Here is a 144179-nt window from a genome sequence, read left to right on the forward strand (position 1 = left end):
CAAGAGAAATTCATATTCGTTTCACAAGGAGGTGTGTGAGAGACCTAATTCTTAAAAGGTCCAGAGAAGAAACAATAACATATAGAGGTAAAGAGATTACGATCCTAAAACAAATCCCAAGGAAAGTGAGGGTCATAAGACAGGATTATAAATTCTTGGCCAATTATTTAAATAAAAAGAAATTCCTTTTAAATGGTTAATCCCAGAAGGGATGTTAATAACTTGGAAAGAGAGAAAAATCAAAATAGATTCTATAGAACAGGCCCAAGACTTTCATGATCAGCTAATAGGCACGGATAACCAATACACCAAGGAGGAAACTAAAAGGAAACCACAGGATGATCGTAATCACCATAGAAACCAAAAAGAAGGACTTCCTCAAAATTTAGGGAACGACAAACCACAACCAGGAGAGAAGAACCAATCTCACAACAACAGCAAGAAGAAAACCGAATCATCACTAGACAAAAAACTAAACAGACCTAGATAAATGGAGATAGGAAAGAAACTCCTCTCCATTAATATAAATGGTTTAAATTCAACATCTAAAAGTAAAAGGATATTAACTAAATTAATTAGACAAAACGCCGACATAATATGCCTACAAGAAACACACATTAGGAAAAAGGATGAAAGATATTTAATTTGCCGAAACTTGGAAAACTTTTACAGCACCAGCAGACAAACATAAAAAGAAAGGAATTGCAATATTTGTGAAAGATGATGTAAAAGCAGAACTAATCTGGTCGGATCCGGAAGGAAGAACTCTGGTTATACAAATTTGGATTAATCATATCACATTTTTATTGGTAGCAATCTACGCGCCAAATGAAGAACAAGGGAAATTTTTAAAGATCTTCATCAGAGAATAATAGGTTTCGAAAAAAGGAATATCTGCATGATAGGCGACTTCAACTCCATTGCTGATCATCAAAAAGACCATAGTAATGTGAATAAGAACAAGAAAGGGAAAAGAGAATTTTCTATGCCCTGTAAGGACATGATGAAAGAATTAAACTTAATAGACTTATGGAGAAAACTAAACCCAGAAGAGAAACAGTTCACATATTATTCAAATCCACACAAAATCTGGACCAGAATAGATATGGCCTGGATGGATGGGGAATTGGCCAATGAAATAAAAGAAATTAAAATCCTACCAAATGAATGGGCCGACCACAACCCAATACAACTAATTTGGAGAGATAGGAGAAAAACAAAGAAAAGATGGACACTAAATACTCAGTTAATAAATGAAGAAGAGTACATTAAGAAGCTGAAAGAGGAATTAAATTATTTTCTAAAAGAAAATAATAATGAAGCAACCACGAAACAAAATATTTGGGATACAATGAAGGCAATTATAAGAGGAACAACAATCTCCTATAATGCCATGAGAAATAAAAGAATACATGCCCAACAAAATAAATTCCAACAACAAATTAAAGAATTAGAAATACAACTTCAAAAATCCCCTAAAAACCAGAGAACACAAAATCAGTTAATAACAATTAAACATAAATTGAACTTACTTGAACAAGATAAAATAGAAATTAACTTGAAAAGGTCCAAACAAAATTATTTTGAGCATGCAAATAAACCAGGAAGATGGCTATCCCATAAACTTAAAAAGTGAAAGAAAAGAGATTGATACACCAACTAATGGATGAGAAAGATGTCTTACAACATGAGATAGAGAAGAAAAAAGATATCATTTACAACTATTTTCAAAGATTATATAAAAAGGAGGAAGTTAATGAAGATAAAATAAGAACTTATTTAGAGGAGACGAATGACAAGGTAATTGGAGAGGAATGGATAGAGTTATTGAATAAAGATATTACATGGTCTGAATTGAAGTCAGCAATGGAGAATCAAAGTAATAACAAATCTCCAGGACCAGATGGGATTCCGGCAGAACTATATAAAGCAATATTGGAACTAGTAGGACCACTGATGCTGGAAGTGTTTAATGAGGTACTTCTGGCAGCCAAGATGCCGGACTTGTGGAGGGGGCGCTGATTTCGCTAATCCCGAAGGAGGATGCAGATCATAGATACATCAACAACTATAGACCGATTTCACTTTTAAATGCCGATTATAAATTGTTTACTTCTATCATAGCTAATAGAGTAAAACAAGCTTTAAATCCACATATACACGAAGATCAAAATGGATTTCTTCCGTCCCGACAAATAAAGAACAATTTAAGAACCGTTATCGATGTCCTAGAATATTATGAAGCCCACCCGGAGAAACAATCCGCACTCATGTTTTTAGATGCTGAGAAAGCATTTGATAACTTAAATTGGCACTTTTTAATTCAAAAATTTACAATATGAGTCTTGGCACCAAATTTGAAAACATTATAACAACTATTTACAACACACAACAGGCTAATATACTAATCAATGGCGAACAAACAGATCCAATAAATATAGAAAAAGGTGTCAGACAGGGCTGCCCTCTCTCACCTCTTCTTTTCATTTTTGCCCTAGAATCACTCTTAACACGGGTTAGACAAAATTCTGAAATTAGAGGAGTGAGGGTCAAATCAGAAGAATATAAACTACAAGCGTTTGCTGATGAAATGGTTTTTTTTGGAGGAACCCATGGAAAAAGGTTATAATCTAATAAAAGAATTAGAACAATTTGGCACAGTGGCAGGATTAAAAATTAATAGAAAAAGAGCGAAATTAATGACCAAAAATTTAACAGAAAACCAGAAGGAAGAATTAGAAACAATGATGGGGATACAGGTAACAAAAAGGGTCAAATATTTAGGAATATGGTTAACACCACAAGCTAAATCACTCAAAGAGAACAATTATGATAAACTACTTCAACAAACAAAGAAAGATTTAGAATCCTGGAATAAGTTGCAGCTTTCCTTATTGGGCAGGATTGCCTCGATTAAAATGAATATATTACCAAAATTTCTTTATTTATTCCAGACAATCCCAATTAAGTTGCCAAAAATTTTTTTGAAGAATTAAATAAGACCACACTTAAATTTATTTGGCAGGGAAAAACCCAGGATCAATGTAAAGGCCTTACAAGATGCGAAAAGTAGAGGGGTCTAGCCCTTCCAAATTGGGAATTATATTATTCGGCAGCTATCTTATTATGGATAAAAGACTGGGTGAACTTACTTAACAAAAGAATTTTAGCATTAGAAGGGCATGACCTCCAGAGAGGGTGGCATGCCTTCTTATGGGAAGTGGGGAAACCCAAGCAGTCTTACTTTCATAGACACCTCATTAGGGACTCATTATTAATTAATTGGAAAAAATATGCAAAAACACTATCTAAAAATTCCGATCTGGCTATCAACAATGGAGGCAATGGTACATCCCAATAATTTGGACATAACAAAAATGATTAAATATAAAGATTTATTAGATCCGCAAGGAAAATTAAAAACTCGACAAGAACTACAGGAACAGGGATTTAAAATTGATCAGTGGTTATATATACAAATCCATAGCAGATACAAACAAGATATAAAAGACTTTGGAATTTATAACAAACTGCAGTATTTAGATAAAATTTTACTAGGATCAAACAAAAGAACATATCCAAATTCTATAAATACTTACTGGAAGTAGAATTAGAACAAGAGATAGTCAAAGGGAACATGATAGCCTGGAGCAGGAATGTCGGAAGAAGTATTACATTATCAGAATGGGAAAAGATTTGGAACAGAAATATTAAGATTACAAAATCGGCAGCATATAAAGAAAATACATACAAAATGTTTTATAGATGGCACTTGCCCCTTCGAGGTTGGCGAAAATGAACCCAAACACGAGTCCAAAATGCTGGAAATGTAAAAGCATAGAAGGAACCTACTTTCATATGTGGTGGTCTTGCAAAGAAACCCAGAAATATTGGCAAAAAATCAGAAAATGGTTGGAGGAGATAACCAAAGAACAAATCGAATACAAACCAGAGTTCTTCCTACTAGGGATCTCTGATAAACATTTACCCAAAAAGATGAAATATGTAACAATTCATATCCTAACTGCAGCCAGATTAGCGTTTGCCCAGTGTTGGAAATCACCCTATGCACCTACAGAACAAATGGTCATCCAGAAAATATGTGATTGTGCAGAAATGGATAAATTAACTATAGCACTTAAAAACAAAGAGGCTTCAACATTTTACGATAATTGGAACTCTTGGTATAATTGGTTAGTCCAGAGATAAACTGCTTAATGGACAATGGGTAATTTAAGCATAGATATCGATAAGATGTGATTCAAATTAAGGTAGGAGAATTGGATCTTGCAGACTGTCAAAAGGATATTGTCTGTTTTTAAACGCATCTTTTTTTCTTTTTTCTCTTTCTCTTTCTTTGTTTCTTTCTTTCTTTTACATCTCCTCTTCTCTTTTCTTTCCAGTTTGTAAGACCGAGTGTTCTTTTTTTGTTTTTTTCCCTTTTGTGTATGTAATGTCGATATGTTTTTAATTGTAAATTTAATAAAATTTATTTTAAAAAAAAGAGATACAACCTTAAGAGGTTTTCACTTAAATACTGTAAACTGTATCATGCAAGTTTTTCCCCCCTCATATGGCACTGAACTGCACTCAGGAAAAGGATGATATAAACAATTAGATTGCTGGGTTTGATGTTGAGCCCTGGTGGTACAGTGATTAGAATTCAATACTGCAGGCTAACTACCCACAGTCTGTAGTTTGATCCTGATGGGGCTCAAGGTTGACTCAGCCTTCCATCCATCCGAAGTTGGTAAAATGAGGACCCAGATTGTTGGGAGAATATATACAGCAGTATACAAGTCTGAATGCCATTGGGTTTCAGTTTCATACATACTGTGTTTTCTTAACTTACTGTTTAAGATAAAAAGCAGAGAGAGGTGGATTGAGCCTGTAAAAAACAATCTCTAGGACAGAAAGCCAACCCAACATGTCAAGCAAGGATAGAGAGGAAAAAACAGTATGTTATGAAAGCTTTCCTTTAGGACAGTAACTGATCGATTTCACACAGCAAACTAATTTGGATTTAATAGTTGTCCTTTAAAAAAAATATAAAGTATGTAGTAATTTCTATCAACAATTGTGCTTATATCACTCATGTAAAATTGTACTTATTGTAGATCTTCTATTTGCTAAACCATTTGGGGTTAGCTGTCACAAAGAAATGCTAAAAATAAATAAATACATGACAAAGCTAGAGAAAGTTGATCTGGCCTATTTTGGTTATTATTATGTAATGACAAAATGTTCTTACTATATTTACCAGAGAGATATTAAAGCCAGCCTTAATTAAAACACTTTTTTTTTCTGTAACCCATATTCTATTAAAAGAACCATTAAAAGGAATTTGTCCACCTGAATTATTAGGGCAATTGCAATTGCATTTTCAAAGCAATACATTTGGAGATTAAAAATTACAGTTATTACAAAGTTATGCATGTGTTATTGGTGGCATTTTTAAAAGAAAACTCAAGTGGTCATTGTTAAATAATATAAATGCTTCATCAGATTGGATTTTTACAAAGACATCTTCTATTCCTGTAGATAATAGTACATCACATTATTAGGATTTATAATCTATGGATTTAAGAGAAAGAGTGTTGGTTAAATATGAGTGATTTTAGAATAGAGGGGAAAAAACCCAGCTTATTGGCCTTTTTAAACAATCCATTCCCTGGCAATATTTATTCAATGGCAGAATCACATGAAATACAAATGACAACAGGTGAAGGCAGCAAAGCCAAGGTTACTGATCAAAATGCAAACTGAAGAGATTATTGGAAAGGATTAAGTAAGCAAGGCTGTACTTAACAGAGCAATTCTATATTCTAATTATATTGGATGGGAGCAAAGTAATATAGTACACTCTGCTAGCAGAATTGCCATAGAATCATCTATTAATGCATTCTGCAGGAGGGTAGAAAATGTACAGTACAGAAAATCAGAAGATGGTATTAAAATAACAGACCATCATTACAGTGCTAATGTCAAGGTTCCAACACTCCATCTCACCCCATATGTAGTAGTTAAATTGGGAGCTAGAGCATCTCAAGGTAAAAATGTCAATCATGCAAACCTCTAAAAATCAAAAACACCTATCATCATCATCATCAAATATTTAAGAAAGAAGGATTGGCTCTAAATCCCACTGGGTCTGAGAATAAATTTCAGTCTCACATTGAGAAAAGGCAATCAAGTATCTAAACCTAAAGAGGTTTCATTCCAACATGCATTAGACTCAAATTTATTATCCATCCACCCCCACCCCCCCCCAACCAGTTTGAGCCAAGAAACTTGACACCATTCAGATCATTATTCCAATTGGAATAGGCAGTTATGACTCAAGGATATTTCCAGAAAAGTTTGACATGGAGGAATATTGATTTTTTTACAGGATATGTTTATCCCATGTTCTGTCTCCCCAAAACTTTGTCTCATGTCGTCAGTTTTGTAGCATAACTGTGCAAATAAAGCTGATCTGTTTGTTTGACTTGACTCCTGTAGCTTGCCTACCCAAGACAAGCTGTGATATTTGATAGCATATACAATTGATTATGAGTCTTGATTTACACATGTTGCTGGGAGAATTTACTTATTGGAAATTCTGGGCAGTCAGTCCATGATTTAATCAAAGCACATTGTTGTGCTTTACAATGCATTTCACCTGCAGCATCCCTTGTTAAAAGACAGGGGATATGTCAGATTTAAATTTTACAAATCAACAAATATTTAATGTGTGTTACGGTATTGATATTATATATTAGGCAATTTATTGGTGATGGATATGGGTTTGACTCATTCAAGTTAATAAGCTTTGCTAAATTTTAGTAATCTTTTTTAAAACACTCATATTTTATAAGCCTTTGTTTGCAGATAAAGTCTTATTTAATGCATATAATAAAATTTAAAAATAAGTAATGAACTAAAGAAATAGAAATAGGGATTTAAAAAAAGAAATAGGGATTTAAAAAAATAGTTTCCTCTGATATATTTGCTTCTCTTGCCCCCCATTGCATCCATACAGACTATGTACTCTTTGACTTTTATGAATTAGTTCTTAGAAATAATACAAATTTCACCAATAGTATGTGAAGTGCCATTCCTGCATTAAGATAAAGAAAGGGCAAAAACCATCTGTTTCAGACCCATAATACCTATCTGCATTTACTGTAATATCTGCATTGTGTTATCACTGATCTTCCTTTTCATTACAGAAAAAATGTATCAGTACAAAACATTACAAAATTACAATACAGTATTCAAAAGAAAAAGTAAACCAGGCCAAAACCAACAGTAAATGAAAAAAAATGGGAAAGGTAATGATACTCTAAAAATAAGCACAATCAATATTTAAAACTTTAAAAAAAACCTCACTTTCACAATGTGCATTTCCAAACATATTTTCTCAAAAGGATTGTGTTGTCTGTCTGTCTGTCTGTCTGTTTGTCTGTCTGTCTCTCTATCATCTATCTACCTATCTACCTATCCATCCATCCATCCATCCTTTGAACCATCAGATGAACTGGGACTTTTGAGGAATATAAAGAGCAGCAGACAGTTACAATCTGGTTTATACAGACAGTATACTGAGATACAGATCACAACAGTTCACCAAGGAATCCTCCTATGCCCTATTCTGGGTTATAGTTAAAGCTGACTGCAGCAATTGCACTCAGACAAGTAGCACAAAGGACAAAATGGCTTCTACAGCCTTTGGCCAGTCTGCTGAAGGCTTTGCTAGATATGTAGGGAAGATGTTTGTGGAGACCTTGGTATGCAACACTTTTTATTAAATGAAATGGGCTTTGTTTTAAATTATATCTCTGATTCACCATTATGGCTCTGGGTGATATTACACATAGACAAAAAATAAATTGTTTTGAACCATTATTTTTTATTATTAGATTTTTACCCAGATTTATTTATTTATTTGATTTGTCAATCGCTTACAAGATAATAGGTATAAATATAAACATAGTTATGAATACATGAAATGGATACATATAAGAACGCCTGTCTGTCTGTGTGTTTACCTATCTAGCTAGCTAAAGGTGGCAAACGTTCCTAATTCTTCCACTTCCTTATTTTCTCCACAACAACTCATGAAGTGGATTGGGTTTAGAAAAAGAGTGGCTCATCCAAAGCTCTCTAGTCAGCTTTCATGAATAAGGGAACATATAAGTCTCCTGATTTCTTTTTTTTAAAATAGTTTTTATTCGAGAAAAAATATTTTAAAAAGAGAATCATGTTCTCACATTTTACAGTGTTTTCATAACAGTGTACATCTCTATTAGTGTTACTTAAGATCATTTACTACAAAGATATCTTAAATCTAATTCCTGATTTCTTACTTATCTGTTATTAATACACCATGATACATTGTTTTCCTATGTTACTACACTACTACAACTATATACATAGCTATACTATACATATATTCATAGCTATACATTTATCCTTATTTATATTGTTCCATAATATTTCTTTAATCATTTTCACTATACATCTTTATTTCCTTTTCATTTAACCATTTGTACAATGTATTCCATGTTGTAAAAAATTCTCCCTCTTCCTTGTTTTTTAATATCATAGTTAATCTAATCATTTCTGTGCATTGGTAAATTTTGTTGATTACTGCTAAATCCATTGTTAATTTCCAATTTGGGGGAAAGGCTATTCTTGCTGCTGTGATGATGTGTAGCATTAGATGCTGTTGTTTTTTACTGGTATTCCCAATAAGAAGGTCTCTGGGTTGAATTTAATCTTTAATTTTGTCATCTCTTCCAGCCATCCTAGTATTTTAGACCAGTATTTTCGAGCTTTGGGGCATGCCCACCACATGTGAAAATACGCTCCCTGGCTATAATTGCACTTCCAGCATTTGGGTGACATATTGGGAAACATTTTTGCCAATCTTGCCGGTGGAAGGTGCCAGCGATAAGAACATTTTATAAATATTCTCTTTATATGATACTGAAAACATTAATTTATACTTGGTTTGCCATATTCGATCCCATTGTTCTAAGTGGATGTTATGACCGCAATTTTTAGCCCATATTATCATATTCTCCTTAACCATTTCCTCTTCCATTTTAAATTCCAATAAGCAATTGTATAATTTAGTAATAATTGTAATATTTTGTCTAATTCCTGTTCTTTGTTGTAAAATCCAAATTGTTGTCTTTTTTATATTTTGTTTGAATTTGGAGGTATGGCCACCACCTAATTTCAGTTCCTTGTGTTTTGAGTTGTATCTGTGATTTCAGGTCACCTTCATCTGTTATGAGTTCTTTGTATTTTATTGTTTTATTCAGATCCATGGCATTAGGATATATTAATGCCTCCATTGGAGATAGCTAAGTCTCGTGATTTCTAGGCTAGTCCCTTAACTACTACATCAAACTGGGTTCATTGAAGAAAATATAAACCCATCCAATTTAAAACATAGTATAGCATATACATTGAAAAAATTAAAATATATGAAAACATATAAACTAATAGCCATGATATTTTAATATGGGAATTGCCATGATTAATCAAAATGTTTTGATAGGGGCCTGAATTTGAACAAGCTGGATAACGATCTTGCAGACTTGAGAAACTGGTCTTGGTCTCTCTCTCCCCCCCCACCTCCCTCCCTCCCTGTAGGTGTGTGTGTGTCCAACTCCCCCCTTTGAATTTCACTAACCCTTATTTATTGCCTAACAGGTGCTAACCATTAGTTCAGAATATTCCTGCACATAGGCATGAATAGCATTATTACATCAATTTATTTGGACCTTCATGTATGGACCTGATTTTTCCCTTATGTCTTTTTTTGGTGGGGGGCACAGCTGTGTTCACAGTTTAGCTCTGCAAGAACTGCTATCCCATCCCATCCATCTTGGAAGTACCAAGTTGTTCCTGGAATTAAAGAATTAGATGGTTATATCACCATTGCCCAAGGGATGCCTGGTTGGGGACTCCTTTCACATCCCCATTAATGTGTTCACTGAAGTGGTACCTATTTGTCTACTCTATTTTGCATACTTTCAAAGTGCTAGATGGGCAGGAACTGGAGCAAATGATCAGAGCTCACCCTGTCACACAGCAGCACTCAGGTTTCGAATACAGGTTCACACATTGTCAACCCAGCATTTTAATCACATGACCCACCATGCTCCTTTTAAGAACTGCTATGAACTGGTGTCAGTGTTGAATCACTCAAGCTTGAGAAATCACTAAGCAGAAATTTTAGAACCACTAAATAGAGCAGGGAAATTCATATGACAAAGACAGACTGGATTTCACAAGTAAATTAAGAGGAAAACAATGAAAGAAAAACATTAAGATTAATGGCAATTAAGTTTGAGATATTTAATGGATCTACACAATTTTCAGACTAAATCCCTTGACAAGATGGCACTGACCTTTTACTATAGTCATTTCTTCAAGGTGAAGCTTGACAATTTAGCATGAAAACTCTAATAAAATAAATGATTTAAATACTGTACAGCCTTTTCAATTTTGGAAAGTTACATTAAGAAGTGTTCCATTAGTGCAACTTCATTGTGATCTATTGAATAACAGGATATAACCTTGATTATGTTCTGAATGGGTATAACCCAAGTTAGAATCTAAAATAGATCAAATATATACACCGATATACTTTCTAAATTCATGATATATTGTATTGGATCTGCAGGAATTTTATCTTTCACTTGCTGCAAACAATATTGATAGAGATTGTATCTTCCACGAGTTGAGATTGTATCTTCCAATTCTCAGCCAAGATGAGGAGCAAAGTAGAACCATCCCGTTATTTAAAATGCTGAATGGAGTGTGAGATTAAATCTCAATAAATAAATGTCAGTAAAGCTTGCCAAAAATAAACCACTGCAAGATACAAAGACATTGTGCACACATGGCAACATCATCACACAAATGCCACCAAGGATACATCTTAGCATCTGATACAAATACGTGTGCCATTCTCATAATTATGTCAACGTTGATTTATTTATAGGGTTTTTACAGGCCACTGCAAAAGCCAATTCCAAGATGCCTACAGCTTCCCAAATCTGTAAATCAGAATTAAAAACGGAGAAATAATCACATAACATTATTTAAGTTTTGTCATTTAATCCCCTTAGCAGACACCTGCAGTTGCACAACACATTTAGCTCTTTGCCTTTGTACAGTTCTATTGGAAAACATTCAGATGGTTGCTTTCCGTTTCCCTCTTTTCTTCTCCATCTTTTAGGCTGCTACATGGCAGCGTGGAGCTTGCACGGCCATCCTTTTGGAGCCCAGATACGGTAGTCTTATCCCTTTTCTTGCTTCTTTTTTATTTTAAATGACTTTGAGCCTTTGGAAGCAGGGAAATCCGGCGAAGTCAGAGGTGGGGTATTCGCATGGGGGCATTGTAGCCAGCTTTAAGCGAACTGTGGTTTATTCAAATAACCCAAGGGTCTAAATCAGGGGTCTCCAAACTTGGCAACTTTTAAGACTTGTGGACTTCAACTCCCAGAATTCAGCTATACAAAGTTGCCAAGTTTGGAGACCTCAGTATTTCTCAATCTCAGGGCCTTTGAACAGCGCGGACGTCAACTCAGTCCAACGATCTTCAGCTTGGGAAATTCTGGGAGTTGGAAGTCCACCCAATTCTGAGATTGAGAGGCGCTGCTCCAAATCCTTTTCCTCAAACTCTCACTTCAGCGCACCGGCTAAACTCGCAAAGCAGGCGAAGATGAAAGGTCGTCCTTGTAATAGCTGCAGGCAGCCAATCCATAGCCGGAAAGGGGCCATTGCGAAAACAAGGGAAGGCTCGGAGTAGAGAGCATGCCACAGCCCGCTCAAAACAATCCCAGAGGAACCTCACCGAAGCGGCTCCTTTGCCAAAAGGCACTGAAAACAACCTCTGCCCGGCTTGGCATTACCTCCCACTCTTCCCGCCCACCGCCGCTTCAAGAACCAATCGCTTTCCTCTTGCGACACCCACCCCCAGTCTTCTCACGTTGGTCCGTTCCGCTGTCAGTCGCCTCGTCTCCTGTAAAACCGGCTGCTTTCTCTTTGTTCCGCCTTCTTATGGTAATTTGGAGAGGCCGCGTTTCTCAATTGGCTGCGCGCTCCCGTCAGTCGCCCTTCGGGCGACTCTCCTCTTAACGGTTGTTCCAACCGCTTCCTTTTCCAAGCCCCCCTCCCCCTTGTCAATCCCCTCCCCTATCCCCGAGTTCTGGCGCTGCTTCTGGCCCCGCCTCCGCTCCAGACTCGGAACTCTTCTTGTCCTTGTTGCTCGAGCGTTTCCAGCAGGTTGCGCGCTGATTCTGGAAGCGGGGAGCTTTCGCCCTGTTCGCGGTTACGTTGTGCCGCGCCGGACCCGCCGGAGCTCCAGGAAAGAGGAAGCGGCCGTCTACCCGAGCCGGGAAGAAAGCAGCGCGGCGGGATGTTGGCCCGAGAGTCCGAGGGAGCTCCCGATGGGGGCTGAAGGGCTGCACCGCCCGGCTTCTCCGGGGCTTCTCCCCCAGCTCTTTGTTAAGCTCCGGCTCTTCCTGGCCAGCTCCCGGCAGGGCGACTCGGTTGACCTCTGAGGGAGTCCCAAGCGCAGGCGACTCCTCGCGCGCCGGCTGCGAAAAGTTTGCTGCTCGCGGGCGGGCGGGCGGGCGGCGAAGGCGAGGCGGTGCAACCGCGGGGCGGAGTAGAAACTTTCCTCGGGTTCTTGTTGCTTGCAGCTCGGCGCCTCCGTCCCGGGGAGCCTTGCCTGCCAGCCTGACGCACGCAGCGTGGTGTCTCCCAGCCGTGTCTTTTTTTAAACTTCGGAAGCCTCGGATTTGGAGCCTCCCTTTGCGGACGAGCATCGGATTAACAAGCCTCCCGTCGAATCGGAAGCCCGTCCCCTCGGACGCTTTTCCGCCTCGTCCCCAGGGAATCCCTCCCCAAGCTCTTGTCCAACGAGCCTTTCGGGCACCGGCTCCCAAGCGCCTCTCCTTCCCTTCTCCTTCTTCCCCCCGGGGAGATGTTCCATTAAAGGGGGCGACCCAGCGCGACCCGCCCGCTGCTTTGCTTTCGGCTTCCGGAGTGGCGTGTTTTTATGCTTCGGGGAAGACACGGGCCCGCCTGTGTCTCCTGCGAGCCCCGCCATGTCGACGGCGATCACCGCCGCGGAGAAAGTGGACGGCTTCACCCGGAGGTCGGTGCGCAAGGCTCAGAAGCAGAAGCGGTCGCAGGGCTCGTCGCAGTTCCGCAGCCAGAGCAGCCAAGTGGAGCTCTTCCCGCTGCCCCAGCTCAAAGGTACATTTCCCCGGGGCCACGAGGCGTCGCGGCGCTCTTGGCCTGGGGCTACAGGTGCGGCGGTGGGGAAGGGTGGCTTTCCCGGGCCTTTCTTCGAGCGAGCGGCCGCTTCCTGGCGGAGCCCCGTAATCCTTTTGGCGCCTTCCGTACCTTCTGTCTTTTTCGTGCCGCCTTCCCTCTTGGAGGGAAACTTCTTCTCCAACGCTCTTTCCCACCTTTTAATCTCCTTTCCTGTCAAGGGGAGGGAAAAAAGCCGTTCCTTTCGACGTTTTGTCGGACGGCTCTCGCTTAGACAATTCATAGTTTTCCTCTCGTTTCGAAAACCTTGCACTTGGAGCTCGTTTGGTCCCGTCTAAAGCAGGGCTCTCCAACTTTGGCAACTTTAAGCCTGGCGGACTTCAACTCCCAGAATTCCCCAGCAAAGCTGTCTGGGGAATTCTGGGACTTGAAGTCCGCCAGGCTTAAAGTTGCCAAGGTTGGAGAGCCCTGGACTAAAGTATCCCCGTTTTCACATTTCTTTTGGTGGTTATACAGGTAGATGCTGATACAATTGGTTATTCAAGAGGGTTGGGGATAAAAGAGGAACTGGATAGATTTGGGCCTTATATAGAACAAAACCTGCAAAGTTGTTCAGAGTTCAAGCTGTGCTTTTTTTTTTTTTCCTCCATTCTGCTTTAGAAATCTTGTGCTTACTGTTTTCTTCCTGATCCTGCTGTGCAGCTGCTTCTGTTTGCTTAAAAAAAAAAATCTAAAAAGCTTATTTGTCTTTTAAAACTGGAGCACTCTGCAACATTTATTACTAGAATTCTATCTTCAAATAATCCATTGTTTTCCTACAAGCTCTTATAATTGTTTATTATATATTTCTGCACATTACTTTCTTCTTCTTTCTTCATGGTTTATATAGCTCATGCATTGTAAGACAAAACATAATTTTATATATTTTGTAGGCCTAAATATAAGATTTTACTTCTAAATACCAATGCATATTTTAATTTAATGTTGAAGTAATTTTAATGAAAGAAATGTGAATTGGATATTAAGTACTAAAATAGATGCCATGTACTAATGGCATGTTTTATACTATACATGTATTCCTCAACTTACAAAAGTTCATTGAGTGAAAATTCAAAGTTACAATGCCACTGAAAAAAGTGGCTTAAGACCGTTTTTCACACTTACAACCATTACAGCATCCCCATGGTTATGCGATCAAAATTCAGATGCTTAGCAACAGACTCATATTCATGACAGTTGCAGTGTTCTGGGGCTATTTGCAACCTTTTGACAAGCAAAGTTAATAGGGAAATCAGATTCACTTAACAACTGTGGCAAGAAAGTTTGTAAAATGGACAGACACTCAAGAACTGCCTCACTTAGCAACATAAATTTTGGACTCAGTTTTGGTTGTAAGCTGAGGACTACCTGGATTTTAGACTGAGCACTTAAATATTTAAATATCTCAAGTACAGGCTTCACTCTTTAGACTTTAATATATGAAACTAATGCAGATTCTGTTGCATTTCATGAATTGAAACATTGTTTTGAATAATTTTATTGCTGTATTGTAATAGATTATTTGCCATTATAACTTACATTTACTATTATGTATTTTATGTGAAAGCATATATAGAATCAAAAGGTCCTTGGTGCTCTCTGAGCTTGGTTGTTTTCTTGCAAATGATTTTTCCCCCCCAAACTGGGTAACATCATCAGTGCCAGTATCTCCTTTACAGATATTTAGAATCATAATGTATGCGCATACTGTCTGTTTGTGGGTTGGGTTAGATAATCTGCAGAATCGGCACAGTACTAAAAGTAGAGTAGTTTTGATTTGGTTTTCACTGTAAAAAGTTAGTAGGACATCAGTTTAAGTTTCATCAGCACTGTTGGTTTTACAAAATAGATTGTGTTGCCTAACGGGTACTTGGAAACTTTATTGTAATATGTTCTTTTTCCTTCATGCATTAAAAAGTGGTAATGGTAAAACATTTAAAATATAGACTTCATCTCTCTGTAGTATGGGGCAGGAGGGTGCCTTCAGGTCAATGCTGACTCCTGTCTGGATAAGTCACTTCAGTTTTCTTGACAAGATTTGAGAAGTGGTTTGCCATTGCTTCCTTCCTAGGGCTAATAGTGCCCAAGGTCACCTGATTGGCTTTGTGCCTAGGGGAGGACTAGAACTCATGGCCTTCTGATTTCTAGCCTGGTGCCTTTAACCATTACATCAAACTGGCTCTCCATTACTCTCTTGGTAGAGTTTATTGTAATTACAGGATGTAACTCTCATTTAAATCCTAATAACATTATTGTAGTACATTAACACTATAATGTTGTGTAAACTATTGAGATGAATGCACTTTAATAACTCTTTATGTTGTGTATTTTGGGAGCTGACTGTTTATCTTTTATATATTGGCTACTAATCAAAAAAGGAAATAAATGATTGAAGAATAGGCATAGAACACAGGTAGAAGTTGTACCCCACTGTTAATTTGCTCACCTACCATAGATTGAACAAGATTAATATTTTTGATTGATTAAATATCTTCGGATTTATTCTGTTGGAAAGTTCCTAGTATTTGTCCTGTTTATATGATAGTTTACAACAAAATAAACACTTTTAAAATAACATTAACTTGTCAACTATCAACATCCTTTAATAAATATCTAAATTTAGGAAAGGTGGTAGCATTGCAGACTGGCCTGCTACAGAGGAGCAGTCATTCTACATGACAGATGTTATTCATACAAGCTGTGGCATAATTAAACCTCCACCTCAGTTTTCCCATTCTTCCTTTTCCTGAAGTCCCTTCAGTTCATATAAATCCTTAGAAGGGATACTTATATCATTCTCAATGAGCTTCTTTGAAAAGAGCAAGATGGTAATGATGTTGATACAGTTTCTGCAAAATTGTTTCTTCTTTCTAAATTGTTTCTACAGAACTGAAAAGAGAGAGGCTGTTAATGGTTTAAAACAGTAGCTAGAGATCACACCAAACCAACCTTTTTAAAAATCTGAGTATGTTCTCTGTATGTTGTGGAAACCCATCTAGAACTTTTACTTAACTAATGGAATAATGGTACCACCCTTTTTGTCATTCTGATGCTTGTGAATTAGTTCCAACTTGTGTGTGTGTGTGTGTGTGCGTGTGTGTGTGTAAAAGTTGTAAAGGAATATCTTATAAATATTAACTTGGTTTCTGTTTAAAAAATAGAGCTGAAATGTAATATATGTACTATTATAAATATTGATGATTTTATTGAATTGCATCTTTATAATGGATTATAAATCATGCTAAAAGAAAATAATTGACATTGATAAATGTCAGGTTCAATTTTTCCCCCCATAGATGCAGGAAAGACATGCAGCTGAGCTTTTTTAACCTGTAGTTTCCTGTAACAAGTAACTTACAGTTTAACTATGGAAAGAAATTTTGTTTGTGGCAAGAAGTCAAAATTTATGATGTATCTATTACATGTACCTCACCAGTCTTAGATAAGGTCTTCTACAAATGTTTCATATTGGGGTTGTTGTTTTTTTGCAGTCCTGAGAAAATAGCAAAAATAAGGAAGATTATGAAGTCTGCAGTTAGGTTTGATTTCCCAGCTCTGGCTTGCCAAGCGAGGGATGCCTGAACAGTGCTTTGCAAAGCGGGGTTCGTCTGCAGTCCAGAGCGCCTGGCTGGCTCCTGCCACTGCTGGAGGGAGGGTGCGGTAGTGGTTCTCACACTGCCCCAGAAGGACTGGAGGAGAGTGCAGGTCCTCACACATGGAGACACTGCCAAGGGCCTGGCTTGCCAGCGGGGGAGTGGCTGCAGTAGCTGGCTGGTCACTCCTGCCCCTTGCCCTGCAGAAGTGGCGTGAGCGGAGGGCTGCACTCTTTCTGGCCCCAACCAAGCCTTTGGTGGCTCAGCAATGGAAGGCATGCACCCACCTCCGGGGCATCCCTGTTGCACATATGGCTGAGATGACGGGTGGGTGTTGACTTCCTTCTCATCCTTTTTACGCATCTGTTTCAGGAGGAATGTCTGTCGGGCGCCAGGGTAAGAGGCGTGGCAGCTGGGAAGCGGTCACACTTCCTTGGCAGAAGTGAGGGGGGGCTGTGCTGGCTAGTTCTCTGTGGCGGGCTTCATCGGCACTTTTCTGGTTTCCAGTGCGCACATGCGCACTGGCCAGCTGGTCTTCATGCGTGCATCTGCACCAGAAACCTGAAGACCAGGTGGGCGGGGGGTATGGCAGAAACTGGGTGCTCTTCTGGTTTCCAGCATGCGGGCTTGTACGTGGGTGCGTGCGCTCCCATTTTGGCACGTGGTGACAAAAAGGTTTGCCAACACTGCTATAGATTTTTGAGCCTAATCACAATAACTGCTCTTTTTGCAGTTTCTTCTTGTATATATTTTGAACCTACTAATTTTTGCTTGCATTATAAATTGCTTTGTGAAAACATGGAACTGTTGCTGAGGCACATCCAGTACACCAAGTACAATTGAAATATCTGGATAACTAAAAGTAATGGTTCTACTGCTTGGAATGCAGCTCAGATATATCAAGTACTGTTGTTACATATGTAAATGGGACAGCCATAAAGAGAGTAGCATTACATTAAAAACAAATGGCCATTCTGAAATAATTTGGTTCCAGGGCAGAAAATCAAGGCACATAAACCACTTGATCTGACAAAGATTTTTTTTTTTGCCTCCGTTTCACATAAAACTCAGACTGATGAAAAATTTTGTAAAAGCAATGAACAAGTGAAGGTTTTCATTATATGAGACAGATGTTTCTAAGAATAACTGATGCCAAGATTAAGGAAGGCATTTTTGTTAGTCCGCAGATGAAATATGTCATCAATGACAAGTGCTTCAAAGATCTGTTAGTGGGGCCAGAAAAAAATCACCTGGAAAGCATCCAAGGATGTTGTTGAGAATTTTCTTGGCAGAACATCAAACTATATGTAGCTATTTGACAAACCATGAAGTGCTACATATCACTGAAGATTTATTTTCTGCATTCACGCTTGGACTTCTTTCCCAAAAATCTAGATGCAGTCTATGATGAACATGGCAAAAGGTTTTATCAGGATATTGCCATAATGGAAAACTTGTATCAGAGTAATTGGAATCCATCAGTGCTTGCTGACTGTGGTTGGACAGTGCAGTGAGATGAATTTTGTGATTTTTTTTTTGAAAAAGGTAGTTACATGCTGGGATGTGTTTATGTGAGTTGAATTTAAAAATATAAGATGAATGAAGAAGCGGGATTTGAATTTAATTTTCATTCCCCAGTTAACATTCTGCATGGGGAATTAAAGAAAGATTACAGGGTCCTAAAAATGGAGTTTTATAGAAAAATAATGCAGATATAAATATGGAATATGCATTTAGCTTGCACATACTATTGCATAATGGTAAAAAAATCAGATTTTAAAATATGTAGGATGAATACTACTGTTTGTAATAAAACATATTGTGCCATTCATCTTGACCAATTCTGCACTAAATTGTTGCTGTTTATTGGAAACCCATACTATATCATTTACTTGATTTGTGATCATTTAGTGGTCATTCCTATACATATTTATTTACAGTAGATTCATTTTATACTTCTGTGGTAAATAATCAGGATAGTATAACTTAGTGTAAGATGTGGCAATTCTTTTTGACAGCAGAATGTTATATTCTAATTGAAATGATGACTGAGTAATGTCAGCCCTATTACAATTTTTATCTAGATGTCTGACTGTGCATATTTTCATGGTTACAGCAACAAAACAGTGAGAAAATCACTCCTTGCTTGTGATTTTGGCTAGCTGTCAAATGCCAGTTTTATTTTCCTTAAGAATCTAAATCTATTTGGAGTAGATCAGTTGTTCTTGACTTAGGGAGAGACTCCTTAAGGAAATGGGATAATTACCATGTAAAGCTCAAGCCTTTCCTGATGATTTTTGATAAAACAAATTGCACAAAGTCAATGTCATACAACAGAGTTAGTTTGGGAATATTGTATCGCTAAAGGAATTGCCTTCCCTAGTAGATCTTTGTAGAGGCCTTACATAACCTTTCTCTCTCTCTCCATTTATAAATGTATTCAAATTTGTCTTCAAGAAAGCAGATGCAGTGCTCAAAATTCTAAAAGATAAATAAGTCTAAGAGAGAACACCTTGAAATATATTATACTGAAAGCACAAGCACAAACAAACAATTCACAAAAAAGGAAAAAGAAAAGACTTAAGAGGTCTGTGTAGATGAATAAAAAGCTAAAAACTAAAAAAGAAATGTGTAGAAAATGGCAGCTAGCATTTAAGAGGGGGATACAGACTGGTAATTTGAAACAGCAGGGAGAAAGGAAGGGAGATTAAAGTTAAAATGTGATGTGTCTGGTGAGGAATGCAAAATAGAATAACGATTTTGGGAAAAGTAGATCCAAAATAAAAGTAAAGTCAATTAGGATGTTGGTGCAGGAAAAATGGGAAGTAATAACAGGAAATAAGAAGGTGGAACTGTTTAACTCTCTCTTTGGATCTGTCTTCTGTCAAAGAGGGGGAGAGCCATTTTTAATATTCCTGAGGCAAACAGGAGGGGGAACACAATTCTCTGCCACCTTAAATAAACATATGACTTCAGAGCCAGATAAAATATATTCCAGACTATTGAAGGAGCCAGTGGAAGTGTTCTTAGAATTATCTAAAACCTTTAAAAACTGGGGAAATAATAAATTGCTGGATGAATGAAAAAAATAAATTTTCCAATATTCATAAAGGAGGAGGAGGATCTGGAAAACTACAGACCAACTAGGTTAACATCTGTATTTGAAAGATACCTGAATGGATTGTCAAGTCCATGTCTGTTAGTAAAAGAACACTAGGAGTCACTAGGATTATTAGAAGTCCTTATTGATTTTTCCAAAACAAGTCATATCATACTAGCTTTATCTTTTCTTATGCCAGAGTGAATGGTTTCACAGGGATTCAAGGGAGTGCTGTTAAGTGTAGCATATCTTGATCTCATTTAACAAAGTCTTTCAACAAATCAATGTTTTTATGTAAGTTCTCTAGTTTTACGTACTGTGTGTTATCTACTCATAGACAGCAAACAATTTGTTATAAATAATACCAAGATGTTAATGCTGGAGATGGAGGTTGAAAAAATGGCTGTTGCTGTATAGCGACTTTGCTGCATAGCCCTCTTGATTCTGTTCTTGAAAATTAAAGCCCCAATAATTATAATATGTTTTGGAAATGAATTAACAAATGAATGTTCCTTATTGTGAACATTCCAAGAAGTACTGGTAGTATTTGCAAGGAGCATTGTAGCTTTATATCTTTACTAGACAACATGTAACCTTTGAGTCATCCTTTCAGAGATATTGTCAGATTCCTCAATGCTTTCAACAATGGCAGAGCTTGTAATGTTCTGCCTTCATTGGAAAAGCTGTGATAGATTCAGAGATGTGCCTTGAGAATAACCCATGCTGAACTATATAGCAAATATCAGCACAGGAAATCCTTTATGACATTTTATGTTATATGATAAACTGTTTTATGATAATTTTATGTCATAAAACATGTTATAAAATTTTGACAGCGGCTAGAATTGTATTTGCAAAGAACTGGAAAAATGACAAAATACCTATGCAGGAGGAAGTTATCAAAAAATTATGGACTGTGCTGAAATGAGTAAACTGACATTTGAAATTAGAGAACAAGAAGACAAGCAATTTTATATGATATGGGATTTGTTTTATCAATGGTTGGATAAAAAGGCATGGTAATGTAATAGACTAGATAATTTTGTGATAGAAATTTAATAGACTGATATAAAACATAATATAGGTGTATACTGTATAACCAGTGGTTGAAAGTATAACACAAATTTTAAGATAAAACTTGGAACATCTCATATAAAATGATGGAATAAATAGTTTAGTCATGGATGATTAATAACCGATAAATATATAAGCATATGTTAGTTCGACAATGTGAAGACTGATATAAATTGTGAGTAAATGACTACAAAAAGATAGCACAAAACATATGTAACCAACTGACACACTGTATGTATATAAAATGGAAGATGGTTTTATGTTTTTATGTTTTGTATGTGTATGTTTGTTTTTAAAAATAAAAAATGAAAAAAAAACATTTTATAAAATTTGCCAAATTTCAATTCACAGTAAGTGTCAGATTTGGATGTATTCTGTAAGTGAGCCTATTTGAGGTACCTTAGTTCAAAAAGTGTCATCCTGTGATGCACTGTTTCGCCTAGTTAAAGGTTACAGGAATCAGAATTTCAGTAATATATAGATCAGTGGCCCCAAAACTTTTGGGCACCAGGAACTGGTTCCATGGAGAGAGGTTTTTCCATGGATGGGAGGGTGCGTGGTTTTGCATCCCATGGATGGGTTTTCACTTGTTTGTGTGGCCCCATTTCTGGCATGCCGCAGATTAGTGTCAGTCCATGGACTGGGGGTTGTGGACCCCTGATATAGATGGCTCCATCAGAAAGCCACAATATTGCTCCCTGTTTTTATGTGACTATTTTTATAGACTTTGTCTTGCTTACATAATAACTAGTCAGTTTTGGCTGGTCTTAAAAAGCTAGGCAAGGTCAATTTTGGTTAGCATTTGGAAAGAAGATTCTGGGAAATATCAAGGCTGTATAGGGCTGGGAAGTTTGAAAAAAAAAAACCTGCAAGAAGAAAATGATAAATAACTGTCTCATTATTAACATGAGAAATACACGGAGTCTCAGTTGGGAATTTAATTCAACATAAAAGAGATTTTACATTTTTCTATATTTTAGTAATTGATTATTATATTACTGAATGCGTATTATATTTTCTGTGGAAGAGAAAATTATATTGTTTATTTTTTAGAAATGAAAATAATTTTATCTTTATATGTAATATTTTGAAGTATGGTTCATTAAAATTGATTTTGTGCAGTACTTTTTTCAGAGGTTCTTAACATGAGTTTTTCAAGAAATGGCTTCCTCAGAACACTTGATTTTAAAAAAATAAATGTCAGTGAACATTAACAACTAAGTATAGTTGCTGCCCATTGGCAATCTTCATATTAATAACTTCTATTTAAATCTTCAACATCTTGTGTGGCAGCATAGTATTATGTTTCTTTTTCCATGATTATGGCATTCAAGTTGTGTTACAGTCTAACTGTGCAGGCATAAAATTGAATTGCCGTAATTCATTGAATAAGATGAAAGTTACTGTTCTAATTTACTGGCTAACTTAAAAGTTTATATTTAGGTTTCTTAAACTGAAATCTACGCGTAGTTGTGAAATCTGGCCAGGTAGGCAGTATTAAATACATAATAACTATAAATTATATGTGAGTCTGAGTGTTAGCATCCATATTATTTCTCTGTCGTTATGTTATTTATTTTAATTATAGTTGTATTTTTGCAGTCCTAGTAGAGATAATGTAACTTGCTATAAAATGTTACTTAATATCAAGTCTAATTATGATTTTTTGTACTTCTAAATAGATGGTTGTGATTATTGTTATTAGGTCTAAATCCCTCATAATGTTAAGTCAGAAAGTTTGCAAAATGCTTTGCAACATGATCAACATTTTTTTCCTTCTGTCTGTTTTCCATTTTTTGTTAACCTGCGTCCTCATTTTAGTTGCTTAGCAGCCCATAATAATCAAGATGAAACACTTGATGCTCCTGTTAGGATATTTAGTTTGGCATTTTATCTGGTTTTGCCCCATAGATTACACTACTAGTAATGGTAAATTATGCTGTTGTAGCATCAAGATTGTTAATAGGAGCCCAAATCCAAACCTTCTGGTCATCAGCTTGCCCTCATCGACTCAGAAACTCTAGAACAAACCTGTTCTATCAACATCATGTCTAGAATAATAATTTTGAGTCAACGAGATACCACATTTTGTAACCCTAAAATAGAGGCGTATTCAGAAAACTCCCTAGGTGTAGAATACTCCAAAATATGTTTATATATTAGAGGGTTGGTTATGTACTTATTTAATATATTTTAAAATAGATACAGGCAGAAATATTAGGAAATTAAATTTAGTATAAAATTAAATCAAATTATTTTCAGTAACTTAAATTATGAATAGCTCTCATATTAAGATTTTTCACATTAGAGACTTTATTATGCCCTTACAACACACCACAGCATAATTTATCTATTGTTTTTTGTACTTCTAGAACTTGAGTTTTAAAAATTAAAATACTGAGAACTTTTTCTTTAGTTTTGAAAATAAATGATAATAAAGTGTCAGAAATATGCAACAAATTATTCACATTTCTATGAAAAGGATAAAACAAAATAAGCACACAAATTATTTAGATATCAGCTCATAAACAATGTATGTATAATTTAGCTAATTGGACAAAAACATCCATGACCTGAAAGAGTTAATGTCTTTTCCAGCACTTTTGCCTTTGTTGTATTGATCCTAAGGCTATGCCTGATCTGCTTTAGTTACTTGGAGAAGAATTTATGAAAATTATCAGCATTCTGCAAGCCTTCTTAGATGCATTGTGGCATTAACACTTTCTAGGATGAAGCAAATATAACCCATAGTATTGTGCTGTTTGGTCAGCATTTTCTTGTAGATTTGAATATGTTTATGCGAATGTAACACAAACATGTTCTGAGACTAAGCTTGCCACTGTTTTTAATAACCTTCATGTCAAGATTTCCTGAGCCAGTTAGATTTTGCTCTTGTACTGGAAACCACAGTGTGTTTACCAAACATGCACAACTCAAAATAGGTCATGTGTTTTTCTCAATTTTATTTTAATTACCTTGTCTCAATTCAAATCATTATATTTATATTTTTTGTCTGTCCTGTTTCAATTATCTATTATCTTTTCTCATTAAACAAAATTTCTCCTGTAGTTACTGATTGGAGTATGACGCCTTTATATCTTTTAAGTTTATCCATTTGACTCTTATTTAGGCTTCAATATATACCCTAAAGTTGTAACATTCAATATAATACATAACTTCCATTCGGATTCTGCTTGGTACATTCTTAAAATACACACTATATTCTTAAAAAAAGAAAAAATTATAAATATATGTAATTAAAACAACACATTCCATTCCAATTCAATTCTATCATTAATATTAATATTCATTAAAATCTTAACTTCTTTAACATTACATTTCAATTAAATATCATACTTCTATGGGAACAGTTATAAGCTTGCCATAATTAATCCCCCTCTCTTCACTTATATTTTATAAAACATTAACTAATTAAAATGTTCCTGTCCCTTCCTAATTCAATTTTCTCATTTATTTTATTTCACTTATTTTATTAACAAACATTTCACTAAATTACACTAACTATTTTATCCCTCATTTTAATCATACATTGTTTCCAATTTTCTAAAGTTATTTCTATTACTAATATAATAATACAATCTTATGTACCTTTACAGAATCCCCTTTTCAGTTAAATTTTCACCCATTATCTCTAAATAGGTCCTGTTTCTCTATATCTTGTTCCGGTCCTTTGTAACTTCTTTTCCTTTCCTTCTTCCCTCTCTTCTTCTCTCTTCCCTTTTTACCCCCTTGTCTCTCTACCTCTATTTCTCTCTTCTGTATTCCCCTTTTCTGTTGCTTTCCAATATTATACTTATTTTTTGAATTATTTTTCTTTTCTTTGGTTGTTTTTTTAAGTCTTAAATTCTCCATTCTCTTTCCCCCCTTTTCTTTTTCTTCCCCACATAGAATTACTTGTTCATTAAAGATGGCTTCTTCTTTGTCCCAGTCTTCTTGTTTTGCAGACGTTTCTTGTTGTTTCCCATAGTTCCAAATCTCCATTTCTAAGAATTGAAAAACAAAGCCAAAAGAACCCCTCCCTTCTTGTGCATCTTCTTTATACTTTTAAAGCTCCATTTTCAATTCATCCAAATATAAATTTTTAAACAACCACCCGATTAATTTTAATCATTCAAATGCAATAACCAAAAATCCAAAGATCACCCAGTAATCCAAATACACGCAAGCTGTTTCTTTTTGCTCTTTTTTTCACTTTCTCTTCCTGGGGTTCTACTGTTTAGTTACAAAGTTTCAGTTAAAATGTATCTTTTAGAAGTCTTGTTGAAGTTTTACTGTAGATTCTTTTTAATTCCAGGCAGTCTCCTTCCTCTTTCCAGATCCTGCCCTTTTATTCTTTTTCCCTCCTTTCCTGCTTATGAAAAAATTTTTAGTGTCCAGAAATCTTTATTATCCCTTTGACATTTTGTTTTATTTTCAGCTTAATTGCCTGTTGATGTCAAAGTGGATTTTTCCAATTTCTTATTTAAGTCTCTTAGTTGTCAGTATAGGGAAAGGAAGAGAAGAAGAAAAAAGCCAAACCTATCCCTTTTCACTTTCCTTCGCTGCTTCCGATTCTTCTTTGGGGGCGATGTTATTTTTTTGTTAGTTTAAATTCCAGGGTACCTTAGTTGTTGCTTTTGCAATTTAACCCGGTCAGCCAAAACTTTCACTTCTTATCTTCCTCCTGCACATTCTTTTCCAGTCGAGTTCTTCTTTGTGGTGGCCATTTCTGACCACCGCTGCAACCGCCTTCAGGAAAGGGAGTAATGGCCAGCTGAGGAGGAGAGATGCGGCTCTCCTCAACCCTGCTGGCAGTCTCCCCCCTCTTCACCACCTCTAATGGGTGGTTTAGCCCCAAAACCAGCCGGCTCGGGGCACTCCAGCAGCGAGCCCAGACCGAAACCACGCACGATCACAGATTTCTGTCTGTCGCCGAAGGAACTCAAACCGGAAGAAAATTAAAAGAGGGGAGAAGCTATGCAGAAAATGTAAAACAGTAATAAGATATGGAATAGAACATAAAAATGAGCATGAAATTGAATTTGTGTCTGTACGAAGAAATGTAACCCGGGATTACGCTACTTTCAAAAAAGATGTTTTATTTGTATTTTATTTTTTTTTGTGAAAACTCAAATAAAATTTACAAAAAAAAAATAGGTCATGTGTTTGGCAGCTTGAGGGTTACACTGAAATAATTTACTTTAAAAATAACCTTTTTTCCACAATAGGGTTCTTCTTCTGTTCTTTTAGCATAGTTATTTTTGAATATATTTGTCCCGTCTGGCAGTTTCAGTTTCATCTACATTTATAGTTTGTTATTATTTTTTGCTTCAGGATACTGAATTTCAGTATTGAAAAAAATCAGCTGTGACTTTTTTAGTCATGCAGGATAAAATGCATTGTTTCAGTGTAAGGATTGTCATCTCTTAGACTGTCCATGTGATATTATTTGTTCAATAAAACTTCCTTATGTATTTATATTTTATAAATATGTCATGTGCCTTTTGGTTTCTGACTGTTAATGACCACAATAAAGCTATTTTTATTTCCTTTTGGTACAATTCTATGATTCTGATTTCCCAATTTTTATATTATTTCTAGTTTGTTACCTTAAAATGTGGTATTCTAGAGCATGAGAGTAGCCACTGTCTAAGATAATAACTGAACCCTCCAATCATGCAGATTGTTATAGACAATCTTTCATCAGTTAGATTTATTTTGAATCCCCACACCAAAAGTGAGAAATTAAATTGGCTATTGTAATGAATGGTTTTAATTCATACTTTCTTTTCCTCTGTTAATGGAACTGAGAACACAAAACGACAGAGTTCTTTGTCGAAGCCTCCCCAACATCATTTTTTCAGATCTTCTCAAAATGAAATTTGTGCTAAAATGAACACAGTGGTCACGTCTTTCATTTGATAAGATAGTTGAGGGTCATTTTCCAATAGCCTTGGCATGCACATTGCTACCCTGATAAAGCTTGAACAAATAGTTCCCCTTTTTACCAAGTTTTACTATCTACAAATATTTAATTTTAAAATGAATATGGTATTGAATCCAAATGGCTTAAGATGGCTTCCAATCAAAACATAACATCAGTACCAGCAATGCACATAATAATACATATACAGTATATGCATATAAGCTAACAATATATACCTTACAATTGCATGCCTATTTTCAAGAGTGCAAATTGCTGAGTGAACATTACCTCTGTGTTCATTTCAAATAGGAAAAAAATATTTGGAGAAATTTTGCTTATCTTATTGTGTGCATTGGATTGGAAATGGGTATTGTACATTTCAAAGTTTTAATGCCTCATATCAAAATCTGTAGCTGTCCACAATTGTTAGATTTCAGCTCGTAGCAGCCCCAGCCATTATAACCAGTTGTAAGCTGAGTCTGATTCTCTACTCCATTTTGTAGCTTGTAGAGGATTTCACCTCATTTCTAAATCTATTGCTATAATTGACTTCAAACGATCATTTAAGGTCATATACTTGCTAATTTTAGCCCATAGTCAGAGTCCTTTTCCAAATTTAACTTATATAACCAAGACTGATGGCAAAATTTAGATTCATGTGGTTTTTGATTGAACTTATTCTGCTAATACGTTAGTGTTTTGAAATAAATCTCATATTTAATTGCCCACAGAAATATTTTTGTACAAGTTCTGGCAATGTAATAGATTCCTTTAGGGAACCACATGAAATAGGGAAAGTGAGACAGAGAAATATATTGTTGATTATATTTTGTACTGGCAATGAGATTTCAAACTGTTGTGTCTAGTTGTGTAATCGGAAGAAAAAGAAAGAGCTAAACTTCTGAGGAAGCCACTTAACCAAGAATAGCAGAGCCAACAGACTCAAGGTGTGAAAAAGTTAACCCTATAATACTAGAGTGATCAGTTAAAGTTCTTTTTTTTTTTTTAATAAAGTTTTATTTGGGTTTTCACACACAAAATACAAGTAAAACATCTTTTTTGAAAATAGCATGGTCCCGGGTTGAACTTCTTTATACAGACACAAAACTCAATTTCATGCTCCTTTTTGTATTCTATTCCATATCTTATACTATTTTACATTTTCTATATAGTTTTTCCCCTCTTTTAATTTTCTCAATTTTATTTTGATTATCTCATCTCAATTCAAATCATTGTATTTATACTTTTGTCTGTTCTGTTTCAATTTCATATTATCTTTTCTCATTAAACAAATTTTCTCCTGTAGTTACTAGTTGGAGTATGACACCTTTATATCTTTTAATTACACCCATTCAACTTTTATTTAAACTTCAATATATACCTTAAGTTTATGACCTTCAATATAATACATAATACATAACTTCCAATCGAATTCTGCTTGGCACATTCTTGTAATACACACTATATTCTTAAAAAAAAAAAAAAGAAAGAAAGATTGTAAATATATGTAATTATAAACCCTCATTCCATTCCAGTTCAGTTCTATCATTAATAATCATTAAAACCATAACATCTTTTAACACTTCTTTTCAATTAAATATCATACTTCCTTAAAAACACATATAATCTCCATAATTAATTTTTCCCTTATTTCTCTTCACATATGTTTTATAAATCATTAAATATACCCTTTGTTACATTCATTTATTGACAAACATTCCACTGAATTACGATAGCTATTTTATCAGACATTTTAATCATACATTGTTTCATATTTTCTAAAATTATTTCTGCTTCTAATATAACCTTACTATCTTATGTACCCTTGCAGAATTCCTTTTTCCATTAAGTTTTCACCCATTATCTCTAAATAGGCCCTGTTTCTCTATATTTTGCTTCTTTCCTTTATAACTTCTTTTCCTTTCTTTCTTCCCTCTCATCTTCTCCCTCCCCTTTTTACCCCCTTGTCTCTCTACTTCTAATTCTTCTGCATTTCCCTCTTCTGTTGCTTTCTGATTTTATACTTATTTTTCACTCTATTTTTTTTTTTTTGGAGTTGTTTTTCCCAATCTTAAACTTTCCATTCTCTTCCCCCCCCCGTTTCCTTTTCCCCCCCATCTAAGATTACTTGTTCATTAAAGATGGCTTCTTCTTTGTCGCAATCTTCTTGTTCTGCAGGCATTTCTTGTTGTTTCTCATAATTCCAAATCTCCATTTCTAAAAACTGAAATACAAAGCCAAAAGAACCTCTCCTTCTTGTGCATCTTCTTTGTACTTTTTAAGTTCTACTTTCAGTTCTTCTAAAAGTGGAGCCATTTTAAAAAGTTTTAAACAACCACCCGATTGATTTTAGTCATTCAAAACAATAACCAAGAATCCAGAAATCATCAAGTAATCCAGATGGTCCCGAGTTATATCTTCTTATTTCTTTTTGACTTTCTCTTCCTGGGGTTTTTGTTGCGATATTTCAGTTAGAATGTATCTTTTGGAAGTCTTGTTGAGATTTTGCTGTAAGTTCTTTTTTAATTCCAGGCAGTCTCCTCCCTTCCAGATCCTACCCTTTTATTCTTTTTCTCTCCTTTCCTGTTTTCAAAAGCTTTTAATTATCCAGAAATCTTTATTATCCCTTTGACTTTTTATTTTCAGCATTAAATGCCTATTGATGTCAAAGTGGATTTTTTCCCAATTTCTTGCTTTAAGTCTCTTAGCTGTCAGTATAGGAAAAGGAGAAAACCAAATCTTTTCCCTTTTCTCTCTCCTTTGCAGCTTAAAAATCTTCTTAGGGAACAATGTTATTGTTTTTTAACGGTTTCAATTCCAGGGTACCTTATTTGTTGCTTTTGCTGTTTGACCCGGTCAACCAAAACTTTCTCATCTTATCTTCCTCCTGCACATTCTGTTCCAGTCGAGTTCTTCTTTGTGGTGGCCATTTCTGACCACCGCTGCAACTGCCTTCGGGAAAGGGAGTAATGGCTAGCTGGGGAGAAGGGATGCGGCTCTCCTTGACCCTGCTGGCAGTCTCCCCCCTCTTCACCACCTCTACGGGGTGGCTTAGCCCCAAAACCAGCCGGCTCGGGGCGCTCCAGCGGCGAGCATGGATCGAAGTCTCGCAGAGATGAGGTTTCTGTCTGTCGCTGAAGAAGCTCAAACCGGAAGTCTCAGTTGAAGTTCTTTTATTTCTAAACTTTGCTTTTACATTGGGAAACATCCTAAAGTGGATTAAATAGGTGCACCATGTTTTCATATAAAATTTTCATAATTTTGGCAATTAATAATTTTTAAATAATTTTGCTTGAAAAAATTTAGAATATAGGTAGTCCTTGTTTAGCTATATTTAGCATAAAACTAAGTGGAAAATCATGTGACTGCTTAAGATTTTACTGCAGCTTTCCTCCCCCCCCCCTGCACTCCCCAACCTTTAGAATGCTACCTAAGTCCTGGGACAATTAGCAGCGGCAGTGCTCCAAACACGAAGCCGGTTGCTAGAGCCAGAAAGCAGCAAGGGCGCCAGGTGGAGCAAAGGTGGGAGTAGGGAGCTCTCTGTGCTTGGCCATGATCGCCCGTTAGGAGCGGCTGGTGGCGAGGATGCAAGGGGGGGAATTAAGTCACCCCCCGAAAAGACGGCCTAGCCATTTTTTCGGGGCTCAAAAAAAAATAAGGCCCGGCCTTATTATGTGAGAAACACGGTAGTTGGAGTATGACACCTTTATATCTTTTAATTACACCCATTCAACTCTTATTTAAACTTCAATATATACCTTAAGTTTATGACCTTCAATATAATACATAATACATAACTTCCAATCGAATTCTGCTTGGCACATTCTTGTAATACACACCATATTCTTAAAAAAAAAAAAGAAAGATTGTAAATATATGTAATTATAAACCCTCATTCCATTCCAGTTCAGTTCTATCATTAATAATCATTAAAACCATAACATCTTTTAACACTTCTTTTCAATTAAATATCATACTTCCTTAAAAACACATATAATCTCCATAATTAATTTTTCCCTTATTTCTCTTCACATATGTTTTATAAATCATTAAATATACCCTTTGTTACATTTATTTATTGACAAGCATTCCACTGAATTACAATAGCTATTTTATCAGACATTTTAATCATACATTGTTTCATATTTTCTAAAATTATTTCTGCTTCTAATATAACCTTACTATCTTATGTACCTTTGCAGAATTCCTTTTTCCATTAAGTTTTCACCCATTATCTCTAAATAGGCCGTTTCTCTATATTTTGCTTCTTTCCTTTATAACTTCTTTTCCTTTCTTTCTTCCCTCTCATCTTCTCCCTCCCCTTTTTACCCCCTTGTCTCTCTACTTCTAATTCTCTCTTCTGCATTTCCCTCTTCTGTTGCTTTCTGATTTTATACTTATTTTTCACTCTATATTTTTTTTTTGGAGTTGTTTTTCCCAATCTTAAACTTTCCATTCTCTTTCCCCACTCCTCCCCCCATCTAAGATTACTTGTTCATTAAAGATGGCTTCTTCTTTGTCGCAGGCATTTCTTGTTGTTTCTCATAATTCCAAATCTCCATTTCTAAAAACTGAAATACGAAGCCAAAAGAACCTCTCCCTTCTTGTGCATCTTCTTTGTACTTTTTAAGTTCCATTTTCAGTTCTTCTAAAAGTAGAGCCATTTTAAAAAGTTTTAAACAACCACCCGATTGATTTTAGTCATTCAAAACAATAACCAAGAATCCAGAAATCATCAAGTAATCCAGATAGTCATGAGTTATATCTTCTTATTTCTTTTTTGACTTTCTCTTCCTGGGGTTTTTGTTGCGATATTTCAGTTAGAATGTATCTTTTGGAAGTCTTGTTGAGATTTTGCTGTAAGTTCTTTTTTTAATTCCAGGCAGTCTCCTCCCTTCCAGATCCTACCCTTTTATTCTTTTTCTCTCCTTTCCTGTTTTCAAAAGCTTTTAATTATCCAGAAATCTTTATTATCCCTTTGACTTTTTATTTTCAGCATTAAATGCCTATTGATGTCAAAGTGGATTTTTTTCCCAATTTCTTGCTTTAAGTCTCTTAGCTGTCAGTATAGGAAAAGGAGAAAACCAAATCTTTTCCCCTTTCTCTCTCCTTTGCAGCTTAAAAATCATCTTAGGGAACAATGTTATTGTTTTTTAACGGTTTCAATTCCAGGGTACCTTATTTGTTGCTTTTGCTGTTTGACCCGGTCAACCAAAACTTTCTCTTCTTATCTTCCTCCTGCACATTCTTTTCCAGTTGAGTTCTTCTTTGTGGTGGCCATTTCTGACCACCGCTGCAACTGCCTTCGGGAAAGGGAGTAATGGCTAGCTGGGGAGAAGGGATGCGGCTCTCCTTGACCCTGCTGGCAGTCTCCCCCCTCTTCACCACCTCCACGGGGTGGCTTAGCCCCAAAACCAGCCGGCTCGGGGCGCTCCAGCGGCGAGCATGGATCGAAGCCTCGCAGAGACGAGGTTTCTGTCTGTCGCTGAAGAAGCTCAAACTGGAAGTCTCAGTTGAAGTTCTTTTATTTCTAAACTTTGCTTTTACATTGGGAAACAGCCTAAAGTGGATTAAATAGGTGCACCATGTTTTCATATAAAATTATCATAATTTTGGCAATTAACAATTTTTAAATAATTTTGCTTGAAAAAATTTAGAATATAGGTAGTCCTTGTTTAGCTATATTTAGCATAAAACTAAGTGGAAAATCATGTGACTGCTTAAGATTTTACTGCAGCTTTCCTCCCCGCCCTGCACTCCCCCAACCTTTAGAATGCTACCTAAGTCCTGGGACAATTAGCAAGAAAGGAATTAATGTTTGTATTTACATTCATTAGGCAGGAAGGGTTTGCAAGAGAAAAAGCAGTCACACATGGGAAATACATATTAAAAGGAATGCATATAGCTCCAAGTGTGTTAGGCAAACAGCTTGCACCAGCACATTCCTTTCAATGAGTATTCCCCATTATGTGCTTGCTTTCTCTTTTTGTCCCTTCCTCTCCAATCTCTCTGCTCTGTAAAAGGGGAAAAAAAGAAAAAGGTGAGGCGTAGGATAATACATACTAATTGACTAATAACAGAATAATAAGATTTGGAAGGGACCTTGGAAATCTTTTAGTCCAAACAGGAAACCCTACATCATTTCAGGCAAATGGTTGTTCAATCTCTTCTTAAAAACTTCCAGTGTTGGAGTACCCACAACTTCTTGAAGCAAGTAGTTCTACTGATTAAATGTTCTAACTATCAGGAAATTTGTTCTTAGTTCTGGTTTGGTTCTATTCTTTTGAATGGTTTTCATCCATTGCTTCTTGGCCTGCCTTGAGTGCTTTGGAGAATAGCATTTTTTCTCCAGAAATTTGTTTTGTCTGTATCAGGGATAGTATTTTAAAGATTAGGCTAGAAGACCTAATTTAAATTCAGTATTCATCATGTATTTGTAGTAGTTCTGTTCCTGTTCTTGAATAATTATATTCTGCATAGAGGGACTCCATAGATAAGATGGTTTCACTATATAGGTTGAATAATGGAATATCAGACCTGTTGTTGGACAATTAGTATTAATTTAGATGAGTTATGTATTTAAATAAGATTTCCTACTTGATCACAGTCACTATATCTCAGCCTAACCTAGTGTGTTTTGAGCACAAATTAGATGGGGTTCTAGTATCTGCTACCTTGAACTCCCTGAGGAAAGATATGGTACTATGAATGTGATATTAAATAAATTACATATTTGGCCTATACACTAAATGTTATAGAACAGTGAAATTCTAATTGACTTTTTTTCCTTCGGTAGATGCCACTTCAAATGAACAACAAGTCCTCTTCTGTCAGAAATTACAGCAGTGCTGTGTATTATTTGATTTCATGGACTCTGTCTCTGACTTAAGGAGCAAAGAAATTAAAAGAGCAACACTGAATGAATTAGTGGAATATGTTTCTACAAATCGTGGTGTGATTACTGAATCAGCATATTCAGAAATTGTAAAAATGGTAAGTAAGTCACGTGAATGCCATTGAAAGGATTTAGAAATGAAATTTATTGAAGACGTTTCTGTCTTCTGAATTTCCTTTTTGTGGTGATTAGATAGTGCTTTTGCTCTTAATCTCCTGTAGTTAAATTTTAATATTAAAATTGGTCTAAAGGGTAATTATTTTTTCATACTAACAATTAACGGTCAATTATTTATTATATAATTGAAACAAGTTTCATACTGATGCTATTTTTTCACCTGGATTCAATTTAAACACTAGTAGGACCCACTGGAAACTCTGATAATATTAAATGGGAAACAAAGCATACATTCAGAAAAACTGAAATAAAACTGAATATTTTATATGTGAATATATACCTTCCCTCAGTTCTGTTGTACTGCATTTTAGTTCCTAGCTTCTCATAGTATCACTTTGGTTCTTCCTTGTTCAGTGGCATCCAAACCCCTTTATATTTGCACTATCCAAGTTTAGTTTTAGTAGTGTGATAGCTAAAAATCAATGATACAGTTTGTTATTACATTCAGGAGGAAAACAATGAATGTGATAATAAGTCTTACTGTGGTTTAAAGAAACAAGGAGCCTTATTGTATAATTTGGAAACATGAAAATCTGTGGAACTCTCTTATCTGTATTATATACATCTTTTGATTTTCCATGATCATGCAGCTTATCAGTCTTCAATTTGGCAAGAAATTAGAACAAATCAAAATACTCTTCCTCACTCACAATATTTAAGTGTAGCTTTTGGTCATCATAATGTTGCCTGTGCTGGTAGATATTAAAGTTTTTCAAGGACAAGATGGAACCTTCCCAAACCCCAGAATTCAGTCCTCCCTTCTGGGAGTCTGGTGGTATAGAACTAAAACAAATAAAAATAAAGCTAGCTAGCTACTTGTGGGGTTAAATAAAAGTTCCTAATATTTCCTTCTCAGAAGTATAGAGTATTTGGATCTGAAGTGCTACTTGTTTAAGGAACCACTGATAGGTACTGAACACTGTACCCATACTGACGTTTTCCTACTTGGGATCTATCTGACCTGTTCCTTCAGAAACTGTTGTCTCGTTGTGGCAGCTTAGTACAACCAGAATCAGTTTTGTCCCCAAACTGGTTCTGTAAATGACCATTTTGGAAGACAAAGTCATGGAATGATCAAAGAAAATAATTAGAATTGCACTTTGCTTATTTAGTCATCCCACAGAAGTTAAACCAGGATTGGCAGGAATCTAGAAATGGATATTATAACTTGAAAAGATTTCCTGTCAGCTGCCCATGTCTTTTAGATTCTAAAAATCTTGTTTGTTATATTTTGCTACACTAGCCAAATCAGTTTGTAAAGGTACAGCTGACGTTCTTTGAAAACAGTTGGCTTTCAGTAGGCAAAGCTGAACTGAAGGACTGCATATTCATGCATATCTGTATATGTAATAGAATAACAGAGTAGGAAGGGACCTTTGAAAATATATTGACTCCCTCTTCTTTGTGGCAACTTCTTAGATATTGGAACCCTGCTATCATATCACCTCTAGTTTTCTTTAATTAAACTCGACATACCCAATTCCAGCAACCATTCTTTATGTTTTAAACTCCAGTCCCCTTATCGTCTTTGTTGCTCTTGTCTGTGCCCTTTCTAGAGTCTCAAAAATCTTTTTTACATCGTGATAGCCAAAGCTAGATGCAGTATTCTAAGTATGATCTTACCAAGGCATTATAAAATGGTATTAATACTTCATGTCATCTTGATTCTATTCTATCCTTCTGTTAACGCAGCCTAGGACTGCATTGGCTTTTTTGGTAGCTGCAGCACATTGCTGGCTCATACTTAAGTGATTGTCCACTCGGATTCAAGATCCATCTCACAGTTACTACTATTGAACCAGGTACCACATCCATACTATATCTGTGCATTTGGTTTTTCTTGCCTAAATGCAGAATCTTACTTTTTTCACCATTGAATTTCATTTTGTTAGATACCTCCCAATGTTCAAGTCTGTCAAGATTCTTCTGTATCTTAAGCCTATCTTCTGGAATGTTGTCTATTCCTGCCAGCTTGGTGTCATCTGTAAATTTGATCTATCCCCTCATCCAAATCATGTAATGTATAATTCCTCTACTGGTACTAAATCTTCAATGAATTAACTGCCAAAAAAAGAAAGAAAAGAAAGTAGAGGCTGATAGACCATTTCTAGCTTGATGCTTCATATATTCCCGTACACAGATGGTCTGCGCAGGGGCATTATGGTCAAATGGTCTGTTCTAAATACGTAGCAGCATTGATTTCAGCAGTTGAGAAAAGTTTTTGACATATTTGAGCTTTAGTAAACTACATTTCTATACTAAAATTAATGGTAATGTTTTCATTTATTTAAATGGCTCTGAATTTTAGACATTTCACAGAAATCCTGGTGGTTTTTTTTGCAAACATGGCAGTAGTCGGGTTTCATTGTCATTACTTGTTAGTTTCTGCCCACTGAAATAGATGTGCTGAAATACTGTTGTCTTTTACTAAAGGTGGCTACTTTGAAAATAAATACCAGCTAATGATGGGAATAGTTGTTAATATATTGTTTTGGTTGAACTGAAAATCTTTCAAGAAGCTGCTGTTGGTGGAATATTTTGGGAGAAGTGTAGTCTTTAATGGAACTTCATTTAAATAGAAGGAAGCATTCAGTGGGGTATCTCAAGGTTTGGTTTTAGATCCACTATTCTTCAACATCTTCATAAATGATATAGATCAGTGGTTCCCAAACTTTTTCAATCCACCGCCCCCTTGGTGCTACTCATCTTCAGTGCCCCCCCACCCAGGGGTGGGATTCAAATTTCTGTGGGCATGGCCTAATTTGAGGGTGTGGCTTGCTGGTCACATGACTGGGTGGGCGTGGCTTGCTGGTCATGTGACTGGCTGGCATGGCTTGCTGGTCACATGATGTGATTTAGTGGTCATGTGACTGGGTAGGCATGGCCAGGTGACTGGCAAACCAAATACAAGTGGTCCTCACTTAATGGCCGGTTGTTTACTTTTCAAACATGCCGACACTGCCGCGTTCTAGGTGCCGGCTCCAGAGGTCCACCCCATTGAGCCCACTGCATTAGAGGGACCTGCCCAAGCAAGTCAAGTCAATGGGGTGAGCCTGAGAGAGGGAAAGAGAGAGAAAGAAAAGAGAGAGAGAGAAGGAAGAAAAGAAAAAGAAAAGGGAAAGAAAGAAAAAGGGACAAAGAAAGGGGGGGATGGAAGGAAGGGACAGAAAGAAAAAGAAATAAAGAAGGAGGGAGGGAGGAGAAAGATAATGAGATATCTATTCTAGTCCAATCACCTGCTCCAGCAGGGTTAGAAGGGAGTGTGTGTGTGTGTGTGTGTGTGTGTGTGTGTGTGTGTGTATTCTCCTTATAATTTACCAGTACATTTTGGTTTTGCCTTCTTCAGAATTGGCACTGTAATACATTGGGGAAAAGTAATTTTTAGGGTGGAGATCTGGTCCAATGGATCCTGCTTAAAGCCTCAACAAAATGTGAGAGCTTTCTGATAGTCTTGACCATGTTTTGTCCACAAAACCTTTAATAGAAGCCAAAGATATTTCAATGTGCTGGCAAAGATGTTTCAGTGTGGAAAAGGGCCTCAGTCTAAACTAGGCCTCATTTCAATCAGATGCATCAGGTCTCTCTCTCTCTCTCTCTCTCTCTCTCTCTCTCTCCCTCCTCCCTCCCTCCCTCCCCCTCCCTCTCCCCCCTCCTCCCTCCCAGACTGGCTTTGCTTTACTTTCCCAATGTGCCTGCGGGGCTGGTGCTTCGAACATGGATAGATGGATGGATGGAGAGAGAGAGAGAGAGACAGACAGACAGACAGAGACAGGTAGGTTGGTAGATAGGTAGATAGGCAGGCAGAACTTTTGGATGAATGTATGGATAGGTAGGTAGGTAAGTAGATTGGTAGATAAGTTGGTAGGTAGGTAGACCTATATTGGTAGGTAGGTAGGTAGGTAGACAGAAAGACAGGCAGGCAGGTAGGTAGGCAGACAGACAGACAGACAGACATTTTGGATGGATGGATGGATGGATGGATGGATGGATGGATGGATGGATGGATAGATAGATAGATAGATAGATAGATAGATAGATAGATAGATAGATAGATCTATGTAGGTAGGTAGGTAGGTAGGTAGACAGAAAGGCAGACAGACAGGCAGACCTTTTGGATGTGTGTATGTATGTATGTATGTATGTATGTATGTATGTATGTATGTATGTATAGACGGACGGATAGACAGAAAGAAAGAATGCGACAGTGGTGGCACTTTGAGAAAGTAGAGCAAAGCCAGAGTGGGAATTGAAGTCCACACAAGTTGCCAAGGTTGAGAAACATGGGCTGAATATATCAACCCAGCCATTCTGGTTTAGAGTTTAGCATGCTGTTTGATTCCGGCTTAGTCAGTGAATAAACCATGGCTAAGATCTTCCTGCTCCTTAATGCAGCTGCCCCTCTGCCCCTTCTGCAGCTCCCTGCAGCTGCCCCTCTGCCCCTTCTGCAGCCCCTGCAGCTGCCCCTCTGCCCCTTCTGCAGCCCCCTGCAGCTGCCCCTCTGCCCCTTCTACAGCCCCCTGCAGCTGCCCCTCTGCCTCTTCTCCAGCCCCTGCAGCTGCCCCTCTGCCTCTTCTCTAGCCCCCTTTGGCATCCAATTTTGCAATGCCAACCTCCCCGGGGCAGTGATGCAGCCGACCTCACCCTCTTTGCTTCAACCCAAGGTCCACTTCCATCGGGCCAAGCAAGGGGAGGTATTCTGCACATGCTCAGAGACTCCCAACTTCAGTGAAGTGTTCCGCCCATCTTTATGCTCCGCCCGGGAGGAGGAAGGCGTGTGGAAGCAGCCCAGACCGGCGGAGGCAGAGGGAATGATCGCTTGGAAACTAAGCAAGCAAGCAAGTGCAGGGCTCGGTCGGAAGAAACGGGCTGCAGAGGAACGCTAGGTTCTAGGTCTGGGATGGCCGAACCGAGCTGAGCCACGCGCCTTGGAGAGCCGCAGCTGCAGCCACCCGCATCCTGCGCGCAAGCCCGGCTGGCTGGAGAGGCGGAGGCCGGGCGGGCACTGCATGCTCCCGTGTTCTCTAGGGAAGGGGGCCCTAACGCTGGACGATCCACTCCTTCCACTGCGTGCCTTGGGAGGGTTTTGCTTTCGGGCCTTCTGGCATGCCTCCGCCACTTCCACTGGAGAGGGCAGCCTGCAAGCTAAGGCGTCCTCTTTCCACCACCTCCCACCTCTCCCCCCCAGGCTTGGCAAGGCTCACCGCGTGCGGGTTCCGCATTCGAGGCGCCGGCGACGAAGCGATGAAACAGTCAATGGGCTGCATGGCCGGCAGTCAGTGAGCCTGCAGGGCCGGCACCTCGAACGCCCCCCTGCCACATCTTAGTGCCCCCCTGCTGGCCCCCTTGCCTCTTACCACCACCCCATAAGGCATTCCACCACCCCCTAGGGGGCGGTACCGCCCACTTTGGGAACCACTGATATAGATGAAGGGATTGAAGGGGAACTCATTAAATCTGCAGACGATATCAAGTGGGGGCAATAGCCAGCACTTTAAACAATAGACTCAAGATACAGAAGGATCTTGACAGTTGAACACTGGACCCTATCCAACAAAATGCAATTCAGCAATGACAAAAGTAAAGTCTTTCATTTAAGAAAGAAAAATCAAATGTACAGGCATAGAGTAGTTAGAGACCTGAAGGCTAAACTATGATGAATGGTTGCAGTTTCAGTCCCGTACACATTGGGCGGGGGGGGGGGGGGGGGGGGGAAGGCAGCAAGGTTGTTGGGGGCGGGAAGGTCAAATTTTGGGTATAGGTTGGGGAACTAGGAATGATGTCTAGTGTGATGAAGAGAAGGACAAGGGGTGATATGATAACAGTTTTCCAATATTTGAAGAGCTGTCACAGAGAGGAGGGGTCAACTTCTTCTCCCAAGCACCTGAGAGCAAGATAAGAAATAACAGATGGAAACTTAACAAGAAAGATCCAACCTAGAATCCAGGAGAAATATCCTGTCAGTGATAACAATTAATCAGTGGAAGAGGTTGCCTCTAGAAGTTGTGGGTGCTCTGTGACTGGAGGTTTTTAGGAAGAGATTGGACAACCATTTGGCTAGAATGGTTGAGTAGGGACTATAAGATCTCTAAGATCCACTCCTATCCTGTTATTCTGTGCTCTATGTAGGTAAGCAAAGTCCCAATGCAAAGTGCTCTTTTTTGCATAGGTAGATCTTCCAAGCTGATGTACTTGAACTCAGGACAAACAAAATAAAATAGGTAATATAGAATAAAAAATAAGAAAATGGAGAACTGTTCTATTCTTGAGAACATTCTCCAGACATTCAATAACTTAGAATGGTAGCAGTTTACATACTGTTCTTGCTTAGTTTGGGGAGATTTTGTTTGTATTTCTTTTATCCTGGAAGAGTTATGTCAGATGCCATTGTGACATTCAGATAATAGAATTACATACAAGGAATTTTCAGTTTTCTTGTGAACTTCATGAGAAACATTTGTAACTTTGGGATGTAACAGAGCAGTGGTAGTAACCAGTGTTTTCAGGAATCAAAACATTGTTAGTAGAAAAGTGACAGACACTAAATTTTTGTTTTGTAGTTCAAGTGCTGCTGTGCATGTCTGTTACCAAGTAAGCCTGAACTAATCTGCAAAATAGCACATTTTCTAAAATTAATTATAAAACAAATTTGTTTCATTGATTCATGTTTACAGTAGTTATATAATCACCCTACATAATTACAAAGTTTTGACGTAAGTGTTGGATAAAATTATACTATGATTATAATCAGTTTTCAAAATAACTGAATTTAGCTTTCTTCTAAATACAGGTATTCTGTAGTTAATTTTTTTTAGTCCTCCAGTTAAAAGAACGCCTAAGTAATAATAAAAATTATTAGCAGAAGAAAAAAAACATTTAAAGTTTAAAAAACCATCTTGTGGAGATTACTGCTGCTAAGGTTTGCTCACCAGATTCAAATTAGCATCTCTCTCATGAGGAGAAACGGGGGTTTATTCTGTAATATCCATGAAATCCAGTAATTAAAATTCCAATAATTACTATAAGCCTAATGTGAGACATTGTATCTATAATTACGTACTTTCTTTCAGTGTTGCTCTTGATACCAGTGAGTCTTATCAAATTTAAGAGTGTCTCTTGGATTTCCACATTCTACCTGTTGTTATAAATGGACATCATTTATCATTTTAACAATTAGGCATAAAACAATCAGTTGTTTAAATTGTTTTGTTGTCCTGACAACTGTGTATAAAAGTTCTTAATATTTCCTACAATCAATTGTTTTGATCATCACAATATTCCTTCCAGAATAATTTTCTACTCCTTTTCTTATATCTACTATGGAGTTACCTGTATGCTACAATCTGTTACTTCCAGTAATATTCTTTTCTCTAATATTGAAACCAATAATGCTGATGATTTCTTTAGTCACTGTTCTTCCCTTGGTGTTATTTGCTCCTATAGGTATAGATATTTGCTCCTATAGTCTCAAATGTTCTTTCTTATAAGGTAGTTTGATGCATCAGGGTATGAAGATAGTGACTCCAACATTACATCCCTAATCTCATTATCCATTTCATCCTCAATGTGGCCATTCTGCTTCTAAGATATTGATTAATGTGCTTTTGCTGAGAATAAATGCTTCCCTACAGCCTTCTGGCTTTCCTAGATACACTCAGAAGAGAGTTAGAACTGTAGAGAGCATACAGGTAAACAAGATTTAGTTCATGGTTTGCCAATTAGATAGCAATGTTGGGAGAGGCTGTTGCCATTGAATAGAAACCATATAATTGGTTAAGTGATCGTATCGAGATAACATGAAGTGTTTGTACCGATTTATACTGCATTGATAAGACCACACTTGTAATATTGCATCCTGTTCTGGTCAGCACAATAAAAAAAGATACTGAGTTTCTACAGAATACAGAGAAGAGGAACAAAGATGATTAAGGGACTGGAGGCTAAACCGTATGAATGGTTATAGCAATTAGGTATGTCTAGTCTAACAAAGAGAAATATTGGGGTGACATGATAGTAGTCTTCCAATATTTGAGGGGTTGTCATGGAGAAGAGGGGCTTGACCTATTCTCCAAAGCACCTGAGGGCAAGATAAGAAATAATGGATGGAAGATTATCAAAGAGAGGTCAACCTAGAACTAAGAGAAATTTCCTGACAGTGAGAATAGTATAGGGCTGTGATGGTGAACCTATGGTACACGTGCCACAGGTGGCACACAGAGCCATTTGTGCCGGCACGCGAGCTGCAGGCAGACTTACCTCACTGCGCATGTGCACACCTCACAGCTAATTTTCAGCCTGTTTAAGGCCTTTTTCAGCCTCCCAAAGGCTTGAGGAATGCTTCTGCAGGCTTCTGCAAGCTTTGTATGCTGAAAACCAGCTCTGTTTCGTCACTTCTGGTATTTTCAGAAAAACAGAAAGTGACGAAACAGGGCTAGTTTTCAGCCTGTAAAGCTTGCAGAAGCCTGCAGAAGCTTGAGGTGCAGTGCAGGTAAGGGGCGGCGGGAGGTGGGTGAGTGGGGATTGTGCGCGCATGCATAGGGGGCACATTGCCTTCTGGGTGCTGGCATGCGAGCACGAGCATGGAAGCGCATGCACAATTTTTGGCACAGGAGCCCAAAAAGGTTAGCCACCACTGGTATAGTGTCTCTAACTCGAGCAGGGGGTTGGGCCAGAAGATCTCCAAGGTCAATTCCAACTATGGTATTGTCCTCCATGCTGCATCGAGAGCCCAGGATGGGTTGACTCCTTCCTATGATGTCATTTAGCTGAGTCTGTACTAAGATATAAAAGCCAGCCCCGGGGAGAGACCCCAGCTTTTGATTCAGCTCCTTTCAGTCAGTCAGCTGTGTCTCTGAAAGCGTTCTGTTAGACAGCGCTCACAGCGATCTTCAGTACTTTTTTCCTCACTTCAAGCAGCTCCCAGGGCAGCTGCTCTTCCAGGAGAGCAGGGCTTTCTCTCCTGCAACATTGGGAGCAGCGTTACAGAGCTCTGTGCAGGCAAGCTGGGCAGCGTCTGCAGACCTCCCCCACGCCTGTGGTTTGGAGTGATCGTAAAAACAATTGGCAAACTGATAAGAGCACAAGCCAGCTGCTCGTGTGGCTGGTTGCTGCGTTTTTCCCTTGCTGACTTCACTCAGGGCTCTGTATAGCCTAAGGAGAGACTCTTCTATCTTGGAGCCTGTTTTCCTGTAGTCAGTGGCCATCTTGAATTCAAGCCTTCCACCACGAGGTGAGCAGCCATTTTGTAAGCCCGGGGGCCATTATACCCTAAGGGGCTTAATAGAAAAATTTCTAAACAGCTTCTTTCCAACACAAGAGCCTTTATTCTACAAATGGAGCAAGATAAGGCTCAGGCAGAGCTCCCCCCCCCCTGGTGGAACAGTCTCTTAAGCCCAATAAGAGAAAAAGACATACGCAACGCACCCAATCAGTCCAGACGGATGTGGCTGCTAAAATCAAAACTAAGGCTCTAGCCCCTAAGAAGGCAACTCAGGCTGAATTGAGAGCAGAGAAGCGCAGACATGCAGCTCTAGAGAGGCAGTTCAACAGAACTATTCAACAGAAGGGAGTGCAACTACAGCATGTTTCAGGTGATACTCGTGGGCCCCAATCAAGCCCTCCCAGGGGAGGAGAAGTTATCTATGAGCCTTTCCATCCTCTATCCTGGTCTCCTGAGGCTCTTGCTGTACAATCAGATCCTCAGGATCTAAGCAGATCTGGGCCTTATTTCCAACAGGCTTCTGTGCCCTATGCTCCTCCCCTCCCTCCAGGCTTCGAACCTCTCCTCAATCTAGGCCTGAAGCCACCTTCACTCCCACAGCAGCGGGCCTTCGGCCTTCTGCCTCTACCTTTGAGCATAGACCAAGGGATATCCAAGATGTTGTCTCATTAGCCATTAGGCAGAGATTGGCTGAAGGCTTCAAGCAAATTCTTCAACCTCTGGAAAGGGTTCAGGCCCTTCTCCCTTCTCAATCTATAAGTTCTTTGCCTCATCATCCTGATTTACACAGGCCCCAGGACCTCAGGGTCCATTCTTCTCTACCAGAATGGGAGGAGGTTGATGAGGAAGGAAGGCCTTCACCATCTGAACACAGTTACTCTTCTCATTCAGAGTGTGAAGCGGGTGAGATTTTTGACCAAAATCTTTCAGAGGAAGAGGATTCTCGCCCAGAGCAGACATCCTCTGTATTGGTCTTCAAACCTACTCTCTTCAGGCCATTACTCAGCAAGGCCTTGGTCACTGCCAAGCTGTTGCCAGAGGAAGTGGCTCCAGAACCACAAGGAAATCCCTCTAGCCAAGGAGATTCGCTCTTCTCCAAGCCTGTAGTGCATGCAGAGATCTTACCTTCTCCCATTTTGTTCCTGGACATGGTCAAGGAACCAGTGTGCTTCTCCTTCGGCAGGTCCTCGCCCATCTTCTCTGGATAAGCATTTCTACAATGTCAGCACAGCTCTGGACAATGCCCTGGCAGTGCCTTTTGTTGACATTCTGGTTCTGGCCTCATTCTCATCTTCTGGCACTCCCACGGAGTCAGAAGATATCCTGAAACCGGATGACAAACGCTCTGAACAGACCCTCAAGCGCAATCACCAGGCCTCTGCTTGGGCTGTTCGGGCTTCAACAGCAGCATCCTTTTTCACGAGGGCATCCATACGGTGGCTGCACCAACTCCAGAATAGATTGCCTGCTTCTGACCTTCGGTCTCACCAAGACCTTAATAAGATTATTGCAGCGGCAGAATTCACTGCAGATGCCACTCTCAATTCCGCCAAATTTGCATCCAAGGCCATGGCATCTTCTGTAGCAGCAAGAAGACTTTTATGGCTCCGAAATTGGCAGGCAGAGTCACGCCGAAAATGGAAGCTGGCTTCAGTTCCATTCGCAAGCTTTTTGGCGATGCTCTGGAACCTTATCTCATCGAAACCAGAGATAAACATAAAATTCTCTCTTCCTCTGGGAAGAAAGCCGACTATCGCCCTGCTCCTTATCGCCCTCCTGCCTTCCGAGCGGAGACCTCATCTTGCTTCCTCCGCTCTCACAGGCTGTACTCCCAACACCAAGACCAACAGGTGGAAGCATCTGGTAGGCAACAACCTTCTACTGGTAAACAGCCCTTTCGGGGGGGAGGGGATCGTTCCTTCCGTCGCTCTAAGTAATCCCTCGTTCTCACCCATCAGAGGTCGCCTAGCCTTCTTTGCCTCCAAATGGGAGGAGTGAACGACGGACGCCTGGGTGCTCAGCACTATTAGGTCAGGGTTACAATTGGACTTCCTAACGCCGCCCCCCCAAAATTTTTTGATCTGTCCTGTCTCTCGGGACATTTTCAGGCAAACCCTCATGAATCAGGCCATTCAGCACCTTCTTGAAATCAGGGCTATTCAACCTGTTCCCCCCCCTCAATGGGGACATGGACTTTACTCTGGCCTTTTCATCGTTCCCAAAGCTCCAGGGGGGTGGCGAGCCATCCTTGATCTAAAATTTCTCAACCAATTTGTAAAATACAGGCGATTTAAAATGCAGACTCTGCATTCTATTTTAGAGAGCGTTCGGGAGGGTGACCTCCTTTCTTCCATTGATCTCACTGAGGCTTACCTCAACATTCCACTTTGGCCTCATTATCACCAGTTTCTCCGTTTCTGTTATCAGAATACCCATTACCAGTATCAAGCACTTCCCTTCGGCCTCTCATCGGCTCCAAGGGTCTTCACAAAGGTTCTGGCATCATTGATGGCATCTCTGCGTTCTATTCCAGTGAGGATCCAATGCTACTTGGACGACATTTTGATTCTATCCCATCCTTGCGGCCCATCAGGATCTGCAAATTACCCTGTCATGTCTCCAGAGCCACTGATTTTTCATCAGCACCAAAAAGAGCCAGCTCTCTCCCACAACCAAATTGCAACACTTGGGAGCAGTCATCGATACCATGTCGTGCCAGGTTTTCCTGTCCCCAGCTCGTGGAAAGAGCCTTGCAGAGATCATCAGCCAGATCCAGCAACATCAAATTGTCCCTCTGTCGCTGCTGTCCAAACTTCTGGGGAAGATGGTCTCCTGTATTGGCATCGTCCCGTGGGCTTGGCTCCACTCTCAACCCCTCCAATGGTTCCTGCTCCCCAGCAATGAGCAGGAACCAGCCACTCATCCATCAAGGTCCCACTCCTGCCACAAATCCGGAGATCTCTCAATTGGTGGCATTCCCCATCAATCTGGAGGGGACTCCTGTTCAGGGACCCAGACAGGGTAGTGATAACCACTGATGCCAGCCTCCTGGGTTGGGGTTCCCATATGCAGGGCCAGATAGCTCAGGGCGTTTGGTCCAGATCAGAGCAGACCCTTCCCATAAATTGGCTAGAGCTCAGAGCCATTTTTCTGGCTCTCAAGCATTTCAGGCAATCAGTGACTGGCTCTCATGTTCTAGTCCTTATGGACAACATGGCCGCAAAGGCTCATGTCAACCGGCAAGGGGGGACGACATCCAAAGCCCTCATGAGAGGGGCTCTACGGTTGGGGTTATAGGCAGAGAAACACCTGTTGTCGATCTCGGCGGACCACATCTCCGGGGTCGACAACTCCCAGGCCGACTGGCTTAGCAGGAGCCTAGTCAACCAGGAAGAATGGTCCATTGCTCCATCTCTATTCAGGGATCTTTCCCTCCGATTCAGAACACCGGAGGTGGATCGCTTCTCCACTCCTCACAACGCCCAAGTCACCAGATTCTTCACCAGGTTTCCTTGCCAGGGAGTGGAGGGGACCAATGCTCTTCGGTGCAGATGGCCCAAGGGTCTCCTCTACGCCTTTCCCCCGCTTCCCATCATTCCGGCAGTAATTCGGAAGATGTTGAAGGACTGTGTGGAGCTCCTCCTCCTGACACCCTATTGGCCAAGGAGGCCCTGGTTTGTGGACCTGGTCAACCTATCGGTGGCTTCTCCTTGGAGGATCCCAGCCCATCTAATCTCCCTTCACTAATCTCCCTCCCTCCACCCAGAGCCCCAGTGTTTCAAGCTGACAGTGTGGCACTTGAGCGGCAGCGGCTAGAGGAGGCTGATCTTCCAGAAAGGGTCATCCTCACTATCCTGGCGTCTCGCAAACCTTCTACAAGGTGCATCTATGATGCCACCTGGAAGGCTCTTTCCCGATGGTGCCTCAGGGAGGGTCTTTCTCCTGCTTCAGCCCAGTTGGCAGAAGTTCTTAGCTTCCTTCAGCATGGGCTGGAGAAAGGTTTGGCCCCCAACACCTTATGCAGGCAGGTTGCGGCCCTCTCCTCGGTCCTTTCATGGGGTTCGCTTCCTTCCTTATCCCATCACACTTCAGTCAGGAGGTCTTTGAAAGGGGCTTCCAACCTGCAGCCTCCGGTGGTTCACAGGTATCCTTCCTGGGACCTTCATATGGTCCTTAATGCCCTTACAAAGCCCCCCTTGAACCCCTTAGAACAGCGTCTCTCCGTTTCCTGACTCTGAAGGTAGTGTTCCTTGTTGCCATCACTTCTGCCAGGAGGGTTTCCAAGCTTGCTGTGCTTTCCATCAGACAGGACCTTTGTTCCTTTCATGATGATAGAGTTGTTCTTCGTCTGGACCCCTCATTCCGAAGGTTAACACCTGGTTTCACAGGTCCCAGGACACTGTTTTGTCTGACTTCTGTCCTCTCCCGCACCATGACTTAGAGCGGCAGTGGCATACGCTAGACGTAAGAAGGGCTCTTAGAATATACATTAAGCGCACTTCCTCCTTCAGGAAGTTGGAAGCCATGTTTGTTTCCTTTTTTCCTTCTCACTTGGGGCACAAGGCCTCTTCTACTACTATTAGCAGGTGGGTCAGGTCTTGCATTGAGCAGGCCTACAAAGTTGCGGCCCTTCTGCAGACCTCCCCAAGGTCTGACGGCGCACTCTACCAGAAGCGCGGCCACTTCTGCTGCCTGGGCGACCCAAGCATCCTTGGAGGAGATTTGTCGTGCGGCCATGTGGACATCCCCGTCTCCTTTCATCAGACACTACCGTCTGGATGCTGTTGCCTCGGCGACTGCAGCCTTCGGCAGATGGGTGCTTCAACGAGTGGTTCCACAGTCGGTGTGATGAGCTGGATGAGGACCCGCCCATGGACATGCAAGCTTTGGTATGTCCCATCCTGGGCTCTCGATGCAGCATGGAGAATGGGCGTTGGTAGAAGTTACATGAGCGCCCTTTCTATCTATGCTGCAAGAGAGTCCAGCCCCTCCCTTGATTCGTCCAGAGAGGGTAAGACATATTTCTGTATATTTTGGGCTTTCAGAGACACCTTTCAGTCTGTCAAGTATCTTCGCCAAAGCTGGGGTCTCTCCCGGGGGCTGGCTTTTATATCTTAGTACAGACTCAGCTAAATGATGTCATAGGAAGTAGTCAACCCATCCTGGGCTCTCTTGCAGCATCGATAGAAAGGGCGTTCACGGTAACTTCTACCAACGCCCATTCTGTATATATTGGACTAGATGAAACAGTGGTCTGAAAGGTATTTTCTAGTTACATGTACAGTATATGTATGCAGTCATAAATGAACTTTATGTATTATATATTAAATAACATCAGATTGAATATAACTTTTAAAATGTAATCATGTTCCCCTAGATTAGCTCTAATATCTTTAGAACACTTCCTCCAAGTGAAAATCCTGATTTTGATCCAGAAGAGGATGAGCCTACATTAGAAGCTTCTTGGCCCCATATACAGGTAACTTTTTCAAATTTGTTTGTTGATATTCATGCCAGCGTTCTTAGGATTACAGATATAGATGTAATATCAAACAAAGTCATGTTTTCTATGTCTTGCTGCTGTCATCTGGATTTCTGAAATCCAGCTCAAGTAACCCTGAAATGTTGTACTTTGTCATCTACAATCAGCAAATGCAATATAAACATTTTTATATGCACATGAATCTATTTTCAAACCATTCCATGTGGTCACCTGATTTCCAGCCTCCAGGATTCTAAAATATTATTTTTCGTGTTTGATTTACATTTTGCCACTTCATTCAGTCCTGCCTTCTAAAATGTAGGACCTGATATCAGTAAAGTTACTGGTTTTACTACTACCAAATTAAACCCTGGTTCTTCTTTATCCTCAATGTATAACTTGTTCCTGCCTCGGATGGTATTGATTATGTCCTATGGCCTTCACTAGATTGAATTCTTTGACTTTTAACTTGAATTTAGGATTGATGGGGCAATTGTGAGTAGAAGCAAACTCACCTCTGCACAATAAGACTTAATAAATCTTTTATTGGCTCTTCTAGAAGGTTTTTTTAAAGTGTAATTGCCTTGAGGATGGTTGGCAAGAAGTTTGTGGGATTTATATTGGGTGATCGATGATAATGGTGAGCTTCCTTTGCTTCTTTTTGTTTCTCAACCTCAACTGCTTTAAGATGTATGGACTTCAACCCCAGATTCCCACCCCCTCCCCTAGGCAGAATGCTTTAAAGAAAGCTTTTAAGAAGCCCAATTGCCTGAAAACAACTGCCAACATTATGCATGGAACTACCCCCAATAATTAATCTTTTTAAAAAGCCTTTTTAAAACTCTTTATGAACTCGATTCAAAGATACTGCAGCTGGTTAGTGTTAAACCTGGTGCACTTATAATACAAAAAATAGCATTAGAAAAGGAGGAATTGGCTATGTCATGAATAGGGAGATAATAAAAATACAAAAGGTCATATAGGAGAAAATAACATGGAAGCCCCAGAGCACATCTGATATCTTAACTATTTTCTGCACTAGACTTGAGAGAAGCCTTTCCTGCAGCTTAAAGACTATAGTAGTGGAGTAGGAATATGTGATTTTAAGAGCCTGAACCAGTGGTGGGATTCAAATTTTTTTACTACTGGTTCTGTGGGTGTGGCAGGGGAAGGACACTGTAAAAACTCCAGTCAGAGGTGGTATTTGCTGGTTTTCCGAACTACTCCAAATTTCTGCTACCGGTTCTCCAGAACTGGTCAGAACCTGCTGAATACCACCTCTGGCCTGAACTGTTAATATGCTAGTTAATATGCTAATATTGGCATGCTGAATTTTATTGAAATGGATTTCTGTTATCTTCTAATGGGCTTTATTAATATATGTGAAATGTATTACATGTCAAAATGTTTTTACAATATTTATTTTATTATTTCATAGCTGGTGTACGAATTTTTACTAAGGTTTTTAGAAAGTCCTGATTTCCAACCTAGCATTGCAAAACGTCATATTGACCAGAAATTTGTACAGCAGGTAAATATTCATCTGAAATATATAGCTTAGATTATTTTTTAGCTTAGATTATTTTTTAATGTAAATGTTTCTTTTATGGATGGAAGATTAATTTTGTTTCACAGAAATATTTTTAGACAAGCTTATTTATATTTATATACTATAAAAGGGGAAGAAATGACATTTTGACAATACTCCCTTTGAGTTGTGGCGGTTATGTATCTTCCTTCCCATACTGCTGCAAAGTATATAGAATTATAGAGTTGGAAGCTTGGAGGTCTTCTAGTCCAACCCCCGCTGCCCATACCACCCCACTCCCATAGTTGGAGAATGTGCACATATTTCCCTTCTAACTACTGTTGAAGAATAAGTTCCAGCACAGTTGCAGCACCGTTTGGTGTGTTTCCAAAGGAACACATGAAAATTGTCAGCTAGAGTGCCCCCATGAGTAGTTTCTCTCAAATCAGAGATCAGAGTTCAAGTCAGCATTCTTTATATTGTTAAATAGAGGGAGAAATAGAACAGTAATCTGTGAGAAGTGTAAGTTTGCAACTGTTGAACTGTAACTGTGTATTACATTGAAATGATTTTTTTAAATTATGGCAAAGATAATTGTATAACACTATCTACATATCCTATGTAAACATTATGAATGTATGGAAATGCAATATTACATAATATTAGCTCTATTCCTTATTTTTAAGGTGAGGCAATATACATTACATTTATTAGCAATAATTACAGTGCCACCACACAGTAACTGTGGTTTGGTTATTCTTAGCTCAGCATTTCCTTGTTATTGAATTTGTTTGCTTATGACCAGTAAGAATGTTTGTATTTCTACCTAAACACTTGCTACTATTGACTTTTGAAATATTTATCCTATGAACTCCCTGCCATACATTTGCAAACTGTTTGTTTTTGGCATTGTATTATTGAAGCCTTTCTGAATTTAATTTAGATTTATGTGGGAAGGTGTGGAACAAATTTGGTTGAACTTGTATACCAATTAGTGCTTATTGAAGTAATAAACTATACTTTATTAATAGCTGTTGGAGCTTTTTGACAGTGAAGATCCACGAGAGCGTGACTTTCTAAAAACAGTACTTCATCGAATTTATGGCAAATTCCTTGGATTAAGAGCATTCATCAGGAAACAAATCAACAATATTTTTCTCAGGTATATGATATACTGTCTACAATCTTACTACCATCTTTGTGTATATTTAATTTGTACTTTGAAAAGTACAGAATTAATAACCTACAGCTTGTTCTTAATGTAATAACATATTTGGGATTAAACTTCTGAAAGGCTTTGGGTAATTAGCTTGCCCTCAACCCTCCCGCAGGACAAATTGGCTTAATTACTTGAGTATTTTTTAGTTCTAAATGTTGTAAATGATTCAGAAGGTTAAAGCATCCTTTTTATGCCTGGATTCTACAGAACTTCTGCGGTTTGAGGCTACTTGTGGGCTGTATGTTATCCCTTTCTGTTCTGGAGGATTGTTGTGATCTACTTTGAATCTTACCCATAATGTAGAATATCTATTTTAAAGCAAATTTCTTACATCAAATGGAAGGTGCATTCTGCTAAGAGTTTTCAGAAAAAATAGTAACCCCTCAACTGTCATGTGGAGAATGTTTTAATATTTAACTGTGTTTTCTTCTTCACTGTTCAGTGAAACTTTAATTGCAATTTTTTCAACAGGTTTATATATGAAACAGAACATTTCAATGGTGTTGCTGAGCTACTTGAGATACTGGGAAGGTAGGTTGATTTATTCATCACAGTCAGGAAGGACCAAGGTTTGCATCAGTTGTTTTTTTATAGTTACCAATGGTTACAGTTATCATCACCAACCCAATTGTTATCAGGCCTGCCAAGGGAGTTGAAGATGCTGTAACTGAAATGACCTCTTGGAGTTAATATACTCCTGGGAGGACCAAGAGCAAGAAGATTCCATGTGGACATTGGTACTGGTCTTAGAAAATCAGGCACTTGAATAAATATGCTTCTACAAAACATTAAAGAGATATACTGTGAAGTTCAGATGACTTGCAGAATTGCTATATGGGGACATCATCTACAAATAAACAATTAAAGTATGTTAGGCAGTATTCAGTATCACAGTATGTGTCCGCAATGAAGGTAGTCCTTGACTTAATAACTGTAACTGAGCCCACAATTATAGTTGTATGCTGAGCCAGTTTTTAACAGGTCATCACATGGTCATCCTGATTTTATGTCTTTTTTTGCAGCAGTCATAAAGGAAGCCCACTGTTTGCAATGGGTGATTTTTGCCAGAAACCAGAAGTAAACTCTGATTTCCTATAAGAAACTAGTACATTGTGGACATGTGGCCATGGGATGTGGCAAATGAATGTAAATGAGGGCTGGTTGCTAAGTGTCCAAAATTCAATCACATGATCGTGTGAGAGGGGGTGGATGCCAGAACATTTAATTTCAGTCATAGTAACTTTTGGGGGGTTATTGTAAGTTCAATCGTTCACTAAGCAACTGGTCCTTAAATGAGAATTGCCTGTAGGACAGGTACTGAGAGTCTGATACCTTCCTTTCCCCTTTTATTTCAAACAGGATTTGATAGATATGACCAGAAAAGAAGGGGAGGAAAGAAAAGGAAATGTTCTATGAGATCCATAAACTGCATGTAATTAATTTTACATTTAATGGAACAATTACAATATTCCTGCAGTTCCAAATGTGTTTTTTTATTTGTAAACTTTTTCATACAGTAAAAGTCTTAGAAATGACCTCAAATTGGTGCAAATTGGAGTACCGAATCTGCTGTGATTTAATTTCAATCCTACTTAAAGCACTTTTTTTTTCAATTGGTGAAATGTGCAGTTGGTGCTCATATAGGGAACCAAACAGCCAAATTAGTGGATACAAACAAGCATCATCTAGGATTTGCTTATTTGTAGTCACTAATTTCAGCAACATGATTGGAAAAGTAACTGGTCCTTACTACCCTGTGGAAAATAGAGCTGGTCTTGTACTATGTTCATAGGAATAGTATTGTTCACAATCTTCAGAATAAAATGTAAAATAAATATCCATTTATTACATGTATTGCTGTACTGTAGTAAGTTTTCATGTTCAATTTGTTTTTCCCCTCTTAGTATTATCAATGGTTTTGCATTGCCACTGAAAGCTGAACATAAACAATTCCTTCTGAAGGTTCTTATTCCCATGCATACTGCAAAGGGATTAGCTTTATTTCATGCACAGGTATGTTGAAATAAAATATTGCATGTTGAAGCTCAAGTAATGTTGCAATTACACCTATTTAATTGCACAAGTTGAGTTTTTTTAGGACCAGAGGTCATTATTTAAAGATACATAACTTTAATATATTTCACAGTGGAAAATCAGGATGAATATTTATTTGCACACTGCTAAAGTTTTTATGAACCAATATTGTAAAATAAATACATGTTTTCCTCAACTACTTGTGCTTTTGAATTTATTATCTATTTATTTATTAGTTTATTAGTGATTGTATGTTGTAATTTTAAAAATAGCTTACCTGTATTCTCCTACATGCATAGCTTGAAATCTGCTTCCCAAGGTGTTTGATAGAAGAGTTAAACCGGGTACTAACTAAAAACACTAAATAGTAATTATCTGCCTTCTGAGGGTCATCTGATGATGCATCAGTGTATGGCACTTAAGGAAGTGTTCCTCTTTGTGCTTGACAACTGAGTTTGTGGCATTCACCGTGATCCTGTGTTACATGATGCTTATAAGCGTCTTTATTTTTCAAAACTAAAGATTTAAAATTTTTCAAAACTAAAGATTTAAAAGTTTCCAAAAGAGGCTCAGGGCAGACATAAAACCATACATATGAATGACAGATGACCATTCAAATAATATTTTACAGGTAATCTCTTTTTGAAAATTATGAGAATTTAATAATCCTATAATGAACTATGAATTTTCAAAAACTTTTTTTTAAAGCTGGCGTACTGTGTTGTTCAGTTCTTGGAAAAAGATATGGCATTAACAGAGCCGGTAAGCATTGTTGTTTTTGTCTCTCTTTGAACTTTTGCAATATAGCTCAAACTTAGATCTAGCAAATAACAATGATTATCCAAACCTCTGTACCAGTGTGGTTCAGCAACTAGAATTTTCAGCAAGAAATCATAATTCATATGTAGCCTATATAGAACACCCTACTGTTATTTACAATGTATTAATAGAATACATGTGTCCCAGAAATTAATAGAAGACCCTTGCTTTATTGTTCATGGCAAACTCTGACCAGAATACTGGTATCTTCATTTGTTTGACTTAGAAGTGCTTTGCTTCTTAAAGCAAGTCATTTGCTTTCAATTACTGGTTTATGAAATGTGTTTTAATTCTAAAGATGTTTCTAAAACCAGCCTGTTTGTTCCTTGTGCTGTCATACTGAATGTACTTATCCAGTAATATAAATGCAGTAATTACTAGTAAACAGTTTGTTAATATGACAGATATACATTCAAATTTTCAAATTGTTTAAATATATAATTGGACAGCTATTTATCAGAAGTGGCCCCTTACTTTAGAATGCTGATAAAATAATATGTAATAACGGGGTAAGAGGAAAAGCTGAGTATTGTAAATAAATATCATACCAGCAATTTTAGAACAAAGAGTATTTAAATACATCCACAGAAAAGCCTAGTTAAGGAATGATTGAGAAATAGACTTAAATAGGAAAGCGACAGGCGATAGAAATTCTAGAGCAGGGGTTTCTCACTTTTTTGGCACCAAGGACCGGTTTCATGGAAGACATTTTTCGCACGGACTGAGGGGGTTTGTTGGTTTCGGTTTGCTTACTTGCCTTCTGCTCATGTCCAGCTGTACAATCCGGTTCCTAAAAAGCTAAAAGGGTTGGGGACCCCTGTTCTAGAGAAAATGTAAGCATTTTATTTTTTTAAATGTTACATGCAGGTATTATGTCTGACTGAGCCCTAAAGTGATGTTTTGGTCTGCATTTGTTGTATAAACCTAGTCAGTTATCCTTAAATTCAAGAAATCATTGTTAACCTATGACGGCTTAAAGTAATGAGTGAATCTAGTAATTCATTATCTGTTACCTCTTGTTTAAAAATGTAAAAAAAAACCTTTTCAATATATTTGGAACAAAATCCATTTTTGAAGATACATCTGTGTCAATACATTGAACAAAATGATTGAACTTAGTAAATCTAAAGGTAGCAATATCATCATTCAAGTATCAGTTTTCGTAGATATGCTCTGATGAATTTTTATTTTTGCAACCCAGGTTATTAGAGGATTGCTGAAATTTTGGCCAAAAATATGCAGCCAGAAAGAGGTAAATTTGGTTATTTTTCTAAAGCATTATACTAAAATCAATTTACTATAGCTCAGCAGGTTTATTCTAGCTGTAATATGGATAATGCATAAAGTCTCCATTTTCATCTTAAGAAAACTATCTTGGCACCCTAAGGCGAGCTTTAAACATGGCCCTTCTTTGGAAGAATCCTGTGGGCTTAGAGTTCTTACTTACCTGTTTGTGATAAGGCAGCATGACAGGTTATTATGCAGAACATGAATATTCTCTTTGTACCTCCTCCCAATGAAACTTCCCAGGCTGATACACTCCAAACTGTGCTTTTGAGGGGAGTTTGCAGAGTTTTCATTCCTTTTCTAGTATGCTGCCTATTTATGGACCTTGAGAAAGGAGAGAAAAACAGACCTGAGCCTTGCATGCAAATTTGAGGGTGGGAGGAAATGTGTCCTGCATATTCTTAAGAAATAAGTATTACATTGTGTTAAATTGGAAATAATTAAATGTTATCTTTTAAATGACTATTGAAATCCTTCTGTAAAAAGATACTTAATGTATTTGTACCTTTTCATATTATATAGTAGTATGTAGTACAGTGTTATGTGTAATAATACATAGAATATATACTGTTCACATTTTGTTTTACAGAATTTTAGTCTTGTTAAGACTTTCTGAATTATGTTATTTTAAATATAGTTGCTGAAAAATATTTGTGTAGCAACTGTTCAGCTCTGAATCACAACCTGAGTATCTGTGTAAACCTGTATTAATTCATATAAAATCCTAGGAATTTTTAATTTGGATAATTTTTAAACCATCCACTAGACTAGACCATCTCAATAGGTGGTTCTAAGAATACCAGATCTGTAGCATTGCTGATATTTAAAAGTTGAGGAATTTGTTGGTAATCTGGGTTGTTTCAGTAATTTGTATAAAATTAAGGATACTTTACTTATTTTTTAAAAAAAACAAGGGCAAATAGAATTAACGTAGATTACAGAAAATCATAGATTTAAAAAAATCAGTCAATTGTCTTTCTGTATGCTAATGATGTTATTATATAAACCTTTCTTGCCTAAATATTTTTTCTTTGTAACAGGTCATGTTTTTAGGTGAAATTGAAGAAATTCTGGATGTAATAGAACCGACACAGTTCAAAAAAATACAAGACCCTCTTTTTAAACAGATAGCAAAGTGTGTGTCAAGTTCACATTTTCAGGTATAACTTGAGATTTTCAATAATTAAACACTGGTACTAGCCAATCTCATTGTCCTGATATTTTAAATGTGTATTTCAGATTGCAGAAAGAGCTCTGTACTTTTGGAATAATGAATATATTCTTGGTCTGATTGAAGAGAACGTTGATACTATTTTGCCAATTATGTTTGGCAATTTATATAAGATCTCCAAAGAACACTGGAATCCGTATGTACTTCTTACTGTTTAATCTTTTAAAATGTCTTTATATATTGCAGATTAGTTTCAGATTTAAATCCTTTTGATTTGTAGGGCACAAACACCATGTTAAAAGAATGCACTTGTGTATATGACAATGCATGAGAAAACAACTGCACAGAACTGCAAGTGCTGAATCATTGATACTGCTACTTGAAAGATGTGTTTAGAAATGATTTATAATATATATTGTCATAAAATCATAAAGTTGCAAGTGACTTCAATTCATCTTGTGTAATCCTCTGCTCAGTACAGGATCCATTAGACCATTTCTGATAGATGACTATCCAATCTATGTTTGACAACCTCCAGTGAAGAAGATTCCCCTTTATGAGGCAATCTGATCGATAGCTCTTGTGATAGGAAATTCCTCCTCATATCTCTTATTTAAATCTACTTCCTTATACTTTCATCCTAAGGTTCTGGTAGTTCCCCAGAAGGCAAAAGAGAAGAGATATCATCTAATGACATATTTCTCCTCGACCTGCTTTTACACATGCTAAATCTATACCATTCTTTTAACCATTCCCCATAGGATTTCATTTCCAGCCCAAATCATCTTGGTACCATCCAGTCAATTTCTTTCAGTTTATGGGTTTCCTTTTTTAGAGTTCAGTGTCCAGGCAGGATAGTGTGGGTGGGATCTCATCAAGGCAAAATAGAGTGGAACAATTACTCTGTCCCATGATCGCTATATTCCTGTGTATACGTTCCAAAATAGCATTTGCATTGTCAGCAAATGCATCCAATCATTAACTATTGTTTAATTTAAGTTCTGCTTGAACACCCAGATCCCTTTCATGTTACTACTGTGAAACAGATCTCTCCCTTTGTTTTGCTTGTTTCTTTGTTTTATTTTTCTCTTTTTCTCCTGTTTAAACCTCTTTAGATTTTTTTAAAAATCTTCCTTTCTCTTTGAAGTTTTAGTTAGTCCTAGTTTTTATGCCATCTGCAGATTTGGTAATCATCCCCCAATTCTGCCCAGTCACTTGGCTGAGTTAGGTAGCCATAGTAATTTAATAAATAAAAAATAAACAAACTCCTTCCAGATCAGTAATAAAAATGTTGGTCCCAAGACAGATTTGTGGCACTCTATATTGTGCTGCTGTCCAACTTGATAAGGAGACATTTATGAATGGCAATTATAAATCCATGCAACATGCCCATATTTTACAGTTTTGTTGAGGATTTCATGAGAGGCTTTGTCAAATGCTTTGCTGGGGTCAAGGTACAACTTTTCAGCCAAAATGCAATAAAATGTTACTTACAGAATATAGTCAAAATTATGACAGCAGCCAACCATTTAAAAATCTATCTAAAACAGTTTAAAAGCTCAGTGTGGTATGTAAACAGGCTTCAAGTCACTGACTTGGGACTCTTCTCCACGATATCTACTGGCAGAATGGGTTTCTTCTTCTGAGAATGGACATTCTCAGAGTTACAAATCTGATGCCAGGGAAATCTTCTTAGGAAGGCATTCTATAATCAAAATAATGTTATGTTGAAATTAATCAAATGTTTATTATAAGTCATAAAGGAATTGAGATGTAATGGAAACTTACTCTCAAGGAAATCACTTTACTAGTCAGATAATTTTATCCTTTGATTTTTCATTTATTGCCAAGCAAATTTTGTTGAAATACTAAATATAGGAGGCCCTTATGAATATATTTTTGCATTTTGTACTTTTGTTAGATTTGGCCAGCACCCTTTACAGTTCACTTGACTTTGATTTATATTGGATTGTAACTTTGCTGCTATTTATTATGACAATAATTCAATCACACTGTTGCTTTAAATTTGAGTGAAGACAAACAAGTCTAATGTCCATGCTTCGAGTTTGCAGACCCCATCATTTCAAAAATAAGTACAATTGTTTCTTTTATGTGAAATGGTGACAAAATTAAAGCAGAAGCTAAATAATCAGACTAGATGATAGAATGTATCTCTTAACAATATTTTTGTAACTTACCCTGTTCTAGGACCATTTTAGCATTAGTATATAATGTGCTGAAAACACTGATGGAGATGAATGGGAAACTATTTGATGAACTCACAAGCACTTACAAAGCAGAAAGACAAAGGTACACTTTTCCAATGTGTTTACAAACATGTGCCTGAAACAGTCTTACAGATTAATGTTGATTTGACATTAAAATAAAAACAATAGTTTTGTAAATGAATGATCTCTTCCTACTATTCACATTAACAATGTTTATCCATTTCTTCTCAATAAATGCATTCCTTCCTTAAGCCCATTTCTCTTAAGGGGCCTTGCTTAGCATACTTACTTGTACCTAGCACCTCTTCCTGCTTCACAGCCAGTCCTTTCCTTTTCACTTTTATTTTTTGCAAGGATTTATGCTTATGAGATTTTCTGATTAAGGGCTGTTGCAGTTTTTCTCTTTCCATGTAGTAAGGTACAAATTCTTTCTTTTTACTAACCCACTGATCATTGTAAAGCCGCCTAGCATTTGGCATCTTACCAACTGTATATTGAGATATAAGCCTGCACATCCATATAAGATGTTTGTATCAGCAAAAGCTTTGGGACATCTCTGGCTGCTATTAGTGGGGTAATTAGCAGTCACATGGGACACAATCTTTCCCATGCCTTCATGCTTCAGCATTTTTTTCTGTTGAGATTTTGTTGCTCTGTATGGCAATGTGCTTCTCTTAATTTATTTTCACATATATACAGGTGGGCTTCTGTTATGCGCATGGAAGGAAATGTTAGTAAAGAAATAGTCCAAATAGTAATACAGAGCTGGATCTTTTCTGCACTGGAGCTCCACTCCAAATTGTTTGAGAAGCTGTACTCATCTAGTTTAATAGATGACTTACCAAATCCCTTATTAATTAAAGGAGAAAAGACACGTTTAGGGTTGTGCTAGTAGAACTATAATTTACTAGGTCCCTACCAATCGGTCTTCACTTCCAGGAAGAAATGAAATACATTCTCCTGGAGATGTTTCCCTGCTGGGGAAACTGGAGCACTACGTAATGGAGATGCTAGAGGAGTGTTTCTGAACCTCAGCTAATATGTGTGGATTTTAACTCTCATAATTCCTACAGATGATAGCCTGGTATAGGCTTTATAGGCTGTCAATCTGATCAGCCCTGATCTCAAGATACTTTGGTTAAAAACTGATACGTTAAATTAAGGGGCATCTTTAAAAGGTTTTCAATGTATTCAGAGTATCTTTTTAAAAACCTTCATGTTTTACTTCCTATTGGAATAAAAATCTCAGTGTGGTTAGCATAGAGTTCTATAATGCTATGAATTAAAGGCAAAAATATGCTGCGGAACGTATAGGAGGCATGCATGTAGTCTTGTCTGTAATTCCTTAAACACACCTGTTCTTGGAATCATAGTATAGCTGGATGTTCCTAAGAGGAGATACAGCTCGAGGTAGATCTTACTGACTGCCTTATGGAGTGACCATTCAAAGTACTGAAAAAAAACAAAACAATTTTGCAACCATTTAGTTACTTTTAAAAGGTTTTTCTCAGTCAATTCTTATGCATTGTCCTGACATTGACCCTTTTTTCACATCCAAGTGGCTGTTGGAGAGGAAGGGGATTACAAGAGATCAGGCACAGAAAGGGGAATACACACTGAATAGAATGCACTAGTGCCAGTTGTTTGCCCAGCATACTTGCAGCCCAGCCCCTGATGTGCTGGGCAAATAGCCAGCGCCACCAAATTCTTTTCAATGTATGTTTTCCATTGTATGCCTGCTAACTCTTGTAATCTTGCCCTCTCCGTTGAATGTAAATGCTTAATTTCCTTATTGCTAATTATCCCAGCACCACATGAGCATTCTAAAGGGTGGAGAAGTAAGGAAAAAAGTAATATTGTAAGCACAGTTGCTTTTCACTTAATAACTAAGATGGTAGTCACAGCTGTGATCACTAAACAAGTACTACTTATCTTTAAAGAAGTTACAAAAATATTCTGTTTGAGGAACTCTGACATAGAAGCACTGGATGTTCTTGAGCATGGGTGTCAAACTCCGCAGCATCACAGAATGCATTGCAGCTTCCCCCTTCGTGGAACTGGGGTGGGCGTGGCCTGCAGGTGATACATCTGGTCTGCGGGCCACCAGTTTGACACCCGTTCTTGAGCATCTATAGATAAACTTTTCAACTCTTGACTTTGAGTAAAATATTAGAAAAATCCTATTGGAACAACTGAACTTTATATGGGCTGATCAGACTTAGTTTAATTAATGGCAGGTGTGTGCTGACCACTATTTGACATCAGTTTGAACATGATTGGTTAATTTTTAACATATCCCTACCTATAAGAGTGTGTGACTTATGCAGCCAAATTATTCTAGTTTTTTATTTTTTCCCTTAACAGATTTCAGTTTGTTTTTAACTGAATTGTACAGTCAATGTTATATTAAGGGTGGAAAAAATTCTGAAATATCTTGGTCTGATTTTTTTTTAACATCTCAAAAAACCTAGTATTTTAAAAGGGATATATAGTCTTTCTATATCTGAATATACTTACGTGGCTAATTCATGGAGACTACAGTTGAGCATGCCAAGAAATGCAGCCTCCTTACTGTAATATCTAAGGATAATTATTCGTAGTTTAAAAACCAACTCATTTCAACACTTTCTGATTACTGTATTTTCTAGCACTACAATATACTCAAGGTTATTCGCATAAAACTTTACTTACATTTTCTTATCACCTTTTTATTTTTCTAAACTTTAGGTTCTTATAAATACAGAGACTGGAATGTTAAAAATTTGTTTTCTAGTCAAACCTGGACATTATCTAGGTCACTATTTTCTGTACTGATTGGTACCAAACAGGTTCGTGATAGAATATTCTGGTTAAACTTCATCATATATTTCTGATCATCTTTAATAGCTCCATAGATGCATAATGATTAAGAAACTTTTATGTTGTTGTTTTTTACAGAGAGAAGAAGAAAGAATTAGAACGTGAAGAATTGTGGAAAAAGCTGGAAGAACTCAGACTCACCAGGACTTTGTCTAACCCGCCAAGTAATACCTCCTCCTCTTTGACAAATATACCAAATGATAGTGCCAAGTGAGTGTGAAAGCCTCTGTTTGTGAGGCATACCTTTTCTATACAGATTTTTAAAAAAAAATATGTAAAAAGTGCAGAAGAGAAACCTCATCAGTATCTTTGAATGGCCATCCTACCCACATGTAAATGAAATATTTTTGAATTGAAATACAGTAATTGAATGTGATATTATTTACCATAGCGTATTGTAAATTTGTCTCTAATCATTGCTATATTGTCAATTCTGATATCTCACAGAAATTTTATCATCCACGAAGTATGTAATTTAATTATGGGAATGGTGAAATTTTGACTTGAAGTTTTTTTTTCTTTTTTAAATTGTGTTGCACTTAGGCATAGATGTCAGGTAGCTACATTTTCTCCTCCCTATGTGCTTTTCATAGCGCTGCAGCCTTTGGTTGAGACTCAGGAAGAGACTTCTAGCTTTACTGTATTTCCTGAAATGAAACTAATAATCTAATATCAAGTTGATGGGATTAACTCCCATGAAGCTCGGTGGGGGTTGCTTCTGAATGTATCACTTGAGTTGAATCTGCCCATTACAATATCACAGGTCAGGCTATTTCATAAGAATGTTTAGTTTAGAGAGATTAAGATTCAAAATTATATGAGGGACCTTTTCAAGTAGAAAAGAGGTGGGTAAAGTGGGCTGTATAAATGGATAGAGACAGGGAAAGGGAGTAAGTTGAGCTTAGCTGGCTTGGAGAAGCAGCCTAACTCCTACCCAAGTTACAATTATCTGAGGGAGGAGTTAGGCTGCGTTATATGTTTTGCTTCAGGAGTTATGTGAGCTCTGAATGAGGAAAGATTGTTAACTTTTAATAAAGAATTATACATATAGTTCTCATGCTTCCTCTTAGAGAAGATTCAGTAGTCATGTTTCTGTTCCCATAACTAAAAATTGGAACCTATACATTACACTCTATAGCAAATTTTTGTCGAACCTAATCAATCTTGCTTTTTTCCGACTTTTACTTGTTTACTCATGCCATGGACAAAGGGTTGGACTAGAAGACCTCTGAGGTCTCCTCTAGCCCTATTGTTCTAGGATTTAACCTGGCCCCTGCAGGATGGCCCAGCTGCTCCATTTAAAGCTTAGGCTGTGCAGTTGGTATGCAGACATGCAAGACAGGTCTTTGTGTTAAAGAAAAAGCAGTGCTTAAGAAGACAAAAAATGATTCTTAAAGTTTTGTCTGTTTTTACTTGATCAGTGGGGTGCTCTTTTGCAGATCTTTATATATCATTCCAATCTCTTAAATTTCAATTGTGTGGAAAATGGTTTTGTATTGAAAGACTAAGGGATTGAGCAGCATTCAATAAAGTCTTTATGTTTGTAATTAGTGCTGTATATTACCATTTTTGTAATTTAATAATTATAAATAGGAGAATGGTTAAATTGATGGGCTATTTTTCAGCAAAATATTAACATTTAATTAAAAGATTTAAATAAGATTAAAGCAGGTGGCAATTATCAAACTGAAATGAAAGTAGTTTGACAAAATAAATGTTGATACGCAAATTTTAGTTAGGCTTTTTGCAGGGGGAAAAACCAATGGGGACTGTACACTTTGGGGTGGGATGTCAGCCCCCTCCCCCAAGATTCCACAATAGTTTTCAGGAGAATGGGATAGAGTGGGAAATTACAGGAGAAAAGCCAATTCATTCTACTTAATGGACATTATTCATCAACATAACATCGAATTGTTGTGGCCCTCATCTCCTCTTCATTTTATTGACTAAGTAAAACAAGATTCTGTCTTTAATGCAGAAGATATGTTCACATTTCAAAATAAAATGGATGCCTAGCACATATTCATCTTTATGTCTACAAATACTGGAATTAAAAATAATAATAGTATTTTGGATTTGTATGGGCAACATTCCAAAATATAAACACAATCATGGACCCTATCATGCATTACATGATTCAAAGTAAAATACTACAGACTACACTTTATTCTACACCCCCCTCAGAAGGTGGCAGAAAGCTAATGTAGAATTAATGGTTAATATATTTTAAAGTAATTTTCTTCATCATACCACTATAATCTGCCTGGAGGTTTTAAACAGGAAAAAAGTATTTTAGGTAAATATAAAATGAGTATCTAAACTAATCTAAATCTTTCTCATTTAAGGAATAATAATCTTTGTAATATTTCATTATTACGTGTTTTCTCTTTTTAATGCTTATGGATTTATGAGTAAGTTTTCTATCTATAGGTTTTGGAAGAGGTCTGATTTATCACGACAGTATTAATATTTTAAGTAAGTGTAGCACAGAGGTATATTTTATTGAAAAATCTTTAGCATAAATATTATTTAATAAGAATGCTTGATAAAATTCCTATTTTCAATGTTTTGTTTTGTTTCAGTAAATAATAACTCTTAAATAATAACTCTTGCTAAGACAAGAGCTATTTTTATGTTTATTGTACTGTATTCTGTGAACAGAGGAGTAGGAAAACCAAAATTGGCACGTGGCACCACATCCCCCCAAATCTGGCATCATATTGCATCATAGCAATAGCACTTAGACTTGTATACCACTTTACAGTGCTTTACAGCCCTCTCTAAGCAGTTTACAGAGTCAGCCTATTGCCCCCAACAATCTGGGTCTTCATTTTACCCACCTCAGAAGGATGGAAGGCTGAGTCAACCTTGAGCCTGGTGAGGATCGAAGGAATCGAATTCCTGGCAGTGTGAGTAGAGTTAGCCTGCAGTCCTGCATTCTGACCACTGTGCCACCATGACTCTTATAATCCTCACAACGTTTCCAGTAGTTATCATATATCAGTTGTCCTTTTTATAAAAAAGATTGTTCCTATGTTTGCAACTAAAAGTCCAACACATAAAAAGAGCTGAAATCCAATAATGTATTTTTTCAGTTAGAAATGGTAAGAAATCAAACTGTTATGTCCTACAGCTAACAAATATTGCCAACCAATATTGATCAATCTCTTTAGTCATGGTTTTTGGGGTTAGTTGTTAATCAGTGGTATGTTCAATATTCAGTTAGTACATATAGCTTTAACAATGAGTTTTTATCCCTTGGGAGTGTGTTTGTCAGAGCAGTAGCTGGAATGTAAGTGATACTTAATGCTGAATAAAGCACTGTTCCCCCTGATTGGCAGTATATCCAGTGGAAGGCCTTGAAGCAAATGTCTTTCTCCCTGAGTTTATTTAGTGATTGGACTCAATGTTTGGGAACAGGATTAACTAAATCTATTTACTGGTAGACACTATATGTTAAATTCCCATTTTAAAAAAAAATCCTACCTCATCCATATAAATTGTTTCTTTTTTACAGGAAGTTAATTCTTTTTTCAGGAATATTCTTACCACTAAGTAGCAGCTTGTAAAAGAAATCATATTTTTGGAAAAGACTGTGGATTTATAAAGAGTCAAGTTATTTTCTAAAACTTCCAAATGTTAAGTTCAGCCCAACAAAGCAATTTGTCCTTCCATCAATGCAGTTTTCTTGTGTAACATAGACGTTGTACTGGTTTAATCATCCTAGCTGAACTTCTCAGTGAAGCAGAAATCTGTGAAGCACATTGTTTTCAACTTATATGGTTCAAGGCTTGAGTTTTTCTCTTGAGATGCCGTTTTCGGATTTTTATCATCCATTTCACACTCAGTTTGGCAAAATCGGCTGCTTTAAACAAAGCCAGGAATATACCACACAAAAGAGCAATCATGTTCCAAGGATTTGCAGTGACAATCTATGAAAATAAATTAAACAAATCATTTAAACTGTTGATTAAAGAGCTACTGTTTACTTTTTATTATGGAATGTTTTATAATAAAACACTTGGTTTATACCAGTAATAAACATATTAAACTTTTATTTACGATTACTTCTCCAAACAGACCAAGAGAAAAAGTTGCACTTCAGTATTATTTTACTTGTTACATATTCACATGGCTAAGATTGAAATTTGCTGTTAATAGAGGAGTATCTAAAACTGGTTTATTTGTCCTGTCTACAGTGATGTTTAAAAATTGGTGAACCCTTTTGAATTGTCAATATTGGTGCAAAAATATGGCCTAAAATATGATCAAATATGTGGCTTTCCTCAGTAAACAAAAAAACAAGTATAATGGCTTTTGACTTATTAGTTTAATTTGGTTCTTTTTAATTAATTTGGGACATATGTGGAGAGGTGATTGACTCAGCCTTCCATGGTCGGTAAAATGAGGACCCAGATTGTTGGAGGCAATATGCTGACTCTGTAACCCGCTTAGAGAGGGCTGTAAAGCACTCTGAAGCAATATACAAGTCTAAGTGCCATTGCTATTCATGCAGAAATATTGAAAATTCAAAAGGATTCAGAAATGTTTAAGGACCCAGTGGTTATGCCTACTTTTAAGATGTAATCAGATATACATTTTTCATGGACTAAGATGCCATGAAAGCAAAGAAACTTCCTTCTAAATTAAACATGTTACTGCAAAAAAGTTATGCTTCTATAGCTATTATATTTCAGACAAGTCACCATGTACAGCAGCAATCAAGTTTTTTCTGCCATTACAGTACTCTTTGATAGACCTTTGTCTGGGAGTCTACATAGGGTGCAAATTTTTAGCTATTTTGACTACATTCCAAGTACAGACAGTCCTCGGTTTACAACCATTCATTTAGTGACCATTCAAAGTTGCAGTGGCACTGAAAAAAGTGATTTATGACTATTTTTCACATTTACAACTGTTATAGCATCCCCATGGTCACATGAGCAAGATTCAGATGCTTGGTCACTGGTTCTTGTTTAAGACAGTTGTGATGTCCTATATGATCACCTTTTGTGACCTTCTAACAAGCAAAGTCAACAGGGAAGCCAGATTCACTTAATGATCATGTTACTAACTGAATAACTGCAGTGATTCACTCAACAGCTGTGGCAAGAAAGGTCATAAAATAGGGCAAAACTCATTTAACAACAGTCTCGCTTAGCAACATAAATTTTGGGCTCAATTGTGGCCATAAGTCAAGGATTACTTGTACATCATCTTGAAAACAGTGGATGTCCTATTTGTGCTTCCAATTTATACTGAGGCTGGCACTTTACATTAACAGAAAAATGATCCAAGTTTACTCACATCTTGAACTTCCTGAATAAAAGGATCTTTCCATTCAAACACCACAAAAAATAACTGGTCAATATCAGCTTTTGCCCTTCGTTCAATGTAGTTAACCACGCTAATCTGACAAAATAAGGGAGGGGAAAGGTGATTATTCATATATAACATACCAAAATAGACTTTTTTTAAAAAAGCCCAAGAATCCAAATGCCTTAAAAATAATAAAAATAAAATTGACAGCCTGCTGTGGGACTAGATTGAGGGGGGAAATAGGAACTTTACCAAGATTATATATGAATGAGGGATGCAAACAACCTGGCTTCTAAAAGATAAAGTAAAATGGCTGAAGCATGGAATATAGCCAGCAATAAAACTATTTTTCAAAAAAGCAAAATGGGAGTGCTAAAGGACATACAGTACAATGTATTCAAGAATAGCTACACCTTTTTTTTCTTTTACAGATCATTGATGGGGGGAAATACTAGAAAAAATTATTGAGCAAAAGTCTTAATAATCAGTAGTTCACAGATCTAATTCCTCAAATGCATTTCGTTAGGAATTTAATGGTGGATCATTTTTTTTCTTTGCTATTTGTTGCCTTTGGAATGCAGGAAAACTATAGAGGCCAGTAGTTATCGGGATCAGCTTTCCCATTAAGCATTACTATTAATCTGCCCCTTGGGGGCAGATATTGGGGAGGAAGAGGGAACATGCTAGTGCATCTGAATGGGAAAAACTGTATACTATGGGAACCTGCCTACTATCCCAAGATACCATCCTGTTTGTCAGTGTTAAAGATTAAGTTATCAGTTTAGCTAATTTGTGTAGTTCAGAATCAGAGGAGATATCTAGACTTTAGTGTCTGGCATAAAAGTTCCTTAGGAAACCCCTGAATTCCAAGTTAAAATTGTGATTTAAGTTTCTAAGGAGAGATTAGAAAAAAAACTACCTTAATACTTTGCTAGGTTGATACTTATAAATAGCAAAGAAATTCTGCAAAGTCTTCAGTGCACTTTTCCAACCTTTAAGTGGTTCACTGTTCCACAAAACTCAAGATGATACAACAACCAAGAGCAACAGAATCCCAGCTATTTGTACAACAACAAAAGCCATGTGGTCAGAAAGTCTCATGAGACACCATTACCTCTTGCCTGAATTCAACTGCCACCAAACCATTTTCTTCTTTAGTTTTCACCAAAGACATTTTGACCCAAGTTCGGAAACCTCCAGAGAATTTCCAACTGGAATAGGAACTCTCACACACCTTCATAAATTCTGACTTGTTTGGACTGTAATGGGAAGAAATGTTATGTTTAGACAGATTATTATGGTTTGCTATGAAGCTTTGTTATTTTGAGGAAGAAGAAAAATGTGTAGTACTCCTGGCTTTAGAGATTGATGCTTTGACTTACCTTCAGTCTCTCATTTCAGGTTTCCCAGCATGTTCACCATAATTTTCTTGGAACCTGTTAATATTACCTATTATCACCTGATATTTTAAAAATACGTTATTACTCTTTGTGTTATTTGGGAATCTCCATGTTGTAAAGCTTTTCAGTTTTAGCTTTATTTCATTTATATACCGTAGTTCTTTAAGGTGAATGAAATGATAACGTAAGTTGGGCAGCTACTTGCAGCAACACTCAACACAGAGCAGGTCAATATTATTTGCATCCTGAAGAAGCAAAAGTAAAGCCACAGGCATCTATGGGAATGGGGCAGCAAATAACAAAAAAGAATTGTAACACAAACCACAGGGCATATATATGTCAGAATCAGCAAGTACAAAAACTGGTGTTTGTGTTGGAATATACATTTTACCATTTTCTCATCTTCACAATTTGACCTCACATTTATGGTGAGGAGCTGAAGCTAAGAGAATTCTGTCTTGCCCTCAGAACAGCTACTGAGGTTTTAAAGAAATTCAGAATTATTGCATTATATATGCCTCAAAATCTTTCCTAGGGATTTCCAAATATTTTGGTCCTACAATTCCCCTTAGTCTAAGGCAGGGGTGTCAAACTCATGTCCTGGTGGCATCACGTGACTTATCGGGACTCTCCCCCCCCTTTGTTAAACCAGGGTGAACATGGCCAGTGCATCCGGCCTGTGGGCTGGGAGTTTGACATCCTTGGTCTAAGGCAAGATGAACTCTGGTGAAACTGGGCCTTTACCCCAGAGCCTGTGCAGGAACCCATTCTGGGAAGAGCTGCTATATACACTTTTCATCATAATCATTTTAGCCATTGTCTATCCACTACAGAATGAAGACCTCTTCCACATGTTTCCAACCAATATAGTCCTGAGCTTTCTTTTGCCAATTGAGCCCACAATACTTGCAGATGTTGTCAATCCATCTTGTTTTAGGTCTCTTTCGTGGGCGCTTTTTGGTCCATCAGCCATCAGTTCTTCTTGCTATGTGACCAGCCCATTTCTATTTCAATTCTTTTACTCTCTTGATGATATCATATACTTTTGCTTGTTCTCTAATCCGTGTGCAGGTGTTTCTATCTTGTTTTGTAATGCTGAGCATGTATCTTTCCATGGCTCTTTGCACCACTAGTAGCTTTTGTATCGAGTGTGTGTGTGTGTGTGTGTGTATACATACACACTTATTTAGATGTAATTCCCCTGAAGTTAAAGGAGGTTGATTTCTGAGCACACAGACAGAACTTTGCAGTTTTCCAAATACATTAGCAAAATATAGTTCTAAGCTCACCTTGGAAAGTGCAATGTAACCATGAGACTATCACACAAACCTGAGCTTTTCTTATGGCCACAAAGCCACAATCAGTGTGAAATGTTATTTTTTTGGGGGGGAAGGAGCATGCAGCTATAAATATATAAAGCTGCCTTTCTGAATGTGAATTTGTTGCCTTCTTGAAAAATAGAACTGTTTGTCTAACTTGCTTCCAACTCTTCCCATACCACATTAAATAAATGTTAGCTCTTTTTTTGTATTCCTAATCTATTGAACTGCTGCTTACTTACTTCAGGAAATGCTAGCAGACTGGAAGTAAAACGCTTTAATTTGAGGGCCTGGTATTGTTCCTTCCTCATCACCGTTATATTTAGGTTTCTCCAAAACGAGGTTTGTAGGCAGGGAATCAAAGAGACCCGTGTTTCTTCCATCTTATTTTATATCACAGTACTACAAAGTTGAACTGAGACATGATTTGCTATACACTGGACGGAGCTTTAGATCCCCAATTATTATACAAATAATATTTTTACCTCTAAATTAGGTTGCAGAAGAAAAATGGGAGCAAATCAGGAATGGATTTGCATGTTTAATTGACCAAGTAAGACCATCAAGGCCTATTGTATCTTTCCCCAACCAGAGTGCCCCAAGATGTACCGTGTTTCTCCAACAATACGGCCTCCACCAATAGGAAGGCCCAGCATGTTTTTTTGGCATAAAATCAAATTAAGCCCCTCCCCCCAAATTTAGGCCTATTTTAAAACATGCAAAATAAGGGGGAAGGGCGTTAGGAGCGCCCCGCGGGCAGCAATTCCTCACCACCAGCCGCTTCTAACAGGTGATCATGGCGAAGCGCAGAGAGCTCCCTACTCCCACCAAACACCTTTGCTGCAGACCCAAGACCTTTGGCACCCGCTGCTGTTGCTTTCCCTTCTGCCCATTCCGCCGCTATGTTTGGAGCTGCCGCTTCCTGTTTGGAGTGCCGCAGCCATTTGGAGCGCCAAACACGGCGGCAGCTCGAAACGCGGAAGCGGCAGCTCCAAACATGACGGCGGGCGATTTATTTTGGTCCGCACGAAGTTCAGAGCGAGCAAGAGAGGGAGACTGCGATGCCTCCATCCGAGATGGCAACCTCACTAGTGGATCACAACGTGGCTGGAAGCCCGAATCGGCGGAAAGCGATGCGATCTTTTTGGAGCGAAATGAAAGGGAGAGAAGAGTTGCGAGGTGTAATTTGCAGGAGGAAGTAGGTGTACCCCACGGCAGGGAGCCCAAGGAAGAAGGGCTGGTAGGCAACGGAGAGCGTCCCGTAGCTCCGGAAGCAGCCTAGAAACGCGCCCGGGAAGAGGCGCAGATGCTGCCTTGTAGTCCCCAAACCAACTGCGTGCGCCACCTTTAGTTATGTGCGCTCCGCGCTTTGGGCATCTCCGTGTGATCGCGACCTTGTCCTTTCCACCTGGCGCCCTTGCTGCTTTCTGGCTCTTTAGCAACCGACTTCGCGTTTGGAGTACTGCCGCTGTTTGGAGCTCCAAATGGCGGCGGCAGCTCCAAATGCAGAAGTGGCAGCTTCAAACGCGAATCTCGGATGGAGGCATCGCAGTCTCCCTCTCTTGCTCGCTCTGAACTTCGCGTGGACCAAAATAAAAAGATCGCCCGCCGTCATGTTTGGAGCTGCCGCTTCCGCGTTTCGAGCTGCCCCCGTGTTTGGAGCACTGCCACTGTTTGGAGCTCCAAATGGCGGCGGCACTCCAAACATGGAAGCGGCAGCTCCAAACGTGGCGGCGGAATGGGCAGAAGGGAAAGCAACAGCAGTGGGTGCCAAAGGTGGCAGCAAAGGTGGGAGTAGGGAGCTCTCTGCGCTTCGCCATGATCACCTGTTAGGAGCGGCTGGTGGCGAGGATGCAAGGGGGGGAATTAAGTCACCCCCGAAAAGACGGCCTAGCCGTTTTTTCGGGGCTCAAAAAAAAATAAGGCCTGGCCTTATTATGTGAGAAACACGATACATAAGTCTTAATGACGATTGTGAAAGTTGAAGGATATAGATTTGGAAGATACAAAAGAGAAAATATTTGATTTAGTATAAGTAATTGAGGTGTTATTAGACCTGTATCTAACTCTCTTTGGAGAATCTTGGAATCTTACTAAAAAAAAGAGGTCTTCACAGTCATGAATTTGCCCAACCTTTTTACGCCATATGTCTTAAGCATATAGTACCTCTATTTTCTGATGTGACTGAAAATTAAGGAGGGCTCTACCTGTTGAGAAAATCTTGAAATGAAGAAAAAAGAAGATAGTCTATCGCACTGAAATCCTGATCAGTCTCATTCAGATGAAACTGCATGAAGACCAATTCCCGTTTCTTCACATCTTGGGGTCCTTTGACAATCACAGCATGTTTCTATAAGTGCAAGTGCAAGAAGGAAAAAAAATGAACATATGAGAAGTTTTTTTTTCTACATGGATGTAAGTATTACGGGATTAATCAAGACAGTTTAAGATAGTCCTGACCCTAGAATCCATTTGCTTACCAACATTCAGAAAAATAATACCCCAAAGCATTCTGTTGTTTATATTAATTACAACAGGCTAGATCTCAATTTAGACAAATGATACTGGCAGATAGGGATTTCCCTTCTTGTCTCCTACTCCATAGTAATTTTCATAATATCTTCTTCCTCTGGTCAGCAAACTGAAGGAAGAGAGAAGGCAGATGAGGCCCCTTCTCAGCTGAGTGGTTGTCCTAATAAGATGATCTGCATTCATTCATTCATTTACAGCAACCCTTGATTCTTTGCACAGCATTTGAAAAAGGTGGTGATAAGAACCTTCTGAGATTTGTAATGATTAGTCATGATTATTGAAGTTTTCAAAGTACTACACTTCCATTGCTATGGCAAAATGTGAGCTTTAAGGTAAGCCAGACAGAATTATAGAAAGATTCACAGATGGAGGACATGTATGTGAATTGACATACCAGCTACTCCTATTTTACAAAAATTAATGTTTCTAGACCATATCCATTGCACATATAATAGCTACGCAAAACAATATGGATTCTGCACAGAAAAATCTTAGTCTGGGTTTATTTAAAATATTAAGCATATAGCTGAGGGAGGATGTGGCCAACAGACACAGCCAGGGGGGTACCAGGTGTTATGGACACTTTTATGCAAATATTTCTATTGCTGTAGCTGTAAATTTAAGTAAATGTAAGTCCCAGTTTTCTTACAGCCAATGGCTATCTGCAGTAGTGAGGACTGTTAAGACTGAATTATTACTGTAGAATACAGTGCTAAGACGGAAGATTGCCAAGAAGGAATTCAGTTTTTTATTCACTTCTTTAGAAGCCCAATTTTAATTCTAAAGAAAGTCTTTAAAAACATTTACCAACCAGGTGTCTACAGGAGACACACCTGGTTAGTAAATATTATCTGCCCAAAGCAGCAATGTATCATTGTGATACAAGCTCCACAACTTTGGAACATGTGTTGTGTCTTCACACACACACATGGAATTTGTGTCACAATTGTGCTTCTGTCATTTTGATGGAAGTGTTGTGTCCTGCACATGCTTTTAATACTAATCAACAGGTGCATCATACAGACCTATAGGAAACGACTTTGTTCATCTTAGCTTTATTCAAATTACTATAATTAGTATAGCATAATATTGCTATAGCAGTGTTAACCCTGCAGCATAAAATTATGTTCCAAATTGTTTTGCATCAGGAGCATGTTATGCCTGTGTTGCTTTCCAAAACAATTTAAAGTGCTGGTTTAGAACCTGACATTTTGAGGAATTGGTTAAATTGATAGGAACTTGTGTGGATACTAAGGTCAGCAAGAGAAGCCCTCAAAGATGCCTTTATGTTCTCCTGCTTTGCTTCTAGTAGGAAAGTGCAGTATGAATATCATACTAGCTCCTGCTTTGTACTGAGGCGTCTCCACTATGCACACAGTTGACTTTATTTTACATTCCTTTTATTACCTTGGTTGCATTAGTAAATGGATCTGTGTAGTTGATTCTCTGGGTAACACATTCAATTTTCCCTGGCTGGCCTGGGTTGACCAGAGGTGGAATGTAATCGTAGAAGTGATGCTTGCAGGTTAGCAGTTCAGCCTTGCCTGGGTAGAGGGCAATACCTATTTTAGAAGAAACAGTTTTACATTTGAAATCAATGGAACCAGCCCACATGCCAAGCCAAGCCCATGCATAACTATGTAAGCAAACAATATTGCCATTATCCACAAATACAAAATACAATATGGTAAATGGGGAGATATTTTAATCTAACCTGGAGGATCATAATACAAAATCTACTCTCGGGCAAAATATTTGAGAGGTACCATTCAGTTCAATAGCACAGCACAGCATCAGGAAGGCCCAAAGATTAATCATCTGCATTTCTAAAGGAAAGCCTCTGTCCAATATGCTGTATTATATACTATATAATATAATATATAATATATATATAATATAATATATAATATACTGATAGTCTCAAGCGGAAATAAATGAATAGCACAATAGTATGAAGCTGCAATTTAAAAGGCCATTAACTTGTCCTATAAGTGAAGATGAGAATCAGTCAAACTTAAGAGAGGAAACAAAGGGGTGCTTGCATTACAAGCTTGCATTACAAGCTTGCATTACAAAAAGCTAATGAAATGGGATTTCACCACACCAATTTCTGGAATCTAGTGAGGTAAGAGCGCAAATATTATTAAACAGCCCTCTCCTCTCACCCTAGATATAAACACATAGTGGATTTACCCATTGTGCTACACTATGATTTGGTGTGCCCTTATGCCCTTATGTGGTGTGGATAAATTTCACACTTACAGGAGTTATTTCCTTTTTTAATTAAAAGCCATAGACTCATTGATCAAATCAGAATTAAAGAACTCTGAGCATAGGTTCCAATTATCAGAAATAAATGGAGAGGACAGATAATCTGCCAAAATTCCATTACTGGTAAACCTAAGCTTTCTTCCATTCCTATAGTTTAACTTATTAAAACAACTTACAAATCTTTATTAATCAGGTGGAAATCCCCAGCTATCTACCAAATGATCCAGTCACAGCTGCTGCCTACCTGCTTTAATACAAGCACATTAAAAACATGGCTTTGGATTCCATCACATCTAATGGCTCCTCATCCGACTCTTTGCAGATCATTTCACCCAGAGACCACTTGGTAAAATTAGCACAAGTAATTCTGGAGGCTTCACTGAGAGGAAGATGAGATTAGAATAGTGTTCTCACCTCACAAGAAAACTACATTGAATGAGAATATCCAAACACGAAGCTGACGGAGTAGAATATTTTCTTCCTCAACAATCCTGCTCTACAGCAGATCCTACAGTACATTATAATTCATTATAAATCTTCCATAAATCAATTATGTAAATTGTGGAAAAAAAGATACTGTGACCAGTTTCACTGCTGCAGCTCCCTAATGCAAACAAATCTTTATCACACATTTCTGCTAAATGCCCTCTGTGCTATTCAGGAGGACAACTTATGACTACAACATGATTTTAATCCAGCAATGTTTGGCATAGAAGCTTCTATTAAAGAATTGTTCCACAGGATAATTTGTACATTATTCATTGTTCCTCACCACTGGCTGTCTTGACTATGATTGATTGGATTTCATTAATTCTGGAAGGTGCATGTTGCCTGCCCTCAAATAAAACAACCTGCTTGACTCAAGGAATGGAAAGGCAATTGCATATGGCTCCCAACTCATTCTACAGCCCCCAGGTTCCCCAACATCACCCTATCAAAATTCTGCAAAATTCCCATTGTAGGTGGGATCACTTCTACACTATTAATAAACAAAACCCACATAGATATGTGAAGTTCTGGCAGGTTGAACAAAAGTACTTCAGTTTTAACACATGCTGGAAATTTAAAGCATGTTTGACCAAGAAAATGCCATCTTGTTGCTCCTATGTTCCCAGGAATTTTGAGGCCTTTAAAAAATTAAGTCCATTCTATTGCTACCATAAAAAGTAAAAAAAAAAGCTGTGATGATGAACTAACGTTAGGTTGGTTTACACAATAATGCTAAGTCACTGTGTTTTGATTTATTTCTTATTGTTCTAATCCATCATGTCAATCCTGTCTTCTGGTGACTACAGGAACAAGTCCATGTGGTTTTCTTGGCAGCATTTTTTGAAGTGACTCGCTCTCATCTCCTTCCTAATAGTGTAATAGCAATAGCACTTAGACTTATATACCGCTTCACAGGGCTTTACAGCCCTCTCTAAGTGGTTTACTGAGTCAGCCTGTTGCCCCCAACAATCTGGGTCCTCCTTTTATCCACCTCAGAAGGATGGAAGGCTGAGTCAATCTTGAGCTGGTGAGACCCAAACTGCTAAGGTCGAGAAAGAGTGACTGGTCCAACGTCACCTGCCTAAGGCTGGAATAGAACTCACAGTCTCCTGCCTTCTAATTCAGTGCTTTTAACCCATCTACCAAAGTGATAGGTAAAATATTTAATAGATAGGTAAAATGAGCCATTGTGATTTATAAAATACTGTTTATGTGTGAACCAGGCCATTGTGGCTTGTTCAAGAAATCTTAATGAAAACCATAGTTTAACACAATGCATGAACTTTGCCAGCGATTGCTGCTATAGAGTACAAAAGTGTAAATTTACATAATACTTGTTTTGCTCATTGATATGTGTTCCACTCCAAACTTCTGAATTTCCAAAGCCTTCAACAGAATTTGCAGAACTACAGCTCCCAGAATTCCTTCAGAGAAACTTCACCTTTATAAAGATAGCATATGTACTGCACAAGTTTAGATTTAAGCCACTTGCTTTATCTAGAAGATGGGCAGCATTTAATTTAATAAAGAAAAAAACAAACAAATAAATAGCAGGTAAGATGAACAGCTGTAATGGCAAACTTTTAATTCCAAGGATAACTGCAGATGCTACCTGATTCCCCAGAAAATATGCTGTCCATCTTCTGGTCTTACCAGGAGCATCGTAAGAGTGCACTTCCTTGAATGAGACAGACATCACTGGATGCTTGAGTTTTTCCCTAAAGTCAGCAATGGTTTGATAGGCCAAAAAAATGGCCACTGCCATAAGCGCCAAATATATGAAGAGAAGTATTACAGAGAAGACATTCTTCAGGCAGGACTTGCTGAAACGCACTGAAGGGCTGCTACCATCTAGGACTAAAGATAATATTAATTTGAAAATGCAGTTATTTATTTATTTAGCATATGGCATACAATGTCAGGGAATCTACAAATGCTAGACACAATGTAGTCCTAACAGCCTAACTGCTATTTCGTTCTGTTCGGCACTTGTGTCCTTGGTGCACTGCAGGTGGCTAACTAGTTTCAGCTGACTAGCGTCATTTGGGTTGATGGCTCTTCCTGTCTCCTCCAAACGTGCTTCACCTCCTGCCTCATGTTGTGTTGTCTTTCCTGTCTCCTCCAGACTTGCTTCACCTCGTGCCTCATGTTGCGTTGTCTTGCATCCAGCCAGATCCAGGACCTCCTCCTGTTTCCCGCACACACAAATGCAGCTAGGTTTTTATCTACTTGCACTATTGCATGCTTTCAAACTGCTGGGGGAGCAGGAGCTAAGGAGCGAATAGTAGGAGCTCACCCCATCTCATGGAGCCAGACTGCAGACTCGAACCGCCAGACTGCAGACCATTTCTGATCCACCGTTCCAGTAAGATTAAGCCATTGTGCCCTTACAGTACCCAATGGACTATAGTTGCCTCTTGTGAAAGGGACCAGATTCAAAACACTGAATCTGATGGAGAATATTTGGAAAGTGAGATCCTATTTTCGTCTTGCGTAGCAAGAATGTAGAGGAGGATCAAACAATTGTTTTGCTTTTGAAGGAGCATTTTTCAGCATCCAAGGCCACAGGGAACATGTCATTTGTGCAATTATTTCATTAAAGATGGTGGGGCTGGAAGTTTCAGATCTTTAAAAAGAGATCTTTTTAAATATTGGGTTGTTATCTTTAAAACAATAAGCCTGTCGAAGACTTCTTTCGTTAAATCTATGAAAACCGTGTCCTCGCATGCTGAAAAAAGGGATGCGGGGCAGAAGTAAATGACATTTGCTATGCAACTCTTTGGATTAAATTCCCAAAAGATGTTTCTGAGCATGCAAAGTGTGAATTGTTATAGAAGGTGTTTATAACAATTTAAAGCAGCTACATGTTTTCATGGAATACCATCGCTGCCATACGATTCTAGAATGCAGCTATTTAAATACTCCAGTTGGGTCTTCAAAGGTCCAAAGCATTATATAATCTTATTGTCCACCATTGATCTAGTAATCAGCTTTCTCCACATTTCCTTTGAACATCTGAGTATAGTATTCCTGGTGTGTGTGCTATCACAGGCAGAACTTTCATTGTAAAGGAGACCCTTCCCTCACCTTATAGCTTATATGCCTTATACCTGTTGAATAGTTCAACAATCTACCTGTCTTTCACAAATAGCAACTCTCTCAATACTTTGAATATCTCCCTCTCTCTTGATTGCTTTGAGTATCACTTGTCAATCGGTAACAATATCTAACAAGAACTTAAGATGTTCCATTGTAAATTATTCAGTCTGACAAGATCAGAAGGCCTCACCTGGAAGGATTGTTGAAATGGTATCTTCCTGATCCTCTTCATCTAATGGTTCATCTGGTTCAGAATTTGCAGGTCCATACTCCATATCTTCATTTAGCTGTAAACAGAATTACCCCTTCTTAAATTACTATAGTTGGCATATTACTGCACTCAAATGTAAATATTAGCCATCTCAATCGACCATTCTTATTCTAACTACTTCATATCTTATAGACCCTATATTATGGCTATTCTATTCATGCCCAAAACATGCACACATTACAAACAGCTTGTTGAAACTAAGCAAGCATGGGATGGGTGATCTTGGGTTCTATGATGGATTAATACTGACCCCTGTGGAAAAAAAAAGAGAAAAGTTTCTGTTTGACTCTTAGGAAGTACAAATTTGTCTTACTAAACACGCATCACTTTAGCCACAGTTGTGAAGAGGCAAAGCAATGAAATATCTGGAGTTTTTAGATGATACAACTGGGTATACTTTAACCCCATGACATAATTGCTACATCCAAAATTCAAATTCCCACTGAACTACAGGGTAACTTTGGGCCAGTTAGTCTCTCTTCATGCCACTGCTTTTATATTTCATTTCAATCAAATGATTACAATAAAAAATGGCCAAAAACCTCTTCTTGGATCAATATAGGCTAGATGTTTTCTTGCTCTGTCCTTCAAAACTTATGGCTCAAGCTGTCAAGATGATTTTTGTTAACGTCTCCAGCTTGTCATTTCCGACAATCCCTACATACTGCACAGCAATCTCAAGTACTGGATTAAAATAAAGGAAGGCATCTGGGGGGGGAATCTAGCTTTCCTTTGTTTTTCGCCCCTCTTTGTGTTCTAAAACAACCAGCTGAATCATAATGTAGTATTTTTTCCTCCCATTTCCCAATGTAAAATTGGGCCATTTTTTAACTGCTGTTTTTCCAAATGTTTTAAAAAGGCCTTTTCCAGGCTCTACTTACTACCATATTTCAACTTGATTTTCCATGACACAAGGGGATTGCTGCATGGATGAGCCTTACTCCAGAGCAAGAGGCATGGATACAACTAAGCATAGAATAAGCACCATTAGAAAGTATGTGATGAAGTCATCAGAGAGAAAAGGAAGTAAAATACTGTATATAATCCCATACACGCAGAATTGGCCAGGGGAACTTTTAAGGGCTGCCAGATAGAAGATGCAACTTTTGTTGCTGATAATAGCCTCGTATTATTTTATGAAGAATTCTCATGGGTCCTTCATGAATAATACTTCACCCATACTGGGTGCTTAATAATGCCTACATTGTCCAAAGTACCATCTAATAAGAGCTGTGTGAACTTGTTCTACTGCTGATTTATACAGGATATGAATAAAGTCCTTCAATTTATTCACTGCAACTTGCTTGTTAGATTCCTTCTATAGCTGACCAATGATATCTTAGATTAAGATCCTTCTATAGCAGAAGGGTTCATCCTTCCTTAAGAGAGAAGATGGTGAAGACTTTGCTTGACAAACTACCTCCAAATTGGACTGATTTTAATGACTATAAATAATCTTGGCTTGTCTAATATTCTATATTTAAGCAAGCCAATAAGAAAAATCAGTGGTCCTTTTGAAGATATGGATTATCTAGATCCTTTCCAGTCTTAGTTCAGATCTGGATGTGGCATAGAGATGGTCTCCGTTATTTGGATAGGCGATCCTTATGAGAGACAGATATGGCAGTATGATACTATCGATCATGGTATCCTTTTGGGAGCTATAGGCTAGAGACCCCAAATTCCTGATGCTTTTACTCTTGCCTCTCTTCAGTATTTCTAGAAGGTAGCATTGGAACACACCTATCCGGTCCCAAGATTTTATCTTGTTTCTCACATTGTTCACTAACTGGATGAAGTTATTTGTAAGGATCATGTCTGATTTAGTACCAGTTGCAACTAGCATGCTGAAGATCCCCAGCATTTTCCCTACAAGCTCAATATTGATGTTTGACCACCTTTATACAATATCAGGTATAAGGGACTGAATAGGGGAGAAACACAATTCAGTCAAGACAAGTTGTTGTTGATTCCTGGAATGGATTTCAAGCTTTAAGCGAAATACTTGTTCCCCTTATGGAACAGGTTTGCTATCTGGGAATCATCTTGGATTCAGCATTGACTTATGTAACATTTGCATAATGTTGGAGGCCCCACACTGGTAACCCATGCACTGGTAACTCAAGGATGGATTATTACAATGAGCTTTTTATGTCTACATCTGGAAGACAGTTCAGAAATTCTAGCTGGTCAGAATGCAATGGCCTATATGTGACCTTTCTTGTTTGTTGCTTGTTGAATTCCAACGCAAGATTATCACTTCGCTATATAAAACTTGACATGATTTAGATCCAGATGGTTAGGCACAGTTGATTTTTTTGCAGATCCTGCTAAATCAACATAGTAGAACAATCTGCCATTAGAATGACAACAGAGCTCCTACTTGTAATAGCTTATGGGGAGGAATAACACTGATCTCAGATCACTTGCAATGGCATAAATTTAATGTCAACTAAATAAATCTTCTCATTAAGGCCTTTTAGATGTGCAGAATTGTTTTATGGTCTTGGTCATACTGTATGGCAGTTAATTAAAACAAAAAGAGTAAGTTGCCTAGAATCATTAGAGAGAGCAACATCTGCTGAATCATTGCCATGAGATGTGGCCCACACAGCCATCAAAATTTTGCTCTGCACTGCTTCAATGTATGAGCAACCCTTGGATCCAGCATATTATTCACTCTATTCCATTTCCCCTCACCAACATCCTTCTGTTTTCCCCTCCTAGCCTCCTTGTGAGCTTCCCAAAAGCATCTGGTTAGATCTAATCAGACTAGAATGCTGGCTTAAAGGGAGAGCAAATGTTATTTCTTTTCCATTTATCTCAGCAACAAACTCAATACCCTATCACTTCCCTGTTTCATTTTTGAACCATGACTTCCTTTTTGAAAGGTTGCTTAACAATACTTTCAAGTTTGCCTGGTTCATCCCCCTGGTTCATCCATTATTTTGTTGGTTAAAAACTTCAGATGAGTTCCAAATTAGCTCTCTTTTTTGCAAGTGCCTAGGACTGTGATGGCGAACCTATGGCACGCATGCCATAGGTGGCACGCAGAGCCATTTGTGCTGGCACGCAAGCTGCAGGCAAACTTACTCACTGCTTATCTCACAGCTGATTTTCGGCCACTTTGAGGCCTTTTTCAGCCTCCCAAAGGCTTGAGGAAAGGCTTCTGCAGGATTTCAGGCCAAAAACTAGCCCCATTTCATCACTTCCTGTTTTTCTGAAAATACCGGAAGTGATGAAACAGGGCTAGTTTTTGGCCTGCAAAGCCTGCAGAAGCCTTCCTCAAGCCTCTGGGAGGCTGAAAAAGGCCTCAAGCCAGCTGAAAATTAGCTGTGAGGTGCAGTGCAGGTAAGGGGGTGGCAGGGGTGGGCGGATGGGGATTGTGCACGCATGCGTAGGAGGTGCATTGCCTTCTGGGTGCTGGCATGTGAGCGCGAGCGTGCAAGTGCATGCACAATTTTTGGCCAAAAAGGTTAGCCACCACTGGTCTAGCACCTCCTAACCAAAGTTCAGAAAATTATTATTGTTAGGCCATAGAATCCCTTGAATCTTGACACCGATGGCTGCTTTCAGTTTCTTCACAGTTTGTGCTCTTATGATACTTATATCATTGTTTCTGTAGCCAAAACTTAGGGAAACCTCAAGGTTTACCTAAAGGAAAACCCAAAACCCTTCACCTTCCCTTGCTCCTCTGAAAAAGAGCTCACTGAAGAGAAATTCAGTGGGAACAGAACAACAATGTCAGTTGGGGAGAAAATTGAGGATGAAGGAGAGAAACTGCTTGTAACTCGTATGGAATCCCTAACAGGAATGTTCCACACTGCAACCACAATTTGTTGTAGAAACCTTTGGTACAAGAAATGACTATTCTTCAACTATGCTCCCAATTGAAGACAATGATTTTTCCTTTTATATCATAAATATAAAAGCTACAACAAAATGGCGAACTTGTTTATGGATTTATTCTATTAAATCATCTGGTGTTTAAGGTGTTATAAAACGTTTTGGTTTCCCCGTCACAGATTTAAGAAACTAAACTGTTGCCATAATTAGCAGCCTTTCCTAGGCTGATGCTATCCAGAGGTACTGGATTACAACGCCATCAGCCCAGCCAGTTCTGCTGATTGACTCATGGAGTGGTAACCCAGAGCACCTGGACAGTGTCCCCTTAAAGGAAAGCTGCTCTTTAGGTTGAAGGAGAAGCAGACAGACTTATGATTGCAACAGCTGATTTACTGATATGCAAAACAAGAAGCCTAAAGCTCAGAGGCTGTTATGGTGACCAGCAGAGAATTTGACAGCAGAACTGAGATAGTCTGACCAAGCCAAGTGAATGCAAACATGCAGCCAATTTCCGGAGCTTTCTAAAAATGCATTTGAAAGTGTGTGTGTCTGTCTGTATAGGCTTGTTTATCTCGACAGCCAGCAGTACCCTCTCGCCTTCCTTTTCCTGCCTATTTGCTTGCACACAGGCCTGCCAAGCAGTGAAGCAATGCAGCGACTTAAAAGCTGTTCCATGCAAAAGGCAGCACAATGTTTTTTTTTTCATAGAAAATGCTCAGAGAAAGAAAACACTCAGCAATCATTAGAATTAAAAAACAAAGCTAAGTTAAAATTAGTGCTTTAAGCAAGCTTCTTTTAATGACGAAAATCCAAAGGAAAAGAGAGTGTAAAATTAAATTCTATGGGATGGAGAGTGAAACTGATAAAAAAAAACGCAGCCTCAACTATGTTAGGTAACATATGGATAACATATCCTTGCAGTATTATTGGAGTAGTCTTTCCAAGTCCAGTGCCCTCCAGATGTGCTGACCTACAACAAGCCTATCAAACTGATGGCCTGCAGGCCAGATATGTCATGCACAGGCCATGCCCATCCCAGCTCCGCAAAGGCAAAAAACATCACAATACGTCACAATCCGGCCCGTGACGTGATCGACTCCTCTGACCTACAATATCCATCAGTCATGGGAAAGGGGAAATGAGTATAAACTCATTAAACCCACTGGGGACTTAGTACACAGATAATGACAACCAACAAAGCCAAGAACATGTGACACTTTAGAAACCATCATACAAGTTAGTTTCTTGGAATCCTTGAATTATTGCCCAAGTTATTGTCTCCACACCACAAAAGCAACTGGTCCACCTCATCTCTGTAGGCAGACTCCTCCCCCATGGAGATAAGTCCCATTCCTGGAGGAACAAACATGTTAGTCTGATACCACAAAGCAGCAATAACAACAAAAATCTTAAGGCCAGTGGTGGCATTCTACTGGTTCGGCCCGGTTCTGCTAAGCCGGTAGTGGTGATGAGCAGGGGAGACCTCCCATACTCACCTTTATCTTCTGCTTTGAAGCGCAGCTGCTTTGCGCGGCACAGAAGAGTGTCACACAGCAGCTGTTGAAGCAGCCAGGAGAGTGCAGGCTTGCAGGAGGTGAGCTGGAATGCACCCACCAAACCAGTGGTAAGTTTTTTAATCCCACCACTGCTTAACGCATCTGTAAGACTAATATTTACTATGACACCATAATCCTTTGTAGGTCAAAAAAACCTGTAAGCTAGAATTCTCTGGAAGTTGAAGTCTAAACATCTTAAAGTTGCCAAGGTTGGGGAAAAAAACCAAACACTGCTGTACACTGTATCTTTGAAGAAAAGGTGCCAAAGGTACAGGTATTGAGTCACCCTGGATAGTAAGGCAGGCAGCATGTAAATTTAATTTAAAAAATTCAAATGCAGCTTCCAGAGCTTTTTAAAGTGCTGTTGGAGGAAGGGGAGGACAGGGTTCAGATCAAATTCTTGCCATCTTGCCTTAAAAAATGCTTTAAATTCGGGGGGGACGGACGGATCTAACACAACCCAGTCCTACTAAACTATAATAAGAAGAAAAGCTCCCAGCTTTCAGTGGGCTTGTTACCATGGTTCTAAAATTCTGCATTAACAGAAATCCAGTCCACAGCGAGTTTGTTTGTTCAAAGGGCATCCTCTCCGCCTTGCACGGAACTCTGCAAAGGTTTGAGCTGCTCTCTCCTTAAGGTGCTGGAACTGGACTCGCTTAAAGTCGGCATTCCGATGCATCCACAGCGGCAATGCCCGACCGACCGACTAAAGGGGCAACCCTGAGGATACACGCATCCTACCCACACCCACTTGTAGCGTAAAGGGGCCCCGCTATGCACGTCTGCCCTAATGTATCCTTTTGTCACCCACAGGATTGTACTGTTACTTTGGAGTAAGTCTCGTTGAACTTTGGCGGGACTCCCTTCCGAAGTTTATATTGTTGCGGCTCTTGCTTGCTTGCCAGTGACCGTGCAAAGGCACGGTCTTTTCTGTGCAAGCTAATTGTTTCTCGACGCCGCCAAGATGTAACGCCGATCGCGTACAAAGCCTCGTATCAGCAGAGTGCAAATACTGCGCCTCCCTCCCCGCCCAATACCTCTTGATAAGACGACGAGTTCTCTTGTCTAATCATGGCACCGGCGAAAAGAAAGCGCAAGGGAGAACCGGGTCAAACAGCGGCATCTGTTAAGAGAAGGCGGGCAGCGAGGACGAAATCGAAGCAGCAGCAGCAGCGCAGCTCGGCACGCCCCGTTTCACTCCCCACTAAGTGCGCGGACATGATCCGACCAATGGCGCAAGCGCATGTAACGCACCGACTCCACAAGGTGCCGCTAGCGTATCTTCTGCCACCGCTCAGGCCATTACCGCGTGTAATGGATTGCTGACACCGGTTGCGGAACCGAAGTAGAAGCGGAAAGGCTGCTGGGAGATGTAGTTTATCATCAAGTAGCGCTCTCTGGCGTCCCTTGAAGCTCTATCCTTAACCGGATACTGGTCGGCCGGGTTAGCCCATTCGGGAAACAGGTTGAATGTGTGAAGAATGTAAGCAGGGGGTAGAGAGGTTATATCTAAGAGCTGCAACAAACTGAGTGACCGGTGACCGTTAATAGTATATATCTAATAAATTTAGCAGTTTAAGTAATCCGTTAAATGGGATTTATTTTAATTTATGTGCACAAGGTTGCAGATAGAGTTGGAAGCATGCCTCAGTAAACAGGATTTGCATCAAATCCTCAATAAATAGAAAGCAAGTTATTGTTACTTAAAACTCATCCTTAATAGTGAAATGTGGCTATCATACCCCAATATGTATAACATACCCTAATATGTATAGCATACCTTAATAATAATACCTGGGTTGCAGACATCCAGCTGAGTAGCACATGGCAGCAAAGAAAGTTTCCTTTAATATGACACAGGTGAATTCTGGAGAGTATTGAGAATTCTTTTGACTGGTAATATTCCTGCTAGCCTTAGTGACAGATGCCTCATTATTATATACCTCACTGTAAAAGTAACAATGACTCGTTTTAATCACTTAAACCCACTTGTTGCACAAAGATCTTCTGTGTATACAGCTTTAGGGCTTCCAGACCAGTCAATATGATGCTTTATAGAGATTATAAAGTAGGATTGAAGCAAATACAGTATTATACATGATCAGGCTTTGTTTGCAGTGTTTGAAGAGTTAATAAGAGACAACCAAGAAAACAAAATCCCAGCACATTGTACTTGTGAAGTGTTAATCAAGCAGTCAGCACCTGAGCACTGTTAAGAAAAAATAGATATTTAAATACACTGCTCAAAAAATAAATAAAGGGAACACTTAACCAACACAATGTAACTCCAAGTCAATCACACTTGTTTTTGTTTTGAATAGCTGAAGGACCCTCCCATCCCGGAGTCATCCATAGCTTGTTCGAACTAAGCAAAGGGAAGGGGGCTGGAAGTTCTCTCCCTGGAGCCTTCAGGATGAGGCGACGTATAAACGAAGTGGAGGAATAGACGAACAACGCGAGCACGAGGAGCCCCGAGAAGGCGTTTCCCTCGCCAGCCTCCGCTCCCGGCCGGATTTGGAAGCCGTCCACCTCCCGAGAGCCATGGCCCAAGGCCTCCGCCTGGCGCTTGCCCTGCTAGCGTTGACCCACGCGGGCCCGCAGGAGGCGCGAAGTGAGCAGGAGCTCCGGTTCAAGCCCCCGCCCTCGCAGAGACCGGTGCGGCTCTTCACGGAAGACGAGCTGGCCAGGTACGACGGACACAAGGTAAGGCAAAGCTTTCGGAAAGGCTCCCCCTCGGCGGCCGGGGGCGGGGGTTGCGGGGACGGGCCCTCTCGGCAGCAAAGGCCGGCTCGAGCCGCTTTTTCGGGGGAGGGGAGGGGAAAAGGTCTTTTCTCGAGAAAAGAGGTAGCAGAAGCAACCTGTTGGGAGAGAGCTGCGCCCTCTGGACGCCGTTGCAGCAACACGACTGGAGCAGTTCTGCGCGTTTTGATCCCGCCTTGGAGCTTTCGGCCGAAACTGACCGAAGTTACTCTGCGGAGGGCGGGTTGGGGGGGCTCCCGGGCTGTAATCTCTTTGAACTCGGCGAAGTTTGTTAGGCAGCATATTTTGTTTTGATAAGCCGCAAGAAAGAGTAACGGAATATTTCTTGTACAGCATTAAAACACGGCTGCCCAAAATGGGATGTCGCGCGTTAGGACAAAGGAATGAAGTTTCACACTGTCTCCAAAACTTGGTTGTTGCATCTTTTCCTTGGTCTTGTGGTACTGCAAATCTCTCTCTCTCACACACACGCGCGCGCGCTTGTGTAGAGTTGGACTGCAAGGCAAAAGTCAATGCATATAAGGTCTGCTTTGGAGAGCCCTGGCATTTTAACTGGAAAATGAGTGCCTTTCGTGCCTACAATTTTGTTCCTAAAAATGGCCATGATTAAAAGCCCCACTAATTCTGGATTCTTTGGGGTCTTTAGAAGGATGCTCATGGCAACATGGAACTTTGGGTTATACTTTTGTAATAACAAAGCAATTAGCAACATAGTTACCTTTGTGGAAAACTAGACAAACAGTTTATCATAGGGACACTTAAGGATAAAAGAAAACCTTCTTTGTAAATATTAAAGGCATTTCATAATGTGTATGCAGTAGGTTTTTGCATGCTGTTCCTCTTCATTTACAAACATGGAAATTTTGTACCAAAATGAATAATTATACCTTAGTAATCAGAACTTTCATTTGCATGTATTATATCATAATGGATATGATAACCTCTATTTTTATTTCATTAACAAAGGAATTTGATGTAGAAATTTTCAGAAGCAGTGAAACCAGGGCTTCCAGCTGCATAAAGCATAACACTGAGCAACACAAGTTATCATGGCAAAAAGTAAATATATTTTGGTTGTAGAGTTAATCAACCACATCTGGAGAACCACAAATTCCCCACCTATTAACCACCACTCTAAATCTAGTATTCAGTGCTACAGACTTTTCTTTTTATTTACACCAATTGGAGATTTCTCTGCTCAAGTTTATTCTGTAGACTTTCTTTTTATAGCATCCCTTTGTTAATGTGAACAGCTTTTCCTCTTTAAAGACAAGAACCTTCAAGTTCTAGTTAAGTGACTTTTGGTTTTCTTGAAAAAAAGAATGACCAGGTAAAACAGTATGCTGTTGGCATTTCTTACCAGTACATTTCATGATAAAGTATATACATTGTACTTTCAGGAGGATGAACCTATTTATATAGCCGTGAAGGGTGTGGTGTTTGATGTCACTTCTGGAAAAGGTAAGATCACCTTACAAGCAGAATGTCCTCCCCCCTCACCCCCAGAATGGTTCACAATAAGTATATCTTGGTGTTGTCACCTCAACCGTATGGCTCTTGTAAAGAGTAAAGGCAATTGCCCAAGCATATGCTGAAAAAAAGTGTTCCTCTCATTTATAAAGGCTGCTAGTTCCCCCCCTCCTCAGATGTTTATTATCCTTAATTCCCAGAGCTGGATAGCCTTTATAGTTCTTGAATTTCAGCTCCTATTAGCTCCAACCAATATGATCGGTGACCAATCCTGGGACTTGTAGACCAACATCAGCTAAGGCAGCCACAGATTGCTCACACCTGTTTAGAAGGACAGTACTTGTGTATAATGCCAGATTTTACCCGTTTAGCAGCTCTTGGTGCTAATTTCATCTGAAGAGTAACCTAGATCTTTTCCTGTCTTTGCAGCAAGCTCGTAGCAGCTATGTAGCAATAGTTTCATATATTTGTAAGAGTCTAGTGCTGCTACCCCAGGGATATTCATTTTGCCACTGTTTAAAACCAAAGGGAGCAAGTTCCTACTTGCTTTCCTCCTGGATTTCCAAACCTCAGTTATTTCTGCCTGGTTTGCCTTTACTCATTGAAGTGTTCAATTTCAAACCAGGGGTCTGGGAGGAAAATAAACAGTTTGAAAACTATTGCTGCTTCAAAAGATTCATCAACCAAATCCAAATCTGAATAGCTCACCTCAAAATCCCATCTGATAACTTTTAAACAGTTTTAATGTACATCCCTTCACATAATGCAATAAATCCATAGAGCAGTAGGGATGAGTAGTCCCCAATATCAATATACCTCTGGCCATATCTTATCAGTATAGAGAGTTGGTGGGAAAAGGTGGTTCACCACATGGTTATTAAAAAGGGAAATAAGTAGCATGTATTACAAAAGTATATGGCAAATAGCTTGGAATGGGCAGTTGTATAAGGAAAGTTTGGGAATCCAGTTATTCAATTCCTGTCACTCGTGACATAGGATAAAGTTTTGGTCAAACACCGCATTTTTTGGAGTATAAGACGCATTCCCCCACCCCCCAAAAAAGTGGGTGGAAATGTCTGTGCATCTTATACAGTGAAAGCGCCCATTTTTTGGCCTGCAGAGTGCCTCTGGACGCCGGGGAGGGCAAAAACGGGGTGCAAGGAAGCAAAATGTTTTTTTCTTATTTTCCTCCTCTAAACCAAGGTGCATCTTATACTCCGATGCGTCTTATACTCCAAAAAATACAGTAGTATGTTGGAGAAGAACTTCTGGATGGTAGTAGTAGAAGATACAGTTCCATCTTGTACAACATAAGACCACATAATACAGAAATTTGACACGGAGAGAGGGTTCCCTCTTTCTTATTATTGGAAGTAAGTCCTTATATTCTGTGAATGTAGCTTCCAGTGGGCATTTTCTTTTTCCCGGTTTTGGGATCATCCAAATGTATGGTTGCCTTTTTCAATTTGGTATTTTCCAAGTCCTTTGGACAACAGCTCACAGAATGCAGTCTAGCATTGGTTGCTCCCTGGTTGGAGAGACTGTGTACCTCACACCCATTTTTCTTTATTTCCCTTTCCTTTTCTGATCACCATTTCACTCTCTAAACTATCCCTTAGATTACTGACTGTTTGCCATATGCCCACTTGTTTTGTGTATTGTTGTTAAGGCTTCAAAATGTTGGAGGATTTCAGTAGTTTAGGTTGTTTACATTATTGTATTAAAGTTGGTTCAAGACAAACTGAGTCATGAACGTGTTTCTCTTGTTACACAGTTGAAGATAAGACATTTCATGCTTACTTGTTTTAGAACTTTTTAGGGGCTGGCACTATGCAAAGCCAGGATAAAACAAATCAATCTCTGGAAATCTCAATATATAACAACACTTTATTCTAGGCTTGTGAACAATGAAGTCCCTGGGATGTAATTTACGATAGCTGTTCTTAAAGCAGTGTAATCTTCGAAATACCTCTCTCTCTCTGTGCATGCGCGTGCGTGAGAACGAGCGAGCCTAAGAATTTTAAGTCCTGTGCTTAACTGCTATTTGTGTTATTTTTCTCCAACAGAATTTTATGGGAAAGGAGCACCATACAATGCACTAGCTGGAAAAGATTCAACCCGAAGTGTTGCAAAAATGTCTCTTGATCCAGCAGATCTCACTTACGATACAGTAAGAAAAAGATCTTTTCACCATAGCTTGATCTGAAGCCACAATTAAGAAATGGTTTTATTTGCATGTGATTTTATTGGTCCTGGTGATCTGATCCAATTAACAGGATCATTGAAGATGGGGGGATTTAAAAACAGAAAAAGTACAGAGCTCTAAAAACCTGGTTCAGTGCAATTAGTAGTCCTTTGCATTCAGATTACGTAGCGTGGAAGTGTGCAATAATCATTGTATTTGTTCTGTCTACCCCTCCCCTTTCCATCTTTCTTTCTTTACATAATTGCAATTCATTGAGATGGGACTCACAGAAGAGCAGTTGCGATCTCTGGATGAGACCTTTAGTAATGTTTACAAGGCTAAATACCCTATTGTTGGCTACACTGCCCGAAGAATTCTCAATGAAGATGGCAGCCCTAACCCAAACTTTAAACCTGAAGATCAGCCACATTTCACTATTAAGGATGAGTTTTAACAATAACTTGGCAATCCCATGACTACTACAAAGAAACAGGAAGGTATCTAAAAACTGAAAAATATAATGTACCTAAATGGCTTCATATCTCTGAGGATGATTGCTTTCTATTTTATCATGCTCTTACCATTGGTTGGTTAGTAATATTGATATGAATGATAAAAGTGTAGTGTATGTGTTGAAATTGTTTTGGCCAGCAAAGTGTTCTGTTTCATCATCAGTGGAGAAATTATTTTTCATTAGCCAATTATTTGGCTAAAAATGCAAAAGCTTAAGAGAAGAGCAGGATCAGGTGACAAGGAGTCCCATGTTCATTCCCACTGAACATTTCTTATTCAAAATCCTCATGGCCATATAAAACATACAGTTTGACAAACCATCCTGCTAACAATTGGCTATTAGCAATATCCAGTTGACTCTGTGATTCTTGATGGATGTTACCTGTGCCTTCCAGCGCAGTGGGTTCTGTCCATCGGTCTGTATGAACTTTGGGGGAGTTTCCTTTGAATGTTCTCCCACCAACTGCATTATTTTCACAAACTACTAGTAGAAAGTCATGACTTTCTGTTACAAAGTTCCCTGCTTTGTAGTGAAGTCCACAACGAGGAGAGATAGGGCATAAGTCTCAGCAGAGGAGTATAGAGCTGCTGTTTTTAGCAGTAGCAAGGTGACATAGAAAAAGTTTACAGGAAATTAGTAATTCTAACCTATTTTGCATATTATTTTAAGACTGAATTAATACGATTTTATGTAGTATCAGAAACATTAAAAGTCCAATTCTTTATTCATCTTTAGTATTCAAATATATATGCTTGCTATATAATGTTTACATAATTTTTCCTCTCACTGAATTCCACAAAAAGCAAGTCTGCAATTCTGCAGAAGTACAATGTGCACAGCATGGCTTGGGTAGCATCTATACCATCCTAGCTTTTCACTTGTTCTCCTGATGTCCAATAATGGTCCAACTGGAAGAAATAAGTTATTGGATGCACTAACCACTGACTGTAATAACTCTGTGGATCTGATATTTGGTACCTCATGTGTATATCTGATTGTATTCTATTTGTTACTCCTTTCTTGTGAGCAAATTAAAATAATATTAAGACTCAAATCTACCTCATTCAATGACTTTGGACATATCAAAAGAAAGTGTCTCATTTGATAACATGTGATATATTAATTATTTTTGCCTTGACATGTCTATTTTCCTTTTTCTTCTTAAAGCAAGTTTCAGTCCTGTAAATGGGTTGAATGTTCTCTTTCCCAAGTGATTTTTAGGCATCAGACAGATGTACTAAAAACTACAGCAGTATATCCTGGCAAAAAAAACCCCTCATTTTGTTAACCAGTAGCCAGTTAAGGTCCATACATCCCTATATTTGCTTTAAAATACCTTTTGCAATTATTTGATTACAGTATTTATGAAATAATGCCTTAGCCTAAGAAATTAGCTGTCTCCACACATCACTGGGTAGCCCTGCTCTCTGGCAATGCTACATTTCAGCTGTTCTGGAGGACACACACACACACCATTTTTTTTTTTCCTGGCTCCATCTTGCTATTCTCTTTTCAGACACTGGGAATATCTTGGAAGTTATCACATGCAATTCTTTTGCAATTCTCAGGAAGTTGAGTGAATTATTTATCTTTATTTGTCCAAGAGGAGACAATCAATCGTTACTCAAGGGTGACAATGTCTCTTAGTGGCAGGAGAGTTGCTTTTGTAAAATTTCAGTTTAGAAAAGTTTTCCTATTGATACCTTCCCACAAGATTTAACAGAAGTATGGGAAGCCAAAGAATATATGATGAAAGTGCAGTGAAAGATTATTCACATATACTTCTTGGCTACCTCATAGTGAGTGCAAAACTTCATACTCCACCCACTAACATCTTCATGGAAGTGCTCTTCTACTTCAAAGAAAGTTTGAAAGCAAATTCCATTTATCTTTTTTTGTCAACTGAATGAAAGCTGATATGAAATTATGCAGAGAATGTAGCTGTGATTACTATTTGTACTGTTTCAGTACAATTTCAGGAAATGAACATGAAGCAACTGTTTCCATGTTAAAGCCACCCCTTCTATGATATGCATTCTCTAGGCTCATTCACATATCAAAAAACATAATTTAGATTGCAAAAATTTGTCTGTTTTTACTAGGAGGCTTCATGGATTTTAACACTGAGAATGATCAAATTTGAGTAGGGCATTAATATGTTTCATTGAGTACATGAAAACAGAAATTGGAAACAAGATGATAGAGTTGCTACATCTTATCGACAAAATTAAGTGCTATGTTTTTTAAAAACAAAATCATTATTTGCAACTAGGAACAATGTGCATATATATTCAAGCCACTAGAGGGCAATGCCACACTACTAGAAACAACATTATAGCTGGCAAGCACAGTAATTGGCACTTGGTAAATGGAAAGACCCAAATTTCTTCAAGTGTTCTGTTAAAATTGTAGAATAATAATGCATAAAGCCTTTAGTAAGTACTTCCTTGGACTACCTTAGCCACCACAAGAAACATGCCAGAAGAGACATCATTTCAGTTTATACCGTAGTAACCTGCTTTAACCCAGAGCCCTTAGATGTGTCCCAGAAACCAGAGCTGTAGTCATGTTTGTGAGCCATATAACGTGCAGTCATACAACTTCCTGAGATTTCAAGTAGAAGAAGAAGCCACACAGGTGGAGGAGCTGATACTATATCAAAGGGTTACCCAACTTCTTTACAACTTAGGCATATTTACAATAACATGAACAAGAAAAAACACTCAAACATTATAACACCTTTTGTCGAGCATTGTCTAAACATATTTCTTGATAATGAGAAAATAGGAAAGTAAAAATTCTTCAGTTACTGCACGTTGCTCTTGAATGTCAAATGATCCATCACACTATGCTGAATCACATCTGCTTCCTTTGCATTGGAATATATCACAGGGCAGACAATTGTGGAATGAATAACTTTTTCCAACTTGCTTTTTTTTAAAAAAAAATTGGGACTACACTCTTATAATCCCTCCCAGTTGTGGTGTACTTGCAAGAAAAAGACAAGAAATCCAGAACTATCAAGGAAATAAGTAGCAACCCAATCATTGCAAATACACTTAAGATGTAAAGGTACATCTGCATCTATATTCCACATTTAAATGCTCATAAATGTTTATGAAGATTTGTGTACATAATATACACGCATACCCACTTTTCCCAAATTGCAAATTCCCATTTGTCTTGGCAGCGTTTACGATGTATGAACTTCAACACCCAGAATTCTCTAGCCATAATTCTGGCTGGAGATTTCTGGGAGTTAGAGTTCACACATCTTAAAGATGTCGAGGTTGTGAAATATTATCTTAAGGGTAAGGCAAATAACAAAAATCTAGATGTCCACCAGAATTTGGACATATTCTTTGCTTCTGCCCAATGGTGTTTAAAAATTTTTTTTTTCAGGTCAGAACTGGAAGCCCTAGTTTGATCTAAGCCAGGCCTGTCAAACTGGTGGCCTGCGGGCCAGATGTGTCACTTGCAGGCCACGTCCGTTCAGGCTCCGCAAAGGCAAAAAACGTCACGATACATCACATGACGTGATGAAGTTTGACACCTGTGATTTAAGCTCTTAAGCTGAGCCTTGGGCAAAATCCAGTTGCTGCTTTTGAATATTCTTTCTTGAGCAGAAGCTCTACCCCTTAGTAGCCCATTATTCATAATGAGTCCTGTATCTTAGGTTGGTGCTCTTGCACCTGACAACACTGTGTGTGTGTGCACTAGCACACAACAGTGTTGCCTTTTTAAAAAGTACAGTTGGTGTTGCCCTGGATCAGTACAGGCAGTAAAACAAATCATAAGCGAAATCAGATAAAAACCATTGTATCAAAAATGTGCCTAATTTTCCTGCATTTCTCAGGTAATTAATTATCAGAGTATGTTACACAGAAGTAGAAGCCAAGTTCTCTTATCACTCCAGAATAGCAGAACACAGAGTAACGGATTCAAATTAAGGCTGGCAGATGTCAATTGAATAGGACTCCTCTTCAAAAGTATATTCAATGGGGGATCCAGTTACCCAGAGAGGTGATGGGCTGTCCTATCTTGGATAGGGGAATATCTGTATTCTCCTATCCAAGATTTGTCTAGGATGCTTTAAGTTGGATTTATGCTGCTCTCAGTGTGCATTGAGCAGGAGCCATACTTCATAGGCTAAAGAACTCTTTCCAGCCCCGTGAGTATATTAAACAGGATAGCAACAAGGCCAGCCACTTGCATATTGCCAATCTGTTCAGGATTATAAGTCAACCTAGTTCAAATTCATTTGCCTGGAATGAACCCCTTTTCCCCCTCTGTGAAACTTGAAAATGTACGTGCTTCTCTGCACAAATATATTCCTTTTGACCAAGCTAGGAACACAGGAAGCCGCCTTATCTATGGATTGTTTGGTGAGTGCAGGAAAGCTCACATCACACATAGTGATCTTTACAAGGGGGCAATTCTGATAAAATATGTTCATGACAGCATTCAAGTCCATTGTTCACCCAGTTCAGAAGTATCTACACCACAGAGCTGAATGTAGATCAGTTCCCAACCCATTTCAGTTTCACTCCTTCCTCACAAAATACTCCTTTGTCACTTAACTTTGTCACTTAAATGGCTAGTCCTTGATTTATGACTAGCCATTTAATTTATGACATGTTTTTTAAAAAAGCTATTTATGACCTGTCCTTAGCGATGACTGTCATGTCCCCAGGTCATGTGATTATAGTTTGGGGCTTGTGGTAACTGGCTTGCATTCATGACTAGCTGCAGTATTCCATGGTCATGAGAACCCACATTTGGTGACGTTTTTTGCCATTTTCCAACCAAAAGCAAAAAAACCTACGGTATACAATGGATCTGCTTAAGAATCATGTGGTTTGCTTAACAACCACATGATTCACTTTACAACCTCAGTGACAGCCATCATAAAAATGGTCATAAAATCATCCAGTCGCATGCATGGTGCCTCGATTTACAACTGCAATGACTTATGACCAATATCCTAGATTTCATTGTGGTAGTTAAGTCGAGGTTTAGCTGTAGAGAATCAAAGATTATTAAATCCAGGAAAGATCTTTTGCTGAAACAGTCACTGGACTCAGAATAGGTTAATATCTGAGAACTCTTCCTTGGACTCAGAGGTAGTTCTTGTTTCAAACCACAGAAACTGGAACCGGAATTTCCATCATTAATCAACGTGGTTATAAACCTCAACATCATGTGACCACATCACTTGGGGATGGCACTTCTGGCACTTCCAGTTGCTATTGTTAAGCAAATCCCATGATAAGAGGGAGGGAGGGAGGGAGGGAGTACAGTCCCCCAACTGAATTTTCTCTGCTGGTCTGCTTTCCCCCTCCGTTTCACTGCTGAGCTGAAGAAAGTCATGCAACCGGAGGGAATGAGAACCTGGAGCGAGATATAGAGTCTGATGCAAGGGGGATGACTCGCAGTTTTTGTGTTTTCCTTTTTCAATGCTGCAATATGTACCAAACGTGCAAAACAGATGTAACCCTGTGCAAGGCTTTTAGGTTTGGTGAAGGTTGATCATTTGAATTCCTGCTTCAGCACTGAGTCACACGGTAGAGAGGGGCCTTCCTCGGAAGCTGGGTGTGGGTGGGCGTGCATGCTTTGGAATGTACAAACATATATATATACACATACACAGACTTCAAAAAATAGTCCATCCTGACTTGTTATGAAATCTAATCTTGTGATGGTAATATTTATTGTTTCCTCAAACTGAAAACAATACCCAACTTGGATTTTGAAAGAACAAAACTCGGGAAAGGCAAAGTTGTGCTTTTCAATTTACAGATAACCCAAGGAGCTGATTTTTTTTTTTTAATACGGTGCTGTTGTATAATGTTCTGCAGAAAATGATAACAATCTTCCAGAACAAAGTGCTTCTGATCCTATATACATATTTGCTCAGAAGTAAATCTTATTTCTGTGAGACTTGTTCATACCTAAGATTTCAAGTATACCGTTAATTTGGTAAAAAAAATATACCTTGTTGATTTTATTGTTGATAGATTATTTTAAAAATTATAATTCTGGCTTATGAGTAAAGCTGATTGCTAGTTGGAATTTCTTGAGAATTTGCCATGCAAGATTTAACAGGAGGCGGACACTCCCCACTCCACCTAGCTAAAGTTGTAAAGGCTGATGCAAGGGCTGATGTAAGAAGTGTGTGTGTGCATGTATACACATGTATTTGTGTGTGCGTAACAGCCTAACAGCTTTTTGGAAATGAGAGAAAACAGCCAGCTGATTCCAGACCTACTTTATAGCATAATAGCATGGATAAGAAATTTTAGATAGTGGGTGCCGACCATCTGGTTTTCAGTCTTAATTCAGCTCATCAGCTCTGCCCATCTAGTCTTTGGTCTTAGGTGAAGCTCTCCCTCCCTCCTTCACTATCATTGGCCATTTCCAATGAAGGAATCTGAGGCTCAGAAGAGATCCTGGAGAAAGCTAGTTTCAGTCTTGTCACATGGCTGATTTAGATTGAGACACCGAATAAGTGATCTCTTCACAGAGGACCACTTGGCATTTTTCACAGCTCAGCACTTCTTGGCATCTGGCATCATTGCGAATTCTGGTGGGATATCCAGCAGCAACATAGGGTGGGGCTTGAGTCAGCATGCAGGAACAGAAGAGCTTTATGTTCAGAGGGTTGGTTCTTTGGCAATAGCTGCTGGCTTTTTCTCAGAAATAATACGTCTCTAGGTTTTTCTTTCCCTCTAGGTCTATTTGCTGTAGTCCTCGACTTACGGCCACAATTGAGCCCAAAATACCTGTTGCTAACCGAGATACTTGTTAAGTTGGTTTTGCCCAAATTTATGACCTTTCTCGCCACAGTTGTTAACTTAGTAACACCGTTGTTAAATGAATCTGGCCTCCTCATTGACTTTGCTTGTCAGAAGGTCGCAAAAAGGTGATCACATGACTGTGGACATTGCAATCAACATAAATATGAACCAGTTACCAAGCATCTAAATTTTGATCACACGATCATGGTTGTAAGTGTGAAAAATGGTCAAAAGTCACTTTTTTCAGTGCCATTGTAACTTCAAACAGTCACAAAATGAACAGTTGTAAGTCAACGACTACCTGTATTTTTCCAGAATAATTGGTAATCTGAGGGGTCTGAAATGCAAAATATATTCCAATCTGCCTTACAAAATGCATATGTTACAATAATACGTATGGAAGCTGCAAGGAGGTGAAGGAATCAGCTTTTCAATGATATAGTAAATGGGACCTCTTTTAAGTGAATCAGATGTTTTCTTTTTCTGTTCATCTCCACAAGAATTGATATTAAAATATGGTACTCAGCCTTAATTATACTTATTAAGGAATTGTTGCAAATGACTGAACAAGAATCACTTGTTATACTATTGTATGCATACTTAAAAATGCATTGGATTCTGGGCATCTTTCTACCCAAAATAAATATTTTAGACTCCCATTCATAGTCCATGTATTTATCTTTGTTGACTGAATGCAACAATTCTGTGCATTTAACTTGGTGGTGTTAACTTAGCTTGGTGTTTTTGGGTGCATTGGATTTCCCCAATAGGCTTAGTTGGAAGATCAGCCACAGCAACCCAACTGAAGGACAATGAACTAAAAATACCTGTTCATTTCATTCAGAGCCAAATCTATGTCCTGGGTTGTGCTCTTTATTGCTGCAGACAGTTTACTAACTAAAGAGAAAAAGGAAGGTAAAGATACAAAGAACAACTTGGAGCGAATCAATTTGGGATGAAAAAAAATTGGACCACTACTAGATTCAACAATTTCCCTGCTGACAGTGAGTAATCAAATTTTTTGCAACCATTTTGTACCCTAGGAAAGCCTATTTTTGATGGCATGAATAGCTTCTGGGCTGTCAGTTTCTGAAATAAAGGAGGGCAGGGCTTGGTTGAATCAGAAGTGTTTGAGACAACAACGAAGCCTCCCTTTTCTCCTTTTTAGTGCATAATTTCTAAAAAGCCATGTTGACAGTTTTGACCTGCAGTGTGGCAAAAAATGACATTCATCTGTGCCTTAAATAACTGTCACATGGATCTTCCTTCCTTATTTTAAACACTTTTATGAGCATTAATAGAGTTTGTAATAATTCCTTCATTCATAGTGGCTTTTTCCTAACATATTTATAGATTTACCACAGTGCTGGTTTTTTTCCCACTTCTCCAATGAGTTCATTATAATGTCTATTATAATCTCATGCTACATTACAAGATTTAATGAATGACCCATGGCAAGCATATCCTAAAACATAGCCATGCAGACTATCAAAACAAGAGCCATCAGCTCTTCTTGCCAACCAAACAACATCTTGCAAGGAAAAGACACTTCTCTTCTGTGGCCCAAGTTAATATGTTGGGAGCAAGGATATTTTTCAACATGTTTTCCTATGCTAGTAGTCAGGGTTTTTCCAAAGAAGCTAGGATTTTCACCCAATGCTGGTTAATTGAACTCCAACAGAGCCACTTGTCGATACACTTGTCTGAAGTGCCTTTGAAATGAATAGGGCGTTGGTACTTACCTGATACGCCCGTTCTCTGTGAACTGTGAAGAGCACCCAGAAGTGGGAGGTGCTTCACTCTCTTCTGGAAAGGCTGGGCTTAAAACTCCGAAACGCTCCTCCTCCTCCACGGGACACCTCCTCAGCGTCCCCCAGTTTTGCGAAGACTGAGTGCCAAAGTCCGGGACTCATCACCTAATCTAGATCCCTGACCAGAACGGAACCCCACTAGATGGAAAGAAATGGGTGTGGCTGGATGCTCTTCACAGCTCACAGAGAACGGGCGTATCAGGTAAGTACCAACGCCTTAGCCTCGGTGATATCCTGGGGTGACCTTCATTCCATAGCGTACCATCCACATGTCCGCAGCTTTCTTAAGGGTGCTGCAAACTTACGACCTCCTGTAATTCACCGCTATCCCACTCGGGAGCTCAACAAGGTGTTAACCGCACTTACAACTGGCCCGTTCGAGCCTTTAAGAACCGCTAGTCTCAAATTCCCCAGGATATCACCGAGGCTAAGGCCGCCACCTGTCTGCGTAAAGTATTTGGAGATAGGCCCTTGGTCAACCCCTCCTGTAAAAAGTCCAATAATTGTCCTACTGATGGAGCAGTTGGGTCGATCTTAGGCCCCTGGCACCAGCGACAGAAAGCGGACCACGTGGCCTCGTATATACAATTTGTAGAGGACCGTCTGGATGCTTGTATGGTGGCAATGGCATCCTCTGAAAACTGTTGGGTCCTTAAACGGTTCTGCTCAACCTCCATACGGCTAGGCTGAGCCATTGTGGGTCCAGGTGAAGTACCGGCCCTTGCGAAAGGGAAACCCTCGACGGTGGAATTTTCCAAGGTTGTTCTCTCAACAGGTCCTGTAAGTCCGTGAACCACGTTCGCCTGGGCCAGTAAGGGGTGACCAATATCAGTTCCGCTCGTTCCTCCAATAACTTCTGGATCAACCTGGGTATTACAGGGAGTGGAGGAGATGCATATAGAAGTCCGGGAGGCCACTGACATCGCAGAGCGTTGACGGCCTCCGCCCCCTGAGTCGGGTACCTTGAAATATACCGGGGCAATTGGGCGTTGCAGGGAGAGGCAAATAGATCGATCACCGGTTGCCCAAACCTCCGCACTGCTTCCTGGAAGAGAGGCGGGAGTAGGCACCACTCTGCCTGATCTATCGAGGCCCTGCTGAGCCAGTCCACTTGTGTGTTTAAGGCCCCTGCTATGCGCTCTGCCTTGAGCGACAACAGATTGGCCTCGGCCCACTTGAACAACCTGGCCCGTCTCCAGCATCAGAAGTTTGGAGTGAGTACCCCCCTGTCTGTTTACGTGGGCCTTGGTTGTGATATTGTCTGTCAAGACCAGAACGTGGCGTGATTGGAAAAGGGGTAGAAAACTGCATAACACCAGATGAACTGCTCGCAGCTCCAACAGGTTGATGCTTTGTGATTGTTCAGAAATAGTCCAAATTCCCTGTGCAGTGTGGGATTGGAAGTGAGCTCCCCATCTTACCAGGCTGGCGTCGGTTGTGATCGTTGCCCTGCAAGGTTCCTTGAAAGGACACCCCTTGTTTATCATGTTTTCCGACCACCAGTGGAGCGATCGGAGAACACTGTGCGGTACCTTTATCTGGACGTTGGAAGTGGCTCTTCTAGATCACTGGAAAGGTAGCAGGAACCATTGCAGATCTCTAGAATGGAATCGAGCCCAAGGCCCAATGGAAATACAAGAAATCAGTTTCCCTAACAGTTGAGACAGAACTGCCAGGGAAACCCTCTTTAAGTCTCTGATCTCTCTGGCCAAAGACTAGATACTATTCAACCTGTCCTGAGAGAGAAAAACCTTGCCCTCCACGGTATCTATCACTGCCCCTAAATGAACTAACCTAGTTGAAGGGATCAAATGGCTTTTGTCCCAATTTATGGAAAAGCCGTGACCTTGAAGGGTCTCCAGAGTAATCTTGGTATCCAAATTTGCTTGATGTCTGGAAGATGACAAAATTAAAATATCATCCAGATAACATTGTAAACGAATAGATTTGATCCTGAGGGAGGCAGCCAAAGCCGCTAGGACCTTGGTAAAAGTCCTAGGGGCTGAAGCCAGACCGAATGGTAGGGCGATATATTCGTAGTGCCGATCACAATAACAAAATCTAAGGTATTTGTAGTGAGCAGGTCTAAGTGGTATATGTAGATAAGCCTCTGTGAGATCTATAGAGGTCAGGACATCGTTCTCTCTGATGCTGAGCAGAATGGACTGGAGAGTAGTCATTTTGAATTTTCGATAAACCAATGATCTGTTAAGACGTTTGAGGTCCAGAATTGCCCTCCAGCCCCCCGAACTCTTTGGGACCACAAACAATAGAGAGTAACAGCCTTGACCCCGTTGTTCAGATGGGACCTCTCTAATGGCCCGAATATGCAGAAGATGATTGATAGCCTCCTGCATCAATGCTCTCTTAATGGGGTCCGTGGACCTAGGGTTCCTAATGAAAAAGTTCGGAGGGGAGGATTGAAACTCTAGCACCAAACCAAACCTAACAGAGTCCCTGACCCACGCATCAGAGGTGGAGCTGTCCCATTGATCAGCAAACAATTTTAGCTGCCCTCCAATGGGAGCTGCTGTCAAGGACTCACTTGGGGCGATGAAAAAATCGGCCTCCGGTACCTCTGGGGTTTCTTCTGTTTTGGCCTCCCCGCTGACCTGTCGGAAGATTCCGACCTATCCTGTCTAAAACTGGGTCTGTAGCCTGATGTTCTTTGCAATCTGGGAACGTATGGGCCTTGATAGTAGGTCCGAAAGGAACCCCGTCGAAACGACTGGGGCGTTCTGTTTTCAGACCTCCAAAAAAGAGGGGGAAGCACTTTTTTCTTGTTTCTATTCTCAATAAGCAGGGGCTCCAAGACACTGCCAAATAATTTATCCCCCGATATTGGGGCTGATGCCAGCTTGCATTTATGCTTGGTATCCGCCTGCCAATGTCTGAGCCATAGCAGTCTCCGTGCTGATACGTGAGATGCTATGGTTCTAGACGAGAATTTGACTGCATTAAATGTGGCGTCGGCGGAGAATTCTGCCGCTGCAATGATCTTAGCAATGTCCTGGTGGGCTCTGACATTTGATGCCGGCAATATATCCCTCAAGTGGAAGAGCCATCGTAGGGAGGACCGTGTAAAAAAGGACACAACTGTAGCTGCCCTCATGGCCCAGGTGTCAGAAACATGCGCCCTACAGAGTGCCAACTCTGTTCTCTTTTCCTCCAGTCTCAGGGCTTCCTCGGCCTCGTTGGGAAAGGTTGAAGAAGAGGCCAGTGCCACAATGGGCTCATCCACCTCCAGCGTTTTGAGAAAATTTGAAAACTCTGGTGCCAAATTATAATATCGTTTATTGTACCCTGTTGGGGCTGGGTAGGATGCTGCTGATGTCCATTGATTTTGTACTAATTCAGCAAACATACAGGGGACAGGAATAGTTTCTGCCTCATTAGCTGGTTGTGAGAATATTAGATCCTCAGATTCGTCCTGAGACCCTGTTGACAATGGATGAGGGCTTGATGTGCCTAGTTTAGTGGTGTTCTTTGCTTTGAACAGTAAAGATTTAAAGAGGTGCAGACGAAAAAGGCCAGAAAAGGTAGGTTGGTCATCCGACATTCCTCGTTCTAGTGGGTGAGCTTTTGACAACCCCAAGTCCATCTGATGGATCAACCCCACCTCCATGGGAACATCCTGGTCATCTAATTCCACCTCCTCCAGAAGACCCTGGGCTGGTATGTCAGGGATATTGGGGAATACCTGAGTTTGATGATGTCCCATATGCGCAAAGGATTGAGCAGACAGGGATCCCACTTCCGAAGTAGCCGAAAAGTGTCTGGTCCGGATGGATTGCTGAACTCCAGCCGCAATGCCCTTTTGTATGGCCATCTCCATCCATTGCCTCATTTCGATGGGAATAGTCTCAGGTAATCCCTCCTCCTGTCTTAAACCGGTAGCCGTAGGGGTGAAGGTTGCCTCTGGGATTCGCTGGGCAATGCTCATTGGAGGAGATATGCCTATGGGAGGCTGTCCAGAAATAGCCTGTCTGGGCTGGGTGGATAAGTCCAAGGGCCCCAACAATGTACTTGGGCCCTGATCCGATTGTTGTGTCATAGCCATCTTGTCCGCCTCCCTGGCCCGTTTCTGCCACTGCCTTTCCAAGGCTTGGTGCCATCTATGGGCACCTTTATCCGCCGCCTTAGAGGCCTTTTTGGGGCCCACTGACTTATCTCGGGACTTATTTGTCTTGGAGCGGAAGACGTTGTCACCTTCCATTGTGGAGGACTGAATCTCGTGTCTCTAACTTTAATTTTTTAAAATTATTATTATTATTATTATTATTATTATTATTATTATTATTATTATTATTATTATTTGTACTTAGGGGTGGTGCCTACCCCTGTGGTTGAAAGTAGGGCGCTTCTCCAGGAGTGTAAGTCTATATATATATATCTATATACAAACACACATATATATACATATGCCTATATCTATATGTAAGCCCGTATATATGGGAAACAATATCTAAGGGTCCCCAGCAAGGGAAAACCCCCAAGCACTCCAAGCAAGAAATATTCAGGATCCCTGGTCCCCAACAAGGGAAACCAGCTATACAGGTCCTGGATGGATCCTTTCCTGTCAAAAACGTTCCGCTGTTTGAAATGGCACTTGAGGCTTCGCTCCAATGTAATGATCCAAAAGCAATTGTGAGAGGGGGAAAAAAAATTCCTGTTTAAGAACTAGCCTGCTTATCCAATGCCAGCAGGCTAAGAGAGAAATAATCCCAGGAAAGTGGAGTGGGAAAGTACTTGCCCCGGTCCCCAAGAAGGGAAACCAGCGGGGAATGGCACCTGTAATATTTAGGCACGAACTTGAAGCCAGCCGTTTAAAAAGGCGGGAAGGCAGAATCTCCGATGTTAAATGCCTGAGCAGTTTAACGAGCCGCTGCTGCTGACTCTCCAAAATGTCAGACAAATGATTCTGTAAGTAGAAGTGAGCCACGGCTGCAAGCGTTCCGGCAAGATCGCAAAGATAAGACGATCGGGGAATTAGATAGGCTAATTGCCTGAAGCAGCCGTCTCAGACTGCCTGCAAAGTGGCAGGCTCCGCCAATCACAAAGAGCTGCTCTCAACTGATCGTGGTGATAACCTAATAGAGCCACAAGCCTTGAAATCGCCAGATTAATAGGGAGGAAAATTTGCAAGCCAAATTAACCCAAGAGCAAACCTGAATCTTGACTAGCTGAATCAGAAACCGTTCCAGTCAGGGAGTGCACAACCTCTTACCACGAAGGCTGAGCTAAAACTGGGGGATGGAGGAGGTGTCCCGTGGAGGAGGAGGAGCGTCCCAGAGTTTTAAGCCCAGCCTTTCCAGAAGAGACTGAAGCACCTCCCACTTCTGGATGCTCTGAACAGCTCATGGGAGAACCTATTTTTATCTACAAGATGGTGTTAGGCAGCAAGTCACTGATTTCATTTCTTACAATGTAATATTCCTGCAGGGCATTGAAGTGCTGTTGTGAGGACTACTGCTGGCCACCATTTTGACCAGATAGTCCTGAAAATGGATCTGTTCCTGAAGATCCACAGCCATTAGTCAGAAGATCAGTAATGGAAGACTTGAAGCAGGGAGAGCGAGCAGGGAAAATCAGCTTCTTCACCTATTACTGGTAAATTGTTCTACTTTAAATGGAAAGTATCTAGAACAGTGTTTCTCAACCTTGGCAACTTTAAGATGTGTGGTTTTCAACTCCCAGAATGAGAGTTCGCTGGAGTAATTCTGGGAGTTGGCTGGAACATTTTACACATCTTAAAGTTGCCAAGGTTGTGAAACACTGATCTAGAAAGTGTTCATGTCCCATAATGCTTTGCAGTACTCACAAGATTTCTACCCAGACATATTGGATCCTCTCAGCAAATTTCTCAGGCAGAGGCCATTTGTAAACCATGTTGACCTGCTAAGAATTCCTAAATGTTTGAATTCTGTTTTGCAATATGATATTGAAGTCCCTATTCCCTGGGATTCATGTAAAAGTAAAAACAGCTTATCATTCCTACTTAAGAAAATAGGTCCTTGGTGTAGAAATGTTCTTCTGAACCACAGAACTAACAGTCATTCTGAGGAGGCAAAAAGAAAGATCTGCAGCTGAAACTTACCACAAATGGAAGATTGTATTGGAGGGAGCAGGGCTATGTACAGGCATGCCTCCTTGGGGCTGAGTACTGCATATATAGAAAAGATAGAAATATGCCAAGCAATTTCACCACTATTGTTGAAAACTTGGGCCATGTTTATAAAAGTAAGACATGAGCTCTGTTTTTAAATAGAGATCCAATGGACTCAAATAGGGAAGAACAGCTAACAAATGGCATTAAAAATAAAACAAGTCCCTAGCCACTTGGTGCTGTTTTGCTTATGTTTTCAGAAAAGTCTTAAAAGATATTAAGAAAGTATCCCAGAACATGTTACTGGGAGTCTGAGGAGGCAACCTGGGAATCAAAGATGTTGGGCACTGCAGCTCCCACAATTTCCTGTCATTGGCCATACTGATTGGGCTTTATGGGAGATGAAGTCCAAAACATCTGTAACGTATGAAGTTGCCTACGCTTAGGCTAACAATTTCATGTTGGAATTATAATTTAAAAGGGTATCAAATTCTCAGCCTCTGTTAATCCAGGATAGGATACAGCATATTTGAATATAAGTTATGATAGTAGTTTTTTAAAAAATTAGTATGTGTGGTACACACAAGTTAATATAAATTATTCTGTATAAATCAATGTCAACAATGTAACAACACTATATAACCTAAAGGCAATTGCAACATCTTATTCAATGGATCTTCAAGAATTTAGCTCTGGATTCTCTTGTGTTTTATGGATGACAAAGAGCATATATAACACAGCAAGAGCAATCCCTTTCTTTCCTGCTCTTCTAACTCCCAAACAACAAACAGCAGAGTTCAGAAACGATAAGCATACCAGTGTAAAATAGTATTGGAAGTGAAAATCACTACAAAAAAACCCCCTAAAATTCAGACACACCTATCTGAAGAGTGATGTCCAATCATTTAAAATAAAAATAACTTAGCTTAAATAAAATATGGATTATCTTGTAAAACATGAATGAATAATAGTATAGTCAAATGATTGATTAATAATGATATTAATGTATTTAGGAATATTTGACTGACAATATGAGAATATATACAATGTAATTGTAATTGAAGACTACGAAGTGGAAGCACAAAACAATTTGTAAACCAACCGACACACTGTATATATATATATATATGGAAGATGGCTTGATGTTTTTATGTTTTGTTTGTCTATGTTTGTCTTAAAAAACAATAAAACTTCATAAAAAAATAACTTAGCTTGAAGTCTCATAACTACATTCTCTATAATCACCACCCAAGTGTCACTTTAGAAATTTCTGTATCTCAGAGAACCAGGCTGCTTTAAGAGAAACGGCTCCTACCACTACTAATTAAAACATTTTCCTCATCAATAGATTAACTGTGGAAATGAAAGGCTACAAATGAGAGTTGCTTTCCTACAGACAGGCAGAACCATTTCCCAATCAAAATCTCACCTTGGCCTTTAGGGCCTCCTGCTAAAGGTGAATGACTGTTAAACCTATTTAAGGTTGCCACCTTAAAGACATGCCATAAACCAGAAGATTTAGAAGGTAGCATGTGTGTTGTTCTTCTGGCCAATGTTCAATTAGAAAACACCTAAACTACAGAAAATGATACTAATTATGGGAATCATCTGGTTTGGCCATATTTGTGCACAACCTCTTTTCTTTAAGATTTGTCCTCTGACTCTTGAGAATCCTGCTACTTCCTCCATTCAAAGCTGCCCAGTGAGTTGACCAAATTAACTGAGACAACTTTAACTGAACTATTCTCTTGATATTCAATAGCCAGGTTTTTGCTTTCAGTCTTTACAAACTGCTCTATTTTTAAGTGCCACAAAAAGTAACTGCACACTGAAGTAACTGGTCAAATTGAATGAACCTTATAAGAACTGTGTCTCCTAATCTTCTCTTATTCCAGACATTCAGAACCCTGCCTTGAAAGCTGCTCCAAAAGTTGTTGGAAAAAATGAATCATTTAATATGATGGAAAATATTAAGTACACAGGCACCATCATATAAGTTGAGTCTTTCCTGGCTTGAAAAGGTTGCACTTCTTTAATGGCAGAGACACAAAAGTCTTTATGAAGACTTCCAGAGGGAAATGCCATACTCATACAGAATCAGCCCAACTCATTTCTGCATTTCAAGCAGTTGCTTCTCACGGTCCAAAAGTGGCATTCCAGGATCCTGCGCAGATGATGTGGGACTCCAATATCCAACGGAGACCAGGTTGAAGAAATGTGCCTTAGGAACCTTTAAAAATCAAAGTGGCAGTCAAGCTGGGCAGCTATATGCATTATAAATTCAGGATTGTAGTATTTACCCAATCCTGTAATGTTATAATTGTGCAAGGTCATCGTTACCTTTGAGGCTTTGAAATATATTTCAGAGTGACTTCTGCCCTCCAGCCATTTTTTTAAATGAAGCAAAAGACAAGGAAGAGGAACAAGAGGCAAGTGTGAGTAAGCAGAGGCTAAAGAAAGGACAAACATTGCAGAAGGAAAGGTTGACATCTACCCTTTTATGACACATCTTGTAAGTTCCTTAGTTTTATGCAATACAATTTAAGGGACAAGGAAAGGCCATAGGTAGACATACATCATATTAATATATAAAGCTGTCTTACACTGAGCCTGAGATATGTGACAGTACTATCTAGTTTTGAATAACACAAAGTTGATACTCCTGAACTTATGACCACAATTGAGCTCAAAGTTGATGTTGTTAAGTGAGACATTTGTTAAATGAATTTTGCCCCGTTTTATGACTTTTCTTGCCAGAGTTGTTAAACGAATCATTGCACTTGATAAGTTAGTAACCTGCTTGTTAAGTGAATCTGGCTTCCCCATCTATTTTGCTTGTCAGAAGGTTGCAAAAAGTGATTACATGACCTTGGGACACAGCAACGGTCATAAGAACAAGTTTCCAAGCATCTGAATTTTGATCACACGATCATGGGAATGCCTCAAAGGTCCTAAGTGTGAAAAATGGTCATAAGTCATGTTTTTCAATGCCGTTGTAACTTTGAACGGTCACCAAATGAACTGTTGTAAGTCAAGGATTACTTGTAAGTCACTCTGCAGTTCTATGCTGTTTTCCCACACATACTGTCATCTCTGGAAATGTCATTCATTCACTTGGTTATTGATCCTGATCCCCTCTTGTAGATTAATCTTTAGATTAAAGTTAGTTTAAATTCTTGACTGCTACTCTATTTTTTCTTATCCCGTTCTTTATCTTTAATTATCATTGTATGCTTTTAATATTCAAAACCACTTTGGGGGCTCTGTTTAAGTCTTAAAGATGAAGTAACGTAATATGTATACTAAATCATCTGTTGAACCACAAGAAACTTAAAACCAAAGAATTCTCCCATTTTCTCCAGTGGTCAAGTAGATGTCTATAATAACTCTCGTATATGGACAGAATGGCTTCTTGTTAGAGAAGAAGACAAAACATCTGTAATGTTTGAAGATGCTCAGTTTTTCCAACAGATGCCAATGTAGGAAAAATATAAACATTGAGAAAGACTGAAAGCAAATACCTATATGCCAGTTCAGTCCATGTTCTAGCTAGTAATGGGCAACACCTCAAGGCCTCTTCAGCTGTCACTTCTTTACTCTCAAATTGATATACAGTCCTTGAAAATAGAAGGCGTTTTCCAATGAATGCCTTCTGTAAAGTAAGGGATAAAGCTAACCTACCCACTTAGGTTTCCCAGCAACAGGAATGCAGAGCAATGCTGCTTTTGTTCCAGAAATAAAAGAGAAGAACACCTTCATGGCTATTAGCCATTGCTGATCTTCTCAAATTTTGCATATTCCCTTTGAAATCTCTCTTAGAAACTGTGTCACTGCATCCCTGTGGCAGTAAATACCTTGGATTATGTAGAGATGGGCATCCTTAATACCATCATTTTCCCATCCAATGATCATAATGCTGGGAGTTCCAGGAGTCATAATCAAATATTTCTTAATGGCGCCAGGTGGGGGGACATTGATCAAGCCAGGATACTTGTCCTACTGTGGTTTCTTTTAAGAATCCATTTTTTTCAAATGGAGAGTCCTTAAAAGATACGAAGTGTATAGTAGCTAAAGCCTAATGCCTTCTTCAGTGGGTTCTCCTCCCTGGAATATAGGCAAGGGAAGTTCTACTGCTAGGGGACATCTTGGCCATTAGGGAGATGGCTGAGAATAATCTTTCCAAAGAGTCTTCTGATAAACGGGTATTTTGTACTTAACCCTACGATAATGGCATCTATTCCACCCAATCCACTACCCCAAAAAGACTGCTGATCCCTGGTTTCAGTCATGTTTACAACAAATGATAATGACAAAATCACAACTACACACACACACACACACACACACACACATTAACATTAAGGAAACGATGTTATCATTTATGTAATACACTTGTTGTGAACCTCCCACATTCTAGGCAGAATAGACTCTAATTGTCAGGGTCTCTGGAGCAGAGTTTTTCCACAGCATTTGGAGTCTGTAACTAGAAATGATGGGGGCTGAAGCCACACTGTCAGTAGATTACTGTAAAAGATAATTGTGTCAGGGATTATTAAACATCAGCTTTCTAAGAAGAAGCATGTTAATATAATTAACTGGAAGAAAAGTGTACTTGTGCATTGCTAGCAGCACTTGTGAAACTCTCTGAAAACAAACAGCTAAGGACAGAACCATAGCTTATACGCTGAGCCATAAAGAGACTTCCCCTGTCAATGGCATAACTCAGGAGATTCTAAGAAAAGGTGCCTTGCTTGACCATCACCTGATAGGACCTTGTCCAAGAAAGAAACTTTGTGTTGCATCACTCTGCTGCTAATCTTGTTTCTCTTTCCTCTCTGCTGTAACACGTCCAGCACTACATTTAAAATGAGCTCAGCAACCACCAACTCTGTAGAAAAGTGAGCCCCTCTTTCTCCAGAAGTTGAAGATTTTGTAATCAAAACAGGTTCCTCTCTCCAGTAGAAACAGTATGATCTCAGAGTGCCCTTCAGTCACTCTGTCACATGTATAGCTAAGGCAACTTTATAGTCTTAAAGCTTTACAAGAAATTGTAAGCAAAAATGAGTCTGATGAGCAGCGAGAATGATGAACAAGCTGTGTGTCATTGCTTAGGCAATTACAAGCTCTTATTACCAGAACTAAAAATTCTGTTTTCAAACTCTATGCAACAATGAGTGTGTCTCTCACTTATTAATGACTGCATTCACGTTACAAATAGCCAATGTAAAATTACAAGTCTAACCAATATGCTCTGCATTTTATCAGGGATATTTATACATAAACTACATTCCCTCAGAAGTCAGAAGCACAGTGATTACCTTTAAGCTTTCTCATATTGTTAAAGACAAAAACTCTCTTAATTTAATGAGCAGTTTCACTGCAGACCAGAGAAACCAAACCAAACAGTGGCTGCAACAATAAAGACCCCCCAGATTCAAGAAGGAAGGGATTAATCCTTTCCCTCCTGTTTTCCAATAAAAGCTGTCTTTAGTGCTCGGTATCAGGGAATACGTTTTGAAGTATGGGGGTTTGTGTGTGTGTGTGTGTGTGTGTACTTTTGAGTCCATTTTTGACTCCTAGTAAATGTCTTGACTAATCCACACAGTTTTCTTGGCAAGATTTTTTGGAGGTGGTTTGCCCTTGCCTCCTTTCTAGGGCTAAGAGAGAGTGACTGGGTAAAGGTTACCCAGCTGGCTTGGTATCTTTCAAAGAAGTGGAATGACTCTGCAAAAATAAAAGCAGAGAAGATCAGTCCTCTTTTCCTTAAGGAAAGACAATCATGTTGGTAGTGAATCTGGGGAACAGTTGTTACAGGAACAGCATTCTGGTTCCATTGTCTACTGGACTGCATGTCATTCAGACCTTTTAATCTATCTTGCCTAGCAAAAGATTCTCTCATGTGTAGTATGGCCTGTGACCAATCTATGCCAAAGCTTTATAAACTCTAGAATCCTTTAGCGCAGGGGTGTCAAACTCTATTTCATTGAGGGCCACATCAGAGTTGTGTTTGACCTTGGGGGGATGGGATGGGCGTGGCCGGGATGGATGTGGCCAGCTCAACATCACTCATCAAAGGTCCACTTTCGGCTGCAATGGCCAGCAAAAATGGAACTCGGGGATGCTGCATGTGGCCTCCCCGGGCTCCGTTTTCACTGGCAGAGGGCTGCAGCAGCCCAAAAAGGAATCCAGGAGGGCCGCTTGTGGCCCTCCCAAGCTCCATTTTTGCTGGCAGAGGCACCATAGGCCAGTCCTTCACTGTTTTCAAGGCAGATCTAAGCATCCTGTGGGCCAAATCTGGCCCGCGGGCCTTGTGTTTGACACCCCTGCTCTAGCATGTAGCCAAGACTGGAAGCAACTTGATCCAATGAAATCTCAGTGTTCTTTGCTTTTAGAAGACATTCTGAGAAGCTTTCCAGGATCCACAGGATCAACAATTGTTTTGTATGCGAGACAAATCACAACTTATACACAAGTTGTGATTTGTTTGACAACTGTCCTATGAATCCTGGAAAGAGAGGATTCTCAGGACGTCTTCTAAAAGATAAACATAATACATTGGATCATCCCATTTCATTTCTGCTTTAAACTGACAGGATTTTCATCTATTTGATTACATCTACCTATGCTAAAGATTGAATTCAGATTGAATTAATCATAAACAATAAACTTATTTTGGACTATAAAAAGACCAGGGAATGTTTTCAGTTAATGTCATCTGAATAGTGCGATTCCCGGTCTTTATTTTCATGAAGTCAGAATAAATAGGATAGTTTTCTGGGTCAGGAAGATTATTTATGAATGATCAGATGACTGGGTATACACATACTCAATTGGTAATGGACAGCTTCAAGGATTTTGGGCCTCCTTGTAGTAGTGGTTTTTGATTTGAACTTGGAGTAAATATCTTTTCTAACAAAGAAAGCTATTCAACTAAAAATTGGCATGCAAATGCGTCTGCATGGGAATTATATGGTACCTGGTGGAAATAGACATCTTCTTTGCTTCCTCATGTATGTATATAAATCAAATACTGGGGGGGAGGGGAGAGCACAAGTCCTCAAAACATCTAAAGGAAACAAAATCCATATACAACTGTCTCTAGAATTTTCTACCAGATGGATAAAAGAAGATATATAATAATATGATCATAGAATAGTGCTTGGTCATGGGTTCATTTGGCCTAAAATTTACTCATTTAGCATTTCTAATCTCACAAATTCTTGGAAGGTTGTTTTAGGTCTACACAATGATTGTTGCTAGTCTTGCCCACCTTATAGGGCTGACACTATGATTCCGTTAATGAATTGTAAAATGCAGATTGGCAACAATAGTTATCAGCACTTTAGAGTAATGTTTCACAGGGATTTTCCTTGCACAGGCCCTTAATCTGCTACATACTAATTAAGAAGTAAATCACACAAGATCTCCTGGGATCAGATACAGGGTCTTCTAATATTCCTATGCAATTACACACCAAATAGCACAATTTTTAAAAAGCTGAGGCTGGAAGAATGTTTGGTTCTGTATCTTGAGATGTTAAAACATTTTATCTCATTATCAACACACACTATTAGTTTCTTCCAGGAGGGTAAATTGTATCGATTAGTTCACATCACACTTGTGACTTGGCAGCAGTATTAGATACTAGCCCATAAAACATCATCTCCTCATGAATCTTTCATTACCAGTGTGGTCTGACAAGCCAGCAGTAATCATTCCATCCTTACTCTTGTGGATGATGTCATTGCAGAGACTTCTCCTATTGGACCAGAGTGCTCCATCTGCTTACAATACAGATCCTGAGAGCCTTATCAAATTTCCCTCAGGTACAAGAAGCTTACAAAACAGTCATGTGCTACTTGTTTGGTGAGGACATTGCAGAAATAAACTGAAATAATTTCCAATTAAACATATGACTTGCAGTACCAAGATGAAATACTGTCATCCTTGCTTACAGTATAACTCTTTTACGGAAAGGCTTGGCTCGCATAAATAAGGGTGTTTTTTTAAATTACACTTTCCAGTTAATTGCTTTATAAATCTGTTACCGGTTCTATATAATGAAGTAAAGAAACCTGGATAGCTGGATTGTATTGCAGCTGTATTGCTTTCCATACATGCTTTTCAAGCAGAATCATTTTCTAGAAAGATGGATGGGCCTACAAATGTTACTGAATTTTGAGCATTATTGCCTGTGATGGATGAAGTGGCTCCTGGGAATTGTAGTTCACCATTTTAGGAGATCACTGATTTCCCATCCTTGATTAAAAACTGAATTTAAAGTGCAAGAGCTTTCCACCACTTGGCCTTGATGAGTATATCGAGAAGGAAAGGGAAAGATAATAATAATTTTCTGAGCTCAAGGTTCCAAGAACTGTCAGCCAACTAGTCAGATGCATTAACATGTCTAGTAACAGCAGCAGCAGCAGCTTGATGATAGAAAATAGTTAATGAAGATTTTCCCTGATTGGTATTATTTTCCAATGTGTGTGAACCAAGATATATGTATAACCAAGTTAGTTAGGTAAGAATAAGGAAATTTGTCTTATATTGCAGTAAAATTATTTCCTTATCCATTTTTTTATCATTTCTCCAATACAACTTATGGCATCTTTTGGAATCACCCAACCACTATCTTAAAATAACAATAACAAGGACAGGCCTTGTATCATCTGAATAATGGCTGGGTAAAGCTATAAAGGCACTATAATTCTCTGAGGCGAAAAAGGCCTGTTTCTGGCAGTATTGCTTCCTGTCCCATGCTAATAGATCTTTTAACTTGAGATTCAAGAAACTGAAAGTGGAATTTTCGAAATGCAAAGCATCACCTTTTAGAAAGAAGTCCTACATGATGTGCATGCACTTTGAATTCCTAGTTTTGACATTAGCAGCACTATGTTCTGAAGAACAAGTTGGTCAGAAACCTAATTTTATTATACTTCTTTGTTTACAAACTTATTAGATAGTCTAACTATTAGCAAACTTCCTTGGGTAATTCATCAAACCAATGCAAGTTACTTAGTTATTATCCACTGATTCAAGATTGATTCCTAGTGACTAGACCAGGGGTGTCAAACTTGATTTCATTAAGGGCCGCATCAGGGTTGCATTTGACCTTGGGGGGGGGCTGGGATGGGCATGGCCAGCTCGATGTCACTTGTGTTGGGGGCATCTGTGGAGGCCCGAGTGTTTTGCCAGTGAAAACGGGCTCCTGAGCTACATTTTCGGCTGCAATGGCCTCCTGCAACCCTCCGCCAGCGAAAACAGCTCGGGAGGGCCACACACACCCCTGAGCTCCATTTTCATTGCAAGAAACACTGTAGGCCAGTCCTTTGCTGTTTCCAGGTCGGCCCCACGAACAGTGGTGGTATTCTACTGGTTTGGCCCGGTTCACCTGAACCAGTAGTAAAAAATGCTCCCGGTTCGGTCGAACCAGTATTTCCGACTATCACAGTGGTTCCCAAACTTTTTCAGTCCACCGCCCCCTTGGTGCTACAAACTCATCCTTAGTGCCCCCTACCCAGGGGTGGGATTCAAATTTCTTAACAACTGGTTCTGTGGGTGTGGTCTAATTTGTGGATGTTTCTTGGTGGTCATGTGACTGGCTGGGTGTGACTTGCTGGCTGGGCATGGCTTGGTGGTCACATGACCGGGTGGGCATGGTTTGGTGGCCATGTGATTGGGTGGGCATGGCCAGGTGGCCATGTGACTGGGTGGGTGTGGCCAGATGGCCATGTGACTGGCAAACCAAATATAAGTGGTCCTCGCTTAATGGCCGGTTGCTTAGCAAGTGTTGTAATTTATGACTAACCTCCCCAGAGCTACTTTACCTATTGGAGTTTTGACAACCACGCACGCACGCACACACACACACTCTCCCTTCTAACCCTGCTGGAGTAGGTGGTTGGACTAGATATCTCATTCACTTTCTTCTCCCTCCCTTTCTTTTTTACTTTTTTCTTTCTCTTTCTTTCAGTCCCTTCCTTCCTTCCATCCCTCCCTCTTTCTTTGTCTATCCCTTTTCTTCCTTTCTCTCTCCCTTTTTCTTTTTCTTTACTTTCTCTTCCTTCTCTCTCTCTCTTCCCCTCTTTCTTTCTGTCCCTTCCTTCCATCCCCCCTTTCTTTGTCTATCCCTTTTCTTCCTTTCTCTCTCCCTTTTTCTTTACTTTCTTGTGTCTTCCTTCTCTCTCTCTCTCCCCTCCCTTTCTCTCTCTCCCTCCATATCTCTTCACTTTCTCCTCCCTCCTTCCCTCCCTCTCTCTTTCTCTCTTTTTTTTCTTTCTTTCCTTCTCTCTTTCCTTCTCTTTCTTTCTGTCCCTTCCTTCCACCCCCCTTTGTCTAACCCTTTTCTTCCTTTCTCTCTCCCTTTTTCTCTTTACTTTCTTGTCTCTTCCTTCTCTCTCTTTCCCTCCTCTTTCTCTCCTCCTCCCTCCCTCCCTCCATATCCCTTCACTTTCTCATCTCTCCCTCCCTTTCTTTCTTTCTCTCTCTCCCCTCTTTCCCTCTCTCTTTCTTTCTGTCCCTTCCTTCCATCCCCCCTCTTTCTTTGTCTATCCCTTTTCTTCCTTTCTCTTCCTTTCTCTCTCCCTTTTTCTTTCTTGTCTGTTCCTTCTCTCTTCCCTCTCTTTCTTCTTCCCTCTCTTCTCTCTCTCTCTCTCTCTTCTCTCTCTCCTCTCCCTCTCTCTCTCCCTCTCTCCCTCTCTATCCCTTCTCTAACCTATCTACCTATTTTCTGCCCAGGCAGGCATGGCCTAATCTGTCAAAGGCCTGGGCTAATCCTGCATCACCCCGTTTCCCCTTTCAGAGGCCCCGGCCCTTAATCTCCCCATTTCCTCCCCCACGCCTGCCTCTTTCTTCGTTCCACGGCTGTGACTTTACCTTCCTCCCGCAGCTGGCTGCCAGCGAAGGCAAGCCAGGGCTGAGGCATTATTGTCGCTGGGCTCCCCATCGTCCCATGTCGCCCTTGTCACAAATGCCTGCAGCCGCTGCGTGTTTTTTTCGGTGCAGCTGGACTGCAGCCGCACCGAAAAAAGACGTGGTGGCTGGAGGCTTTTTGCAGCGAAAATTATCAACCACTGGGTTTGCTTGCTCCACTTCTCCAACGTGCTGCTGAGGCCACATTTTAGGCGCCGGCCCCGCAGGTCCACCCCATTGAGCCCACTGCACCAGAGGGACTTGCCCAAGCAAGTCCAAGCGGAGTGCTGCAGCAGTCAATGGGGCGAGACTGCATGGCTGGCGCCTAGAATGCAGCGGCGGTGGCACGTTGGCAAAGCAGTGCAAAGCCAGAAGTCGGTAATTTTTGCTGCAAAAAGCCTCCAGACGCCGCATGGTTTTTTTTTGGTTGCGGCTGGAAAAAAAGACATGGTGTCTGGATGCTTTTTGGAGCGAAAATTACCGACCTCCGGATTTGCTTGCTCCACTTCTCCAATGCGCCGCTGTGGCCATCAGCGATTGGCAATGCCGTGCATGCGCAATAAGGACTGACTGGGCAGGGAATGGAGGAGCGGGCGGAGAGGAGCAGGGCCAGCCAGGGGCCCGTTTTACAGGTTTTCTGATCTACTGCGAATGGTAATGAACCAGTAGAATCCCACCCCTGAATTGCGCCCTGTGAGAGGCTCACCTCTGCCGCCGCCACTTGCCTCTTAGCGCTCCCCTAAGTCATCACATCACCCCCCAGGGGGCGGTACCACCCACTTTGGGAACCAGTGGACTATCAACTGCGCAACCATCAGCTGTGCCAAGCAATTTAAATTATTTCTTGCTTTCTAGCTAATCTAAATTGTGCGGCACAGATGATTCCCCCCCTTGCTTCAAAATGCATCTTTTTCCAGTGCTTTCCTGAGGCCCACTAGGCCAAAAATGGGGTGCAGGGGGATGCTGTAAAAGAAAAAAAGTGGGGGAAAGAAAGAGGAAGGGATGGAAGAAAGAAAGGGAGGGAAGGGAAAAAGAAAGAAAAAAAGAAAAAAAAGAGAGGGAGGGAAGGAGGGAGGAGAGGAGAGGAAGGAAGGACCAGAAACCTTGCCACTAGACCAAGGATTTTCAAGCTTGGCAAGTTTAAGACTTGTGGACTTCAACTCCCAGAATTCCTGAGCTAACATGAATGGAGAAGCAATGCTGGGAGTTGAAGTCCACAAGTCTTAAAGTTGTCAGGTTTGAAGACCCCTGCACTAGATGCAGCTTCAGAGGATGCTTTGAAACAGCACAGAAATCCAGGGCTGGAAGATACCTGGAGGTCATCTAGTCCAACCCCCTGCTCCAGAAAGTGAGTTTCTGTCTTTTGATCCCCCGGTCACATGACCACATAGCCATGCCCACCAAGCCACACCCACAGAACCAGTAGTAAAAAATTTTGAATCCCACCACTACCTGCAGGCCAGGTCTAAGCACCCTGCAGGCTGGATTCGGCCTGCAGGCCTTTGAGTTTTATATCGCTGGACTAGAAGGACAAGTTCCTGCAGTTTATTGGCAAGATTCTCAAAAGCGGCATACTATTGTCATCTTCTTGGAGCTGAGAAAAAAACGATTGGCCCAAAGTCATCCAGTTGGCTACATGTCTAAGCAGAACTACAGCCTGCCAGATTCTAGCCTGGTGCATTAAACCACTACACCAAACTGTGCTGAGCCAACATTAAAAACTATAAATACAATATGAATTAAAGGTAAAAGAAGCATACAAACTAAAGTTGATAGGGAAAAAACAGAACAAAACTTAGAGGGTCAATAAGTACCAAAAATCCTGAAATGCTGGGAAAATAAAAACTCTTTTCTTGCTAACAACAACAATGAAAAAACTACTTAGATATCAGTGAAACTTTCTTGAACAAATGTTTCACTTTCTGGGGAAGGAAGAGTAAATTCAGAGAGCAAACAACAGCAGTGGAATGAACACCTGGTGAATAACTGCCTCTTTGATAAACTCAGACCAGGAGAGGACTTGAGATTGCCCACCAGTGCACCATGCAGTTGTTTCTCATAAGGAATACACAACCAGAGAACATTTTGATTGGGAACCTCTAGAGTTTGTTATAAGATGGTCAGCTATATAAAAGTTAAATAAAATTAAATATAAAATAAAAATAAAATAAAGACAAGGGTTTCTGATTGGTTTAGAGCTTAGTATGTGAGGGAATAATAATCTTGCTCAAACTGTGGCCAGCACGTTTGAAAGGACACTGGATTTGCATACTTCTTTTCTAATATCTTTTGGAAATTGCTTGTTAACTCCTTTTTGGCTATTAGGAACCTCTGGATCAACAGGTTTTATAGCACCAAGTTAGTTTCCTTATTAAAAGGTAAGGTAAATTTAAGAGATTAACTTTTTTTTTTGAATAAACAGCAAAAGGGTGATTAAAACTTTAATTTTTGAAAATTACAAATGCATTAAGGTCCCAGATAAAGTTGAAATAAGATTTTGGGAATAATTATAAAGAATCCTTTCAATGGGGAAATGAATTGTTTTTAATTCTTAAAAAATGTAATAAGATAAGATTTTAAAAATTGGACCCTAGAGGAACTAGAAGGAGAATTAAAGGAGAACACGCAAATTAATTTACAAATGCAGAATGAAGCCAAATGTTTCAATTCTGGACATATTGAAGGATATTTTGAACAATGGCCTCAGAGGTTAATTTTAAGTGTGTCTGCCTCTATTGATAGACTGTATTTAAAAGATGTTATGGAAGAGGAAATAGTTTTACCTTACAAGATTGTGATTTTGAAAGTGGATTTTAAAATGATAGCTAAAAGAAAAGAAAAAGATGTCATATTGGACACATACCCCCCACAAATCTACTGATGTATTAAATTAAAAGGGATACGCAAATAACAAACCAAGAGAATGACATGAATAATTTTTCTATATCAGATTTAGAAAGCAGGCTTGTTAAAACTTTGAAGAATTTTGAGAAATGGGACAAGGAAAAAATGAAAATAAATCAAGTTCTAGAACATTATTTGGAAGGACTAAAGATCAAGATTGTTAAAAATAAAAGGAAGAAATATGAAGTTGATTTATTTGATCAAGGTTAAAATAGAGATGTTATTAACTCTGGTAACTCTTAATGGACTTTGCTGACATCAGGACTGAAATAATGAGGTTTTATGGATTTATTTATAAATAAGAGATGAGATATGGAAAGTACAGCATTTGTTGTATTTTAATAGAAGGGGATAAGTTACTCAAATTGTTTATATTTATGGTGGAGGGGGAACTCATTTGTTTATATCTTGTTTTTATATATTCTTATTTTTTCCTACTCCATTTTTCTTTTTTGCAGTTTCTATTTTTCTTTTTAACCTTTTATTTTTTAAAGCTTGCATTAGTTTCTATTGTTTTAATTTTTATGTCTGTGCATGTGTATTTATATAAAATAAATGTTGTAAACGTGGTACCATACCTGAAAAATGTCATTTTTCTCTAGGCAGTCCATGGAAAAGTACTTTGGAAGATGATTTTAGGATCTGCACTATAGTAATAATCATACATAAATTATACAATTAATTAAAACAAGCATAGCATCTAAAATAGATTATTAAGTCAAATGAAATTATTATTTATATGCCACCTGGCTGCCAGCAGCTCTGGGTAGTTATTAAGACACCTTTCAAATTACCTAACCCAAACCATTAGGAGTTTGAAAATGAAATAACTACAGGCAATGCTTTTTTACCTATTCTCTGGCCAAAAAGCAAAATGTTTGCCTCCTACAGAATTCCAAGTTTGTGATATTATTTTTTGATGCTCTTCAGTATTTATTGTCATCATTTCACACTTGATGTTATGTAGCTAAATATTTCCTTGTAGAGCTCTATAAGGCAAGGCATTGATTGCAAAAGGCTATCACTGAAACCTATGATTTCATTTTCATCATATATTAATACACCAGTAACTAGCATGCAAGTAGTAGTGTGAAATAGAAAAACTGGTTCTGTTAGGAAGACAGAATAACGTGAAGCCAATTTTCACTTTCCGCATCTCTATCTCCCAGACTAAACATATTTAACAAGCAAAATTTCCCTTATAGCAATGAGCACAATGAAATGCTATGCCTGATGTGGCTTCTCTTCTTTCTATATGTGGCTTCTCTTCTTTCTATACCAAATTCTTGGAGGGTACCACAGACAATACTGCTACCTTACAAAAGACCTTGACTATGTATCTGAATGGTCAAACAAATGGCAACTTCAAATCTCAACAAATAAATGCTCTGTCCTACATATTGGCAAAAAAATCAGAAAATAAAATACAAGCTGAATAGTCAAGATCTTGTTGATGACCCAAGCTCTGTAAAGGACCTTGGAATACTCACCTCTAATGATCTAAGTGCTAGAGCCCACTGCAACTACATAGCCAAAAGGCATTAAGAGTTGTTAACCTAATCCTACGTAGTTTTTCTCTGGTAATATCACACTACTAACCAGAGCATACAAAACATTTGCTAGACCAATACTCGAATACAGTTCATCAGTCTGGAACCCTCATTACGTATCTGATATTAGCACAATTGAGAAAGTCCAGAAATATTTCACAAGAAGAGTTCTCCACTCTTCTACTCGTTGTAGAATACCTTATGCCACCAGACTTGAAATTCTAAAACTAGAAAACCTTGAATTACGCCGTCTTCGGTCTGACCTAAGCATGGTATATAAAATCATACATTGCAATGTCCTACCTGTCAATGAATACTTCAGCTTCAACCATAACAACACAAGAGCACACAATAGATACAAACTCAAAGTAAACCGCACCAAACTTGATTGCAGGAAATACGACTTCAGCAATAGAGTGGTCAATGTCTGGAATACTCTACCCGACTCTATAGTCTCTTCCCCAAACCCCAAAAACTTTAACCTTAGACTGTCTACTATTGACCTCACCCCTTTCCTAAGAGGTCTGTAGGGGCGTGCATAAAGCGCACCATCGTGCCTACCGTCCCTGTCCTATTGTTTCTCTTATTCTTTTATTTTTCTTATATGTACCCATTTCATGTATTCACAACTACGTATACACTTATACTTATTATCTTGTAAACAATTGGCAAATAAATAAATAAATAAATAAATAAATAAATAAATAAATAAAGGTGTTAAATCCTGTTTAGGGGCTGCTAGTGTAGAGTCGTGAAGAAGACAGGATCACGTTATCAATCTACATTTCTGATATTTCCCTGTCTTGTCTGAAACATCAGACATTTTGCCACTAGGTAGGAGCAGCACTGCAAGGTCATTAGGAAATAGAGGTGTTTCATGCATACCTTTTACTTATTAGTGAAAGATCCTTGGTCTAGATTTTACTTTTCATGTGATGCAAGCAGTGCATAGCCTTCCAAGGAAAATGAGGTCAGCAACTTTTGCAGACAACACATCTTTGACCTTTGGCCGTGGGACCGATGTATGCAATGCCCTTTAAGAAAATGTATGTATATGCATAATTTTGTGACTAAATTGCTTGTGTAAGAGTTTCCTCCAATGGTAATATTTTAAAAAAACATCCAAAAAAACCCACCCCAACTGCAGAACACCTTCAGTTTTTGAATCCTGTCCTGTGCAGCACACTTAAAAGCAGACTTCCCTAATACCCAGTGACTTTCAGTTAGAATCACCATTCCCAGTTGAGAATACTGGGATTTGTTCTCTCTGCATCTAATGTGCAAATCAGTACACCAGCATCATGAAATCTTTTTCTAAATCTTCGGTGGATAACTTGCAGTTGATCAAGGGTCTGATACAGCTCCCAAAGAACCAGAGTCAGAACTTCTTGGATGAGAAGCAAAACGTCTTCAAGGAAAAACAGTCCAGATGCTTTTTGGAAAAGAAAAAAAAAGCAACTTGGGACAACCATGACCTGGATAACTGAAAATCTCCATAGATACAGCCCCCCAAAGAACCATATCCTGCATTTCCCCCATTCCTTGCACTATGTGCTCTGCTGCTTTCTCTGCTATCCTTTTTCTTGGCTTCTGCCCATGCATCTCGTTTCTTTTTCCCAACGCTGCCTTGCATAGAAGAGCACTGGTTATCCTTTCTCTCCTGCTATTTACTTGCTTTTTAAATCTTTATCTTACTGATTCACCACACTAAAGAGTTCGCCTTTCATCTTATTTACTTTTTGTTTGTTTGCTGCCTTTTTAAAAGATGTTTTAATCTTGCCTTTATTATATTTATAAATGACTCAAGGCAGCCAATACGCACTATACTCCTCCCACTTCCTATTTTCCCCACAACAACCCTGTGAGGTGAGTTGGGCTGAAAGAGAGTGCCTGGTGCAGTCACTCAGGCAGGTTTTTGCCTAAGGCAGGATTCATGGTTCCTGGTTTCTAGGCTAGTGCCTTATTCACTATACCAAACTGGCCCTCAAGTGACTCTTATTTTTTTGCACTGAGAAACAGCCAGATAAAATCATCAGCCAAGTTTTCTGAACCATTTCATTCCCAATCCCAACACAACCATTCTTGTCCCATCAAACAAGATGGCATTTGAGGGAAAGAACCATAACTAGAACAGAAAATATTTCCTTTATAGACAGTTGCCTATGGACTACATCCTCTATGGTCCCTTCCATCTCTATGATTTCATTATTCATTTTTCTCAAATAGCTGTGATCAACTTTAAACCAATTATCCCTATTTGCAAGAGGAAGAGAACTATGATTATGATGATGGAATTGATCCAACTGTGTCTTCCTCAGTACTACGAGCTGACATTTATAATTGGAATAATTAGTCAAGCTAGTAGCAACAGTTATCCAACCTTGGCTAGTCTTGGAAATTAAGCAAGGTAACACCTGCTAGTATTTGAAATTAGCATTAGCTAGGAAGCTCAAGTGTTTAGGGCAAATTAAGAGGTAGAAAAAAAAACTCCTCCAAAACTGTAGAAATAATTTACTTTCATATTTATGGATATATCCAGGTAAATCACCAAACATCATGCTGATCTTGGAAAAAAATAGGAAAAAACACTTATTCAAACCAAGTTACTTCTATTGATAGAGAATGTTTGACCTACTATTTCTAAATTGTCTATTACTCTCACATTTTTGACCAATGGGTCTTGCTTGTGTCTATTAGGAGTTGAAATCTAACAAATTCTGTTACCCTGTGTGGGTCTTATGATTCTTGGCTGGAGATGATGGCAGTGGTAAATCAAAATAACTGAAGGATGCAAGGTTAGGGAAGACTGCATTAGGAAAGATATCTTAAATGATTATGACTGGGAGTAGTAGAGTATTTAGTACTAGTACTGTTTTTATTTGGAATAGGCTTCTACATAAGTACAATACAAACGTACAAAAAAACTATAAGTTTTGAAATCCAATGCACTTGTATGGCCCTTGCACAAGTTGTGGGAATTAGGTTAAGCTATACAAAAAATTGATTGGAAGAGAATTTGCTTACATAAAAATTACAAAATAGGTTATATCATTGGAGATTGATTAGTGTGAATGGGACTGGCACCCTTCATCAACATCAACTAAAGAATGGGACATGGAAGATTAGCCAAAAGTTATCCAAGGTGCCTGAGTCAAGAAATGCTTTTTTAAAAGAGAGTCTACAGATGATCTATCAAGTCTTTAGCTGCCATTGCATGAAATTTAGCATCTAGTTTAAGATTGGAAATGAGCAATTTTGTCCCCAAACTATTTAGCAAACTGTTCACAAGAATATGATCTTCCAGGATGCGAGAGCCCAAAAGACCAACTCATTCTTTAGTGCAGTTTACTGCACACCTGGCTTTCCAAGGAGGCGGTAATGTTAAGAAGTGATTAGTACCACTATCGTGATAGAGATGTGAATTTGGGCCTTCACCTGTGTTGGTTCATCTCTGATCATCTCCACTCCTTGTTGCCCTCCAGCATTTATCCAGGTTCCCTGGTAGGCACTTCATCTCCCAAAGCTCCTCAGTAAAGCAAGCAAATACATTTGGAAAGACTGATTGAGAGCAACCCTATCATGTACCCCAGCTACCTAGGGTTCAACCAGGCTTCCAAGAGATTAAAATACTGAGTTCACACATAATCCAGGGGTATGGCATGGTATGATATGTGGTATGGTACAGTACAGTATGATTTAGTATATTGTGCAAACTCAGCTCTGAGTTTGTAACCTCAGGTAAATATGACATATTTTTTAACAGTCACTGTTAAGCATAATAATGCTTATAATAATGAGTGAAACCAGGCCACAACAGAATTAATTTACCAGAGCCTTTTCTAATACTGGTTAACAACAGCAACTATTGAAGAGGCAAGTTAGTGATCCACTTAAGAAGTATCTTTTTAGATTCTATCTTCTATCTAGAACAATACATGGAAGAGTATGTGGCTCAGGTAGTCTTCCCCATCTTTTCTAATCAATATACAGACAAAATTATTCTAGGGGAAAATTTGAGGAAAACACCTTCTGTAGCAATTATCAACAACTCCTCAGGCAGCTCCTTCATAGTTTGCAAAGCACAGTTCTAAGGAATTTGCTTCATATTTATTTAGCTTACGTATTTACAAAGAGACAAGAGAATCAGGCAAAAGTATTCACATGTGTCTTTTTACCATAAATAAAATGCTTTTTTAGCTAACTATTTTTAGTAAGTCCTTATAAATGATCCAATTTGGATATTCATAAGTTCTTTATTATAGCTTTGATTGCTGATCACAGTATTAAAAGGAAGCAACACAGAAATAAGCAAATGCCACTTTTGGACAAGTGCTGAGTCACTGCTCTTTTTCACTATGTCACATAGAGTTCTTTTGTTTCCCTAACTACAAGAAGCAGGAACTTGAGTAGTCAACAGTCATGCTCAAGAGGCAGACAATTAGATGATCTAAGCATCTCTCTTATCATATGGGTCACATGGATTTGTGGTCATGATTTGAGGGAAAGTTCTAAGTGTAGAAAACATTGTTTCTACCACCATTATGAGATGGGTACAAACATGAAAGCTTTTTGGAATATTTTTTTAAAGTTGGTTGGAAACAAAATAATGATGGCAAAAATGAATAATTGTGTAGTTTACATAAGCAATACAATTAATACAATATTAAATTCACTTCAATTTTAAGACATAGTCTTTGTAATAGTTGTGAAACTATTACAAGAGAGAAATTTCACAAAAATAAAGTTTGCTGCTTTGCTCCCTTCCTGCTGCCATCAGTACCCCCCTAAAAAGTCTCTACAGACTAATCCAAAGTGTTTTCTCCCATCTCGGTTGCATTTTCTCCAAAGAAGTATTTATTTATTTATGAAATTTATTTGCCTATCTTGTATTCAACGACTCTGGGCAACTTACAGCATGTAATACCCAAAAGGACATTGAACACCTGGCTAGTGGCTTTATGTGGTTGGAAGCCAGTGCAACATACAAGCTTTCAGTTTAAACTTTAAAGTGTCATATTATCTCAACCTGTTTGACATAAAATGTCTTCTACATTAGGCTGCCTCTGAAGAGCATCCAGAATTTTCAGTTGGAAGATGAAATGGCACGAGCAGTTAGGTTCAGCACACAATGCACTTCTGCTCCACAGGCTACTTCCAGATTCAATCCAAGGTGCTAGTAAATAATCTATATTGGGGCAGGGTTATTTGAGGGATTCTCTCTTGCCAGGTAACATCTACCTGGAAAGAGGATAGCCATAGAGGTCTGGCAGAAAGAGTATGTTGTGGATACTGATCATTAAGAAATGTCTTCTGATAGAACCCAGGCTCTAAAGTCTTTTCTACCATAGCACCCACCTGAACATCCCCTCAAATCTTGGATTGGATACAGCTCTGTTTGCCTTTTGAAAGGCTCTAAAGCAGGGGTGGGCAAACTTTTTGGCTCGGGGGCGCATTGACTTTTAAAATTTGACAGACGGGCCGGGTCAGCACAAGATTTTTGGGAATCGCCCCTCCCTCCCCCCTCTTCTCCTCCTTCCCCTCCCTCGGAGGCCCCTGAGTCAGGAGTTGCTACCGCCGGCGCGGCTCCGGTCCCGCGTTGCCTCGGGAAGGGAAAGGCAAAAAGGAAGAGCCGCGGTGGTGCTTTGCAATGGGAGCAGCGGCACCGGAGGCTCAGGCTCAGCGGCTCCTGGTTTTGCCTTTTCCTTCCCAAGGCAATGCGGGACTGGAGCCGCACGAGCTGCGCCGGCAGTAGCAACTCCTGACAGCCCCAGCCGGACACCTGAGCGGAGCCCGGCTAGAACAATACATGGAAGAGTATGTGGCTCAGGTAGTCTTCCCCATCTTTTCTAATCAATATACAGACAAAATTATTCTAGGGGAAAATTTGAGGAAAACACCTTCTGTAGCAATTATCAACAACTCCTCAGGCAGCTCCTTCATAGTTTGCAAAGCACAGTTCTAAGGAATTTGCTTCATATTTATTTAGCTTACGTATTTACAAAGAGACAAGAGAATCAGGCAAAAGTATTCACATGTGTCTTTTTACCATAAATAAAATGCTTTTTTAGCTAACTATTTTTAGTAAGTCCTTATAAATGATCCAATTTGGATATTCATAAGTTCTTTATTATAGCTTTGATTGCTGATCACAGTATTAAAAGGAAACAACACAGAAATAAGCAAATGCCACTTTTGGACAAGTGCTGAGTCACTGCTCTTTTTCACTATGTCACATAGAGTTCTTTTGTTTCCCTAACTACAAGAAGCAGGAACTTGAGTAGTCAACAGTCATGCTCAAGAGGCAGACAATTAGATGATCTAAGCATCTCTCTTATCATATGGGTCACATGGATTTGTGGTCATGATTTGAGGGAAAGTTCTAAGTGTAGAAAACATTGTTTCTACCACCATTATGAGATGGGTACAAACATGAAAGCTTTTTGGAATATTTTTTTTAAAGTTGGTTGGAAACAAAATAATGATGGCAAAATGAATAATTGTGTAGTTTACATAAGCAATACAATTAATACAATATTAAATTCACTTCAGTTTTAAGACATAGTCTTGTAATAGTTGTGAAACTATTACAAGAGAGAAATTTCACAAAAATAAAGTTTGCTGCTTTGCTCCCTTCCTGCTGCCATCAGTACCCCCTAAAAGTCTCTACAGACTAATCCAAAGTGTTTTCTCCCATCTCGGTTGCATTTTCTCCAAAGAAGTATTTATTTATTTATGAAATTTATTTGCCTATCTTGTATTCAACGACTCTGGGCAACTTACAGCATGTAATACCCAAAGGACATTGAACACCTGGCTAGTGGCTTTATGTGGTTGGAAGCCAGTGCAACATACAAGCTTTCAGTTTAAACTTTAAAGTGTCATATTATCTCAACCTGTTTGACATAAAATGTCTTCTACATTAGGCTGCCTTTGAAGAGCATCCAGAATTTTCAGTTGGAAGATGAAATGGCACGAGCAGTTAGGTTCAGCACACAATGCACTTCTGCTCCACAGGCTACTTCCAGATTCAATCCAAGGTGCTAGTAAATAATCTATATTGGGGCAGGGTTTATTTGAGGGATTCTCTCTTGCCAGGTAACATCTACCTGGAAAGAGGATAGCCACTAGAAGGTCTGGCAGAAAGAGTATGTTGTGGATACTGATCATTAAGAAATGTCTTCTGATAGAACCCAGGCTCTAAAGTCTTTTCTACCATAGCACCCACCTGAACATCCCCTCAAATCTTGGATTGATGCAGCTCTGTTTGCCTTTGAAAGGCTCTAAAGACAGCAGTAGTGTCAATGGGCCTCAAGTGGATCTTATTATGGTTTGGAATCTGTTAGATGGGTATACTGATTGAATCATGACTTGTACTTGCCTGCTTTTTGTTGTTTGTTTTTTTTGCTTTAATTAGGTTTTTCATTTGGTTTTAGGAGTTATGTGCATTTGTACTGTCTTCCTGTAACTTGTTTGATTGGTTGTGTTTTTAGATGTTTCTTAACTTGTACTTGCCTGCTTTTTGTGTTGTTTTTTTTGCTTTAATTAGGTTTTTCATTTGGTTTTAGGAGTGTAACCAGAAGATATAAATGGCAATAGTTCTCTGCTGAAGTGAAAAGCTCAACTGAAATTTAGGTTCCCAATCAAGATGATAACTAAGTCTGGCCTTCAAGTGAAGTTCTCGTGAATGAAAAAGGCCATATCTCAGTCAACATCTTTCAACTACTTTATCGATGATTAGGTAATATTACTTTGCTTTAATTGCCACCTTTCATGGTATAATTACTCCTTCTTCTTAAAAAGCTCCATTCTCTTTCTACCAGTGCAAACTCCATTTTGTATTCTCAAAATGATAGGGTTACTTCTTATTATTATCCTTTTCTTACTGACAGGTTTGAAAATGAAGAAAACAAACCTTTCCAATCTAAGCTCTAGCAAAGCTAGTAGTCAAGCAAAAAAATCTTGTCAATTTTGTAAGTGCACATGCCAATCACTTTTGAAATTTATAATAGCATTAAGAAGTCTATTTCTCTGTGCACATATCTATAATTCTGAAAAGAGAAAGAAAAAGGTTTTTTTTATTCAGAATATACATAGGTACATTTTTTTAAATGTAAAAAAGCCTATCCACTCACAAAATATGTGGGAATCTGGGATGCATCTACTGTATCACACCAGCTTTCTTTACTGTCATTACTATAAAAACCTATGACAAGGTTAAAAACAGCTAACTTTCTTCTGCAGTACATGGGAACAAGAAGTGAAATTTGTTAAATATCCTGACCAACTTCTAGAGCTTTTAGCTTCCCTCACTGAGGAATTCTAAAGAAAATGGCTCATTTTTGGACTAGTGTCAAATTCTGATTGTGATACTACATTCTTCTCTATAAGTTCTATAGGGTGTTCCTGATTTGAGCTTCACCCCCAGCAGGCTGAGAAATTTTGCAACCTTGAATGGAAATAATTTTAGCTTAAACTCACTATTACAGGGTTTATTTGTTTATTTGATTTGTCAACCGCTTACAAGGTAATAAGTATAAACATAAGTAAGAATACAGGAAATAGGTACAAATAAATGGGGACAATAGGACAGGGATGGTAGGCACGATTGTGGACTTATGCACACCCCTTACAGACCTCTTAGGAATGGGGTGAGGTCAATAGCAGATCGTTTAAGGTTAAAGGAGTGGTGGTTAGAGGATGTAACAACAGAGTCAGGTAGTGCATTCCAAGCATTGACCACTCTGTTGTTGAAGTCGTACTTTCTGCAATCAAGTTTGGAGCGTTTTACATTGAGTTTGTATCTGTTGTGTGCTCTTATATTGTTGTGGTTGAAGCTGAAGTTAAGTAAGCCATCTATTCCATAATTCATTTAATTACAGTTTGGCTGTGTTCTCTCTCTTGCCCTCATATATGACATCAATCTGTATTTCATAATAAAGATACATGCCTGAAAATGCGGAAAAATAATGACATTATCCAACCTTTGACCGCCTCCCCAAGTTCCAGTTATCTTCCACTGTTATGCCGAATATAACATACTCAGTCCCAAAGTCTGATATGTTACAGTTGCTAGGAATTGATCTTTTGTGGCCCCACAAGACATGCAGATGACTCTCCTTATATCCCACATTATTCTTTCTAATATTATACTACCAGCTTGCTTTCTGTAATGATTCTCAGGCTGAAGTTCATCTTTTGCTACCTGTGGAGCTACGGAAGTTTCTGTACTCACAGATTATTTGGAGTGGAAAAGAACTCATTTGCAAATTCTAAATTAATATTCAACTTTAACTCCTGATAGCTGAACATACAGAAATCCAGCCATCAGATTTTGGAAATTAAGAAATGAATACCGTGTTTCTCACATAATAAGGCCGGGCCTTATTTTTTTTTGAGCCCCGAAAAAACGGCTAGGCCGTCTTTTCGGGGGGTGACTTAATTCCCCCCCTTGCATCCTCACCAACAGCCGCTCCTAACGGGCGATCATGGCCAAGCACAGAGAGCTCCCTACTCCCACCTTTGCTGCAGACACCTTTGGCACCCGCCGCTGTTGCTTTCCTTTCTGCCCATTCCGCTGCCACGTTTGGAGCTGCCGCTTCCGTGTTTGGAGTGCCGCCGCCATTTGGAGCTCCAAGCGCGAAGTGGCAGCTCCAAACATGATGGCGGGCGATCTTTTATTTTGGTCCGCAAGTTCAGAGCGAGCAAGAGAGGGAGACTGCGATGCCTCCATCCGAGATGGCAACCTCACTAGTGGATCACAACGTGGCTGGAAGTCCGAATCGGCGGGATACGATGGCGATCTTTTTGGAGCGAGAGGAAAGGGAGAGGAGAGTTGCGAGGCGTAATTTGCAGGAGGAAGTGGGTGTACCCCACGGCAGGGAGCCCAAGGAAGAAGGGCTGGTAGGCAACGGAGAGCGTCCCGTAGCTCCGGAAGCAGCCTAGAGACGCGCCCGGGAAGAGGCGCAGATGCTGCCTTGTAGTCCCCAAGCCAACTGCGTGCGCCGCCTTTAGTTATGTGCGCTCCGCGCTTTGGGCATCTCCGTGTGATCGCGACCCTGTCCTTTCCACCTGGCGCCCTTGCTGCTTTCTGGCTCTTTAGCAACCGACTTCGTGTTTGGAGCACTGCTGCTGTTTGGAGCTCCAAACGGCAGGCGGAAGCTCCAAATGCGGAAGCTCCAAACATGACGGTGGGACGATCTTTTTATTTTGGTCACGCGCGAAGTTCAGAGCGAGCATGAGAGGGAGACCGCGATGCCTTGCTAAAGAGCCAGAAAGCAGCAAGGCGCCAGGTGGAAAGGACAGGGTCGCGATCACACGGAGATGCCCAAAGCGCGGAGCGCACATAACTAAAGGCGGCGCACGCAGTTGGCTTGGGGACTACAAGGCAGCATCTGCGCCTCTTCCGGGCGCGTCTCTAGGCTGCTTCCGAGCTACGGGACGCTCTCCGCTGCCTACCAGCCCTTCTTCCTTGGGCTCCCTGCCGTGGGTACACCCACTTCCTCCTGCAAATTACGCCGCAACTCTTCTCTCCCTTTCCTCTCGCTCCAAAAAGATCGCCATCGTATCCCGCCGATTCGGGCTTCCAGCCACGTTGTGATCCACTAGTGAGGTTGCCATCTGGGATGGAGGCATCGTAGTCTCCCTCTCTTGCTCACTTTGAACTTCGCACGGACCAAAATAAAAGATTGCGCCGCCGTCATGTTTGAGCTGCCACTTCCGCGCTTGGAGCTCCAAATGGCGACGGCACTCCAAACACGGAAGCGGCAGCTCCAAACGTGGTGGCGTAATGGGCAGAAGGGAAAGCAACAGCGGCGGTGCCAAAGGTGTCTGCAGCAAAGGTGGGAGTAGGGAGGTCTCTGTGCTTGGCCATGATCGCCCATTAGGAGCGGCTGGTGGCGAGGAATTCGGGCGCTCCTAACGGCGCTCCTAACGGCAAGTCTCCCGCCCTTCCCCTTATTTTGCATATTTTAAAATAGGCCTAAATTTGGGGGGAGGGGCTTAATTTGATTTTATGCCCAAAAAACATGCTGGGCCTTCCTATTGGTGGAGGCCGTATTGTTGGAGAAACACGGTAGGTCACGTGAAAAAGACCCAGAGACTGCTTTTGCTCAGTTCTGGTTTTTGCTACTAAATTGAGAAATAAAACTAAATTTAGAAGAATCATGGGTACTCCAACTGTTTATTCTATTTATATAACCAGAAACAGGAAGAGGACAATTATATTAACAAGAACTTCTTAGAAATGTGGGAAAAAAGCTTGTTCCATGGTGATATAAAAAAATAGTGGCTATAGTCACACAACCTGCTAAGCTAGGATTTAATTGATGATGACTTATTGATTTAAAGTATTGATTTATTTAAGCAATTTATAGAGCTATCCATATCACAACAGTGACTCTGAACAGAGTACAATGGTTAAAACATCCCAGAAATGAAAACAATGATTGAGCGAATACAAATCACTAAGCTAGCACAATATTCCAAACATAGTGGATTACAAAATACACGTTAGGATTCAGACAACATCCTAAGACAAAATCCAAAACTACTACATTATGGTTAGTATGTGTGTATTGAATAAAATTGTGAGTCTACATACTTCAGATACATCTGTTCACATGTACACATGGCAAAGGGATTAACTCAAAGAAATAGTGAACTGTTAATATGAAAAATTGAGAGAATTAGAAGTTTTGAATGTGGGACAGAGCATTTTGGTTATTTCAAGAGTGAACGGGGGTGAATGGAAGAACAGGAAAGAAAAGACAAAATAAACTAATGTGATAGTTGAATGACTGCAGAAGAAGAAAATATGCTGCATATAGACCAGTTAAAATTCAAGAGGAATGAGTAGTAAATGGGCATAAATATAGTGTGGAAGCTACAACAATTATATTCATGGTTTGAACTTTCAAAAAGGATGAGAAAGGATGCTTTGTATAGTAGCATAATCAAAAATTAGATAAAAAATGAGGATGAGATAAAATATAATGTATATACAAAGAAAAAGGTAAGTGAGTTAGAAAGCTGAAGGAATAGTGAACTAGAAGAGGCAAAAAAAAAAATACAGAGATTCTGATGGAAATTTAAAAATGTTTCATAAGTGGGTAAAGAGGGCAAAACCAGGAGTTTCCATCATAGTGAATGGAATTAAAAATAAAAGTAAGGGAAACGTTTTAAAAACCAAATGTAAATGTTTTAACCGCTATGTGGACATGTAAAAACAAAATAATTTGAAAAAAACAGAAAAGTATGAAGAAGCATTTTAAATGACAACAGCATAAAGTAATTTTCCTTATATACTTGTGTAGGCTTTCACGGCTGGTGTCAAGCAAGCAGCAATGAGTTTTCATGCTAAATATCCATGGTCTAATTTTCTGGTGTCCTTATGTTTCACTGACAATTGTAGCATCTTCAGAGACAGAGTGAACTATTTTGTAGTGTATTTCTTGGCCCTTCTATTTGAACTTGGCAAGCTGCTCTCTGACTGGACCATATCACAGGATCTCAAGAAAACTGATTCTAGGTCAAGCAAAAATTGTAAAATTGGGCACAACTCAACTAACAATTGCATCACTTAGCAACAGAAATTCCAGTCTAAATTGTGTGATCATAAGTCGAAGACTACCTGCAATTAAGACATACTGTATATCGAAAGCCAATACACATGAGTCATTATTTATATAAAAGTTCCATCATCCTTCCGGAGGTGAAGCAACATCAAAACTCCTACTGTTCCAGATTCATCTAGGACACTGCAAGATTATCAGATGACTTCAGACATCTCTATAAGCTAATGCTATTAAGATCAGGTGAGTAATAAATCTAACAACAATAAATACACTGTACATCCAAAGGCAAATCACCTCTAATAGGAAAAGTGTTAGTCCCCTATATTGAGAAAGTTATAGTTCATATTGGAAAATTATTAGAGAAACACCTACATAAAGTAGACATAACCTAAAAGCATTCTACAAACCAACAAATCATCATTAACATATCATCTGATTGCTCAAGGATGGCAGATCATTAGGGGTTTACCACATCCCCTGCAGTTGTGTAAAGGTGTATATTGGAACCACAAGTCTATTAATATTTGGCTTAAAAAACATGAAAGGCATTGCCATAATCAATGTCTAAGAACACGCCTTGTTCATATTTGACCAACCATCTAATTCAAAGACACACAAGTATTGGTCACCCTGTCAAACTACCATATACCACTACATAGACATATTATTGAGATCCATAAGCATTACAATAGCTTCAATATGAAGGAGGAGAGTTTGGAAATCAATAAAACATGGAGCCTTATGCCACACCAAGACAAAAAAGCCCTTAGCTAATCACAAAAAAAGAATGAATGAATAGTATTCTGGTTCAAAAACTCGCCCAAGAGGTTTTCTTGGATTTCTCCAAAATAGACCCATCATAAGTCTGGATTGATTGACAGGCCACCAAGTTATTATCAATTCTTAGCATCAGCACAGATAAGACTTTTCTACATGCCAATCTGTCCCTCCTTTGGTCCTTCAGCTCTTCCAACAGTGCACTCATTGCTATTGCAACTGCAATTATCCATCTTCCTTCTGATCATCCTCTTTTTTTTCCTTCCCAGCATTAGAGCTTTTCCAAAAGGGGATTAATAGAGTCTGGTCATTTGTGCCCAATAAGACTTCTAGATTGATCTGTTTGGTGATCCATTTGTTTGTGTTTTTTGTCAATCCACAGTATTCTCAGAATTCTCCCACACCAAAATTCAAAAGTATTTGTGTATATACTCTATTATACAAAGAACCAATCAGCAGCCTCATTCAAGGAGAGGCAAATCAGGAATCAATTCTTTTGGAAGTTCTTCAAAACAGAACAATCAGAAATCTATATAGATGGGAAATCAGCTTTCTTGGAATTCCATCATATGGGCCAACCAGAGTATCTTACCAGTTATAAATATAAGAACACAGTCAGTTGCCAGTGAAGTACACTGCAAAGACACTCACTCTGCCCCTAAAAATGCCACCAAGACATCCAAAAACATAGCTATTCAGCCTGAAAGTTCATAATTGGTTAATTTTCCTTTCTTCTTATTCTGTTAGTATTTTCAAGTGGGCATTTATTACTCCTTTTCATAATACAAACAGAAGCTTTCCCTTTGGGGTTGAGCAAAAGGGAATCAAATGATGCTTGTGACTGTACTATCACCAATTAAACTATCAATTCATACTGAAATCTATTTATAAAATTAAAGGTTACAATTTACAACCACTGCCTGGATAAAAAAAAATTGTAGTAGCAGCTGCATTTTAGATAGATAAAAATAATCATAGTATAACCTCACACTAAAGTAAACAGTAGCTTCATTTCACAAGGCTTCTAGAAATTTAAATAGCTTGCTAGATTGTCAGGTAATTCCATTGCACCATGATCCTTCATAGTAGCTTCATTACTTCGGAAGTGTTAAAAAATAAAATTGCAGCATTCAAGGATTACTTCACCAAAACTGTAGAAGACCTTTGAGTACCTGCTCCTCTTAACCACTCCATCTATGATCAGCAGAACGGCAATACTTCTACAGGTAGCTCTCAACTTAAGATAATTGAGCCCAAAATTTCTGTTGTTAAGTGAGACGTTTGTTGAGTTTTGCCCCATTTTAAGACCTTTCTTTCCACAGTTGCTAAGTGAATCACTGCAGTTGATAAGTTAGTAACCCAGTTGTTAAATGAATCTGGCTTCCCCATTGACTTTGCTTGTCAAACGATTGCAAAAGGTGATCACATGATTTTGGGACACAGCAATGGTCATAAATATGAACTAACTGTCAAGCATCTGAATTTTGATCACATGACCATGGTGATGCTGGAAAGGTCATAAATGTGAAAAATGGTCATAATTTGCTTGTTTCAGTGCCATTGAAACTTTGAGTAGTGACTAAACAAACTGTTGTAAATCAGATTACCTGTATTCAAACATTAATTGTATATGAATAAATTTACACTGAAAAGAAAACAACTAAATGTCTCTGCTTGGACCCTTGAATATGATATATATATCATGGGACCCTAGAACACTGTTTCTCACACTTGGCAACTAAGATGTGTGGACTTCAAACTCCCAGAATCCCCCCATTCAGTCCTGCAGAGTTGCCAAGTGTGAGACCCTTTGGGGAGAGTAACCTATGCTGGAAAACGGTACAGATGCTGTTAAGTCACCTCCGCCCCAACTTCGTCGTTCAGAGCAGCCCAAACCCAGACGACCTCTTTATATAGACACCGCCGATTCGGGATCCATTTGCTGCCACCTAACAATCATCCGGATTGTTGCACTGCACGTTTGCTGGCTCCAGGTTCAAAAGATGCCCCAAGGGGGAAGGGCAGCCAGGTCAATCGTGGGGCGAGGCCGAAACCCGGTCACTGCCCACCTACCGTTTGCCTGACGTCATTCTTCAGCCTTTTCGGAGGCTATAAATAGTCAGACGATAATGCGCCTTCCTTTTGGCCTAGGTTTCCGCGGCCCCTGATGTGTCACTCCTCAAGAAGGAGAAACGGATCGTAGCCCCCGCCCCTTATGAGTCACCACTTTGCAGCGATCTGCTCGCTGTGAACCGAAGATGGAAAAAGCCGATAAGGGGGAGGGAGGTGTGTTACTTTCCTTACTGCCTGCATTGAAGCTGCGCGGCCCGACCGACCTTCTCGAATGCTCTTGTTCCACGACATTATTCTTTGTTTCACGTCGGTACCCCACTCGCTATCAAGGCTGAAAGGGATGATACCATCGGCTTCCCGGTTTGTCAGTGACGTGTCTTGTGGGGCCGGAGGAAGCCTGGGAAGTTGATTGGAGTAGCCGAAGAGGCAGCAGATGAGACCCCCAGTGGAAAAAGACGTGGTTGTTGAAACGTCTTAATAGATGGTGGCTGCAAAGTTTCTCAATTTTTCAATAAATGGTAGCTAAGCAAAAATCTCCAAAAACGTTTCACAAACCCTGCAATACCCTAATTATTTACCCAAATGCTTGTATTCTTTGCAGTAAGAAACCCCTCCCCCACTTATAATTGTTTACAAACTATTGTTACTCCCATTGATAAGTTATTGGTGAAAGTATATTCTATGTAAGAGATAAAGTGACAGCAGTGGGACTTCTGTTCTTGAGTTAGTCCTGTAGTCCTTTACACTGGCTTTAACACTTCCGAATGGTCTGGCCATGAAAAAAAAAGTCCAACCTGTTTACTTATACAAGCAAGTCCTGTTTCCTTCACTTAGGTGTCTTCTGGATAATAAGCAAACGATTGTAATTTGAAAGGTAAACTAGTTCTCCCAAAACGTGTTGGAAGATGTATTGCAATACAACTGTTCACTATTATATTTTGAAGTGGTGAAGTAGGCCAGTGTTTTTCGATCTTGGCAACTGTCAGGTAAGTGGACTTCAACTCCAGAATGCCCCAGTCAGAAATGTTAGTAGTTGAAGTCCACATATCTTAAAGTCGCCAAGGTTGAAGAACACCAATATAGGCAGATTTGGAATTTTGAGGGTAGCAAAGCAATTTAACATTGCTACCATTTTGCACATACACAGAGTTATCCTGCTGGGCTGTTCCCAGTAGGAAAAAATGTTATAACAGTAATTGTGGAAACTCAAGAAGACATCTCAGAGGCTCACTGTCATATTTGCCAGACTTCTTCTTTAGCTTCCTCTCACTTAAAGTCCATAATTGTAATGATATTCCCTTTAATGTAAATTTGGCTAGTATAAACATATCTCACTTTATGCAGTCTGAATATACATACTTTTTTTCTCAAATAATGTACTCAATGATATACCTAATTGATCCTTGTCTTTTCTGAAATATTTAGACAACAAGGAAGCATGTTCAAATAAATACAGAGATGTATAAATAAATACACCTTTGGAAGGACAAAGAAATTACACTGGTATTTGTCAATCTGAAGAAACGGCTAGCTGGGAAATTCTGGGAATTGAAGTCCACATACATATTGAAGTTCCCGAGATTGAGAAACACCTGAATTACACAATTGGATTTTTAAAATGCCATTGTGAACTATTTGTTGGTGAAACCTCTTGGACTGCTTTGTGTTTCCAATTAATTATCTTTGGGAAGATACTTGAATTTGCTGTAGTTTAGTTTGAGAGATTTATGAATGAAATGAATTATCTAGCCCAGTTTAATCTGGTCTAGATAACTTGGTCCGTAGCACAATAAGACCAAGGAGCTTGTGGACTATAGAAGGAACAGATCAGACACCCAGCCCTTGCTTATCAATGGAGACCAAGTGGAGCAAGTGGCCAGTTTTAAGTTTCTGGGTGTTACCATAAAAGAGGACCTGATCTGGGGTGCTCACATTGCAGCACTGATCAAAAGGGCCCAGCAGAGTTTATACTACCTGAGACTTCTCAGAAAACAACAACTAAATGAAAAACTGCTGGTGACCTTCTATCACTGCACCATAGAGAGTATCTTAACTTACTCACCTGTGCATGGTTTGCCAATTGCACAGTGGCAGATAGGACAGCACTCCAGAGGGTTAACGTCATTGCCCAGAAGATCATTGGTTGCCCACTCCTTTGGAAAAGCTTTGTAGCTCCCACTGCCTTAAGAAAGTTCAAAACATTCTCAAAGATCCATCTCATCTTGGGTACCCTTTTTTTGAACTATTACCATCTGGCAGATGGTACAGGATAATAAAAACAAGACAAATAGACTGAAAAACAGCTTCTATTCCAGGGCAGTAACTCTACTGAATTCTACTATATAGAATTGCAATATTAATGCAATATCAGGGGTTTTCAAATCAATATATAGAATATGGAGGTAATGTGTTTATTTTCATAGTCATAATGTACACTGAAGATGGTATTTAATTTCATTGTACGAGGTACAATGACAATAAACTAAACTAAAATCTAAGGCAGGTTTTGGAATAAGAACAACTCTAGTTGCTCTAGCAGATCATTTATACTATCAATTAGATAAAGAGAACTCATATCTGTTGGTTTTGTTGAACTTCTCAGTTGTACTTGCTATCCTCACAGGATTTCTGCCTGGTGGAAGAGAGCTTTGGTGACTTATGTTTAGTCCTATCATTCTTTACCTATGGTGACCCGCAAGGTTTGAGCCCATTTTCCATAATTTTAATATCTGCATGAAACCATTAGAAAAAGTTATTAAGAGATTTGGGGATTTGTTACCTATATGAGATGAGGGTATCAGAAAACAATAGGTCTTATCACCAAGAAAGCAACTAATGTTCTGAATTAGTATTTAGAGTCAATAATATCCTGGAAGAAGAGTAACAGAGGTAATCTAAGATAAAGGGAGATGTATCTAGTCAGAAAGCAGATGAATTCAAATACATATGCAATCTGTTTTGGCTCAGATAATACTTTCCTTGAAGAATGAGGTTTTGGGTTGATATCTATACTGTATTCTATTAAAACTCTTGTGTCTGAAACCTTTAACTGGGCAAAATTGTACACCATAAAACTTTTTCAATCAAGTACCTCAAATGAGCTAACACAGAATGTACCCACATTCTGGTACCCATGATTCCAGTGGAATTGAAATCTGGAAACTTTATAAAACATTTTATCTAGAATCTAGACAATCTAGAATTCTTTATTGGCCAAGTGTGATTGGACACACAAGGAATTTGTCTTGGTGCATATGCTCTCAGTGTACATAAAATATACATTCGTCAAGAGTCAAGAATCATAAGGTACAATACTTAATAATAGTCATTAGATAGTCTAATAGATTAGATTAGATTGCAATATGACAGAAAAATTATCATGAAGCATTTTATGACAATACAAAATGCCATAAAACATTTCCTGTGGTCAGCTCCTAATATTTGACTATGCTATTCAGTTCAACATGGGTTACTTTCAAGGCAACTATATCTCTGAATATCTCCCTGAATGTTGTAACAACTTTTTAAATACATTAGAAGTTCCACCATTGTTGAAGGCATTCAGAAATTTGGTACAATAAGGAAATAACTTTGAAATGTCACTAAGATCACAGGTTGTCTAGTTACTTGTAAATTTTGCAAGTATGTGGAAACTGAGATAAGTAACTTTGCCATTTTAAATAGATACATCAATTGTGCCTATTCTTGATGAGGTAAGACCTGGCTTTGATGACACAAAGCTTGTAATTACATCTGAACTACATTATCTGTGTTATGATGCTCATAAAGTCTTGTAAATGAATGAACGATGCAAGGGTCAGATAAAAATGCAGATAGGCATTACCAAACCTACAAGAACACACTAGTTACACATTTGTTTCCAGGCACAATTCAGTAAAGTATTGAAGACTTTCAAATTTCTCAAACACTGAAGTCCGATATATTTTAGGATTACCTCTCTTCTGAATTAGCTTCCCAGCTCTAACTATGGTAGAGATCCAGATAATATGAATGAGAAAAAGGATCATCTTGTGCAGAGGTGGTATTCAGCAGGTTCTGATCAGTTCTGGAGAACTGGTAGCAGAAGTTTTGAGTAGTTTGTAGAACTGGCAAATACCACCTCTGACTGGAGATTTTACAGTATCCTTCCCCTGCCACACCCACCAAGCCACGCCCACAGAACTGGTAGTTAAAAAAAAAATTGAATCCCATCACTGATCTTGTGAGTGCATTATAACTGTGGAATCTTCCCCTGGGAAGCTAAGTTGATACCCTCTTTAATAGCAGTGGAGTGCTGGAGTTAGATTGTTATCGAAATCTTTTTTCATGTAATTATGCTATTGTCTTACTGAAATTTAATTATATGTTACTGTGTTAACGTAAGTGTCCTAAATAGTGCATAATGCAAGCAAGGTAGAAATCGTATTTTTATACTAAATAAAATAGTAGCCAGTGTTATTTTCTTATCCTATTTGCCTTTCATCTACGCTCATGAAGCATTCTGGAGAATGCAAATTTTGATTAGTCTGCCCTAATAGCAATCTTGGGACATTTCATTATTTTAAAGATGTTTTAAATTAAATTGTAATGTATTTTTAGGAAGTTGTCAAATTGAAGTGTGGCTTGTTGCTTGTACACACAGCAGAAATGGATGCATTAGAAAGAAAAAAATGCAGTTCAACATTGATGAAATACATCACCTATAATAACACCCAAATTCCATTTTTTGTTTGTTGTCACATTGAGTCATGAGTTGTAAGCACTCTGGGTTTATAACTCATATCTCTACTATGAAGTCAGATATGCCAGAGTTTTCTGCAATGAAAAAAAACAAGGATCACTTGAATCATTGCCTAAGGGTTGTTCAGATTTTTTGAGCTTTGTTCTGCCAGTCCTACTATTGCCACTCTTTTTTTTTTTTAACAAATTTTATTCAGTTTTTCACATAAAAACAAGAATCTCTTTTTAGTGGACAACATGTTTCCGGGTCATCACCTTTACATACAAATATGACAGCAATTATACATTCATATATGCATACTTAATTCTATTATTACCTTTTCCATTCCAAATTTTCAGTAAGGAGAGAAACAAACACATTAATTCTGGCCTCTTTCATTAATCTCAATCGAAACATCTTTTTGTTTCATTTCAATTATTTCAAATATAATCCTTTAATATTTATTTTAAAAATAAAGATCAACAATATGTTTTTGCCTAATAATAATAATAATAATAGGTTGCCAATGTCTCTCCTTGCTTTTAATAGTCTATATGACTTATTAATTTAGTTGGTTCTTTAGTCTGTCATATTCCCTTTCCATTACACATTATTTTTATAAATTCTAAATTAATACAAATTTTAACACTAAAGAAAAAAAACAAGTATAGGTTTCCCCCCTTTTAGTGCTTTGAGTGTGACACCTCAGTGGTTAAAATATACCTTTATTCCCTCATCTTGATTCCCAATAAACCATTATTTTTAAGAAGTTACAATAATAATGATTACATCTTTTCATTTGGATTCCACGGCATATTTTCCCCTCTTAATTTTTAATAAGAGTTATCAATATCTATATTACCCTATTTTCTAAATATTTTTAATTGCAGAAATATTCTTATTACCCCTTGTCACCCTGCAGAATCCCCTTTTTAATTCATCAACCATTATCTCTGAAAAAACAAATTCTTTTCAACATTTTACTATTTCTGTATTTCTTTATTTCAAGCGCCTGTTTCTTACTGCTTCTCCTCCCCCTCTTTTCCCCATATCTTTTCTCATTCCAGTTTATATCCCTCTCTTTCTTAATATCTTCCTTTCCCTTTTCTGCTGGGTCTTTCTGTCTTTCCCAGCTTCACAGGTATTCCCCCTTTTGATTGCCTTCTTAATTCTCAACTTTTTAACCTTCCTTCTTTCCCCACTTCTTTGTAGCGTTCTTTGTGTTAATTGTCTATTTAAGATGTCTTCTCCTTGAGTCAACTCCTCCTCCTCTGAAGCTCTTTCTTCTTGTTCTTCAATCCATTTTTCCATTTTTTCTAACACAGAACAAAGTGATTCGCCTCTTTCCCGTAGTAATTCTCTCATATTTTTAAGTTCCATTTTTAATTCCCGAAGAGATATCATCATTACACACTCTTGTATTTTATGATCGTTAAAGTCCACAAAAAAACCACTTTTACTTTCCTTCTTTCTTCTTTCAATTTTCTAAAGTTCTCAATTGTTCCAGCCCAGGGTCTATACCAAAAACATCAATCAATCCCACAGTCAGTCTTTCCTTGCTTTTTTCTTTATTCTAGTTCTGCTATCACTTTCTAAGTTTCTTACTTTGTTTCAATATTTCTTTAATATTATATCCACACAAGTTCATTCAGAAACAGGATGCTTTCCCTTGTTTGAGCTCAAGTTTTTGTCAAAAGGTGGCACTCTCCATTATACAAAGTCTTCACCTTTTCCCCCTATTTTTTTATTTAGGGTTTTTCAAACCTCAATATTCCAGCACAGTCCAGTCTCCAATTTGTAAACTTTATTATTATTATTTTTTGACAATGTTAAGTCCAGCTTTATTTTATGCCTGTTTATTGCCAAAATATTTTAGTCCAATTTAGTTAAATCTTTAGTTTCGGCTTTTTCCTTTCCCGGTTCGAAGCCCCACTTAGCTATCAGAAATATTTTCTTATTTTTTTTCCTGTCCCTTTGTAATTTCGCTGCTCACTTTTCTTTTCTTAAAAATTCATGTTACCTTAATCCCGGGGTACTTTTGTTTAGTTGCATCGCCCAATTGTCCCGGTTCAGATGTTATCCACCTCTTTCTTCCCTCCTGCACAAATCTTAATCCAGCTGAGTCCTCCTCTTCAGGGTGGCCATTTTAAACCACCGCTGCAGTCGTCTTCGGGGGGAAAAAGACCAATCCCAGGAGGGGAGATGTGGCTCCCCTCACCCTGGCTTGCGGTTTCCCCTTACTCCGCCGCCCCTCCAAGGCAGCTTCAGCCCCTAATCATAATGATTGGGGCTCTCCAACGAAAGAGCATGGACCATAGCCTCAGAGAGATGCAATCTACGGTCTGTCAGAGAGGAGGCTCCACCTTCTTCCCATACTATTGCCACTCTTGACAGTGGTCTGACCATTAGGGTAATGGAATAGGACTAGGAAGACACAGAATAGGCTTCAAAAAGTGTTGAAAGATACTTACCAAAGGAACTCAATGTCTACCAATCATGCAAAATTCAAGGCAAAAAGTTATTTTCTTAAGCTTCATTCTGAATTATCAAGGACATTTAGTTGGTCTGACAGAAAACCTAGGAAAATGTTTTCTTCTTCCTACTTATAATATCTACCTCCTTTGAGCTAAGTTTACAATTATTTAATACTAGGTGGCTGATAGATTGCCTCTCTTCATCCAATGAGACTATTAATTTTGTGAAGTTCCCTTTTACATGCTAAATTGAGACCTGTCCTCTGCCTTTGTGTCAGTCATACCACATGACTGACATGAATTACATAACAATTTACACAATGATGTTATTATGCAAGTGATATTACTTCCCCAGCCCCTTGTGGACATTTATACTGCGATACTATATATATTGTTTATATCATATTAACATTTTCATAACTTGACATTCTCTATCTTATATTGCTTTCAGTGTATATAATTTTTTAAGAATGCATAGTTTATTTATGCTATTTTTATTCATCTTATTTTGAATTGAG

General features: G+C 39.0%; 3 protein-coding genes and 1 long non-coding RNA gene across 10 annotated transcripts; 2 read left to right on the top strand and 2 right to left on the bottom strand.

Annotated features, from left to right (window-relative positions):
• Positions 1-12112: 12112 nt before the first annotated feature.
• Positions 12113-75512, top strand: PPP2R5A (protein phosphatase 2 regulatory subunit B'alpha). 4 transcript variants are annotated; one of them, XM_026682979.2, is made up of 15 exons: positions 12238-13266; positions 33813-34009; positions 48683-48784; positions 50226-50318; positions 51347-51477; positions 52006-52065; positions 53439-53547; positions 54277-54330; positions 55589-55639; positions 56715-56834; positions 56914-57041; positions 59054-59155; positions 62011-62142; positions 64363-64407; positions 65450-65963. In XM_026682979.2, exons 1-14 carry the CDS (start codon positions 13116-13118, stop codon positions 64397-64399), a joined length of 1467 nt encoding a protein of 488 aa, XP_026538764.1. In that variant the 5' UTR covers positions 12238-13115; the 3' UTR covers positions 64400-64407; positions 65450-65963. The 4 variants fall into 4 exon arrangements, with proteins under 4 accessions (XP_087819714.1, XP_026538764.1, XP_087819708.1 ...); XM_087963582.1 differs by lacking the exons at positions 64363-64407; positions 65450-65963 and adding an exon at positions 75096-75512; XM_026682961.2 differs by lacking the exon at positions 64363-64407.
• On the bottom strand, positions 55835-60540 carry LOC148132795 (uncharacterized). The gene is made up of 3 exons (XR_015749292.1): positions 60429-60540; positions 58340-58550; positions 55835-55998 (listed from the first exon to the last, which is right to left on the bottom strand). It is a non-coding gene; the product is annotated as an uncharacterized LOC148132795 (long non-coding RNA).
• PACC1 (proton activated chloride channel 1) lies at positions 63646-85960 on the bottom strand. 4 transcript variants are annotated; one of them, XM_087963607.1, is made up of 8 exons: positions 85829-85960; positions 78552-78648; positions 76916-77119; positions 73910-74064; positions 72178-72320; positions 68366-68510; positions 67240-67344; positions 63646-65864 (listed from the first exon to the last, which is right to left on the bottom strand). In XM_087963607.1, the coding sequence occupies exons 1-8, from the start codon at positions 85841-85843 to the stop codon at positions 65703-65705; spliced, it is 1026 nt and encodes a 341-aa protein (XP_087819733.1). In that variant the 5' UTR covers positions 85844-85960; the 3' UTR covers positions 63646-65702. The 4 variants fall into 4 exon arrangements, with proteins under 4 accessions (XP_087819733.1, XP_026538777.1, XP_087819743.1 ...); XM_026682992.2 differs by lacking the exon at positions 85829-85960 and adding an exon at positions 85072-85205; XM_087963617.1 differs by lacking the exon at positions 85829-85960 and adding an exon at positions 85072-85205 and having other exon boundaries at positions 78552-78666.
• A 391-nt stretch (positions 85961-86351) lies between these two features.
• NENF (neudesin neurotrophic factor) lies at positions 86352-92017 on the top strand. Its single transcript, XM_026682948.2, has 4 exons — positions 86352-86737; positions 88195-88255; positions 90331-90434; positions 90727-92017. Exons 1-4 carry the CDS (start codon positions 86576-86578, stop codon positions 90901-90903), a joined length of 504 nt encoding a protein of 167 aa, XP_026538733.1. The 5' UTR covers positions 86352-86575; the 3' UTR covers positions 90904-92017.
• Positions 92018-144179: the final 52162 nt, after the last annotated feature.

The sequence above is a fragment of the Notechis scutatus genome, chromosome 1 (assembly GCF_049901735.1).
Source record: "Notechis scutatus isolate UNSWTSFEM ecotype Mainland chromosome 1, rNotScu1.2, whole genome shotgun sequence".
In the NCBI taxonomy this organism is placed as follows: domain Eukaryota; kingdom Metazoa; phylum Chordata; class Lepidosauria; order Squamata; family Elapidae; genus Notechis; species Notechis scutatus.

Excerpts from the sequence above, each read along its gene's own strand:
- PPP2R5A (XM_026682961.2), top strand. The coding sequence starts at position 13,116 with ATGTCGACGGCGATCACCGCCGCGGAGAAAGTGGACGGCTTCACCCGG. Across the intron at positions 54,331-55,588 it reads ATATGGCATTAACAGAGCCG|GTTATTAGAGGATTGCTGAA; the intron begins GTAAGCATTGTT and ends TTTGCAACCCAG. Across the intron at positions 59,156-62,010 it reads TACAAAGCAGAAAGACAAAG|AGAGAAGAAGAAAGAATTAG; the intron begins GTACACTTTTCC and ends TGTTTTTTACAG.
- PACC1 (XM_026682992.2), bottom strand. The coding sequence starts at position 85,107 with ATGATTAGACAAGAGAACTCGTCGTCTTATCAAGAG. Across the intron at positions 77,120-78,551 it reads CATTTCAACAATCCTTCCAG|TCCTAGATGGTAGCAGCCCT; the intron begins GTGAGGCCTTCT and ends TATTATCTTTAG. Across the intron at positions 74,065-76,915 it reads GCACTCTTACGATGCTCCTG|GTATTGCCCTCTACCCAGGC; the intron begins GTAAGACCAGAA and ends CTTCTAAAATAG.
- NENF (XM_026682948.2), top strand. The coding sequence starts at position 86,576 with ATGGCCCAAGGCCTCCGCCTGGCGCTTGCCCTGCTAGCGTTGACCCAC. Across the intron at positions 86,738-88,194 it reads CCAGGTACGACGGACACAAG|GAGGATGAACCTATTTATAT; the intron begins GTAAGGCAAAGC and ends TTGTACTTTCAG. Across the intron at positions 88,256-90,330 it reads TGATGTCACTTCTGGAAAAG|AATTTTATGGGAAAGGAGCA; the intron begins GTAAGATCACCT and ends TTTCTCCAACAG.